This window comes from Pezoporus flaviventris, unplaced genomic scaffold (genome assembly GCF_033815535.1).
Source record: "Pezoporus flaviventris isolate CSIRO_AGI_PZ_B2104156 unplaced genomic scaffold, CSIRO_AGI_Pfla_v1 ptg000252l, whole genome shotgun sequence".
In the NCBI taxonomy this organism is placed as follows: Eukaryota; Metazoa; Chordata; class Aves; order Psittaciformes; family Psittacidae; genus Pezoporus; species Pezoporus flaviventris.
The window spans coordinates 41,979-180,137 of record NW_026892799.1 but is presented as its reverse complement, the minus strand read 5'-3'; the positions used below and the strand labels follow the sequence as shown (position 1 = coordinate 180,137).

The 138,159-nt window shown below is 58.4% G+C and overlaps 3 protein-coding genes across 20 annotated transcripts in view; 2 read left to right on the top strand and 1 right to left on the bottom strand.

Moving 5' to 3' along the window:
- The window catches only part of EPOP (elongin BC and polycomb repressive complex 2 associated protein), a 3,224-nt gene extending 2,100 nt beyond the window's left edge, over positions 1 to 1,124 (top strand). For both annotated transcript variants that reach the window (XM_061442733.1, XM_061442734.1), the window contains exon 2: positions 1 to 1,124. This exon is cut by the window's left edge and continues 1,292 nt beyond it. In XM_061442733.1, coding sequence (XP_061298717.1) covers positions 1 to 1,072 — 1,072 coding nt within the window. In that variant the 3' untranslated portion in view covers positions 1,073 to 1,124.
- Positions 1,125 to 29,186: 28,062 nt separating this feature from the next.
- SRCIN1 (SRC kinase signaling inhibitor 1) lies at positions 29,187 to 98,789 on the top strand. Of its 15 annotated transcripts, none has more exons than XM_061442735.1 (22): positions 29,188 to 29,392; positions 39,697 to 39,759; positions 58,053 to 58,336; positions 69,886 to 69,909; positions 80,897 to 81,089; positions 81,376 to 81,574; positions 81,756 to 81,849; positions 82,225 to 83,054; positions 83,362 to 83,454; positions 83,623 to 83,666; positions 83,943 to 84,121; positions 84,463 to 84,638; positions 84,852 to 84,982; positions 85,634 to 85,781; positions 86,525 to 86,837; positions 87,815 to 88,064; positions 88,211 to 88,365; positions 88,463 to 88,615; positions 89,212 to 89,325; positions 90,515 to 91,654; positions 93,176 to 93,313; positions 96,210 to 98,789. In XM_061442735.1, the coding sequence occupies exons 1-22, from the start codon at positions 29,194 to 29,196 to the stop codon at positions 96,651 to 96,653; spliced, it is 5,364 nt and encodes a 1,787-aa protein (XP_061298719.1). In that variant the 5' UTR covers positions 29,188 to 29,193; the 3' UTR covers positions 96,654 to 98,789. The 15 variants fall into 15 exon arrangements, with proteins under 15 accessions (XP_061298720.1, XP_061298719.1, XP_061298725.1 ...); XM_061442741.1 differs by having other exon boundaries at positions 29,188 to 29,433; XM_061442742.1 differs by lacking the exon at positions 96,210 to 98,789 and adding an exon at positions 95,667 to 96,208.
- A 2,287-nt stretch (positions 98,790 to 101,076) lies between these two features.
- ARHGAP23 (Rho GTPase activating protein 23) lies at positions 101,077 to 132,650 on the bottom strand. 3 transcript variants are annotated; one of them, XM_061442753.1, is made up of 24 exons: positions 132,574 to 132,650; positions 115,257 to 115,436; positions 112,913 to 112,937; positions 112,083 to 112,175; positions 111,641 to 111,719; positions 111,487 to 111,541; positions 109,625 to 110,972; positions 108,650 to 108,805; positions 108,412 to 108,523; positions 108,253 to 108,310; positions 107,992 to 108,129; positions 107,594 to 107,893; positions 106,484 to 106,545; positions 106,047 to 106,177; positions 105,779 to 105,897; positions 105,541 to 105,696; positions 104,869 to 104,947; positions 104,469 to 104,542; positions 104,255 to 104,344; positions 103,991 to 104,116; positions 103,809 to 103,850; positions 103,623 to 103,716; positions 102,175 to 102,206; positions 101,077 to 102,082 (listed from the first exon to the last, which is right to left on the bottom strand). In XM_061442753.1, exons 1-24 carry the CDS (start codon positions 132,580 to 132,582, stop codon positions 101,078 to 101,080), a joined length of 4,563 nt encoding a protein of 1,520 aa, XP_061298737.1. In that variant the 5' UTR covers positions 132,583 to 132,650; the 3' UTR covers position 101,077. The 3 variants fall into 3 exon arrangements, with proteins under 3 accessions (XP_061298737.1, XP_061298736.1, XP_061298735.1); XM_061442752.1 differs by lacking the exon at positions 132,574 to 132,650 and adding an exon at positions 127,227 to 127,445; XM_061442751.1 differs by lacking the exon at positions 132,574 to 132,650 and adding an exon at positions 118,059 to 118,366.
- Between the last annotated feature and the right edge of the window lie 5,509 nt (positions 132,651 to 138,159).

Sequence of the window (138,159 nt, the reverse complement as noted above, 5' to 3'; positions counted from 1 at the left end):
GCCCCTGGGTGAGGAGCGCCCCGTGGAGCCCCCTCTCCCCGGAGCGGGCAAAGCCCTGCGGCCTGACCCCAGCCTCCTCTTCCTCTCGCAGCAGCTCTGGGCCAGGACTTTGCGAGCATCAACTTTGGAAAGTTTAAGCCCGGCTCCAGCCCTGGGCTCGGGGGCCCAGCCGGAGCTGTACGCAAAGCGGGAGGCCTCCCCTTCCTCCTCCTCCTTCTCTTCCATCTCCTCCTCCTCCTCCCCCCCTCCCTCCCCGAGCAGCACCCCTGGGGGGGATCCGCAACAAAAGGAGGGAGGCTTTGGGGATGCGGAGCCCTGCGCCAAAGGGGAGGATTTGCACAAAGATGCCTCGAACAATGGAGCCTCGTTAGGCCCCGGTGAGCAGGCGGAGCGGCCAAGCGGAGCTTTACCCGGGCAAGAGCCTGCCCCGGAGCCGGCCCCGGCCTCCGTACCGGAGCTGGCGGGGGGGCCCGGCCCGGTGCCCCCCGGGGATGGGGGGGAGCCCCGTCGGGAGCACTTCGACCGGCTGATCCGGCAGTCCAAGCTGTGGTGTTACGCCAAAGGCTTCAACCTGGACGGGAAAAGTTTGCGGCAGGGCGGGAGGCCGGAGCCCGGCAGAGCTGCAGAGCTCCCCCCCACCGGCTGCAAACGGCCCGGGAGCCCCGGCGCCCCGGGGAACCGGGCTGCGAGGGGCAGCGGAGCGGAGGGGAGCGGCAAACGCAGCCGCCCTGCCCGCGGCACCGGCGGGGAAAGGCAACGGGGCTCCGCCAAGGGGGGGGCACGGAAGGCTCCGCGGAGGAACTCCAGGAAGGGAAACGCTCCTTGCAAACGCCTCGGCAACGCCGGGCCGGCCCCGCCTCGGAATTCCTTCAGCCTCATGGGCAACTTCCCTTGTATTCCCTCCTTGGTCGTGGGGGAAGATGGGGACTTGTGTCCTGCCTCTTCCCTGGGGGGCAAAAACTCTTGGGCTCTCTCCAAAACTCACCCGCTGTGGAGCTGGCACTTGGGGGGCAGCGCCATTCCCGTGCCCCCCAGCCTCAAGTTCCGGGGCTGTAGCTTGGAGGATCTCTAAGGACAGCGCCCGGCCCGGAGGAAAGGTTAACGGGCAAGAGATGAAAGCGGTGGGGGGGGGGGGGAACGACCCGGGGACGGGGTCCGGGGCTGGGGGGTGTTTGCGAGCGGCCCCCTCGTCCCACCGAGCCTCAGGAGCGGGGTCCCGGCCTGGGGGGGCTGCCTCAGGAACCGGGGGAAGGGGCAGCAGGGTGCGAGAGCGTTTCGGGGGGCCCCGCTCTGGTTGTATGGGAGATGAGATGTTTTTGTGGCCGTGTAAGTGCCGGGGTCCGGTGTTGGTTTCCTTTAAGGATGAAGCTAAAACCCCCGGGGTGGCGATACACACACCCCCCGCACCTCCCTTCTCCATCCTCTCTGGGGTGAGGGGGGAGGTATTCCCGGAGAAGGGATTTGGGATGAACCGCGGAGCTGAGAGCGGAGGAAGGGGCCGCCCGGTTAAACCCGGGAGAGAAAAGATCCAATTTCTCCCTTTTCCTGCAAAAAAAATGCAGCGGATTAAACTATTAATAATGACAAACTGAGGGCAATAACGGTGCCCCCGAGCACAGGCACCCGCGTCCGCTTGGGATAGTCCCGGGAAATCGGGAGCAGCGATTCCAAATCACGGCGTTACAGCGGGGCGATGATGATTTCTGTCTGTTTGAGAGACGGGAAGGGAGGAAAAAAAAAGGAATAGAGCAGGAAATTCAGTTTGTTAAAGCAGGATTCTTGGGGAGGAAGTGATTTGAAACTGCTGCGCCTATGTTAGAGAAAAGAAAGGAAAATTAAGGATGAAAACTGAGCAGGAAAAGGGAGGTTTTACAGGGTTTCAGCCCCGGTAGCCCGAGGGCAGCGTTTGGAAAACCTCCCCCCCCCCCCCTCCAAGAAATCGGATCCGGAGCATTGGCAGGAAGGGACAGATGGACAATTTGATCCCGGCCGAGCTCCGGAGCGGAATGCGGGGAGGAATGCGGGGGGAATGCCTCTCCTCGGCGGAGGAAACCATATCCCAGTTTAACTTTCCTTGCGAACCAGTGGCTTTGTAACAGGCCCTTTTGACTATTCCTGATGTGATTTCCACCCCGCTTTGGCATCAAAGCCCTACGGGCTCTCTGAAGTCCGCTCTGGTTTGGGAAATCAAAGCTGGTGTGTGGGGGTGTGTGTTCCCTTTTTTCCCTTCTTTTATATTTTATTGAGGGAGATGTGGGTTATTTTTCCCTCCGTTCTTTGCAACAGGAAATATTCGCAGCCCACGGCCGAAAATCGCTTAACGCCCGCTCGGGAATTTCTATTGTTTCCCTCCAAAAATTGGCTCCCCGAAAACTATAATTAACAATAATAATAATAATAATAATGATAAAATTCCCTTTTCTCAATGTCTTTTGCTGGAAGGGAAAGGGGAGGCCAAGGAGAATCGTGGCAGGATTCAATAGGAAAGATCCCGATCGGGCCTGGCCCGGCTTGATTTGGTTGTTTTTTGGTTTAATTCTATCAATGGGTAAAAAAAAAAAGGGGGGGGGTGTGTGAGGAAAAAGATATTTTTTGCGGTCAAAGCGTATTTTGTCTCTGTGAATCGCTGTTTTTCTTGGAGACGGGAATTGCTGTTGAAAGCGATGTTTGTTTGACTTGGGTTTTTAGAGGCTTTTATTTTTTGGTTAACTGGAGGTTTTGGTTTATCTCCACCCCCCTACCCCCCCCTCCTCCCATGCTGAAAAAGGGGGTTCGGCTGCCCCCCAGATATTCAGGTTTTATCGCCGAGGATGCTCACCAAAAAAATCACCCCAAAACCCCCAATCCTGGGGGGGGGGGGAATGTGGAGAAAAGCCGATTTTGGGGAGTTCGCACCCATGAATAAGGCAAATCGGGGAGGGGGGGGGCTTACCCCGTGTGTCTCCGCACCCCCCAACTTAGGAAGGGGATATGGAGATGGGGGGGGTGATAACGCTCCCGTTTGCCGTGTTAACCCCCGAGCACGATCGCTCGCTCCCGGCCCGTGACTGCCCTAAATCCGGATCGGGTTAAAAATGTATTTTCTAAGAAAAAAAAAAAAGAAATGGGAAATGAAATAAAATGGAATTTAAATGCAATTGCGGGAGGGAGCCGTGAGCGCACAAAGCGGCGGCCGCGCTCCGCGCCCGCGGAAAGCAGGCAGGAAACCCCGAGATCCGTGCAGGGAATGAATGCTGATCCATATATACATACATATAAACGTATGTATATTTATATACGTATAAAAGCAGCAACCCCCAGACTCCGCCGCTCCATCTGCAACAGCCAAATAACTCAGGAATTCTTTTTGTTAAGGGATATAAACACCTCGGGAAGCGCGCATGGACGGGGGGGGGGGGGGGTGTCCCTCCGCATGTGCGGATCCCTGGCTATTTATCTCAGTGTATATTTGCCTATGGCCGTGTGGGTGTGCGGAAACCACGGCGATTAATTCATACTCGATATGGGGGGGGACGACGTGAATCAAGCCGTAGGTATTGATGTGCCGAGCTGGGGGTAGGTGCAGGGATCTGTATATAATGCGGGAGGGAAGGGAGGGGGCTGTAGCAGGGCTGTGAATAACAATATAAAATACCTCAAAACTTGCCACCCCCCCACCTTTGAATGGCTCCTCAAGCAGCAGAACCATCCCATTCCCAGCAAATAGTAATAATTATTAATATTAACCATAATTATAATCCCCCTGGTTGGTTTTAAACTTGTTTTAAAGGGAATTAAGAGGTTTCAATAAAGAAAAAGCCAGCTTCCTAGCGATCCTCTAGTAGGAAACTGGAGGGGGGGGGGGTGGCCTTGCATTGAAAGTCGATAGAATCCAAAGTAAAATGAAAAAGAAAGGAACCCCGAAATTATTGTCAGAAATTGCCCATTTTGGCATCAAAACTGAACAAACCAAGCGCTAGACGGGTGGAAGAAGCAATTCCTCCGCGGGACGCAGTGAGCTCGAGGTTCGGGCGATACAAAACTAGTTCTGGTTTGAGCTAAAAGATCAACTCGCACGGCCAGAACAGCGTAAAGGGTATAAAGGCACCTTTCTAAGGAGGTTACTGCGTTGTTTTATCTCCAAACGGGTGCAAAAGAAGTGGGAAAAAATATCGATTTTTGTGATTTTATTTGATTTTACTTTTTTTTTTCCCCCATAAAAACGTTTGTGTCGGGAGGAGAAAACCGAAAGTATCTTGTAAAAAAAAAAATACATTAAATAAAATAAAACTTTTATGAAAGGGTGCTGCTTTTAAAAACGCAGCTTTAGACTCAGGAAAAGAGAATGTCTCAGCTTGGATACGGTTGTGGTGCTTTGTAATCCCGGTTTGTGAGGGTTTCTTTTCGGGCTGGGGGGGGGGTCAGGGATCTTTGCTCTCTCTTTGCGTTGCTGGATTCAATATTCCCCCCCCTTCTCGGTTTAAAACTGTCCCTCACTTCGTGGGTGCTTCTCTGATGGACCCCCCCCGGCTCCAGGGATGCTTCTGCCCCCCAGGATCATCCCTTTTTGAGGGGTGCTGTGGGTGGGGAGGGGGCCCATCCAGCGGCCGATGGTGCCGTTGCCCTAAACCATGCGTTTCAATACAACCACCCAGGGGAGGAAAAGAGCCTTTTCCAGCCATGGATTGGGATTTCTGCTTAGATTTACTGTACCTTTATTTATTTGAAGTTGTTGTAAGTATATGACGATGAAAGTGTTAATTCCTGCGTGCAATATGGAATCTAGGCTGAGAAATAAATACCTTTTTTTTGTTGGTTTTTTTTTTTTTTTACAGAACTGGCTGATATTCGGCTCTTTTTTGGGTGGGGTGGGGTGGGGCTGGTGTGCACCCATCTGTGTGCAAGGTGTGGGTGCTCTTGGGGAGCGCTTGCTTTAAGGGGGTGTGTGTTTGTGCACCCAGAACACGTGTGTTTGAATGTGGGTGTGTGCATGCATGTGCTTGTGTGCTGTGGAGGCAGCAGCGTGTGCTGCTGGTCCGCGGCCAGCTGTGGCTGTGCACATCTGGAGCATGTGGTTTGCAACATGCGCTCCTCCAATTGCCCCCACCCGTGGTCGTGGCACCCTTCCTTGTCCTGGATCCCACATGGACGCGTGGCTCCTGCTCCCAGGCGTGGTTTTGCGTGTGCGAGCGTGTTCCTGCGTGTCTGTGGCCGCATCCTTGTCTCCACACAGCTCCATGCCCTACATCTGTGCCATGCAACACACGCGTGCCCATCACATGTGATTGCACACACATGTGCTCAGCTGCTTGGGGGGGGGGGGGCTGTTTCCGTGGACAAATTTTGCCTGAAAGCAACATTTTCCCTCGACATTTAATGGAAAATCGATAGCTTTTCCCCTCTAATTCGTAGGCCAGAGCTGCTCCCAAACATGTGTTTCTGTTTTGAGGGCCTCAGGAGGTAGTGCCCCTTACGGCAGGAGCACGCCAGATAGAGTTTTAAATCCCTGCCAAAGGAAAACACGCCCAAGGAGTGGAAGATCCCCTTGAAGCAGCACTGGTAGAGCCAGACCCCAACACAAACCCCAGAGTAAATCACAACGAGCGAGCCAAGGACTAGAAGTGGGGTTTTTATCAGTGCAACGTGTTGAAAAGGGCCTTAAAGTCTATTCTGTTGGATGCGAGTTGAAATTCCAACCTGCGAAGCGTTTACACAGCTGGGCAGATTCTCTCTTTAAACCAGGAAAAATGGGAAGAGCAACAAAACGCACCCGCAGTCAGGACCTCATTAGGTGTTATTTGATGGCCACAATAACCATCTGATGCCCTCGGTGCTGCAGGTAAAACCCCCTTGAAACTCCCTGACACCCAAATCACATCAATATCGATCTGCAAAGCACCTCTTTACAGTTTTTTTTCCCTCTCCCTTTCCTCCTTTCTGGCAGGGAGGGAAGGAATCCACATGAAAATGAATCCCATTGCAATAAAATTTACTATTGGGAGAGGCAAAGCCTGGGAGCAACCGGAGCAAGAGGCAACGACCCCGCTCTAATCACAGCCAAATGACCCTGCTCTTATTATTATTATTATTAGCTTTTAAAGAAGGTAATTTAATAATGATGTTAATTATCTGCAGGGACCTGATTGGGGGGGGGGGGTCCCCATCCCATCTCCTATTTGTGACTGGTTCATCCCCCAACTGAAGGGGGGGGGGAAGGAACAAATCTGGAGCCCCACAGCAAGGTGTGGGGGGAGCTGAGCTGCATGTATTTAGTTTAGTGTCAGGGTGTTAATGATGAATTAGATCGCAGGGAAGGGGCTGGTAAAGCAGCAAGCTGGGAAGCAAAAAGCAGCCTAACCCCCTCCCGGGGCCTGGAGTGGGGGGGGTTTGAGGTTGGGAAGGGGGTGAGGGATTAAGTGTCACTAAAGGCCTTTCATTTACCGTGTTTACATGTAGTCAATAGAAGAGAATGGGCAAGGGCTGCTTGTGAGTTATGGGGCTCTTTGGAACTCTGGTATCTCCCTAAAAAAAAAGGAGCTGCGGCTGTATCCCTAAAGAAAAATCTTGGGGCTCAAAAAAAGGGCAAGGAAAAAAAAAATTAAACAAACAAAATTAAAATAAAATTAAATGAAGTAGTTAAAAAAGGTTAAAAAAGAAAAAAGGGGGAATTAAAGAAAAAAAGAGAAAGAATGCTGCTTCAGCTTCCTGGGAGGGTGAGAGCACCTCAGCTGTTCCATATAAATCTATGGGCTCAAGAGGTGGAGTTTATGCTTTTAGCCATTGAAAGGAATTACCCTAAATGAGGCCAGATGGGCAACTGTGGTCACCCCCTCCTCAACGCCAGGCTGGGAGGTTGTGGTCAGATAAAGGGGGTTCAGGGGCTGGGTTCTGGTTCTTCCCCTTTCCATCAATCCCATCCTGGGCTGGAGGTGTCAATGCCAAGGAATCCCCACTGTGGTCCACTTTGCACCCTCCACAGTGGCAAAGAGCACGGAGCCAGGATGGGGCTGTGGCAAAGGGATCTGGGGGTGTGTGGAGTCGGGATTCATTTCACCCCAATTCCCCAGATCCACTCTCCCTTTCCAGGAGGATCCAGCCCCTCTGCACTCCGGTGTCCACACACTCAGGGGTTTTACCTTGAATCCCCCCTTTTTCCTATAGTTTTAGCCTCATCCAGGCTTTTAATCAGCTGGAAATACCCGCACCCACCCGGATGGCTGCTTGCAGTTAACCGTTCATCACAGTGGCTAAACCCCAATAAGTGAAGACGTTGCGAAGGAAACTTGGGATCCTGCGTGCAAGTGGCATACCCTAAAAAAGAAAAGGTATGATCCATCGGGATGTGCTCTGAATTCCATCCTCCCCCAGCAGCTCTGGGTCTCCAGCAAGGGCCATGGTTTCAAAGGGGATAAAACCCCCTCCTTGACTTGCAGCAAAAGTCAAAGCTGAGGGATTGTTTTCAAGCGATCCTTTAATTCCTCTTTGGAGATGACTTTGGGAGGGGGGTGAAAAAGAGAGAAATCACAAAATGCTGCTGTTAAATTTAGAGTTTTATGTTCTTAGTTTCAACTATTCTGATGCAATTCGCAGCGTCTCATTTGCTGGGGTCACTTTGCCCCACAGATGTTGGTAACCAAGGCAAAAAGCGAATGGAGGCCTGATTTTGGGAGCAAGCAACTCCTTTGTGGGACCACCTCGTGTCCTGAAGGGTGGTAGGAGCTTGGGGAGGCTGGAGGAGATGCTGTACCCATAGCCTGGTGGGAGGGCAGGGATGCAGAGTGTCTGCAGCTGCTTCCAGGATGGAAAACCTGAACCAAGGTGAGTTTTCTGGGAGTTGTGGGTGCTGGGGATTTGTCCCCTCTTCATGTATTACCATGTTTAAAGCCCTTGAGATGAATTCAGGGGAAGAGAAGGGGAGGAACGTGGTTTTCCAAAGCGATTTTCTTGATGTTTTATTAAATGTGAGAAAAATTCAGACAGGAAAAAGGTTTTTCTTGGGGGTCTGGTGTGTTTTCTGCACGATAAACCTTTGGTAGGTACTAATACATGTAGCTGCGTTCCTATGTTGTATGGGTGCTGGTGTTCTCAGCCATCACACAGAGCACATGTGTACATGTGTGCACATATGTAACTGACATGCTGTCACGGAGCCCTGTGGTGCAGGCAAACCGAGTGACGCCACCCCCCCATCCTCCTGCTATATGTATTTATAACATCCCAGGGGTGTAGCTCCGTCTCTCTTGGCTTAAAACAAAACCAGACAGAGTCCTGAGGGTCAAAAGGGAGGTGGGGGAGGGCTTTTCCCTACCTACCCCCAGACAAAGATCCCTTTGAATCTAATCAAGCAGAAAAGAAACCCCTTTCCTGTGTGTTTTTGTACGAGGGGAGAGGGGTTAGGGCTGCCCTGGAAGGGAAAAGGAAAGGAGATCCCATTTTTCCTTTCAACAATGAGATCTTTATAAAGGTTCTCAAGGAAAAAAACCCAACCCAACTGCAGCAGTGGAAGGATGTGGCTGTGTTTTCCCCATGGACAAGGCGAAGGTTGGGGTGATGCCCTGGTCTATAGGGGTGTACGCTGGGGAACGGCAGCAGAGGGGTCAGACGATGCTTGCAGTGAGGGTGGGGATGGGATTTAGTGGTTCATTTTGTGCAGGAGAGAGGGTTTCCAGTGCTCCCACCCTGCTCTGCTGCCCTCGGAGGGTGCCTGGTGAAGGCACAGGCCTGCAAGCAAACAGCACTGATGTCCCACTGCAGCCCATGCGCATCCTCTAGCAACCTGATTTCCTACAGGAGACTGCTCCTGCAGCACATCTGACCCTGTTTCCATCCAGATTAACCAGAAACCCTCACCAAGAACCTATTTCCTATTGTCCATTGCCTGCCAAAGCCCAGCCAAGGGGGCCAAAGACCCTCTTGTGCTGGAGGGTGTTTCCTTCCATGCAGAACACTCCCCCAGCCTGGTGCTTCTGCTTTGTGATGGTTTTTCTTGATGACATTGGGCACATCTGGACAGAAGCCACGTCCCTGTCCCCTGCCACAGGGTGACTGAGGAGATCCATGCACTGCAGGATGAGGATCCCATTGGGGTGTGATGCAGGATGAGGATCCCATTGGGGTGCGATGCAGGATGAGGATCCCATCGGGATGTGATGCAGGATGAGGATCCCATTGGGGTGTGATGCAGGATGAGCATCCCATCCGGGTGTGATGCAGGATGAGGATCCCATTGGGGTGTGATGCAGGATGAGCATCCCATCCGGGTGTGATGCAGGATGAGGATCCCACTGGGGTGCGATGCAGGATGAGGATCCCATTGGGGTGTGGTGCAGGATGAGGATCCCACTGGGGTGTGATGCAGGATGAGGATCCCATCCGGATGTGATGCAGGATGAGGATCCCATCCGGATGTGATGCAGGATGAGGATCCCATTGGAGTGTGATGCAGTATGAGGAACCCATTGGGGTGTGATGCAGGATGAGGATCCCATCAGGATATGATGCAGGACTTGCTGGGATCACCCCTGGAGCCTCCCCAGCCCAGGAAGTCTTTGCTGTGTCAGAGCTCTTAGGGTCCCCATATAGCAGTGCTGGGGTCCCAGTGTGGGTGCATTGATGGCGCTGCTCTCTGGGTGCTTTTAGTAACGTCCTAACAAACCCATCCCTGGTTCTTCTGCCTAAGAGCTCATCTCAGTCTCCCCTCGAGCAGGTTAAAGCCATTCCCTTTGTCCTGTCTTTACAGGCCCTTGCCCAAAGCCCCTCTCCAGGTTTCCTGCAGCCCCTTTAGGCGCTGGAAGCTGGTCCCCAGTGAACCCTGCTCTGCAGCACAGACAAGGCCTCAGATGCTGCTTTTTACATCCTTTTAACTAATACCACACGGCAGTGATTTAAGCCCATCAGTGCAACCTCCCACGTCAACGCAAGGATCCTCATAACCTCGGTGTTTACACTGAGTCCGGCAGTGTTTCAGCTATAAAAGCACTTTCAAACTGACATTAACTGCACCGTAACGATGTTAGATTGACTGGAGTTGGGTCAAACGCTTACCAAAAGCCTGCTAGAAAGAAGCTGCCATCAAATTTATTGCGCAAGCATTACTGGGGAGTTCTCCTTGCCAGGCTGGGCTCGCATAAGCTGGTTTGCACCTAAGTCCCTTTGCCGTGTGCAAGTGGGAGCTGCAGCACAGGGAGAACTCTTTGGACCAGAGGCCAACCCCTTTCTGCTTCAGATGGAACCTCTCTCTTACTGGAGGGAGCCCCAGACTGCTTCTGCACCTTACCCTGCGAGTCCCCAGCTTCCCTTCCCATCCCACCGCATGGCTTTTCCTCCTCTGCCTTCTCTTCTCCCGGGGGAACGGGCAGTGCTCTGCTCTGTTTTAACACTGTTGTGTTTAAAAATAAACCAAACAAGGCTTTAAAGGAAAGAAAAAGCTATCAAAGCAAATAAAGAAGCTATTATTACTATTTCCCAAAGCCCCGCTCTCGCAGTCCCATCCCCTGCGTGTTTTCTGGCAGCTGCCAAGGAGGATGGAGCTGGAGCACGAAGGCCGTTCCTGATCCCATGTGCAGTGCAGGGGCTTTAGGGGGGACTGTGTATCTGAGCACACAGGTTTAGGTGTACAGAGAGATATAGACCAACCCCAATCCTGCTTAATCTATCATGTAGCAACAGCTTTTTAACTCCTATTTGTGCTGTCCTATAAAGCCAGGAGGGACCACAACCATCATTCTCCATAGCAGCCCTTGCCTTAACAGTGGTTATCCAACTGCCTCAGAGCTTTCCATGTTTCTTGGTAGCAGCATTCCCCTGGGATAGGGAAGAGGAGCCCCCAACCACCTCTCCTCTCTGGATTGGTCCATACAGTGATCTTGGAGATGAAGGGTGAGCTCTCCACTGCCTGAGTTGACTTTTGCTCCTCACTGTGCCTGGATTCTGGCTGCAGACCATGGAATGCTTTGTGTTGGAAGGGATCTTAAAGCTCCTCCAACCCCTGCCACGGGCAGGGACCCCTTCCACTGGAGCAGCTTGCTCCAAGCCCCTGTGTCCAACCTGGTCTTGAACACTGCCAGGGATGAGCCCATCCCATGGATCCGTTGACATGGATGAGCCCATCCCAAGCTGTGCTGTCTGTGGGGAGGGCTGGAGGGGCAAGGAGGGCAGGGTGGTTTGGGATGAGAGGACCTCCTCCCCATTGCTATGGGGTTGGCTTTGATCAGTTTTGTTTCCCAGATCTTTTCTTGCTTCCCGGATCATTTGTGCCCCTGTGGAGCATCTCCAGTGGGGAGGGAGCTGCAGTGCCTGGCAGCCCTGGGGACCAGCAGCCCATGTCTGCAAGGGGCAGTAGGTGCACGGTGGGGCAAGGAGAAGCATGAGCCTGGGCACCCTGTGCCAGCGCCTCAGCACCCTCACAGGGAAGAGCTTCTGCCTAAGAGCTCATCTCAGTCTCCCCTCCCAGGGAGGGTGAGGGCTCTATATGGTTTGGTTTCTATATGGAAGGGACGTGAGGAAGGGTTTGCAGGGTTTAACCTGAGCTGGTGCTGGCGCATCCTCCCCACACGATGGCAATATCTGCTCGGCAAGCGCTGAGGTTGCGGGGAGATGCTGCTGCTCCCGGGCTCTGCTGGCCCGGATAAGGGGGTTGTTGCCCAGAAATGGGGGGTTTTCACTTGTTTCCCCTGTTGTGCTTTGACTGAGCTGTGCTGGTGCTGGTGCAGCGGTGAAGGGGGGTGGGCAGCATCCTGCCTTTTCTCTGTGCAAGGGTAATGTGTGGGGTCAGGGGGACCAGGGGTGGGTTTTGTTCCAGGGAGCTGGTGGCTGTGCCCATGGGTGGCAGGGCAGGGGTCAGGGATGCTCTGGGGTGAAAGTCTTTCTCCGGCTTCATTCCCCATCCCAGAGCATGGATTTAGCTCCATGGCAAGAGTTGGTCTGGAGCTTTGAGTGGAGCTGGAGCTTCTGAGGCTTCCTCCAAGCAAAGCCCCTGGGGACCCAACAGGAGCCCCTCGCACACCCCTGCACCAAGCGCCTCAGAGGTGGAGGATTGCTGAGGCCTCCTCCAGGCTGGGACCTGCCTTGCTGGCTTCTAGAGGTGAGCAGCTTTTTGGCCACAAGGACTGAGGTTTCCAAGTGTTTTCCCACTCTTGACTGGGATAAAAAGGTGTTTTGGAGGCAGTGGAAAACCCACAGAGCCACCTGATTCCTGAGCCTTTTCCCTTCCTGCCACTTCAACAACATTGACTTGACCTCTTAACATTCTTTCCCTCTAAATTAAATGGCAAATTACAATGTATTATAGTTTAAAGGAAGAAAAATCCCAGCACATTTCTCCTTGGGCCTTTTGCTTTAACAGGGCAACTTCTCCACCCCAAGGATTTCAAGCAAACGAGCTCCATCTCGACCAGCTGGAATTTTCAATGAAAAAAATATTGAATCCAAACATTCCCAAACAACCCAACTGTTAGCAACCAACAGATGCATCCGCGTTCATTAGCCTGGATGCTCATAGGAGCTGTGCGGCATCACTGGGCTGAGTGCGCATCCCTGCTCTGTAGCTGAGTGCTCCTGGTTCTGTGGGCGAGTGTTGGGAACGTGCAGCTCCAATGTGTGTTTCTGGTGGAGGAAATACCTTGTACAGGGGATGGGGCCTTTGTGTCTTCCAGCCCTTTCCCTGCTCCCAGCCTGGTGCTGTGTCTGGGAAAGGGAGGATTGGCCAGGTTGGATGGGGCTTGGAACAAGCTGCTCTAGTGGAAGGTGTCCATTGGCAGGGGGTTGAGACCGGATGAGCTTTAAGGTCCCTTCCAACCCAAACCAGGCTGGGATTCTGTGATTTCTTGGAGCAGGAGGGATCAGGATGGCAGCCACTGTGCTCTTTTCATTGCACCCAATACATTGAGCTGGCCTTGCTGTGTTGTTCCGAGGGCTGGAGGGTGAGCGCTGCATCTGCACAGCCGGAGGTGGGTCTGCCCTGCGTGGATGGATGCGATGGGCAAAGGGAGGAGGGTGGCATCCAGCTCACACGACGGGGATCAAGGTCCTAGGGTGTTTCCCATGGTCAGGGGTGAGCCATGGGGCTCGCACCCATCTCCAACCTCTAAAGGCAGCCACCACTTCCCTTCACGTTTCATGGGCAGCACCTCGATGTCCATTAACGCGGATGTTAACGTCTGATCTGCGGCTGTGGGCTGCTGCTGTTCTCCCTTTCCTCCCTACACCCGTGATGTTACCGAGACAAAAGCCAAACCAACCCCTTTCATTTCAAAACACGAAGTAAAATTAACAGGGGAGTGAGGGGGGAGCGAAGCTCTTCTAAAGAGCACCAAATTGTGTTGCTATGGAAACGGGAGGAGAAGCCCAGTAGCTGATGCTCTCCTGGGGCTCGGGGCCGGCTCTACCAGCCGTGATGTTTTCTCATCTCTCCTTCTTCTCCTTTTTTCCTGTGTTGTTGTGGGTTTTTTCCCCTTTCTACCCTTTTGGAAGTTCTCTTGCATTGGGTGTTCTCTGCCTTAGCTTTGCCCACAGGGCTGTAGGCAGGAGGCTTCTTCTGCCAATGCCCAGCTCCTGCCTGCCTGGAGGTCATCCAAGCTGTTTGGTTTGGGGCACCCCAGAGGAAGAACCCCCACACCCCATCCTCCTCTCAGCAACTCCACTCTTTAGTGCGGTCTGAAACCAAAACGTGCTTTGAAACCCCCAGTCCCATCCCAAACCTCTCTCTGTATGTGGTGATGGTTGCAGGCTGTCTGCAGGCTCAGGTGTGTGTTGAGCATGTTTAGGATGCTTCCCAGCAGCTCCCATGGTTTGGATGACTGAGCACCCATAGGTCCAGCCTTTGGCAGATGCACTTGGAGCATCGTTGACAAACCCAGCTTCCAGTGTTTTCCAGCCTAGTGGAGCATCCTCAGTGTGCGGGTGGTTTGGGACACTCATGGCTATCGACCCCTGTGCAAGCTGCTGCTCCCAGCAGCTCCTCTCCCAGTGCTGGTGCTGGGTTTGGAGGTGCCATCGTGTGGCATCTCTGGGAGTGAGGAGGATGCTCACGTTCTCCCTGAGCTTTGGTTTTCTCGCCGTTCCCAAGTCTTGTCCTCCCTGAATGGAAGCTGGCATGCAGGGGAATTGCTGTGGGGTGAGTCCTGCAACACCTGCTCTTGCTGCTTGACGTGTGCCTGTGCCCTTGGCCTTGTGGAAACCCTAAAACCGGGTCAGAGAGAACAAAGCTGTTGCTGGACGTGTGGCTCGAGGCAGGGTTAAAGCTGCAGGCACTGCTGCCTGTCACACAGGGACCTGTGGTGCCCTGCTCATCCGATCAGGTGAGAATCTGCCCCTCATCACTCGCCATCATCTCTGCTTGTGCAGTTCACACCCCTAAAGGCATTTCGATCCAAGCAGAAGGAACTGCAAGCTTTTGACTTCAGGGACCCATTGACTGAAACATCTGCAAGGCCAATTTATCCGCTGATGACTCCAAAATCGAATCACTTCAGTCCATGTTAGGACCTGAGAGGATGCGTGGATCCAAGGGAGGATCCCCCTGCTCCAGGCAGCTGCTTTATGCTGGCTCTGGAAGTAGTTGGCAAAGTATTTAGGGGTGGGGAAAGATGCTGTGGAAAGTAATATTTAATTAGCCCCAAGAGGAGCATTAATTTGCAGTCTTAATTTGAAGCCTTGCCAGAGCCTGTTGTAGTCCTACACCGTTTAGCATAAAATAGGTCTAGAAGCTAATTTGTAGGTCACGGTGATTTGATTGCATATGTAGGGCTGTGATAGCCCAGACTGGGAGGCTTTGGGGAGGAGGATGACGGGCTGGGAGCTGGGTACCAATTCCCACCTGCCCCATGAGCATCCCTTCCCCATCCCTCGCCCCCTTTTCTCCTTTAAAACAGTGGTACCGCCACCACCCTGCTCCCGGCTTTGCTCGTGAGGGTTTGTGAGATGCTCTGAGCTTTCTGCATGAGTGGAGGTTGTGCTCATCGCATTCCCTCTCTCCAGGCTCTCAGAACTTCTCTGGATGTTTCATGTCCTCCTGGCTATAACCCAGATTACAGCAACTCCACAGCTCCCCATCCCTCTCGTGTTGTTGCCCCCTGAGCTGGTTGCAGTCAGCATCCCCCTTCCCTCCCATGCTCCCTCCTCAGACTCCAGTCTCGCCAGCAGCTCTTGGGAGGCTGTGCCCAACCTCTCCTGTGTCTGGAGAGCTGTCTCCAGAGAACACGACTGATTTATAGTGTAATAGCATCAGCAAGGCACTGAGCCCATCAGAATGGTCCTACCCCCCCCCACCCCAGTCAGGAGAGGGGAGTGGATGCAGCCCCTCTGTCTGCAGCCTGGCCGTAAACCACTCCAAAATGCCCAAACAAACAGTCAACCTGGACCCTGTGCCGATACATCCCATGTCCCCTGGGAGAACCAGGCTCTTCCCTTTGCCCTGCATGAGATAATGTTCCCAGATAGCTCTGCACCCGCTCAGCAAATAGCTGCCAAGCTGCTCAGTGAGGAATAGAGGTTACAGGAGGTAGGAGGTGGCTCTGGCTCGCTTGTTGGGTTTATGCTAAAGAGCTGACATGAAGGAAGAACTCTTCTTTGAAAAGCAAGGGAAACCCTGTCACTGGTAGCACCATTTCATGCTCTACACTGCGGATCAGTCCTGCTGTTTCCAGGCAGCCTCTTCCTGCATGTAGGTGCCTCTCCTGGGACAGATGGAGCTCATCTGTAGCTCTGGGTACTCCTGCTATGCTGGGGCAGAGCTCAGCAATGGTAATACTTGAGCTAGTGGGAACTGAATGCTCCCAAATGGTGCTAAAGAGTGGTCATGCAAAAAGATGCTGCGTTATAGAGCTTTTATTCTTTAACCCCATCTGAAATACCTTGCCAACCCAGCAGTCCTTTCCTCCAGGATTCCTTTCCTCCTTTGCCTCTGCACTTGGCTTCCCTTGCCTTTGCTGAGGGTTTCTCCTCCTGGACACCTTTGCAGGGAGCTGGTCCCCATCTCCTGGGTCAACCCCTCCATCCTGCATCTTTGCACCAGGGATGATGGGTCCCCGCTCTGCACAGCTCTGCACCAGCCTGGATAAGCTTTGCCCGTGACAGCGTGCTTCTGATGGTAGGTGGGCTTGTTTCCTTAGGGAGATGCTTTCTCCTCAGAGGCACATCCAGCCTCTGGCGACATGGCTAACAAGGAACTGCAGAACGGGAGAGCTGGAGGGGCCCTTAAAAGGTAAATCTCATTTATCCCCTGCCCTGAGGCAGGATCAACTATTCCTATATGATTTCTGACAGGTATTTGTCTGCCTTGTTCTTAAAAGGCTCCAGTGATGGAGATCTCACTCCAACCTCCCTGGCCTGTCTGTCGCAGGGCTCTAATAGACCTTATTATTAGAAAGTTTTTCTTGCTATCTAGTCAAAATCTCCCTTGCTGCAGTTTAAGCCCATTATTTCTTGTCCTTTCCACAGCAGACACAAAGAACAGATTATTCCCATCCTCTGCTGCTGCCCTTTATGTCTTTGAGGGCTTTTCATCACGTCTCCCTCGGTCTCCTCTCATTCAGACTAAATAAACCCGGGTGTCACCAGCCTGCCTGCTGCCTCCCCCCTTTCCATGGGTGACAAGGCTGTGGGATGGGGTTTGCTCAGTCAGCTTCAATGGGTGAAGCTGCAGCAGCATCTGCTCCAAGCCAGCGAAGGGCTGCTCACAGGTGGCATTTGGATGTGTTTTCCTCCTCCTTCTGGAAGCTGTGACCTGTGGAGGCTTCCCACAGGGTCACCGGGGAGCTCTGGGGAGGTGATGGTGCCTTCGTGCGATAGCTATGGAAACTGCAGGGCTGGGCTCTGCTGCAACTGATGTGCCACATCTGCCTGGAGCCAGGCTCAGGACTGGCTGGTGAAGAGGCCAAACGTGTGCTGATGGACCCGTGTTGTCCTCATGCTGGGGTGTTTCGCTGGGGCTCCTGGCAGACCAGGACCCAGCTTGGTGGTTGCTGCCATCCTCATCCCTCCCATGCCCTGGGATGGAGCCTTTGGCACATCCGATGCTGGCCGGGGATGCGATGCGTGCCACAGGGATGGACAAACACCTCCACTGCTGCCAAACCCACTGAGCCTCAGGAGGCCTGAGCGAAACATCCACGTGTTCCCTACCTGCTTTATCCCAGTTCTCTCCATCCCCACCAACTGCCCATCTCCCCCCATCTTCAGAGCAACCCTGCCTTGCTTTCACCACCCCATCCCATCTTTTAGCTCCCTGGACCCCCCCCCAGCTCCCAGTGCCCTCCATCCAAGCGCTGACCCCTTGCTTAGGCTGCAGCTCCCATTTACACAGTTGATGCTTAATCGCCAACCTGCCTGACACAGCTCTTCCCTCCCGTCAGCACTTTGCAGGGTAATGACTGTTTTGTTCCTGGCTGTCAGCTTTGCAGGAAGCAGTTTGCTGATAATCCAGGAGAGGAAACGTGGAGTTTTTCCACACTCCCCCCCTCTATTCTTGTGGGTTTCTTAAATAGATGTATAAAATGTGTGGTTTTCAGGCATAGCAATTATTGGTGTTTAAGAGGGTGGGCATCCCCACCTCTTCTCCCTGCATCCCTGCGGTGAAGAGCTTGGCTTACTGGGATATGGAATCTTTATACCCTGTGCTCCAAGCATTTGATCAAAGCATTAAGTGGAGCAATGGGAACTTTGGGGTCTTCTGCACCATTAATGGGAATAATCACTTAGGGAAACACCGTGGCTTAGGAGATGCCAGGAGTCCTGGCACCAGTGGAGATGATGCTGGCCCTTCCGTGTGGGTTGCCTGGTTATTTCCCTGGCTCCACATGCAGGTGGGGAGGATCCTGGTTTCCATCCATCTCTGAATGTAACAGCAGCTCATGCTGACTCCTGTCTGGCTTAGGAGATTCACCACTATTTTGTGGTCCAGCATTATGGCTCACCAAGGTTTTCATTAGGGAAATCAATGAGCCACATCATCCTGGTGCTGTCTTGGTCATTGGAAAAGCATAAATAATGCTGAGGCCTGTTGTGTCTCCAGGGCAACAGCAGCAACCGTCAAACAGGTCTGGTTTCTGTGCAGAACACCCGAAATCCATCATCCTGGTGGGTTCTGGGCTCAATAAATACCATTCCTCCACTTCTCTGCAGACCTTGGTGGCGTGATTGCTCACACCAGCTCAGTGTCATCAGGGCAGGGCTGGGAGAGCCCCATTGATCCAGCTTTGTCCTGAAGTCCAATGGTTTCTTTGGCTCTGGTGGGGGGGAATCCTTCAGGTTAAAGGTTCAGGAAACAACTTCTGCCACCTGTAGCTGCTCTATGCAGTGAATAGGCTTAACTTTTCCTTCCATTGAGCCAGGAAAGACACTTGGCAGGCTCCTTGGCTGTGATGAAGTGCGATTACCTCTGGATCCGGACTCATTTGCAGCAGCTATTAGCACCATGGCAGTGGCAGGGAGCTGCTTTGCAGCCGGGTGTGCTGGATGGATGCTCACCTTGTAGGGCCTGATGGCTATTGGGCTGCAGAGGGGCTGTGGAGCTGCAGGTGCTGCTGAGCACCGTGGTCCCAGCTCCTTCCCTTCTCCTTGGTTAATGGCAGCCTTCAGACCTGCAGGGTGATGGATGCAGGAGAAGCGACTGGCCACAGTGCCTGTGTGGATGAGGTTGCTGCCCAAAAGCCTGGGTAGTGATGTGCAAACCCCATGCAGTGAGACAGGTTTTCCATGCTTCTCACACAGCCAGCTCTGCCTGCAGGCCCTTCCGTCCCAAGAATGTGATTTATGTGCTGCATCTTCTGGCCTCGAGTGGTACTGAGCAGGTTTATTGGAGAGGTGGTTTCTAGGCAGGTTGAATTAAGGATGGGAGCTTGTAAGCACTTATTTTTCTTCCATCTCCTCCTTGCTCTTTCCCTGCTTGACTCTGAGCTCTTTTAGGGATGACTTCCCAGGCCCTGGTGTCAGAGACTGATGTGAATGGAGCCAGGCAAAACCTGACTCTAACTATGAGGGTTCAGCAAGTCCTGGTTTCTCCTTGGTCTGCACCCCCTTTTTGTGCCCAGCCCTGGATGTCCACGATGCTCGTGCTGTGCAGACCGGGCTGTGGTTCCCAGAGCTCATGTAGACCGACTGGATGCATCTCAAGATGATGAGGGGAAACCGTTTCCTCTGCAAATTGGTACCCAGCTTTCCTAAGAGCACTGAAAAAGTCCCACAGAGCACAACAGCTTGCGAGAGCCTCCCCACCACCCACCTTCCCTTAGAGGCAGGCAAGGATGGAGAGCCCAAAAATAGAGATGAAGAGTCCCTGAGGAAGCATATGGCAGATGGGACCAGAGCCCTGACTATCGGGTGTTCTGTCAGTGCTTTAACTGGATGATCATCCATCCTCTCTGCTTAGCTTTAAAGTATTGTGCTATTCCTCGTGCTCAGGGGATAGACTCTGCCTGTTGGGTTAATGCCTGTGAGGGCTTCTGAGGACTATGAGGACTTAGTGATATAGAAGATAGATTAGGGAGGTTTCCCCAACATTTTAAAGCTGTGATGCCTTTTGAAGTTCCCTTAAAGGAGAAGCCCCATCAGGAGCAGGGGGGATTAACTGGAAGAAACCAGAAGAGAGCAATCGTGTTGTTGCACCAGAGCATCCCTGGGTTTCAGACTGCAAATGGCACTTGGATATTCCCATCCTGTGCTAAAGTTCTCCTAATAAAGCACTCCCTGGAGCTTGTTTCCCCCATCTCCTCCTTCTATTTCTTGTTTTCCTTTGCTCATCAGCTTCTGGAAAGTGACTGATGGCTTTGCCTCCTGGCCAGAGCTGGGTTAAAGGGGGTAAGAGCCTTTCCTGGCTGCCTTTTGTGAGCTGGAACACAAAGCAGTGTCTTTGGCAGCTCTGAACCGAGCACCTGGCTATGCAAGCACAACCCATGGGCTTCCAGTTGTCTTTGTGCTGGGCTGTGCTGTAATCTCCCACTCCAGCCATCGCTTTTGGGGTCCAGCTTGTCGATGCAGTGCAACAGAAGATGCAATGCAAAACTGCCGGGCTCCCCTGAGGCCTCCCGGTGGACCTGGTGCCCATCATGCATCTTGTAACCCCAAGTGGGTCTTGAGGCTGAAGACAGGGAGCACCTCCCACCCTGGGAATTGCAGCTGGCTCTTGCATGTAGGTTATTAGTCCCTTGCAAGCACCATGGATGTTAAACCTGAATCCGGGAAGGGGCTCTGGACCTGTGCACGCAGCATGGAGCAGGTAGGACCCCTACAAGCTGGCTGTGCCAGATGTTCTTGCTAGGTGCCAGTAAGCACAGGCTGCCTCCATCCTTGGCTTTGCTATGGCAGGAAACAAACTTGCATTGAAGCAGTGACTGCACCCAGGATTTAATTAGCTCCGGTTGCCAAGCCCAACCCTGATAAGATCACATTGAAGGTAAATGTGAGTGGTGTTTCTATCCTAAACAGCATCACATCAGGAAGTCCTCTGGGGCTTCGATGCAAGGCAGGGAACGTCTGTGCTCCTGCCCCACTGTGGCATTCCCGCTCTGGTTTGGGCCATGACTTTGTGTGCTTTGGTTTGGTTTCCTAGCTCTGTTCCTTCTGATGCAGCCGATGCTCCCCAGGGCAAGGCTCTGAGCTCTTCCCTCTGTTCAGGCTGTGCTCTCCTGGTCATGGTCCAAGCCAAGCCTGAGTCCTGTCACATCAGTCCTGGCATGGGGTGAGCCGGGCTCACTCGTCCTCTGCAGCTCCCCTTGCATCATGCATTCAGCTCCTGCCTCCCGTCCAGCTCATGGGGCTGAACATCATCTTCACAGCCTCCAATACCTGCCGCCAGGCAGGCTCCACTCCATCAACCCATGTTTGCTAATTCCCAGGGACTGCAGAGGCTCTTATCCCTGTCGGAGCTATGGATATGCCCTTTCCAGCTGCTATCCTGGGGATCAGCCTGTCTCTGATTTAAAGGTACAGTCTGCAGGCAGCTGCTGCTGCACTTCATGGAAACAAGGGAAGGAAAAGCCCATTGGAGCTGATTTCCTCGGGGCTCACCAGCTCTTGGAGATGGATTCCCCCCCGGGCGGCTTTGTGTGCGCCTCTTACACATCCCAGAGGGTTCCTCTCCAGGTGGAGGAGAGCAGGGCAAGGAAGCTGGGGAGGAGGGTGTGTGCCCCTGTATAAATCCAATGGAGAAAGCGCCATGGGCACAGGCAGATGCTGCCGCCTTCATCGGGAAGAGGAGGGCCGCAGTCGCCAGCTTTAGCTTTTCAGGAAAAGCTTTTCCCCACCCTGTGCGTTTCAGACTTCTCAAAAGTTTTCCTCACTTGCACTGGGATGAACCCAAGTTTTCTCGCAATCCTTGCCAAAATCCTTCTTTTTTTTTTTTTTGGTGTGACAGGAGAGAGAGAGAGAATCAACAATCTCCGCATTGCCAAGCCCAGATCAGTGAGTCAGTGGCAAGCAAGGAGGAAACTTGGTGCGATGCTCCCGTTGCTCATCGATCGCTGCGGAGCGCATCATCCCCAACTGCCTCCCGTCACCGGCCCTCCTGGCGTGAGCACGGCACGGTGCTGGGGCTGCAGGCACGCTTCGGCATCGACCCGGCTCTCTTAACCCATATGGAAAGGCAGATCCCTGTAAGCTCCTTAACTCCATGTGCTTTGCAGTCCTGGGGTGTTGCTGGAAATGGTACCAAGTCCCTGACCCTGATTGGAGCGTGATTGAGCTGCTGGCGGTGGGGAGCTCATCCTCTAAGTCTGGAGAAACATCTAGCAAACCACGGACACATCTCCTATCCCTTCTGACCCAGATTTCTGGTTCTTTCTGCTGCAGAAATAGCCCTCAAACTCATTCTTTTTAGGCATTTCCACCTCCCAACGCGGCTGCCCTGCGCAGTGCATCACTCACACACATCCTCCCACCCAAGGCAAGCTCCTCTTTGTACCCTGCGTGTCATGGGAAGCACAAGGACCCTCTTGCTTGAAGCAGAGACAATTCTGCTTCAGGAGAGTGAGGACCTCGCCAGTTATCGCTGGCCCCAATTCGATTCCTTCTCCATCGTTTGCTATTACTTTGGGGCACTGGGAGGCTGTGAGCTCGCTCTCTCTCTGCTAATGCCTCAGGACTGCCTCTGTGCTGTCTCCTGGTGGCTGTCTAGCCATCGGCTCAAGCACAGCCATGGTAAATAACATTTAATCCCTGCCTTTGAGTCCTCTCCCCTACCCTTTCCCTTCTCTTTCTTGGCTGCTGCAGACAGCGCTGCTCTGCTTGGGCTGTGGCATTCACCCGTGAGCGAGGTGTTAGCTGTGACTCAGCTCTCTCCTTGCTTTTCTCCTTCCACAGTGTCTTAATCCTACCAGTCCCTTTATTTTTGGCACCGGATATTGCCCAAACTCTGCTCTTTGCGGTCCCTTCTCGAGCCCATCGCTCGCACCTCCTCTGCTCCTGTCTCCAGCACCGCAGGGCTGCTCTCGACCTTGACTAATGCTGCTTTGCCCCATGCTGGATGCTGCTGTGGATGTGGCTCTTCCCTTTGCTCCTCTCTGCTGCCCTTCCTCCTCCCCACACAAACAGGTTTCATAAATCAGCTGCTGTTTTTTGCTCTCCTGCCCTTCTACGACCTCTCCCTGCTTGCCCCAGCACGTCTCCTTCCCTTTTCACTGTCAGCATCTGCCTGTGATCACTCATCTCTCTTGTCCCATTGCTGAATGTCCCAGCAAACACCTTGGCTTTCTCCTGAGATGCTGGAGAAACCCCCACAGCCTTCTATGGGCTTCTGGATGGCTCCTGTTTCCCACAGCCTTCACTAAACCCTGGGGACCAGTAAGATGCTGGTGAACCGAAGCGATTTCCATCATCCATACTAACGCATCCTTGCTGGGATGAGGGTGGTGCATGGCTCTGCAGGGTGTGGGGACATCCTGCACTACGGCCTGGCCAGGTATTCCAGCCTGCACTGACCTCTCGGCTGCTGCTACATCGCCAGCATCACCCTAAAGCCATGGCTGGCTTGGTTCAGAGGGCTTTCTTCTCTTTAGTCAATGGAAGGCCTTGCCATTGCCACCCAAGCTGGGTCTACAGGGGGTTTGGTAGAGGCAGGGCTGGTGGTATCCTCAGCAGTAAAGGGAAAGGTGGAGCATGGGGAGCTCCAAGGTTGTGCTCCCCCCACCAGGGCTCCTAAGCCGGGGCTCAGTGCGGGGTTTCTTGCCTGGTGGGAGGAAATATCGGTCATCCCTGCGATCAGCAAAGCTGCTCCTTGGGACGAGGAAATCCTCTTAAAGCTGCAGGGAGAAAACAAGCCTTGTAAAGCATCCGGCTTGCCTTCCCCTGGGGAGGGCGCGTGGCTGCTGGGGTGGCTCTGTGGGGAAGGGGGAGGCTCAGATGGCTCCTGTGAGGATGCAGAGCTCTTTGTCCTGGGCACAGGTCTGCCCAGTGGCCCCTGAGGACTGTCCCCAGTTAATGGCCAGGCTCTGGGACAGCCCTAACTGTGGATGAACATCCCATAGAGCAGCACTGAGGAGAGCAGGGACTTCTGTGAGGCTTTAGGGAACAAAGGGTCCACATATAGCACAGAAAGATGCCTTGTGGGTTGAAGATGGAGCAGACCTGACTCCCTCAACCTCTTTTCCTTCTCCTCATCTTTTCTTGCTCCCTCCATCTCCCTCCTGCTCGGATGTCCATACGTTATGCATCAACAATTCCTTACCGACACAGCACTTGTGGAGAGAGACCTGGCTATGGGCTGGTGAAAGATAGAGCTTCCTCTTCAACGCTAACCCAAGGAGCTGGCCACAGCCTCCAGATTTGGTGTATTTCACAGCACATCCCACCCTCCTCCTTGCAGCCTTTCCTGGCAAATCCATGGGGGCAGCCCAAATATCCTGGTTGAGCTGGAGAGAGGCTGGCCTGGGGATTAGAAGTTGGGATTCAGCCTCAGTTCCCTTGTGTGAGCTCTCCCAGGTTCCCTGCAGTGAAATTTAGGCAGGAATAGGTCAGCCCTCCTTGTGCGAGTGATGCAAGGAAGGTCTTGCACGTGCTTTGCGGTCTGCCTGGTTCATGGGTGCCTCGCTCAGCCCCAAAACGTGTCGTGGTCACATCTGTCCTCGGTTGCCATGGAGACTTTTCCTCTTCCCAATGCCCAGAGGAAAGCAGTGGATAACGGCAGGGCAGGGAGGTGCTGCTGGAGCACATCACCCCAGGAGCCTCGCGCCTACATGGCCGCTGCCATCCTGCATCCCAGGGCGCGTGAGATGCAGCATCCCCTTCACAGCTCTGGTCCAGCTCCCAGCGGCTCAGCTCCAGCCACCAGCTGACTTTACTGGTGTGACTGCATTGGGTATTGATGCAGAGCTGTCACTACCTGGGGCAATCCCTGTGGACTCAGACAGGCGATCCAGACGTGCAGCGATAGGTACAGCTGCTGCGGGTCAGCCTTGATGCCAGCGTGGCTGTGGGTGAGTGAGGACCTGGCTCATTTGGGTTTCCACATTAGGGCTGGAGCTCTTTTCCTCTCCTAAGAAACAAGCTGAGTCCGAACTCCCCCAGCAAAGCCTCTGCTCTCCTTTGTTCTTTGAACTTCTCTGGTTTCAACCCTTTTCCTTCAAGCTGTTGCAATTGAAGGTTGTCACCTCCTCCCATCACCTACCTCCGTGCAGGATGGGGTAGCTGTCCCCATCTGCCCCCCCGGATTTGCTGCGGGAGGGCTGGGGGACAGGGATCACTCAGTCTTTGGAGCTTGCTGTGCAGACGTGAGCTTCACAAACCCATTCCCAGTGGAAATCAGGCATGGGCAGGCTCTGAGAAGGACTGTCGGCTTCCTCACGTGCTCCAGATGGGAAGGGACATGCAGGCAGCCAAGGGCCCCTTCCCGAGACAACAAAACCTATCCGTGGTGGTGGCTTTGCTGATAAACATCTGCCAATCCATATATTATTTAACTGTTCCTAAGCCCTCACCAGTCCCTGGGAACGTGGGCAGCCAGCTCCTCCCAGCTTTATCCCTGGCTGGGAATGCTGGGGGATCCATTCCAGTCCTGCAGTCTGTCCTCTCTTCTAGATACCTCTTATTGCTTGTCCAAGCTCGTTTCTGGAGCATTCCAGCCTCTTCCTTGCCCTCCCAAAGGGAGGTTTCCATGGGCTGAGGCAGTTGGGGCAGAGCAGGGACCCGGCAACGCCACTTCCTCTCCTCTGTTTTCCTGGTTTTACATTTGGGGAAGGAATAACATGGATCACATGTAGAGGATGTAGCGTTATAGGTGTGGGGCTGCTCAGAAGCGGGAGATCTGGGCACTGCAGGCGCGAGAGTGGGGGTTTAGGATTGGTTGCTGGTGCTCAAAGAGAACGTAAAGGCTTCCTTCATCTTCCCAGGTGGGTTTGGGAGGAAGACGGAGCGTGTCTGGATGGGGGGAACGGCAAAGGCTCGTCCCCAATCTCTGCGTGTGGCAGGATGGAGCTGCGTGACTGGGCGCAGTATAAATGGAAACGGGTGGCCAATGTGGGCAGGGGCTGGGCGTGCGGGTGAGCGCCGAGGGGACAGATGTGTGTGGGATGGCTCCGTGTGAAGCTATATTAAACGCATGAGCAAGGCAGACGCTGGTGCTTCAGATGCTCAGCTTTGCTTCCAAGTCTCCCTGCTGAGGTGGGGAGGGGAGAGGGATGGGGCTGGAGGGCAGGGCTGAGCCTCAGCCCTCTCATTTCGCTCCTGCCCCTCTCCCCATTTTGGGATGGGTCTGCAGGGATTGCACGTGGGATGAACAGGGTTGCACCCACTAAATCTCTATGGATAGAGCCTAAGCCCTTTGTGGGGATTTGGGCTAAGGTGCCACATCAATAGCTGCTGTTAATGAGGGGGATGAGCTCAGAGCAACCCCTCCCATGCTGACCCAGGCTCAGGTGATGCTCACACCAATGCTCCCATTGAGAAGCCCACTTACAGCCTCTCCCAAGCCCCGGGTTCCTCCCTTGGGGGGAGCTTTTATAGAGAACCTGGGGCTTTATTTATGTTTCTGGAGGAGGAGGGGGCAAGTTTAGCACTGTTAATGGGGAATGAGACTCCCCATTGAGGTGGGTGGCAGGATCAGACCCTTTTTGATGGCTGCAGAGATTGAATGGAGCTTATTGCTGGGGGAGTTTCCTGACACCAAGAGGAGGGATGTTGCGGGGCTAATAAGAGCATCCTATTAGCCTCACTGGGTCTTCAGGGGTGGTTTGATCCAGCCTGGTGCTGACCCTCATCCATCTGTGGCAGGAGCTCCTGGTCCCCAGAACCCTGCTCACCCACTGCAGGGATGAACTGCCCCGGCCAGCTTGGGCTGCCCAGCAGAGGAGAGAGGATGAGGATGGTTTTGTGTGCGTGGGGAAGGCTGATTAAAGGCAAGGAGCACCCAAGTCTCACGTGTGGTGGGTGCTGTGAAGGCCTTTCAAAGACAAGTGAGGCAACAAAAGAAATGGATGATGAATAATTGAGAGCTGAAGCTCAATTTTCTCCATGTCCAACCCAGTGGCGAAGGGATCTTGAGCCCTTTCTGCAGGGCTGAGGGTGTTTGGGGATGGGAAGATGAAAGAGCAGCCAAGATGGGGAGAGCAAGAGAAGGTCGAGGAGCCTCTTTTCATCCTTTATTGGAAAGGAAAAGGCTGCAGGTCTCTGCAGTGGGGTTGGGTTTGGGGGAGTTTGGGAAGACCCAGCCCCCAGGAGATCCCATTCCCACAGCTCCTGTGTGGATCCGAGGTGTTGGCTCTTCTGCTGGAGTGCATGATGTGGTTCCATGGTGTGGTTTCATGCATGGAAAACAACACTGAATTCCTCTCTCTTGTGGCTGCAGGACCTTCCCTCTCCCTTCCCCTTCTGCAAAGGCTCCGAAATAAACCGGCTTGTGCTCCTGGTTGACTTTCTTCCAAGAAACCTTGGGTATTTTCCTGTCACTCCCATGGTTTTGGGTGGATCTGGCTCACGTCCCCAGCCCGCTGCATTGACTTCCATAGGGGACCCCCTGGGGACATGACTGCCCTGCCCTGCGCACCCCCAACAGAGGCACTTGGAGGGGTGACAACCCCACCGTGTCCCCAGGACCGCCCTCTTGGGCACGTGTTTTTAATGGGGCTTTGAAAGCAGGAGATTGCCTCGTGGTATCTTGCATGCAAGGTTATTGGAAGGAGACCAGCAAAGGTCCATAACCCCTCTGCTGATGAGGATGAAGTGCTTGTTTAATACATTTTTAGCTTTCAAATATTTCTCCTTAATGTGTTTTTGAAATGACTCGAGCTCTGAAGGGAATATGTAACTTGTTAGGAAATAGATGTGCCGATTAGGCTGCGTTTCAGCTCACTCAGAGACGTTTCACCGCCTCACTTGGATCTGCTGTGATCAAAACCCCTGCCTCTGCGCAAGCAGGGCCCCCCCACCACCTGCCAAATGCCTGGTGGCACCGGGAAGCTGTCAGAGCATCGCTAGGCTTGCGTTGGGTTCTTCTGGCCCTTCCCAGCTGCTCAGCTTTATGTCCATCCCGGATACCCTAAAATGCTTCCCATCTGCTCCACGGTGGCCGGGTTGGCTCCCATTCCTAGGAGGGAATGGTTGACACCCTCTCTCCTTGCATTTCCCACCTGATGCTCCATATGAAGTGAAGCAGTGGTATGGGAAACCCCAGAGCCCCCAGGGAGAGCAGGATCTGTCCCACGCAGGTTATGCCCTTCGGTTTGGGAGTGGCGGGGTGGCCCCATGGTGGGGTGACCACGCTCCCCTCGGGCACAGCGAGGTTCAGACTTTTCCTGGTGGCACCTCTTAGAAAGCAGCAGATTAGGATTTGGTGTTAAAGCGGAGACTGTTTTAATGCCGTGGGGAACCTGAGCTCCTCTTAATCTGCCTACAAGCAAGACACAGGCCGGGGGGGATTTCACTCAGTGTTACAAACACTTCACCTCTTATTACAGCTCTGAAGTGCTCCCAGGTCTAACAGCAGCTCCTTCCATTCCCATGTTTCATTCATCGCTTTTCTCTCTCTAACCCTCACCCCCAGCAGGCACAATTGCCCTTTCTCCCTCTCCCACCAAGATGCAGTCGCAGGGGTGCACGGTGGTGATGGGGTGCCCTGGGAGGTGATGGGGAGCACGGGACCAGGCTGCTGGGGTGCAGGAGCAAGCAGCACGTTGCAGTGGAGCCCTGGGATGCCCCAGTCCCCCCTGGCCATGCGTGCTGGGGCGTCCTGCTGTCAGGAACACGTCAACCCCATCAAGATGCACTTCACTGGTGCTGGAAAAGGCTTTTGCCCCACGGATGTTCTCTAATGGAGCCGGCGTTGCCGCGCTCCCCGTGCCGCTGGGCAGCAGCTAATGCAGCGCTGGGGGGGAGCACGGGGCTGGTGTGAGCTGGTGGCTCTTCCACCTCCCCTTCCCCATGCTGGGAAGGTGCTGGTGGGCTCAGCATCCCGCAGGGATGAGAGCAGCACCGGTGTAGAGGGAAAGGCAGGAATCCTGCGAGCAACCCCCGTGCTGCTCTGGGGAAATAGCACAAGACAAAGCGGATGCTTATTTAGCTTTTCCTCCCCTATCCCTCCCCTTTCCCCCTGGTGGGACCTCAGGTTTGTTTCTCTCGGCAAGGAGGTGCCAACGGGGGTGAGGTGCCAGTGGGGGGGGGCCACCTTTATGTACCCATCACGCTGCTGCTCTGCTGCTCTTGGAGCCTGTGGCTGGGTCTGCCCCATGGTGGGCACTGCCAGGGGAGATGGAGCCTTGGTTAAGGTGCCCCGGTGCCATCACTGCTCCTTGCCGGCTGCTTGTGCAGGTGCCACACGATGGACAGGCTGTGGCACTGTGATAGCTGGGAGTCTCACAGGGCCAGGTATGGTCATTCCTCTGCTGCCAGCACTTCCATCACCCTTTTGCCTTCATTTCCCTTGTCCTGCCTTTACCACAAGTCAATCCCATTGCCCGGGCACGATGCCACCCACCCCACCCTCTCCCTAGGGATGTGCAGATGCTGGTTTGCCATCCCCTTTCGAGGTACATAGTGAATAGAACACCTTAGGGATGCTCCTCCTGCACATCACCCGGAGCTGCCTCTCCTTGTGCATCCCCCATGGGTCCGGCTGCCTCCTCCGCTCGCCGGTGGGCGACGACACACGGGGTGGGGGGGGTGTTATCTTGCCACCAGCCCCGGCTTGCTCCTGGCATTTGATCTAGCCACCTATCGCCGAATAAAACGTAGGGGCCTTTAAGAGGGAGCGGAGAGGGGGAGCCGTCTCCCCGCACATTAATCTCTCATGAGCTAATGTGTTTTTCCCATTTGTTCCTTTGTACATCCCGAGCTGCGCGCTCCCACGCGCATCCCTCCGCGCTCGCTCCCGCTCGCTCGCGCTCCTGCCTCCGTCTCCCATGCTCGCCCGGGCCTGAGCCCCTCTCTCGGAGAGAAAGGAAAGGAAAAAGCAGGCGAGCAAGCAGAGCAGGAATGGGGAATACACCCTCTCAAGGCATGTCACTCTCACTATGTGCATCCATTCTTAAGTAGCAGGTATTTTTTTTATTCGTGTTGGTTTTTTTGCCTCCTCCCTCCATCTCAACCGGGGCAGCGTCGCTGATGCCCAGGGTGGGGGAAAGAATTAGCCCTGGAGTTCGCTGGTGGTGAATCGGTACCCTGGTGGAAAGGTGTGCGTGAAGGCGGCGATGCTCCGGAGGGGCGGTGTGTGTGTCGGGATCGGCTGCGCTGGGGATGCGGTGCCTTGCCTGGAGGCTTCCCCCTGCGCCTCGGACCGATGGGCTTGGGGGGGGGAGATGCTGAGCTGGTGCTGGTGGTGATGCTGCTGCTCGGGGCTGGGTCGTTGTTAGGGCTGCCTGGCTCTGGAGGGATAAAGTAGCTGGAGAGCCACTGTCCTAGAAGCACCGGTGCGGGGAGCTGGAGCGATGGGGTGCTTGGGGGCGGGGGCTCACCGGGGATGCTCGAAGAAACCCGTTGTCGTGCCGCTGGCTGCTCCGGCTCCGTTGTTGCAGCGCTGTGCATTAAACACGATGTTTTGCTGACCGAGCCGGGCTGGATGCTGCCAGGCTCTGGATTTCCTTTCTCTGTGAGCTTGTGGGGACAGATGGGTGAGGAGGAGGGAGGCTGCGGGTGCTCTCCTACCTGCTCTCTCCCCTTTTTTGTTCCTCTCCAGCTGCTGCTGAGACACAAAGGGCAGGGCGAGCCGTGGGGCTGCAAGGTTGCCCCTTTCTCAGCATCCTTGCAGGAGGAGGAAAAATACCTGGGTTTGGGTGTGTGTGTGTGTGTGGGGAGGCGCTGGGGAGGGAAACTTAAAATAACTCCAAAGCCTCCCTGCCCTGTGCCACAGGCGGCTGCTCCCTGCGTGGTTGGGGGTAACAGGTCCGCTCCCACCCGTTCCCTGTGTCACACAGGAGCTGCCCAGCCCCGGTGGGTGACAGGGATGCTGTCGGGGGTCCCTTTGTCTGCCCTCGCTGTCGGGAGCGCCCCGCAGCCTCTCCCCTCTTTGTTCTCTCTGTGTTCTTCGCCCTGGCTGTGGGGAGCCAGGCTGGGGAGTGGTGATGCTTCAGCCTCCGCGCCCACCCACCCACCCGCTGCTGCGTGGGTACCAGCACCCAACTCCCAGGCAAGTTGGGTTTCTCTGTGCTTAGCCTTGGGAATGCGCCTGCAGAGTGGGGCCCTTGGGAGATGCACCCCTTTGTGGGCATCTTGGGGTAGGAAGGGGGTCACATCCAGACACCTCTTGCTTAAGGATGGAAGGGGTCCCTCAGCTCGGCTGGTCCAGGGTGGGTGGGTGTCCACTAGCCCAATACCAGGCAGGGAATTCAGCCCTTCCCTGTTGCTAAATAGGGACCCCAAACTTGCTCAAGCTCTGCCTGGATCCAGCTGTTGGTGTGGGGGGCTGCTGGCCAGGATCCCCCCCTCCTCAGCAAACCCAGCCCAGGGTGCAGGAATGCTCCCCCCCCCCAAAGCTGCCTCAAGCCCCATGGTGGCTCTTCCCTGATTTTAATGAGGAATACATCACCAATGTGCTAATTACTCCCCACCAGAAGCTGCCAGTGTGGAAATGGATCCCCCAGGGAGCTGCTGGTGGGCTGTGACCACCCCGAGGTGGGGGGGGAAGGACCGGATGGGTGTTTTGGGGGGGGGGGGTGAGTGAGCACCCACAGGCCCTGGCAGCTCCAGGGCTGGTGCATTTGTGTGAAGGGAGCTTTAGCCTTTGTCAGGAGCTGTCCCTCCCCTCCCAGCAGGATGGGCAGGGAGTGGTGCTCTCCCCGTTTGGTTTTAGCTGGAATGTCCTGCTCGTGGTCCAGGCGATGCTCTGGGAGATGCTCATCCTGATCGCGGGGAGCTGGGTTGGCATGCTGTGGCGGGGGGAGGAACAAAAGGGGGGGTGATGCTGAGAACTGGCCTGGCGATTGCACTGGACTGGGAGGGAAGCATCAGTGCCAGGCTCAGACCTGGTTCCCCATGCAGGAAAGCTGCACAGTTCCCCCAAAGTGTGGGTTTTCCCTTTTGGGGAAGGGGGATAAAGGCCCCTCTCTGCGTGTGTTTTGCCGGGGGCATCACCCTGCTCCATCCAGGGAGGGCATCTCTGTCACCCCACATCCTCCTCCTCCTCCTCTCTCCTTCCCTTCCCCTGGTGCTCACAGCATCAGCCTCGCAGCAAAGGCCCGGCCTGGTGGGAAACACCCACCCCTGCCTGCCCCTGCTTTCTTTTTTCCACCAACAAATTCCCCATACTAAAGTCTCGCTGTGGGAGCAGGAGGCCCTGGGTGCCCTTCGCTGCCGCAGGGACCCGAGTGGGTGCTCCCTTTGGCACTGGCTGAGAGCATCGTTCCCCATGGACCACTGCTGTGGGGCTGAAAGACCCCACAGCAGCAGCGCCTGCTGAGGGGAGCAGAGCAGGAGGGACGCAGCCCAGCAGTGCAGGGTTTAATTATAAGCATTGATTCCTCTGGTTGCCACACATCGATCCCAACCGGGTGCACGGTGGCTGCCTCTGCGCCCCAGGGACATGCCTGGCACGCATGGATACATGCGAGCGATGTCCCACAGCGTGGAGCGTGGGCCAGGGCTGCAGGGAGCATCCCCACACAGCCAGGGCTGGGTACCTGGTGAGGGGGTGAGTTGGATGTGGTGGGTTAAAAGAGGAGGTGAAGGGGTACGGGTATCCCCAGGCTGCTGTGTGCGTGGATAAGTGATGCTAAAGCTCCTGCTGTTAACGTTTTGGGGAGGAAAGAGGGAGGCTGCAGGCATGGAGAGGCGTTTGGGAGAGGCTCGAGGGTGCAGTGGAGTGGGGTTTGACCTGGGCACAGGGAAGCTGCAGTGTGCAAACAGGGAGGAGGAAGGATGCTGTGCCGCAGTCCCCACTCCTGGGGGGAATCGCTTCCCCATGCTGTTGCTCTGCTCCCGGTGCTGGGGTAGCATCCCCGCCTCGCTGCTATTTGTGATTTATGAAGCACAAACTGCTGCTTGCTCCAGCACTGCAGCTCTTGGCTTGGAGGTGCTGGAGCTCCAGTAAAGCAGTGTGATGGGGACCAGCACCCACAGCCCTGCAGCACCGCTGCCATGGGGCTGGGTGAGGAGCTATGAGAAGGACGCAGCTCCCCCTTTTGTGCAGGCTCCGTGGCTGTGAAGTTCTTCCATCACCAGCGCTTTGCTCAGTGGGCTCGTTCCCAGCCAGGTTTGGTGACCATAATTATTACTGCTAAAACACCCCTAGGTGGGTGAGGCGAGGGATGCCAGGTCTCAGGTCCCACGGGGGTAGAAGCTGCTTGGCCAAGCTCTGCAGAATTACTGGCTCCAAACAGCAGCCAGCAACCCCGTTAGCATCACCATGGTCTGGAGCCCATGATGGGTGCCTGCGAGTGGGTCGTGCCCATAGGCCAGGCTCCATCCCCAGCAGCCGCAGCAAGGCACGAGGATGCAGGCTGGTCCCAGCTCATCCCCGTGAGCATCTTCAGCTCGAGCCGGGTGCTGTTCCCCACCAGCTGTGCTTGCTCCCCATCGAAGGTCCTTGTTAACCCCCCCCTCCTGGCTGTGCCAAGCTGCAGGTGCACCAAGGCTCAAAGAGGCACCCGGAGCTTCAATGCTTGGTAAAAAACCACTGATTTGCTCCTCGCCGCCCAATGGGGATAATAAAAGTTGGCTGTCAGCTGTTTTTATTTTCTCCCTCCCCCTGCCTGGTTTCCACTTTCAGAATGAATGCAAATGAAGATTTTTTAGGGTTTTTTTTGGGGTGTTTTTTTTTTTTCCCCCTTTTCTTAAATGCAGCTCCAACAGAAGGGCTGATGGAGAGGGCTGGTGGGGGCGGGAGGAAGAGGAAAGGAGGGGGGATGAACACTTCTGGTTTGTTTGTTTTTCCCCTCACCCCCATGCTGAAATGTTCTGATTGCAAAGGGAGGAGGGCGAAGGCAGATGATGCATTTGGGTTTCTAGCATAACGAATAGCTCCGGGAGGGGGAAACGTAGCGCCTGCACTCCAGTTCCAACTGGGAACCAGTTTTCCAGCAGCTCTGGGAAAGGAGAGTCAGGAAGCAGCTTCTTTTCCAGTCCCACTCCATAGCCCCTTGCTCAGCTCACCCCACAGTGTCTCAGCCCTTGGAACAGGGCACCTGAAGGAGGATGGGCCGTGGCTGTGGCTGGAGGTGAGGGCTCCATCCTCCTCACCCATTGGTGCTCTCTGCCCTCCGCTCCAGCCAAGCCTGTGCACAGCCTCTTTGGCTGGCATTGTTGGATCTCCTCCACCTCAAGTTTATATATTTCAATTACAGCCTGTTAAAAGCCTCCATGATTCAAGAGCTGCCCGGATTTATGGCTCCTGTCCTGAAGCCAGCCTGGGCATCTCCTGCTTTTCCCTTGCTCCGGAGCTGCGGCCTCACAGAGCATCGTGGTTCAGCCCCCAGCCTGGGTCTTGCTGCCCCACAAGCTCTGCAAGCCACAGTGATGGGAAACAGCGTTAGGCTGCTGATGTCCCTGTCCCCTGGCATTTTCCCTGTGAGCATGGGGATCATAACTCACATTTCCCTGTGAGTTATGGGCGTCAAAATCTTATGGTCAGTGGCTCCCATTAACGGCCTTCATTTCCTATGGGATGCAGGGATACCCAAGGTGGGGAAGGGATGCTGCAACTCCCAGCCCAGCAGCTTGACTTCCAGAGGGATGGATTTGAAAAGTGGTTGTGGCATCTGCTCTGGCTTTTGTGGTTTTCTTTTGTGATGGGATATTTGGAGCTGAACTGGGACCCAGTGCGGAAGGACAGAGGCTCCGATCCCGTTCCCAGCTGAGCTCAGAGGAAGCTGCTGTGGGAGTGGGAGGGAGGGATGGAGAGGTGGAGTGGGATTCCTGCAGGATGCATTTCCCAGTGTAGGATCCCCCTGGTCCTTTCTAAATCCCATGGTGCAATCAGGGAAGGAAGGAAGGATGCAAAAGAGATGAAAATATGGAGGGGAATCCAGTGATGTGCAGGGAGGAAGGGGCTGCACTGGGTTCCCTCTCCAGTTGGATCCAGGCTCAGTACCACAGCCAAATTCCCATGGAATTGATGTGCATGGAACATGCATCTTGCAAGCCTATAGTCAGCCTTATGGCACTGCCTCACCCACCTCCAGCTTTGCCTGGAAGCTCCTTAGGGATCACGAGTGCACCGGGATCCTGATGGTTTTGGGTACCTGGTGCCAGGGATGCCGTAGAGAGAAATCCCTCCTCCAGCTGCCCAACATCTGGGCTTGGTCACTCCTCTCCCAGCATTCCCAAGGGCTTTGAGTGGTTCTGCCCTTCCCGAGCATCCCTTTGCTCGCTCCCATCCATCTGTCAGTGGCTCGGAGGCGGCTCGGCCGAGCTGAGTGCTCAGTAATAGGGTGTGAAACAACCACCTGGCAGTTGACTTTCCTCCTCGCCGTGGCGCTCGGCAAGGGCAGAGCTGGAGATGCAGAACCTCTCCTCTCCCCTGTTATTTGGAGGGATGCTGTCACGCCGCTCAGGGGTTTCTTTGCCTCGGTGCTTTGATGGTCATGAAGCAGCTCTCGCGCTCCGAAAAGAGAGGAGGGAAGGAAGTGTCACTTTGGATCTTCGTGCATGGAAAAACACAGCACCTCCCTCCCGCGATTCCAGTTGGAGCGCTGGGAGAACGCACTGGGAGACAGGAGGGAATGGAGACATTCCTCTGTGAGGCAGCATCAGTGGCCACCTCCTGCCCTGCTTTGGCCAGCACGTGCCTTTTCCTGGCTTCACCATCCTGTTTGCAGTGACCTGCTAGAGGCACCCCGGTGGGAAGGCCCAAACCCCCCCATGTTTGCTCCTTTTCCAGAATCATGGAATTTCAGACTGGTTTGGGTTGGAAGGGACTCGGCTCCAACCCCTGCCACAGACAGGGACCCCTTCCACTGGAGCAGCTTGCTCCAAGCCCCTGTGTCCAACCTGGCCTTGAACACTGCCAGGGATGAGCCCATCCCATGGATCCGTTGACATGGATGAGCCCATCCCAAGCTGTGCTGTCTGTGGGGAGGGCTGGAGGGGCAAGGAGGGCAGGGTGGTTTGGGATGAGAGGACCTCCTCCCCATTGCTATGGGGTTGGCTTTGAACAGTTTTGTTTCCCAGATCTTTTCTTGCTTCCCGGATCATTTGTGCCCCTGTGGAGCATCTCCAGTGGGGAGGGAGCTGCAGTGCCTGGCAGCCCTGGGGACCAGCAGCCCATGTCTGCAAGGGGCAGTGGGTGCATGGTGGGGCAAGAAGCATGAGCTTGGTGTTGGCCAGATCTGGCTTGGATCAGTGGGTGTCACCAAGGAACGTGAAGCAGAGGAGATGCAGTGAGGGAACGTGAAGCAGAGGGGATGCAGTGAGGGAACGTGAAGCAGAGGGGATGCAGTGAGGGAACGTGAAGCAGAGGAGATGCAGTGAGGGAACGTGAAGCAGAGGGGATGCAGTGAGGGAACGTGAAGCAGAGGGGATGCAGTGAGGGAACGTGAAGCAGAGGAGATGCAGTGAGGGAACGTGAAGCAGAGGGGATGCAGTGAGGGAACGTGAAGCAGAGGGGATGCAGTGAGGGAACGTGAAGCAGAGGAGATGCAGTGAGGGAACGTGAAGCAGAGGGGATGCAGTGAGGGAACGTGAAGCAGAGGGGATGCAGTGAGGGACCGTGAAGCAGAGGGGATGCAGTGAGGGAATGTGAAGCAGAGGGGATGCAGTGAGGGACCGTGAAGCAGAGGGGATGCAGTGAGGGACCTTGAAGCAGAGGAGATGCAGTGGGAGCTGCAGAGCCGTGGTCCCCCTCCTGCTGACCGTGCCTGCTGCAGATGAGCACTTGTGGCCCAGGGCTCCAGCCAGCCCCACATTGGGTCCCTTGCAGAAGTGGGGGACAGGGCTATGGGGGTCCCATCTCAATGGCCCCGCTGAAAGCAGCACAGCGGAGGCAGCTCCTGCCTGCTTGCTTGTGCAACAGGCAGGCGCGGCGCTGCCCGCGGGCGGCAGGATCCGTCTCATTTCAGGAGGATTAATGATTCCAGCATCATTTGAAAAACATTATATGGCTCATTAAAAACACATTGCCCAGACTAAACACAGAGCACTTGCGTGTTTCCAGCCCTGCCAGCTCACCTCCCCGTGCCAGCCTGTGGCATTGCCCTCCGCCCGCAGGGCTGCAGGGGATGATGGGGAGGCTGAAGGCTGTGATGGCTGCGTGTGGACCGTGGCCATCCGCCTTTCCCTTTCCTCTTCCAGCTTCTTCCAGGAGCAGCCAGGGGCAGGCAGCCCGCTCGGGAATGCTGTTCCCTTGGGATTATTTGGTGACGGGTGTGCTTTGGGGAAAGGACAGCAGTGCACGGCTGTTGGGAGCATCCTCTGCCCTCACCTCCCTTGTGTGCCAAGAGCGGGAGGCTCATGGAGAGCCCGTGTGCCCTCTAAAGGGACCTGATTCCCAGGGGGAAAGGGACCAGCAGTGTCTCCTTCCCCCCCTCCCATACCTGCTCTGTTTCTCCCCCTCCTCCTTTCCCACACTCCTCCTCCTTTCTCTCGCCTTCACTGCTTCCTTTCAACTCTGTGGTGGTGGGAATCAAAGAGGAGAGCAGTTTGGGATTGTCAGTCCTTCCTCATCCGCTGCGCTGCGTGGAAAGCAAAGCTGCTAAAGGACACCCAAGGACATTCAGATGGCGCCTTCCCCGCTCCTCTCCCTGCCCTCCTCCTCTTCCTCACCTGCAGAGAGCAATGCCATGCTCCTGCCCTTCTCAACCTGCCCCATGGCACAGCCAGGGCTTGGCCAGCTCCTGACTCTGCCTGTGCCTCTGGTTTGCTCTCATCGTGTGAGCTGCCCAGGCTCTGTGGTGTGAAGCAGCATCCTCTTCATGGAGACCTGGAGAGGCTCCTGGAGGATGGAGACCTAGAGGATGGGGACCTGTGAGCATCTTAGAGGATAGACCTAGAGGATGGGGACCTGTGAGGATCCTAGAGGATGGAGACCTAGAGGATGGGGACCTGTGAGGATCCTCGAGGATAGACCTAGAGGATGGGGACCTGTGAGGCTCCCTTGAGGCTTGCACAAGAGTGCAAAAGGGCCCCTGATAACGCTGAGCCCTGTGGAACCAGCACATGTGGTAGCATGGGGTAGGATCCCTTTGGTCTGGGAGCTTCCAGGACCAGCTCCATCCCCAGGATGCAGCAGGACCTCGAGCGAGGGGTTGGCTGTGACTTGGCATCTCAGCCAAAGTTAACTGCTGCTCCGCGGATAATAATGAGCTCCTCTGAGCTGTCAGTCCCAGCTCTTCACAAAGCAAGGCTGTTATCTCCCTTCCACACGTGGGGAAGCCAAGGTGCAAGTCTTTTGCCCAAGGTAATGTAGAGTGAAGCAGAGACTGAAACCAGGAGCTGGGATCTGCTGCTGGGCCTCAGCTTGGGATGCTTGGCAGTGCTGAAAACACCCCCAGCCTTTTCCTCCCCCCAACACCAAGAGCATCCTGAGGATTGAAGAGCTCAGTCTTAGTCTATGGAAAATGTATGAGAGGAACCACGTTTGTCCCCCTCCTTTTTATGATTTCATAGAATCCCTGAATGGTTTGGGTTGAAGGGACCTTAAAGCTCCTCCAGCTCCAAGCCCTGACACAGACAGGGACCCCTTCCACTGGAGCAGCTTGCTCCAAGCCCCTGTGTCCAACCTGGCCTTGAACACTGCCAGGGATGGAGCAGCCACAGCTCCTCTGGGCAACCAGCACCTCATCACCCTGGGCAGGCTGGCACCTATGGCCCAGCACCCTGCCCTCAGTGAGGTACCGCAGCCACGACCAGCAGCAGCTTCGCTCCGGAATGGTTCCTGGCATATTCCAAAGCATGGCATGAATAATTAAATCCAAACTGCAATTATCAAACAAACGAATAAAGCACGTCTAGGAAGGATTTCCCACTTTTCTGTCTTTGTTTCTCTCCTGTTGTGCCTTGAAGGTTATTTACTCTCTCTGGGCATGAAATCCATTCCCAAGCCACAAGCGTTTGAATCCACACCTTGACCCACAGGGATGCTCTGACAGAAGGGAGCTGGGGGGGGGGAGCTGCACATTCTGAATTCCCCCTGCTTGGATCTGAGGGTGAGATCCCACCGCAAAGCATCCCGGGAGCATCCCGGGAATGGCAGAGCAAAGCTTCAGCAGCATTGGGAGGGTTGAGTCCATCAGTGCCGTTTTATTGTGGGATATTGAGTTAGAAACAGGGTTCATCCCCCCTGCTGCCCTCCTCCTTCTCCTTGCTGGGCAAGGGGGGCCTCATCTCACCCCAGAGGGCAGCAATGGAAGAACTGACACCAGAGCAAGAGCACGTGGAGCAGAGACAGGCTTGGGACAAGGGGACAAATGTCCCCTGGCTGTGATGGATGAGCTGAGCTGCCTCTTGGCCACGGGTGCTGCTCTGCCCGCTTGCCAGCAAAGAAAGAGATCCTTGTGGGTGCTGAGGTCTTGCTGGCTTGGCTGTCCCCTGCCTGCCCCTGCCCTTGTCACCCCGCTCCTCCAGGCACAGGGGCTTGCAAAGGGGGAGGAGGACCAAACCCCCCCATGGCCCTAAAAACAAAGGCTCAAAGCAGCTCGGGGCTGTTTTGCTGGGAGCCAGGGCTCAGCGCCTGCGGGCAGGATGCTCAGAGAGGGGGGGGTCCGGCTCTGGGGGGCTCCTTGGCAGAGCCTCTTCCCCCCCGTATTCACCCATCTCAGTTCTCAGCGTTGTGCTCATGTCTCTCCCTGTGAGGAGGTCCAAGCCCCACAGAGCTGGGGTGAGGAAGGTGCTTTTTGGTGCTGGCATTGCCCAGGCTGCACTGCTGCTCTCATCACCTCGAGCTTGCGCAGCTTCACGTAGGACAGACAGGTCCAATCGGAGTATGTGATGCAAAAAACACCCTGAGAAACCCATCTTCTCTCATTCCCCCTTGCTCTTCCATGCCCACAACCAGCATCCTGCGCCCGGGCTTGGCAAGACCCCACAGCAGCAGCGGATCGGGGCATCCTGGGGTTCCTTTGCAGCCCGGTGTTTGCTCCCCTATGCATGGGAGCAACCCCCCCATGCGCAGACAAGGGGGTGTCTGGCACCGTGGCCATGGGGTGGAAGGGGGCTGCTGCTCCCGTTGCCCGCACAGGGAGGCCAACCCCAGCTCCCCATCGCTCCCAGCACCGGGTTTCATTCTCAGACGCTTCCTGCCGCTGCTCTTTTGTTTCACGATTATGATGTGTTTGCTTGCTCTCATTTATTTGTTTATTCCCCTCCATCCCTGGCAAACTTTCCTGCCTGGATCGCGTTCATTCATGAATCTCCTCCTTTCCTGTCCCTAACCAGGGCTCGATCGAATTGCAGGAGGGAAGAAGCCAGGACTCTGTTCCCTTTGTTTAAAGTCTCCAGGTCAGTACCGGGGCTGGGGGCCAGCAGCGTGCTCCTCCCCATACCTGCTTGTTTCATGTTTGATGTTTGCTCCTTCCCCACCCTTCTTCCAGGTGCAGGGAATGTGGTGGGTGAGAGCAGCACCTTGAGCTCCTTTCGGGGTGTTTATAGGAGGTCTCTTGGTTGCATTGGTGGCTAAGGCATCAGCCCCCATCCCTTTTTGCAGGGAAGGCTTTCTGCAGTTGGAGGCATCACTGATGCTCCAGGAGGGACCATTTCTCCACTGAGCGCTGGAGCTTGCAAGGTTTGGGTTTCTTTTCCTGGTTGGGAATATGAAGGGAAAGCTCTCAAAGGGGAAGGAGAGGAGGATGCTGGCTCTCTGGGGGTTAGGAGGAGAGGCAGGTGCCTTATTTAGGAGCCGGCTGGGGAAGTGTGGCTGGTTCAGAAGAGCTGTAAGAGGGGAAGTGTGGTGGAATCTGTTCAGCAGCAACCCCTGCTGGGTCTGTCATAATAATAGATTTGATTTCGGTGGCATCTGCTGGCCTCTAACAGGCTGTTTGCGTTGCCAGAGTGTCTCTGCAGTGATTTCAGCTCTTCTTTTTTGGGAGGCTGAAAAGTGCACCCGAGCCCTGTCAATCAGGGCAGCAGCCCCAGGCTAAATAACCCCCAAAGCAGCAGAGCTGAGCGATGCAGGTGATCAGGGAAACATCTCCCTTCACCCAAACCTCCTTGTTCATCAGCAACATCACTCAGTTGGATGCTCTGGGGAACAGCAATGGGGTGGGCTCTTTAGGAGCTGTCCTGAAGACTTTGGTGGCTTCCTGCCCCGGAGCAGGTAGATTTTCTGTGCTGGTTCTAGCTTGAATGTATGGGGAGAGGCACCAGCCTGTCTTATGGCATGAGTTCCTTAGCTATAAGCTCTTTACTGTGAGGGTGGTGAGGCACTGGAACAGGTTACCCAAAGAAGAGGTAAATGCTACTACATCCCTGGTAGCGGTCAAGGCCAGGTTGGCCAGGGCTTGGAGCACCTTGCTCTAGTGGAAGGGGATTGGAACTGAATGATCCTTTCCAAGCCTAACTATTCCATGATTCTCTGTGGCTGTCAGGCAGGGCTGTGCTGGGGGACCCAGGCTGGAGATGGAGGAAATCAAGCTTGTAATAGGTGGGGTGTGCCAGGCCTCCCCAACCCAGAGCCTTCGTGGTGTAAAACCAAGGCAACGGAACAGTGCACTGTAACTTAATTGCCTTGTTGGAATGAAAGCATTATTCCATGGGATAATGGGAGTGGGGAAGCAGGATGAAGACAGCCAGGTCCTGCCTCCATATGAGGGTATGGCTTGGGGTGCTAAACGCTGTTCTAGCTCATTTGCTGCCCTGGAATTACACATGGAATTGCATTCCGGGCTCCAAATGGTGTGCATGCTTTGCCCCTCAGCTGGAGAGCAGATTGCACGACTGCTTCCTTGGGAGAAGGCTGGAAGGCTGCTCCTGGCTGTGGCTTCTATTGCTCCTCATAGGAGCCTGGAGTTGGCTCTCCAGACTGGAAGCACAGCCAGCCCTGGTGGGTTCATCACTGGTGCTCGTGGGGAGGGCTGCAGGTCCTGCTGGTGCTGAGCCTCAGTGTACTGGGGGAAGAAGTAGCCTAATGGTGATGCTTTGCTGGGATTCCCGGTCTTGAGTGGAGGTGTTAAAACCAGCACAACAAGGAGGGCTGAGGGGTGGGGGTGAAGCGTTTGTGGGGTTTTTCTGCATTCAAGGGATCTTTTTAAGACCCTATTTCAAGAGGAAAAACCCCTCTCATCACCCAGTTTGACCCCAGCTGTGTGACGGAGGCTGTCAAGTCCCCGCTCTAACTCCTGCACGGGGAAGGTAACTTGTGGCTGAGCGGATGCTGTCTTTCACCCTGCCTCGGTTCAAAGTGGGAAGCGATGGAGAAGCCGCCCTGCTCCGTGCAGGCTCTCCCTGGTCCTGTTGAACGCATTTCCCTTCTCCGTCTGCGTGTCTGACGCTTCAGCTTCCCGCTATCAGATCCCGTTCCGCCTTTGTCTGAACAAGATTAAAGAGCCCCCCGCTCTCAGAAGCTGCATCCTAGCCGAGGTGAACGCATAGACAGTTATAAGGTCATCCTGCAGCCGGGTAACGATGCTGCTTAATGAGCTTGTCTCCCATGGAAAGGAGGTGGCTTTGACCCCTTCTGAAAGGCTGCTGGTACCCGCTTAGGTGAACAGAGCCACGGCTTGGTGATGGGAATCAGCACTGCTCTTTCATCCTGGCTCGTGTTCCGGCAGTGATGCGGCTCAGGGTGACCCTGGAGGCAGGCAGGGAGGTTTATGAGGTGTCTCTGGTTTCCCAAGTCCTGTTGCAGGCAGACAGGATGCAACAGGGACTCATTAGATGGAGCCAAGCCCCAGGACCGAGAGGGGAGAAGCAAGGGATGGGGCCGAGCTGGGAAGGTCCATGCTGCTTGGATGCTGAGGATACACTTGTTGTGGCTTTCCCAGGGGAAGGACAGGCAGGAATGATGCTGGCTCGTACAGACCAAAGGGCGAGGGGCTCCTGGCTACCATGGGACAGGGAACGGGGATGTCCCCATCTGCTGCTCAGCAGCTCCCCCTCACTTCTCCCCTTGCTGGGGCTCCCCAAGTCAGGATGCTAAAGCAGCCCATGCTGCCTGAACACTTTTCCCTGTTATAAGCAACCCAGGGAGAAATAATTCACAGAGTCAATGGCTTTTTAATATCTCTGTGCTTCAAGTCAACTTCCAGTGCAGTCATTTGCCTTTTAATTAAAATCATTGCTTCTCCCCCCACATGCAATTTCCACCTCAACACGGTCCAGGGCCATGGAACCCCATAGGTGATGGAGCTCCCTTTCCAGCCAGCACCCAGAGACGGACGGGGCTGATGGTGGTGGGATGAGTCCCTGGTAATGGGGGGGGGTCTCAGGAGTGCAAAGAGATCCCTAAAATAGAGCCAGGAGCGGGTGGGAGGGACATGGCCCCTCTGTGCTCCCTGTGGGGTGTCTGCAGTGCCGTGCTGACAGGGAATGACGAGCTCCAGACTTGTCAGCGCCGGTGATGTACCTATAATTACTGTCTGATGTGCCAGAATTAGACTGGGAGCTGAGGAGTTTGATGCAGACGTGAGTGTCCTTGGCTGCCAGCGAGAGGTTTAACAAGTGCGAGGCTGCAGGCAGAGCAGATCCCAGCCCTCCCCGGGGGCTGCTCCTCTCTTTTCCTGCTGGGAATGGACTTCTGGGAGGGATGGATGAGGTGCAAGGCCCAGCCCCGGGACCTGGGGTCTGCAGTGGAGGCTGCTGCTGGGGAATGGGTTGTTGCATTCAACTACTGGTTTCATGGGGTGGTGTGTGAAACCCCAGCTCCCCGCTGTGACCAAGCCATGGGGCTGACCTTCCCCATCCTCCAAACTGCATCTAAGCACCAACCTCTTCCCAGTGTTCCACCAGTGCAAACCCCTCAGACCCTTATTCAGAGCTATAGAAAGCCCCCAAGACGGCTGCACACCCTGTAGCATCCCTCCAGTCAAGGCACTTTTGCCTATCTCCTGTATCACTTGCCTGCTTCTTCCCATGGTTTCTGGTTCCTCAGCTCCCATCCGTGGCTGTGGCCGTCTGTCACCAGCAGTGCTGGGTGTAAGTGATGCGTACTCCCAGCCTGCACCAAGGTATTAAAGCCTTTATCGTAGTCCAGGGCCTGTAATTCACAGCACAAGAACCAATAAATGGGAATGATTCACAATCGTTTAGCAGCTTCTGCTCAGGAAGAGGGAGACCAGGACCTCAATTAAGCTATTTGTAAATTGTTAATTTAAGCATTTCACTCAGATGCCTTAAATTGTTCCCTCCTGCAGTTTACAAATGGGTAAAGAGCACAGAAATATAAATGGAGCAGTGGGGAAATGCCATTTAGTTCCCAGTTTTTGGCAGTGGTAATAGCACACTGTAGCTAGCGGTGCTTTGATTTAAATCAGAGTAAACCAGGGCTGCCTTCAAAGTAAGATTGACTGGGAAGCAGTGGATTTCTGGTAATGGGGACTGGCATAGGGGCGTTGAGGGTGTGATGCTCCCAGGGGATGAGGAGCTAGGGGTTGCCAAAATGCCTGGGCAGCTCCGGAGTTGCTGATCCCAACACCAGGGATGTGTGCTTGAGGCTTTTTTTCCATGCCCTGCAAAGTAACTGTTAAACCCCTTCTACCTTTCCTCTGGGTTTAAGCCAGGTGACTGCTTCCCTTCTGGCATGGGTGTCCTGGAGAGCTTTGGCTTTCCAGGTGGGTAAGGAGTAGCATCAGCATCATTGGTTGGTCCAGATGGATGCGGCTCCCAGGGCTTGCTGTGACACCCCCTGATTCATCCCATCCTGCAGGTTTGCCCCCAGGCACTCAAAGAGTTTAGCATTTGCAGAGCTGCTCCGTGCCAAGTGGTTTGAAGAGCCATGAGCCTCCTCTGTGGCACTTGGGATCTCTGCTTCCCCAGAAAGTGCTGGGGAGGAGGGAGCTTGTGGCCCCCCAAAACCCAGCACAGCCCTTGCCAAGGCTTTCTCTCTGCAGAGCTAAAATGGAAAGCTCCTTCCAGAGACCTGGACCAGGATCTGATCCTGCACCAAGTGCTGCTGCAGCTGGCCCTGGCGTATGTTCCCTTTGCTATTTTAATGCAGAACAGGGCACGTCTCCTCTAAACCCCCCCCCCTGGCTCCAGGATGGGACAAGGCTCAGCTCTGAATCCCGTTGGTCGAGTGGGATTTGCTGCATCTGCGCTCAGCAAGTGAGCAAAAGGAGAAGGGTGCTGAAGTACCCTGAGCGTGGAAGGACTTGGTGCTGTGCCACGGCACCGGGTGGGAGCCGGGTGCTGCGGGCGCCAGCCTGGCCCGGGAGGTGTTGGGTGCCGCAGCAGCTCGGGGCTGCGCTGCGCTGCCAGGCACCGCTCGGCTTGTGCCGTTCGTGGAGCAAACTCTCGCTTCCCCGCTTCTCCAGGCGGGTTTTGGCTTCCTCACCAGCTGGGGAGCAAAACCCCAGCCCCATGGGCTCACCAAGCGGGCGCCCGACGGAACAGCTTGGGATGCGACTGTGAGCCGAGCCCCGGCGCACGGCAGCACCGGTCCCCGTGGGAGGCTGATGCACCTCCGGGTGCCAAGTCCTCCCTTCGGCTCCACCTGCCACCGCTTGGCACATCCCGGCTTGGATCCGTGATGGGCTCTGCCAGCGCTGCCGGGTGATGCCAGCCTCGGCAGATGTTGCCTGCAGCCTCGACAGGCGGAGCAGCCACGTGGAGCTGGTTTCTCTCCTGCAGATCTGTTCCCTTTAGGGATGAGCCATCTCCCGAGCTGCTTTGACACCTCCGGGGGCTCGCGGGGGTTTAAAAAGAGGTTTTTTTATTGCTTAAGAACTTATCAGCTATCAGTTGGCTGGGTTTAATGAGAAATTATGCTCCGTGGCCCTTCAGCTGTGAAATGCATTGAGTGCATTTAACTGTGTGGTGTCGAAAGGTCTCCAATGGATATTTTATTTTCCTTTCCTTTATCTGGCTTCTTCCCCATTTCTGATAGCAGCAGACATGCATCTGGTGTGGTCCAATCAGTGCCTCCGAGATGGAAAAGACCTTTCTGTCCACCCAGCTCTAAGCTGCCCTGAGACCAGCGCATCCCTTGTGCACGGGTGAGGGTGTTCTTCACGCCTGTGACACCCTGAGGACTGAGATAAGGTCTGATATAAAGCGCCTGACCCACAATCACAGTCCCCACCGCTATATCGAGGCAGGGCTCGTGTCTTAATGGGGCCTTTTCTGGCCCAGTGATGGGCATTGTGGAGTGAGAAGGGGAAAGAGGGACCCTGATTTCCCATCGGGTCTGCACTGCCCAGCTCAGTGTCGCGCCAGGGTGGATGCTTTAAGCAGAGGCTCCTTCTTTTTCCCCCCGATGCTTCAAGCGCCTGGGGACAAGCAAGGAAAGGCTCTGTCCATGGGGATGCCAGAACAGCTCAAATCCTACATCTCTTTCTCCCCAGCCACCAGGAATAGGGCACGTCCATTCCCACAAGGTGGACCTGGCCCTAGCAGCGCAGCACAGGGCATGCAGTGGTACTGAGCATGGAGCTGGAGCTCCCGATGTAAGAGGGATGTGGAGTGAGTTCAGAGGAGGCCATGGGGATGCTGCAAGGGCTGGAGCAGCTCTGCTCTGGAGCCAGGCTGAGAGAGCTGGGCTGGGCCAGCCTGGAGAAGAGAAGGCTCCTAAAGGGGAGACCTGAGAGCAGCTCCAGTGCCTAAAGGGGCTGCAGGAAACCTGGAGAGGGGCTTGGGACAAGGGATGTAGGGCCAGGCCAAGGGGAATGGCTTGAACCTGCCAGAGGGGAGACTGAGATGAGCTCTTGGGCAGAGTTCTTCCCTGTGAGGGTGCTGAGGTGCTGGCACAGGGTGCCCAGAGATCTTAAGGTCCCTTCCAACCCAAACCAGTCTGGGAATCTATGATTTGCTCCTGGTTAACACCTCTTTGCCTCCCTGAGCATCCTTGGCTGCCTGGTGCAACAGGTTCCTGCTCCTTCTCCAGCACTGGAACTCAGCATCGCTGCTCTGAGCAGCATCTCCTTGGTCAGTCCCCAGTATCTCGTAGTTTAAATGATGTACAATAGGCCTACTGTGAGCAGCGTGTCAGGGCACCGCATGCATGAATATTGCTGTATAGACTGCGTGTGCTGAGCCCAGTTGTGAGCAGATACAAAGCTGTGCTCTGTGTCCCGGCTGTATTCCCACCCCATGACTGTCTTACTGTGCGGATTGAAGTGGTGCCGGGGCAGAGCGAGGCTTCATTGTGCTCGGGGCTGTACACTGGCATTGTGAGATGCAATCATCTTTCTAAAGAGCTTACAGAGTAAATAGGAGGATGGAGATGGAGGAATCGGCTGATGGAGGGAAGAGGCCGGAGCTGGCACCAGCGGCTGGAGAGCAGGCACAAGAGCAGGGCAATGGGCATCCTTCTCCCCTGCAGGCAGGTTTGATGCTGTTGCTGTCTGAAAGCAGCTCCTTGTGTAGCTGCTAAGAGCCATGTCTGGCATTGCAGGTGTAAATGGGGATGTCTCACCCTGGTGTGTTAGCTCCTCTGACCAGCCTCTCCCTGGGGCTCGCGTTGCTGGCACACAGCAGGTCCCTGGTGAGGATGAGGTGTCACTGAGAAATGGGCTTCTCACATGTGCAAGTGACTCAGGTTTGCACTGCAGAGAAGTCGGAGCCTTGGAAGCCCCAGAGGGGGAAGATCCCCCTTGGACTTGAAAGCAATCATTTGCCTCCGTGATGGAGCAAGGCTGGGTGTAGGGAATGGTGCCTCTTCCCACAGTGACAGCAGGACCATCCCTGTGGTGATGGTGCAGCAGGCGGTACTGGTGGGAGCTGGAGGTGATGGAAGCATCCTGGGGTAGACCTGGGTGCTTGGTGCTGCCCTTGGCATTCCACGGCAGCTCAGTTCCCCATTGGAAATAAGGGATGTGTGGGGGTCTGACCTGCAGGAGAGAGGGCACCATCCATGTGATGGATGTGAGACAGCAGCAGATCTGCAGGCGGGCCCTTCTGAGCAGCTTTTAACTGATAATAATGCTTATTTACTCCTCATCGCAGAGCAATCAGAATTAAAAGGTCACCCCATCCTCTGGCCCTCCCCACAGCAGGAGTGAGCCAGGTTTCAGGGATCAGCAGGAAGGACAATTAATCCTGCTGGCGGTAATGGTGTTTGCTTTTCCCATGTAGCATCCTCCCATCCCCAGACACTCTTTGTGCCCCAAACCTCCAGCTTCAGCTCTAGCATCCTGTGATAGGGAGCACAGGGGAGATGCTGTGGGTCCTGGCATGCAGGAGGGCCCCAGATCTGCTGTTTGCCCTTGGCTGTGTCTCCTTGCCTCTCACCTCTGTTGCCTGTATTGACTCAAAGCTCTTTGGAGCAAATCCTACCCCTTCCCCATGGTGCTGGCCGAGCAGAGCACAGCTGCTGTGCCAATACAAATAACACACAGGGTACACATGATAGTTGTGATATCAATATGAAGGGAGAGATGCCCTTGGTCCCAAACTGAAGGAGAAAGGGGAATAGGCCCCTTCTATGTGTACGATGTGCAGGAGCCAGCTCCTCCTGAAGTGCTCAGCAAAGAGGACCATGGTTTTGGGGGGTTGTCAATGCAGTGAATGCCTGTGCCAGCTGTGACTCACATCTAAGGCTGTTGGAGAGCCTGGAAGGGCTCCAGCCCTCCCAAGCTTCTCCCTTCTTGTCCTGCCACTGCTGGGCTCTGAGCCACGAGTCCTCCTGCCCCCCCCCTTCCCCTGCTCCATGCATGCCTCAGTTTCCCCATCTGTGAAATGAGGATAAAACCAACCTATGGGTCTTTGGTATGAGGGCTCTACAGCCCTTCCCAGCCAGGCCTGAGTGGGCTCGGGTGGTTGTAAGTCCATGAGAGATCCTTCAGGATGTCAGAATGAGCTGGATGGAGGCAGAAACACCGGGAATGGGGGATGGAGGAAAACAGGAGGAGTTTGCAAAGCCACAGTGCAAGTGTTCCCCTAAATGCATGTGCAGGTGGTTTTGGGGTGCTGCTGGAATTCGCTCTCAATTGCATCGCCCCAGTGTTTGGGTGCTGCTTGACCATCGGGGATCCTTGCAGGACAGGTCAGGGCCGTGCTGGGGTGTCACGGCCTTGGGTTGGGGAAAGCCTGAGTTATGGAGTACCTGTGACGAGGTCAGCATCTTCCTTGTGGGGAGAGGCAGGAAAACACCCACAGAATGCAGGCATAGCAATGGTCTTCGTTAGCTTGGGTGAACCAAGAGGAGCTGGCTTGTGCCTCCAAGTATCCCTCAGGTCATCACTGCCTGTTCATCACTCCTTCAGGGTGACTTCATCAACCCCTGCCCATGCCAGCCTGGAAATGGGCTCTGCTGTTACCCTGCATCCTCCCAGGGTTGCACCCAGAGCCAGGGCGGATGCGGGAGCACAGGAAGGGCTCCTTGAGCCGATAGCCCCATCACCAGCCCTTGCTTTGGCAGGGCAGGGAGGGGACAGTGGCAGCGCTGGTGGCTGAGCACCAGCTCCTGGCTCCCAGCCCATGTGATGTGTTTGAGGGGGCACGTTGACATTTCCAGCAGAAGAGAAGGGGAAAAAACACACCCGGAGACCTACAGGGAGCTCCGAGCCGCCTGAACCAGGAGAGCAGGAGACACAGGCATCGGAAGAGGAATCGAAGCGGGAAGGGAAGGGAGAAGTTGTTGGGATAGGGAAAGGATGTGAGGAAAAGTGCTGGCTGGCAGCCGGGAGGATGCAATGGCGGCTGGCAGAGGAGCTGTGGCACTGCCTGTGAGCCATGGAGACAGCCCTGCCGCGCACCCCTCGCTAGTTTGGGGGCAGCAGTGGGGACTGACGGGGGCCAGGACCCGGGTGGCAGCAGGGCACCAGCTCCGGAGCTCCTCCAGGCACCCAGCGCTGCTCCGGCTCCGCTTCCCGGTGCGGGGGATCCGGCTCTGGATGTGAGGGATCGGTGTCCACAGGGTTGAGCGCCGCCGGTCGCTGCGTGCAGCTTTCCTCCGGGTCAGCGCCGTGTGATAAGGTCGGTACCACCCCAGCTCGCTGCATCCGTGTTTAATAACGATCCGATCCCGTATTTCATTAACACAAGCATCTCAAGCGGCTCCATCCGTCTCCTTAGATTTAACTTGACGTGTCGCTTTAAATGCCAAGTGATCAGGAAAAGCATCTTTCCCTCGGTTTAAACATATGCGATGAGATGCGTGTGTTTGTCACACAGATTTCGGAGCCCTGCTCCGAGCCGTCTCCTGGTTCCTCTCGGCTGCCTGGGTACCACCATGCTTCCTCGCTGGGCAAAGCATCCCTTTGGAGCTTCCCCTAGAGCCGTGCCGAGGCTGCGGGAGCAGGAGAGACCCGCCGAGCCCGGGGACTACAGGCTCACTCCGTTGCTCGTGGGTATGGACCAGGGGGGGTGACGCGATGGGGATGCAGGCACCAGGTGATGCTGGTCCCTCGGGGATGGTCCCAGCACCATGAAGGTGGGCTCTGCCCCCCGGGAGGTGATAGTGTGGGGCTGGGTCGGATGCTTATTGGGGTGGGAGGAGGCAGCAGGGCTGCAGGCAGATGCTGCTGCCCTCCTTTTGCTTGACTAAACCTCGCTGCCTGGACAGCTTCTGACTGGTGCTGGTGGAAGGGCCGGAGCTCTCCTTGTGATGTGCCCTGGTGTGGGTTAAGAAGTGCAAGAGAGAGCAAGAGGGTTTGCTCTGTGCCAGCGGGAGGGATGGAATCTGCCTCTGGGGATGGTGCACCTCATCCTAGTGTCACCTACAGCATCCCACTCCGAGGTGGGATGTACTGGGGAATGTGGTGCCAGCCAGGCGCTGTAGGGACTGTGTGCTTCAGTGTCCTCATGCCCTGTGGAGAGGAGATGACGTGTCCCAGCAGCATCCCCATGCCATGTGCACGCAGGGTCTCTCATCAGGCTGTCGGTGAAGCATTGTCGCATCTCACGCCATGATTTTGGATTGGGAGAGGCTTTGGATGTGGGTCTGAGCAGGTTGTTTTCAGCATTCCTGATTTTTAAGTAGCTGTGACTAACCATGCTGGCACAGCGGGCTGTGGCCACCCGCCTACTTGCTACCTGGGCGCTTATAAATAGGGTCTGTTCTCCACACCCCATCAGGAGCCTTCCTGAGCCCCTCCATAACACCAAACCAGCTCCTTCCAGCCTCTCCCCCGCAGCCACCAGAGCTGGCATCACCCCATCTCCTGGCAGGAATCACTCCAAAAGGCAGCTCCCCCATAATTCCAGCCTGGAGGCTGCGGGAGCAGCACTCGGTGCTGTGGCTGGACCTGCTGAGCTCCGGGCTGTGCATCCAAGCACATCACGATGGCAGCAGGAGCCAAGTCTTTGGAAGAGTTGGGTCTTCCCGTGCCAAGGCAGAGATGGGCCAAGTGTTGTGCCGGGCTGAGCAGCCAGTGGTCCCCAATGTGCCAAGCTGGGTAAAATCCCCCTCCTGGGCGCTTTCTCATGGAGCTGAGCTCTGTGGTGACTCCAGGCTGCAGCACAAGGGCTGGAAAAGCCATGGGTTTGGCTTGGATTCTTCCCTTAGCGATGATGGGAGGGGGGGTGGTTCCCTCCCTCAGCCCTGCCGTGCTCTATCAGATGAATTAGCTCCTGATAGGGTGCAGCACGTTGAAGCTCCTGTCAGCAGCTCCCTCGGTCAGCATCGCTGCGCTGACGGCAGGAGATGAGAGGTGCTGCTGAGCTGGCTTAGAGAATGGCACCCAGTGCGTTTGGCACAAGGGGCCGGAGCATCACCCCTGCATCATTTCCGTGCACGGGAGGCGTCTCCCATCCTTTAACCTTCCTCTCCATCCACTTGTTGCATTTTGTCTCTGCCTTCGATCTCAGGCTTCTCCGAGGTGCAGCTTTGCCTGTGTTCCCGAGCTGGTGCATGCCTTGAGCAGCAAACAGCCTGGCTCTTGGCTATAAGCTCACAGTTGCCTATGGCCATGGGCCAGGCTGGAGGCTCCTGCTGCCTGACCACGCTTGCCCGTTCCCGTTTCTCCCATCATGGAAGCGGTTGTGGCAGCCTTGCTCTCTTTAGTGACTCTCCTCAGTGTCTCATTAGAGGGAACAATGGTCCTGTCAGGAACTCATTTCTGGTCGTGATGTGTGTTCCCTCCTCCTCTCTGCCAGCACCTCCTCACCCCCTGCAGGCTCCACAACCTCCCCGTGCCTCTGCACTCTTGCTCTGCTTGCAAAGAGATGAGAGGAAGAAATTAATCCAAAGCTCTGACTGGGAGCTCAGATGATGCCCTCCTTCCATCCTCCATCCCTCCATCCTCCCTCCCTCCATCCTCCCATCCCTTCATCCTCCACCCCTCTGTCCTTCCCTCTCTCTGCCCCTCCCTGGAGCTGCACCACATGCAGACATGCATCTCCCATGCTCTCTGCCACACCAAGAGCTGGCTTTGGAGCCATTTTCTTCCAACTGGACCCAACCCTCATCCCTTCCCCCTCTCCCACCTCCCTCCCTCTGCTCTGGGCTAAGAGGAGCCATCGATTTGGTGTCTTGAAGTGATGCCTGATAGATTGGAATTGATTTCCAGAGGCATTTGTCTGAGCAGCTCCAGGCAGGAGCGCCCAGGACCCGTGCTGTGACTTGGCTTTGCAGGAGCGTGATGGGTACGGCTGTGCCTCTGGGGCTATTCCTGAGCTGAGGCTCTGTGCCTCAGTTTCCCTCTCCTGTCTGGCTCCAAAGGGGATCCCCAGGCTCAGATCTGACTGCTTCCAACCCAGTTGCCAGGCTGCGCTGTCTCAAATCACTGCTGCCTGTATGGAGACCAGACCACAATGTGGCTTGTGTCTGTGCTGGGAAGAGCCTGGCCTCTTCCATCCTCTCCTTTGTGTCCTGCATCCCCGAGCTGTTGGCATGTCCCCAGCCATCCCCACCAAGGGTACATGGGCTCCTTTCTCCTCCCGTTCCCAGCAGGGATGCTCTCCATGCACAGAGGATGCTGCTGCCTTCAGCCTCCTGCCAACAGTCAGAGAGGAAGCTGATGGCAGGGCAAAAATCTGCCCTGGCTTTCCCATCCTCCCTGTGCCCTCTGCCCATCTTATTCGCCCTTGCCCAAGCATGGGAAGCTCCTTGGGGATCGATGCTTCCCATTGCTGGGGTCTCCAGGAGGGCAAGGACATGTGGGGAGAAACTTCCACTTGGATGCTGCTCTTACTGCATGGTGATGAGGGCATTTCTGCCCGTCGGTTGCCCTCAGAGCATCCCCTGATGCTGTGTACCAGGCCTATGATGCAGGTCAGGTCACATCTGTGCTTGGTGCTGTCCCTTCTGGTCACTGCAGCACTCGGGTGAGGGTAGGGATGGTTCCCAACTTGGACCTGGCAGGAGATTCCAGGGAGATGCTGAGTCAAGGAGACAGGGTGAGGAAAAGGAAGGACAGGGGTTGGTTGATGCTTTTCAGCTGCTGTAATGGGATGCTCGTTCTGTGTGCAGGCAGAGACAGGCAGGGTGGTGGCAGGGACACCACAACAGGAGCTGCAGGATGAAGCGGACCAGGCTGGAGGAGCTTCTTGGGTGCCAGGTCCCCCTTTTGCAGATGGCAGCATGGGGAGCAGCCTGGCTCATGTGCCTCATGTCAAAGGATGTGGGGATAGGGCTCTGATCCTGAGCACAAAGTGAGCAGTCGGGCGTGCTGGTCCTGCTCTTGGCACTGCTGTCCATGGGATCTAGGAAGTGAACTCCTCTCCCGTTTCCATGTGCATGTGTGGGTGTCATAACACCCGGCGAGGTGGGAAGTAGCTGCTGCTTTTCACAGGGCTGGCCAGATGGGATTTCTCCTTCGGTTTGGGGTTTGACAATGACATGGGAATTTATCCGGTCTTTTCTCTGCTTCCAAAGTTAAAGGAGCTGCTTGTCAGGGCAGTGCGGTGGAGAGCTGCCAGCTGGATCATCCCATGCTCCAACTGGGAAGCAACCAGGGGGCACCAACATTGCTTTGGACCGGCTCCTTGTCAGCAGCATCGGTAGGGCTGGCGCTGGTGGGGTGCAGGCAGCATCCAGGGCACGTAGAGGCTGGGGACAGGCAGGTCTGCAGGGTCGCATCCGGACTGGCACCGTGTCCTGGCTGCGGTGCCGGTGGGATCAGCACGGCCCCGGCTGGGAAGTTCCCAATGAAATGGTCAGCGGGTGGTGCTTTATTTTTCCTTGGTTCCACTCGAATTTGGGAGTGAAAAGCACTGCGGGGAGCTGCTGAGCCCGGGCTAAGCTGGGAGAGATCCTTTGGGATGGGGAGAGGAGATGGGAGAGCCACAGCCCCCACCTCCCAGAGCATGGGCATGGGGAGCTTTGTCCTGGGATGGATGTTAGCGGTCCCTCATGGGTGGCCTTGGCACTGCCTGGCTTTTCCCAGGCGGTTTGGTGCTGGCTCTCCATCATCCCAGGAGCAAGAGGAAGGCAGGGATGCTTCAGCTTTCACTCCTTGTATTGCTCACCCGGCGCTGAGTGAGGGATGAGGAAGAGTGTGCAGATGCCTTCACTTCAACACCCGTGTGCTGGGATGAGCCATGGGTCTGTCCCACACCTGCCATTCCCATGGGATAGGGGCATCCATAGCCCATAGGCTGAGCTCAAACCAGGGATGTGTTCCTCTGCAGGTTGATTTTAAAAAAGACCTGGCTCTGTAAAGCAGTGCTGATGGCTGGGTCCGTTTGGCTCTGGGTGGTGCTGTGGGGGGGGGAACACTCATGTCCCCCCTGGTGTGTCACTGCCTCATTGCTGCTCCTGGGCACAGCTTCCAAAGGAGAACACCAACACACGTGCAGCTGCAGTGGTTTTGGGCTGTGTTTGCTGGTCCCATTGTGGGGGTGAGATGGGAGCTACGGGCAGACCCCGCAGGGCACTTGGCCATCCCGAAATGAGCACAAACAGAGCATCCCTGTGCCAGCATCAGGGATGCCCTGGGCAGCAAATGACTCTGAAGGTCCCTTTACCCCACCAGGTCCTAGTTTGGGTAAAGGTGTTCATTTCCGGGGTGCCCACTGAGTTTGGCTGTGCGGCACAACAGGAGTTAAGTGTATCCAGAGCCATGGATGCACTTCCCAGTCGTGCCTCCGGTCCCCAGTGCCTGGCAGCAGCACGGCAGGGAAGGGGTTAGTGCTGAGCAGAGCTCTGGGTGCTGGGCAGCCTCCGTGGGTGCTGTGCAGGCAGTGGGCTGGCAGTGCAGCAGCCGCAGCCTCTGGGAGGAAGGCGAGCGCATCCCAGAGCATCGCAGGGCTCTTCCCCGCTGCCTTAATGGCCGGGTGCGGGGGAACCGCATCGCTCCGGGGGGCTTCTATTCTTTCACCTCCCTTTCTCTCGGAGCGGGCTCTCTCCTTCCCCTCGCCTCATCCCCTTCTGTACAATCGCTTTCTCGGGCTGCGTTTCATGCTCCGGTAACTGCCGCTGCTTTCCCGACCCGCCTGAGCTTCGCTGCCTCGTGAAGATTTATGCAACTGCAGTAATAAACTGTGTTTGAAAGATCCTCTTCTTGATAAAGCCCTGCCAAGCTGCTGCGGGGGGGGGGGGGGGGGGGGCGGAGGGGATCAGAGAGGACCGTACCGCCGACCCTGCCGTTGTTCTCGCTCCTGTGGGGCAGCACCCGCAGCACGGGGCAGGGCTTTAGGGATCTTTCCCATCCCCATCTCCCTTTGAAGGAGCAGGGCGCTGGTGGAGAGCCGCTACTTGAGCTGCAAGAGCATCACCCAAAGCACCTCCGGTGCTGCTGCTTTCCTGGGATGGAGGCGCTGGCCGCATCCTGCTAGGAGCCGGGGCTGTGGTCCCGGGCCGGGTGACCCCCTTTGCTGGCAGGTAAGGGAGATGGATGAATGAATCGGCAAAGGGAACCGCGCTCCCTCAACCTCCGCCTGCTCGGAGAGGGACTCGCCAGGATTTACCGTGGGATTTTGGTTGCGCTGGGAGCCCTGCGCCCGGCCAAGGAGTCTCCTCCAGCCCCTGGAGCCCCGGGGGCTGCCTCCGCCGGGCCACCGAAGCAGTTTTCCAGCCGCCATGGAAGCTGTCCTGCTCCCGCGGGTAAGCGATGGGGTGGTCCCTGCGCTTGGGGACACCCCGCTTGGATGGGCTGGGGCAGGGCTGAAGGGGGGACCCTGGGTGGGCTCCGGCCACCGGCTCTCCCGCTCCGTTGACCTACTTGGAAGCAGCCCCTGGAAGCACTTTGCAGGGATCTGCTGCTGCTGGCAGCGGGGCAGCCTGTGAGCGGGTACCACTGCTCCAGCATCCCTCCATGGGATCTGCGGAGGGGGAAGAGAGACAACTTGGTGGGAGGATTTGTCCCTGTCCCTGGCAGGGGGTTGGAACCGGATGATTTTTAAGGTCCTTTCCAACCCAAACCATTCTGTGATTCTATTCTATGCTTTTGGGTGGCAGGATGCAATCATCCCCTTGAGGTGAAGCCAGGAGGGATTAGGAGGGATGGAACCAGATGATCTTTAAGATCCCTTCCAACCCGAACCATTCTACACTCAGTGTCCTTTCCCCATGCACAGTGCCAGGGAAGCACGACCCCGTGAGGTTTAAGGTCCCTTTCCAAAGGAGCCCCCCTATCCCAGTTGTTGGCTGTTATCAAATTGCCTCCTCCCACTCCGGGCTGGGATACCTGAAAGGGGAAAAGGTGGCCAGCGTGGGGACAGGTACACGTGTGTCTGTGGTGGCTTTTCCTCTTCTCAGTTTAATGGGGTTTATGGACCATGGGCTGCCTGATGAGGGATGTGGGAGCGGATGCAGCACAGCCGGGAGGGGAAGAACCCCCAGTGGCTTCCAGCTTTGCTCTGACCCCGGTGCAGATTGTGCAGGGCTTTTCAAATCACCCTTTTTAGCAGTCGGCAGAGGCAGAGAGCTGGCGCGTTCCGCTCTTGGAGCATGTAATTAGGGAGCGGAGATCTGCATGCTGATGCATGGCTTGGCATCGGGAGCAGGAGGAGAAGGGTGGGAAGGAGCTGGGAATGTGGCCTCAGCCCAGGGATGCTACACTCAGGGCTGGTGGATGCGCTTGGGAGGTGGCTGCAGGGAACCAAGGCCAGGTTGGATGGGGCTTGGAGCAAGCTGCTCTAGTGGAAGGTGTCCCTGCCCGTGGCAGGGGTTGGAGCTGGAGGAGCTTTAAGGTCCCTTTAACCCAAACCAGTCTGGGATTCCATGATCTCGGGGTGTTTTGCACGGGGCAGATGTGCCACCACGATGTGGTGATGCAGGCACCTGAGCAAAGTGATGAGGGAACGGGAGCTTCAGCTCTCACTCAGATTCCACCTCCTGGGTAAGGGGGTGATGGTCCCCTGGCTGAGGTCCCATTTGGTGATGGAGCTGGACCGGTTGTGTTTTAGAGGAGGAAAGGGATGTCCTCAGGCATTGGGCAAGGGTAAGGATGTCCCCATGGCATTGCATTGCTGGGAGCGTGATGTCCCTGCCTGGCTTGTAGCAAACCCCATTGTATGACCTTGAGCAGAGGAGTTAGGTCTGTAACACATGCTAGAGTCCTGTCCTACATTAAAAACACAATCAGTTGATATAAAGCTAATACGTGGTGCTGATAAATAATTAAGGGAAAAGGAAAAACCTGCTTATGATTTGCTTAACAGGAACTTTGGAATGAAGGGGGGGGGGGGGGGTGTGAGTAGAAGGACAAGGAGAGAGATGAATAATGGATCAAGGTTAAATGGTGAGTGAAAAAGGAAAGCTGTAACGTGGTGAATCCCTGCAGTACGCTTGCTGCGGCTTGCCAAACTAGTTAGAAGTGCCAAAGGCAGCGTTGGGCACGGTGGCAGCGGCCAGGACCAGCCCAGGGCTGTGGGGCAAAAGGTTCCGATGCCATCAGACCCTCACAAGTGGCTTCTTGGTCTGGGCAAGGGGCTATGGGCTGTGGGGTGGCCCCATCCTGCAGCCAGGCAGGAGGTGCCAGGCGCTGGCAGCGTGCAGGGACTTCCAGGCATCCATCAGCGCTGGCGCTGGGCACAGCTTCCCAGGAACCCCACAACGTGCAGCTCATGGATTATTAGCAAAGGGGCGAGTCCCTTCCCCTGTGCTGCCTGCACCCTGCCTGCACTCGCTGCCTGCTCTGCTGCCCGGGATGGGGGGAGCTGTCTGAGCGGGATGGGATGGGATGGGATGGAGCAGAGGGTGCCGTGGTGCTGCTGAGTTCGGTGCCCATGGGTGCTGGGAGCAGTGGATGCAGGATGGGGTCTGATGGTATGGAGGGGGTCCAGCAGGACCTGGCAGGGAGGACATAGGGGTCCTGCATGCTCTCATGGGCATCAGCACAGTGCAGGATGGGCAGACACCAGCATCCCCTCACCATGGCCCCCCCTTTCATTTTCTTTTTGGTTTGTCCATGTGTCCATGTCCCCCCCCTCATCTGTCTGTGCTCTGGAGCGGTGCCTGGCTCCTGTGTCTTGTCTGTGCTGTTTCCATGACCCAGCACTGTTTTAGCCATGATTCGGTCTGAACATCGTGGTCTCGGTGGCATCCCAGCCCCTCCATCCCTCCTGCTCCCCCCCCTGCCCCATCCATCTCCTGCCACCACCAGCCCCATGCCCGCTGCCATCGCAGGGGCATAAACCCTGCACCCCCCAACCCATCCCACTGAGGGATGCTCCCGCTCCCATCCAGGCTCTGCTCACCTCTAGCTTAAAACCCCCTCCCCATCCCCAAATCTCAGCACCCCGCCTCTGCCCCATAGCAGTGGGGCTGCCCCAGGGCTGGTCCTGACCCTGTTCTGCTCTCCCCCCTCCCTGTGCAGATCCCGAGAGGACGAGCACCCACATGATCTCGGCCGATGATGCCGAGTACCCGCGGGAATACCGGACCCTGGGCAACGGCACCCGGCGCTTCTCCAATGTAGGGCTGGTGCACACCTCGGAGCGCCGGCACACCGTCATCGCTGCCCAGAGCCTGGAGGCCCTCACCGGCCTCCAGAAGTCGGAGATGGAGCGCAAGAGGGATGCATTCATGGACCACCTGAAGAACAAGTACCCACAGCATGCACTGGCGCTCCGGGGGCAGCAGGAACGTATGCGGGACCAGGTACGGGGCGTCTTCTTGGGGCTGGAGGGGATGGGGACCACATCTCACCCTTTGGGGCTGGCTGCGGGAGAAGAGGCTCAATGGGGGTTTGGATGGTGCATGAAATGGGTGGCTGCTTGCAGTAGCCTGAGGGGGAGCATCCCCCAGGTCTGAGGAAGAGCATCCTCTATCCTTGGGGAGAAGCATCCTCCAGCCCTTTTGGGGAGCATCCCTCAGCCCTACTGGGGAGCACCTCCATCCCTCCCCAGGGCTGGAGGGCTCCCAGGCAGATTCATCCAGCCATGCGAGTGGATTCAATCCCACTGGCTGGCAGCAATAATGGGGAGGAGAGGGGTGTTTCTCCATGCAGAGGGGTGGGGGTGATGGCTGCAGACCCCAAACTCACCCGGAAAGGGGCAGCTGGACCCATGGGCTGGTGTTTGCAAGTGCTGCTGCATGCCTGGCTCTCCTCTGTGCTATGAACCCCCCAAAACTGAAGATACTGGTGCAGCACCAGAGACAGGATGGATGCTTTCTGAGCTGGGGGGTCAGTGCAGCTCTTGGGGCAGATATCTCCCTCCTGACTGCCCCACAAGGTGCTGAGGGGCTGCTGAGCTCAGGAGGGGCTATGGGGCAGGATGAGGCAGTGAGGAGCTGTTGCTCTACCTCAGCATGTGCTGCTGTGCAGTGTGGGATGGGGATGGGTGACACGTGCCAGGATTTAGCATCCACATCCTTTGGTTACCAGGTCCCCATGGAGTCAATCCCACCCCAAGGACCTGCTGGTCTTTGGAGCAGGATGTGTCTGGGCACCCCTGCTGAAAGCAGCAGAGCCCAAGGGTTGAGTGGTCCCCATGGCTAGGGGTGCACCCCTGGGCTAGGCAGCATCCCAGGGTGCTGGGGAGCCCATCCTGGTCTGGGTACCAGTGATGCGGCAGCGATGCTGTTGGGGCAGTGATAAATCCCCACCTAAACTGGCACTTCCATGAGGAGGCACAGGAGAGGGTGAGCACAGAGCTGCTGGAGGAAGTGCCTGGAAAGAAAGATCTTATATCATCCCCAACTAGACACCTCCCGGTGGGATGCAGGCGCTGAATCCCACAAAGAAACCGGCTTTGTAAGGAAAACCCTGCATGCCGAGGCATCGGCATCGCTGTCTCCTCGGTGTTGGGGTGCACTGAGGGGGGTGTCCCCATTCTGCAGCCCCTCTCCTTGCTAAAAAGAGATCCTCAGCAGCGCAGCATCCCTGTTTTGGTGGCAGGCTGTTGGCTGGTGGTGACATTTCCAACCCGAGTGACATTTCTCAGTAAATAACCAGAAATCTTTCCCCTGTTATTGCAATGATTTCAAGACTGTTTTGGGTAGTTTTTAATATCAGCAGCTACAAGGAGAAAAACCCAGCTCCTGTTGACTCAGGGTCTGAGCTTTGGGGGAGTTTTAGCAGGTCAAAGGCAAATGGGTTGGATTCTGGAATGATCTTGTATCCCTGGAGCCCCTTGCTCAGGGCTGTGGGTCCAGGTTGGCTTCATCCCCCTGCCCTGGGCATGATGCTAAGGGCTCAACTCCATCCATCAGCCCAGCCACAAGCATCACTTCTTTGCAACCGGTGGGGAAAGAAAACACCCAAATCCCATTCTTCTTCTCTATTTTTTTTTTTGTTTCCTTTCCTTTTTCCTCTCATTTTCCCTGTGGGTGGTAAATAATAACAGGGAGAAAAATGCAACTAGAAAACACTGGAAACCCCAGGGGCCAACCTTTAAATGACATTGGGATGCAACACTCTGGGCCTTCCTATACCGTTTGAAGCTTGCTTTGCTCTTCTAGGGGAGCCTGGCAGGTATTTCCGAGCAGGCTTTGCTGTTTTGTTGGGGTTTTATGTGTAATTTCCAATGCGTTTGCCAAAATGAGAGGTGAAAAGAAGCGTTTCAGGAATGTCAACATCCCTTTCAGCGCAGCAAAGCCTGCAGCAAAACGCCAGCGTTCCCGTGCTGAGGCATTGGGAAGGGAAAGCAATATTAATTTTAATCGTATGTATATATAACAGAGCAGGGGGGGGGAAAGGAACACAGGGAAATCATTGTACCAACACCCAACAGACCGCTAGCAAAGCTGCGGAGAAGTCCAAGGAGGCAGCGAGCTTGCTTAAAACCCAGATGGGAGAAGGCGTTAAATGGGAACGTTAACAATAAAGAGGGGCATGGGAATTGGGATGAGGTGGCTGACGGAGCACGTTGGCTCCTGGGCTTTGAGGCTGCTTTGGAGGGGGGGAATCCTACCCTGGGAAGGGGAAATCTAGAAGGAGAGGGATGGCACGGCTGGGATTCTTATCAGTGTGCTCTGGGATGCACGGTTTGGATGGGGCCACCCTGTGGTACCCGATACTGAATGCACATATACCTATATATCTATATACCTATATACCCATATACCTATATATCTATATACCTATGTATCCCATATACCTATATCTCTATATGCCCATGTATCTATCCCATATACCTATATGTCTATATACCCATATGCCTATGTATCTATCCCATATACCTATATATCCATATACCTATATACTTATACACCTATGCATCTATATACCTGTATCTCTATCTCATTATGCTTATATATATATATAAAGTTAATAGCATCTAAAAAAAATAATTAGATGATGGTTCAAAGAGGTAACCCCATCACCCCTCCCTGCTTCCTACTAATGCCCACATTCCTATTGGATGTGCGTTTGGGATGGGGCTCAGAGGGTATGTACCACCCAGGACAACATGGTTTTAGTGCAGATAAGTGATAAATCCCAGAAAAGAAGGGATTACACCCCCTCCTTTCCCTGTAAGCAGGTAAAACATCATTCAGCCCTGTCTGCTCGGGTGCCCTGCAGCTCCTAAGCTGCAGTGTGGGTTTAAATACTGCAGCGGAGCTGGAGCAGAAACGTGCCTCATTCAGGGCTACAGGGAAGTACATAAAAGCTCAGATTTTAGCTTGTCCAGCTCTGCTGCGGGAACAAAATAATAGGGAAAGGCTGGAGCCGAGTGGGAACATGTTGGTGGCTGCCTGACAGCAGCAGATCTGCAGCTGCACAGAACAAATCTGACTTTGGAATCAATAAATACCAACCAGTGCAGATGGATGAGCCCACAGAGCCAGGCCCTTGCTCTGTCCTGCCTCACCAGCGCAGGCAGGGATGCAACAGGGGTGCAGGCAGGGATGCAATGGGGATGCAGGCAGGATGCAATGGGGATGCAGGCAGGGTGCAACAGGCTGGGGAGATGCTGCTTTGCTGCAGGTGGCTCCGTGCCTCAGTTTCCCTGAGGGAAGCGTGCGTCTTGGCTGCTTCCCCGCTTCATAGGAAGGGAGAACTCACGGAGAACTCAGGGTCCCAGGACCGTGGGGGATTGATGAGGCTGTGCCAGTGGCATTCGGGCACCCTGTGCTACAGCAGTGATTTATGGGGGGTGTGAATGGATGCATGCACCTCCAGCACCTACCCCTGCCCATTGTACCCCCAATTCCCCCCAGCACTTACCTTTGCCCATTTCACCCCCATTGCACTCCATTACACCCCAGCACCCACCCCATCCCATTGCACCCCATCGCACCACCCGCCCCATTGCACCCCCTGCACCCTAGCACCCACCCTTGCCCCATTGCACCCCATCACCCGCCCCTGCCCCAATGCATCCTTATTGTACCCCATTGCCCCCCCCATTGCACCCCATCACCCGCCCCTGCCCCAATGCATCCTTATTGTACCCCATCGTACCCCATTGCCCCCTGCCCCAATGCATCCTTATTGTACCCCATTGTACCCCATTGCCCCCCCATTGCACCCCATCACCCGCCCCTGCCCCAATGCATCCCTATTGTACCCCATCGCACCCCCTTGCCCCCGCATTGCACCCCATCACCCGCCCCTGCCCCAATGCATCCTTATTGTACCCCATTGTACCCCATTGCCCCCCCATTGCACCCCATCACCCACCCCTGCCCCAATGCATCCTTATTGTACCCCATTGTACCCCATTGCCCCCCCATTGCACCCCATCACCCACCCCTGCCCCAATGCATCCTTATTGTACCCCATTGCCCCCCCATTGCACCCCATCACCCGCCCCTGCCCCAATGCATCCCTATTGTACCCCATCGCACCCCCTTGCCCCCCATTGCACCCCATCACCCGCCCCTGCCCCAATGCATCCCTATTGTACCCCATTGCGCCCCATCGCGCCCCATTGCACCCCATCACCCGCCCCTGCCCCAATGCATCCCTATTGTACCCCATCGCGCCCCATCGCGCCCCATTGCCCCCCCCATTACCCCCCATCACCCTGCCCCGCCCCTTTGCCCCCCCTCCGGGAGCGCGCTCCCCCTCGCGGCGGCCCGGCGCTGCTGCAGGGGGCGGCAGGTGGAGTCGCGGTTGCCATGGTGACCGCGCCCCCCTATCAGGGCAGGCGCGCAGGGCCGACAGCGGCGGGAGGTGGCGACTCCGCTCGGCACCGCCCGCCCGCTCTTCACACACCCCCCCACCCCTCCCTCCGCGGCCCGCGTTGCCGATGTGATCCGAGCGGAGCCGATCAGAGCCGAGCGGAGCCGATCAGAGCCGAGCGGGGCCGAGCGCGCCCCGCCGGCGCTGCGGATCTCACCTGCCGCAGGTACCGGGGCCGGCGGGGCGGGCGCGGCGCATCCCTCCGGTGTCGCGGTCCCCTCCTGCATCCCGGGGCCCGCCTCCCCCCCGCCCTCCCCTTGCCCACGTACCCTGGGGTCGCTCCCACCCATCCCAGCACCCCCTTCCCAAACGTCCGCTTCCGTCTCCCCCGACATCCCGGTGTTCCCCTCTGCCATTCCCATCACCAGCCGGTGCTCCGGATCGTGCCCTTACCTTGGCCGCGGCGCTCAGTCCCCCCTGTTTTTCCAGCCCCCCCATACCCCCAGTTCACCCCATTTCCCCTTCGCGGGGTTCCCCCCACGTCCAAGTCCGCAGCATGGAGCTGGTGGCAGTCTGTGGGTTCCATCGTCCCTGCATTACCCTTCGGTGCAGGAGCTGGTGTGGGGGGGCCTCACCCTGCTCCTCCCGGTGCACGTGGAGCCATGCAAAGCCCCCCGCGGTGCCCGTGCCAAGCCCACTGCGCAGTCCCCATCTTCCCAGGGCACCCCTGCATTGTCACCCTTGTCCCTGTCCTTCTGCAGGGGACACCGGTCCCCTCTGCCCTTCTCGGGCTGTGTGTGGGGGCAGACGGAGAGGGGCAGATGGTGGCCTGGGCATGCAGCATCCCTGCACCCAGTGGGATCTTGTCTCACCTCCAGCTCACTTGGCCGAGCATCCTTCCCGTGGGGGTCCTGCCAGCACCATGAGGACCCACCCGGGTCTGAGCCCACCCTGGCCCTTGGCTTAACAGAGTGTCCCTGCAATCCCCATGGTGTGAGGTTGGCATTGTCTTGTTCTCGTGGGGTGCTTGACTGGGCTGGGGGTCCCCCCCATAGGCACGGGGTACCTGGACCCTCTGCTTTTGCCAAACCAGTGGTGACGGAGGCTTGTGAACGATGCCCGAAGTGAACCGGTTGGTGGGAGCTCGCTGGGGCGGTGGGAACGAGAAGCAGGGTCCTTCATTGCGCTTCCCAGGGTCTCATCTTGGTCTCCAGAGGTGGAGCGTGTTGTGAACCATCACAAAGTGCTGTAATGGTGGAGGAGAGCGTGTGTGCCTGTCAGGAGTAACATGAAGGAGCGTGTGTGTGTGTCTGGGAGCAGCCAGAGCTGTCTCAATTTGATTCTCTTATTTCTCCCCTCCTGGGAACGATTCCGGGCTGATTAAAAGAGACCTGATCCATGGTTTGGCTGGGAATCAGGTTCTCAGGAGCTGGGAGTCAGTCAAAGGTCCGGGGGTCACCCCACTTCCTGACAAGTGGATAATAAATACGGCCGTGTTGATGACAGCGACGGCAGCCCTGGGGAGGGGATTGATGAGCCTGTGGTGTAGTCCAGCAGGGACATGTCCATTGCACACCCACGAGGAACCGGATCCAACTCCATCCCGGCAGCAGGTGGGATGCACCTGGCGCGCTTCCCTGGCTGCGCTTGGGCTCCCAGTGCTCCCAGTTCCTCACCGTGGTTCCCAGGAGCACAGTGCCAGTGCTGCTGCCCGTGTGTACTCCGGCCTCTCCGGCACACACGGATGCGGGGATGTGACCGTGTGCATCCATCCCTGCCCCGGCACTCGGTTTCCTGCTGTTCTTAACCCAAATGTGCCTCCTTCTCCAGGGGATCCATCCTTCCTCACTCTTGTCATGGGGTTTCTCAGGGACTTGCCATCAGGGATGAGCTTCCTCGGCTTGGAGGCACCTGACGGAGGGTGGAGGTCACCCCAAAGCTCTTGGAGGGGTCCAGACCCTGGTGCTGTCCCTGGCTGAGTGCAGTGGGGAGCGGATGGATGCTCGCTGCCTGCTCGCTGCCGGGTTTACCTTGCACGTCCCTATTGTGCTGGTCCACCTACGCCGTGCCGTTGCCATAGCTACTCTGCAATCTGATCTGCCCAACTTCTGCCTGCTTCCCCTGCTTTCCCCCCAAAACCTTTGGCCCTGCACCTTGGCTGTTCTTCCCGTGCCCCAGCAGCGGGATGGAGGTGGGAGGGGATCCTGGTCCCTGTGCTGGGATGCATGGCTGCTTCCTGCTCTGGTTGCTGCAGGGTATGGGGCAGTGATGGCACAGAGACCTTGACCTTGGAGGCCACAGAAGGGGGATTCTGAACACCCAAGCACGGATGCTCCTCAGCAGAGCTACTTGGGGGTGCTCTGCTAGGAGCAGGTGTTGTTGATTTGCTTTGTATTAACATCAGGAAGGGAAGGGTCAGGAGCATAAATCCATGGCCATTCAAAAGCGCTTGTGCTCTAATATCACCTGGGTGTTGTAGGTCAAGGCCATGGTCACCGATGGAGAACTGATGAACCTCTCTTGGAGAGCAGGCTGGGGGGTGTGTGCAGATAAGGGATGATGCAGGGTACCAGGGGTCTGTCGGTGATACCTGCCAGTGGCTCACTGTCACAAGCCATCTGATGCCATCAGAGCATCTTTGTGCTAGGGACTGGAGAGAGGTGTCATAAACCCCAAGTCTCTGCCTGAAAGACAAGCAAAGCAAGCCTCTTGGTACCCTTTGCACGGTGGGGTCTGGGCTGGGTGACTCCCTGAAGCCCCTTCAGGAGCCCAGGTCTGATGGGAACCATCCCCTGCACTGCCACATCCCATCCTGTCTCTTTCCTGAGTGCTGAGATGCTCAGGTTTGAGAGGTCCTCCTGCAATAACTGCAAGGGCTCTGATGACAGTATCTGCAATGCACAGCGCCGGGGTCACTCTTCACTCTATCAGGTTCCTGTTTGCATTTGACTCTATCTTGTCGTTTTGCTATTTCCACTTTCATTCAGTTTCTCTTGTGCTGGAAAGCACTAAAAAAAAACCCAAATCCCAACTTTAATAAGGCGAAAGCAGATTAAATTCCCTTTACAGCTATTTTTCAAGGAGAGTTTTGTTTGTCAAGACATTGTGCCTGAGGGGGACTCCATCAGAAACTGCAACTCCTGAACATGGGTGAATTAAGCAGCCTCTGTCCCTCCCTTTGGCAGAGCACACTGGAGCCGCTGCCTGGTTTAGAGGGCTGCATTCAGTGCTGCCTTGTTAATCACTAGCAGGTCTGTGTTCTAATTGCTAACCTGGGGAAGTCTGCCTTGGTCAAGGCAGTGGCTCACTTGGATTTCCTCCATTTACCTCCTGTCTTCTCCTGGGATAATCTCATAAAGACTATAAAGAATATGATTGTTAAACTCCACCACGTTCCTCGATACATCCCCCACCTCGGGTTTTCCTCTCTTCTGCAGCACTCATGCAGGTGCATCTCTGCAAGCGTTCATGTGTGCCTATAGGTTCCCTCATGGCCATGGGTTCACAGGAGCACCTCAAGCCCCGTTTTGCTCTTGCCCCAGCTGCTAAACGCGTGCCTGTGCACACACATGTGCACGTCTGTGCTTTTAGGGGGGCCCCAGTGCTCATTAGTCCATCGTTTTGCAGCATCGTGGACATGACTTTCATCGCAATTATCATCTCAGCCTTTGTAATTCTCCATACCTTCTGCACAGCCCTGCTGCAAGCGAGCTGCCTGGTTTATTGCTTGTAACAAGGCTGTCGCTTCAAATCCTCTCTCAGACCATTATCTCCCTTTGATGCTTTTGAAGAGCCAGCGATATGTTAATTCTACCTTGGCCTTCTCTCTCTACAAACCCTCCCTCGCCAGCCTGGCTGGCTGCCGGGGTGCTTGCAGGGGAGCTGGGGCTCTGCCTGCTCTGTCCCCTGCCTTTTTGGGGAGCTGCATGTAAGGCTGGGACCGTCCCCTGTCGCTGTACCTGTGCTGGGGGAGCGTGTCCTCTTTGCTTTGGGAGATTTGGGGTGGATGAAGGACAGGCTGGTGCGACAGCAAAGCCTGCAAGGACAGATGGAGACCTGAAAGGTGGTGTCCATCTCCTGCTTGGCCCTGATAGACAGCACCAGATTGTAGGTCCTGGACAGCCCTGCCTCTTGGCAGGGAACAGGCAGGGCAGGCAGCGCATCCCCTACCCCGCATCCAACCCATACCCAGCTCCTTTGCTTAGGGATCCCACATCTCTCATGGGGATGCCAGCAAAGGGGGCTGGATCCAGGTACCTGGGAGAGTGTTTGTACCAGGGCACCCCGGTGTGCGCTGCAGGGCGTGCAAACCAGCCCAAATTGCTTCCAGAATATTCTTGATTCCATTCCACAGCACTTTGGGGTTCAGACAAGCTCATCGCCGGTTTGACGGGGGGTGGTTGTGTGCGGTGGGGATGTAATTTATGGACTTTGTGATAAGCCTGTCCAGTCATCCTAAAATAATAAATAAAATACATACCAAGGGCTGGCAGGAGATAGGATCAGTAATATCAGGGTCTGAGGAAAATTACTGAGCCTCTTCAACAGCAAAAGGAAGAGTATGGAGGAAAAAACCCAAAGGTGCACAAGGACAAAGTCAAGAGCATCCTCTCCTACCACAGACTGAGTTGGGGCCCTTTGGGGACTGGGACAGACTGGTATTGACCACTCTTCCCAGCAGCACTTGGCCAAAATATGTGTTGAGGCCCATTGCAGGCGTTCCAAGCACAGAGGACCTGGGGGGGGGGGGGGGGTGAGCATCCCCTCAGTCCATGTTTTCGGGGACCAGGCACCTCCGTGTTGCCCTCCTGGGTGGGTGGGGGGGTCTGTTGCTTCCCTCCTTGTCTGGGTGTACTGGTGGGGAGAATTGGGTGGCAGAGGGGCCGAGTGTGGCAATGGAAGGGGATGAAGGCTTCCCTCCTGGCTGTGATATGTTAAGGGTCTCTCATGCAGCGTTTCCTGGGAGGCAGCATCCAAGCCTGGCCCTGGGGAGTTGGGCTGCGTGCAGCTGAGCAGCAGCAGCAGCAGCAGAGCCACAAAACTGCTGCCCTGTGCAGCTTAGCTGGAGCTGTTTCCCCATCAAGGCACAGCACGTCAAAGCCTTCAGGAGCTGATGCAATGCTGCTGCTCACCTCCCCGAGCCAGCGAGCTCCGAGGAGGGACGTGCTGAGGCTGTGGGTTTCTTACCCGGGGTCCGATGCTTTGGCTCGACACAGAGCAGTGCTGCAGTCTGGGATCTGCTCCTGTGCATGGCCAGGCAGGTACCAGTGCTGCCGGTGGGCTTTGTGCCCGGCATCGCAGCCTGGCTGCTGGTGCAGCGGGTGTGTTAATTGTAGGTGTGATGGATGGAGTCGTTTGGGACCAAAAGGCATCCTGAGGCGGTTTCTGACTTCCAAGTTCCTGGTGTTTTGGAAGAGCTTGACGTGCCCAGGATAGGCTTGGATCCTGCTGGTTGTTATCTAATGGTGCCTGGTAATCACAGCTCTGGGCTTCTATTTCTGGTTCTGCCTCTTGAGTCACGATGTGCCCTTGGAAAAGACCTTTGTGCCTTGAGGCTCGTCTGCATGAAAACACTGCAGTTGTTTGACTTCAATCACTTCTCAAACACTTTTGGTTTGGTCGAGGCAAAACTTTGGCTCTACGGGTGTCTTGTGGCGTATTAACGTGAGCTGCATCTTGAAGGCAGTTCACACGACTAAGAGCATCCTGCTGATGCTCGAGATGAGCCTAACAAGTGGGTTGGTGTTCATATACCGAGGCTAGACCTGTATTCACCTTGTCAGCAGAAGGGTTAATTCCCCAGCAGCAAGGCCTTGCATGAATACTCCGTGATGGTCTTGGCAGGCACCAGGGCATTGCTGGGTCTGGTGGGGACGGGGAGCTTGGGAGAGGGGGGGGGTTTACTTTCCATTTAAGATAATAACCCAAAATAACAAACCAGGTTTGCAGCCGTAGTGATTGTGGTGGAGAAACAAGGGCTGTATAAAAGCAAGGTGATAGGTGGGTGGGAGAGGGGAGAAAAGAGCCGCCGAGGACTTTGATCCCAATAAAAGGAGTGCTGGGACAAAAGCTGCTTTGTCCCCATTTCTTCCACCCTTCCCATTATCTGCTCCTGTCGGTGCTGTCAGAAACGCTTCCCCTTCCAGCAAGGTGGATCCTCACCAGGTCTAACTTCCCTCCCCAGGGGTATCCCCACCTGGGGCTGGGGTGCATGGTGCTGGGGGATCGTCTCCAGGGTGGGATGAAGCTGCTTGTGCTGCTGCTGTGCCAAGTGCGTGCCCTGCTCTGAAGCGCATCCCTGCTTTGCCTGCATCTCTCCTGTCCCCATCCGGTCCCCACATCCTGGTTGTGTGAGCCCAGTGCTGCCCTGGGAGGGGGTCCCACGTCTCTAACTCATATAGGGGTATTGCCAAGAGCCGCAGCTCCGAGCATCCTCAGCACTTAGAATCATAAAATAGAATCATAGAACCAACTAGGTTGGAAAAGACCTTCAAGACCATCAAGTCCAGCCATCAGATTTGATGATCTTAAAGGTCTTTTCCAACCTACTTGATTCTCTGATCCTATTCTATCCCCTAACCCACCGGAAGGAAGCTCCCAGGCTCTGCAGCGTGCTGGGCTGTAAGTGATGCCAGCTCCTGTCACTCGCTGTAGCACATTGACTTGACGCCGATGGAAACACCGTGAAGAAGCAACAGAGGGAGGTGGCCAAGGCAGGGAAGGGGGATTGGAAGATCCCTTTATAAATGAACATCATCCTGGCTTCCAGCACCGGCTCCCAGGGCAGCAGCCTCACCAACACCTGGGACATGGGCACACCATTGACTCCAGGAGCGATGCTGGGCTGCCATCCCGTTCCCTGCTTTGGTTTGCTTCGCTTCCCTTCCTTTGCACCCCAGTCTGCATTCAGTGCCCGTCACCGTCCCTGCCTGCTTGCATGATCCTGCTCCCCCTTCGCCAGCCCTTCGCAGCGTGAAACTTAAGGAACCCGTTGGGAGGGGACTTGAAGCAGAAACGAGAGCGGGTTTAATGTGGCCGCTTAAAGTGAACAATTCTCAGGAGGAAAGCAAAAGTCAAAGCGGAATCTTAATGTTCTTTTTTGTTTTCTTTTGTTTTGTTCTTGGATTTCTTTCGTTAGCAACCCAACTACTGGAGCTTTAAGGTCAGTATTCCTGATTTTCCATGCTTCTCTTTGAAACGCATGCACTTTTCCATCCTCGCCTTGTCCCTGTCTCTCTGTGTGTGTATGGGGGGGGGGGGAGCTCGGGTGTTTTGTTAAGGGATTCTGTGCCAAAGTAGTTTGTCCTCAGCTCAGCAGCAATTTAAGCTCATGAGATGGATCTTTAGGCTGCTGGGACAGGTTGTGGTATAGATACAAACCTGCTCTCTGGGAGGGGTGATGTGCGTCCTGCCCTCCTTCAGCCCACTATCACCCCACGGTCAAACCCTGCTGCTTTGGAGTTGTTTGATGGCAGAAGAAACCTTAATGCTGGGAAAAGGACAGGCTGGTGGTGCTGAGAGCTGTGGGAAGGGAAGGGGCAGCTCGGTCCTGCGTTGGCCATCACATCTCTGTGTCCATCCTCTGCTCTGTTGTTTGGGTGTTACGGTACCAGCCTGTTCGTCAGCAGGCTGCAGGAGAAGCAGAATAGAGAAATCCCAGCCTGGTCTGGGTGGGAAAGGACCTTAAAGCTCATCCAGCTCCAACCCCTGCCACGGGCAGGGACCCCTTCCACTGGAGCAGCTTGCTCCAAGCCCCCGTGTCCTTGAACACGGCCAGGGATGGGGCATCCACAGCTTCTCTGGGCACCCTGTGCCAGCGCCTCAGCACCCTCCCAGGGAAGAGCTTCTGCCTAAGAGCTCATCTCAGTCTCCCCTCTGGCAGGTTCAAGCCATTCCCCTTGGCCTGTCCCTACATCCCTTGTCCCAAGCCCCTCTCCAGCTTTCCTGCAGCCCCTTTAGGCACTGGAGCTGCTCTCAGGTCTCCCCTTCAGGAGCCTTCTCTTCTCCAGGCTGCCCCAGCCCTCAGTCATTAGCGTTTCCTTTATAGCACTGGGATCTTTGTGCTTAAACCCACCTCTCCCAGGCTACCCAAAGGGCACCATGGCAGGAGCCTGTTGGCAGCAGCAAGGCTCTGATTCCTGCCAGCACCTTGCAAACAGTTACCCCATTGTCTGGCAGGGGGAATGCGCCGTCCTCCCCTTGCCCTTCCTCCCTCCTGCTCGCCGGGGGATGCGGTGGCAACACTTCAAGGCCAGGCGTGTTGCTGGATGACCTTGGCGCGTTATCCCTGGTGGGTTTGCTTTTCCAGCGTGGAAAATAACCAAACCCAGGCTCTTGGATGGCAGCGGCGAGCGGAGGAGCTGTAAAATGCAGGATATGTGCACTCGCTCCGGGTTTTCATCCCCGACGGACTCGCGGTGGCAAAGGGGTGCGAGCAGCAGCTCCCCGAGGGCTCAGCTGTCTGAGTTCTCACTGACCGTGTGCTCCCGGCGACAATTCCCGACGCTGGGAATGGGGGAAGGTGCCAAAGCCTTAATTTTATTGGATTTCTTTCTTTCTTTTCGTAAGTAAGACGTAAAATGGGGACAAACTTTAGGGGTTCGTGCACCCCAGTGGGGTTCTCTTTGGCGGCAGCCACAGGGGTTTGCATCCACAGAGATTGGGGTCTGTTTTCCCACCCAAGCTTGGAAGTGCCTTGCATTGCAAGGGGAGCATCCTGCCTGGATGTGTGCACAGTGGGAATGTGTTATGGGATAAATCCCAGCAGAGGGAGGCCGGCAGCTGCCTGACCCCATAACAAGTGGGGCATGAGGCAGAGGCAGCTGAGGATGCTTGTCATGGGGAGAGCCCTGCGGGGATGCTGAGCCCACAGGCAGGTGCTGAGGGCTTCCTTGAGGCCACTGCAGCCATCTGCATCCCCTGGGGTCTTGTGGAGCTGCAGGCTTGGCCTTCAGCTGGGAAGCTGCAATCTCAGATAAGAAAGCTTTAGAGGTTCCCTGTGTGTGCCACCCATCACTGCTGGGGATGCAAACTCAACCCTTCCCCATCCCTTCTCCAAAGAGGGGGGCTGCAGCCAGCGCCCCAGCTGATGGGGGTTGGAGGGGATTAGATGGTGAGAAGGACTGTGCCAAATTCCTAGGGACACCCAGGGATGTGGCTGATGGATTCCCAGGGCAGAACCTGCTCTCCGCCTGCCCTGGCATCCCCATCTGCAGTAGCAGGTGCTGGTGGGGATGTGGGGCTCTTCTGGGGCTCTCCAGGCACGTGATTTGGGGAAGGGGGGCTCTGCATTGCTGTGTTCATCTGTTGTGGCTCTCTGATGATGGGCAGATGTCGTTGTAGAGGGGGTCCAAGCAACCACGCTGTCCCCAGCCCTTTCCATCCTCTGCATCCCTTCGTGTCAGCAGGTCCTGCCACAGCCTCTGCCCTGCTCCATCCTCCTGCCCCAGCGCATCCTTAGGGTTTCTGCACTTGCCTCTAGATGGAGCCAGCCCTGCTCAGCTCATGGAAGTCCCTTCCCCTCGCATGGAGCCATTGATCCTGCTGCTCCATGGCCATTGTCACGCTGCTGCTTGTCCCTGAGTCCCCAGGCAGACGCCCGAGTTCCTCGGCCAGGACAACCTGGTACCCAGCCGCCTTCCCATCACCTAAACCACATCCCAGCTCGCAGCCCCCATCCCTGCCAATTTGGGGTTGTTCAAAACCGTGCTCTGGGTGTCAGCACCTCCAGGGCAGGAGCATCTCAGCCCTGGGGGCTTGGGGGGCTCCAGGGACTCATCCAGGGGAGAAAATCGTTTCCTAGGGATGCAGCAAAGAGAGGCAGTACCGAGGGCTGGGGGCTCCTGCTGTGCTAACACAGCGGTGGGCTGGCTCCTTGCTGTCACTTATGGGCTGGAGGAGGGATGAGAAGAACAGAAGGCAGTTTCTTGGAATCTCTCCTTTGGTGCTAGGGCTTTAAAAGAACATAAAAGGGACTAAAGCGAAAGGTAATGGGGAAAAGAATGGCTGGGATGTGGGAAGGGGAAAGCAGGAGAGGGGACACAGGACACCTTTGTGGGGGACCCACAGTGTGCTGGCCCTGCCCAGCAGCACTCAGGCTGCAGCAGCTGGGGCAGGGCATGGAGCTTCCCAGGAATGCCATGTCTCCTTAGTGGGAAGCCATTTCCATCCCACAGCAGGCTGGGACTCGAGGCGTTTCCCGACCTGGTATTACAGGCAGGCAGTGGTATTTACTTGTAGGAGACAAGCAAATGCCAGGCAGGCTTAGCTCCTGTATCCTGCTGCTCCTGCACCAGCCCTCTTCCCTGTAGCCTTGGCATCCACCGTGCTCTGTGGGACTGGCATTTACCAGCTCTGTTTTGTTGCCCACAGGAGGAGGGGTTTGGGCTGTAAACCTCTGCTTTTGGTTTTCTGCCCTGTCCACGGGAGCTGCTCTGGGTTATCTGTTGATCCTGGGTGTTGCCGTGATTTATTGTCTCAGCAGGGATGGCAGCAGCATCCTTAGTGTAGGAATGGGAGAACCGAGGTGCAGTGGGACTAGGCGACACCCTTGAACACATTCAAGGCCAGGCTGGATGTGGTTCTGAGCAACCTCATATACCTGGGGGATGTCCCTGCTCGTTGCAGGGGCTTTGGACTGGATGAGCTTTGAAGGTCCCTTCCAACCCAAACCATTCTATGATTCTACGATTCTATACTCAGGAGAGATGCATCAGAGGGACCTGCAGCCATACCTGGGCTGATATCCCAGATCTGGGCTCTTTAACCTTCAGATGAAGTTATCAATGGGGTTATTTTCCCCCTCAAACCAGCCCCTTCAAGCCTTTTCCCCCCACCAGAGGCACCGCATGTGTTAACCACAGCCCGGTCTCCCTGTATCCAGCTGTTAAAGCAAATCATGCCTGGGATGCCAAAGAGCTGAGCCTTGTCACCTGTCACCACGAAGTCCTCGTCACTAATGCTGCTAACCCGTGTCCCTGCTGGTTTCCAGCCTGTTCCAGCTCCCATCCCTTGGTGGCTGCATCCTGGTGATCCCCAACAAGGGCTTGTCCCTTCTTTCCCCGCTCCCCATCCCCTTTCTGCTGCTTTCCCACACCCGGCTTTGCTTCCTTCCCGCCAGCATCCCTGAAGGATGCAGTAATTTGCTTATTTTGGAAGATGCTCTCACACAAGGCAGCGTGGCCAGAGAGCAGGGATGGAGCACAGCCGCTGTGAGGAGCGGGATGAACGTCCAGGGATGGAGGCAGGACCCCTACCACATAACCCATCTCCTGCAACCACCTCAGCCTCAGGGGATGTGCTGCATCAGGCTTGTTTCTGGTCCCCCCCAGGATGCTCTCCGTATGGATGCCAGGCTGGAAATGCCTGTTTGAGGCACGGAGAAAACAACCCCAGGAACAAAAGCACATCTGCCTTTGTTAGGGGGTTAATGATTACCCATCCCAAGGGAGCCAAGGTTGGACCCAGTGCTGGGAGGTGAGGACGAGTGGGCACAGAGACTTCCTTCACTAGGGCTGGGCCCAGCTCGCAGCCCCGCTGCTCGGGATGGATCGGGATGGAGAGGGACCACCACCGTGGCAACCATCAGCCGTCAATATTCATGAGGCTGCAGAGGATCCAGGCTTTGAAATATTCATCAGGCAGGAGGCTGATGGTGCCAGCAGGAAGGGGAAAGACTGCAGAGAGGGGACAAGCAGCCACCCGTGTCCTCCACGGAGCTGGCAGGGGCATGTCTGAGGGCAAAAGGGTGTTTTCTGCTTCGGCATACAACATCCAAGGGTCGGGTTCTAGCTCATCACCTTCAGAGGCTGTGCTTTGCAGGGCAGGATGCTGGTGTCAGGAGGTGCTTGCTGTAGGAGCACCCTGTTTCACCCATGTCACCCATACGCGGGGCCTGTTGCAGGGTACTGAGCACCCACCCAAGCTCCCGCTCACATCTGGCTGCCGGTAGCGGGCTGTGCACATCTGGCGGGGAAGGCCCCTTGCTTTAGTCAAGGGGTCTGGTTTGAAAAAGCCTAATCCGATTTTAACGCTAATCCTGTTAACATTGAGATCAGGATTAATTCTGGGTTAATCGGGATAATCCTGACAAAATGGTGAGCATTAGACGTGGGATGAATTATTGCTGCCGTGAGGGGGAACGCTTGGAATTCAGTGGGCAAGAGGGGTGGGGGCTGCTGGGCCCCTTCGTGTGGGAGACACTGGTGGTATATCCCTCCCGATGATGCTCAGCACCCTGACCTCTCATTTCTTCCACCTTTGCTGCTGCAGCCCCACTTACTTCCAGTTTTTCCCCCTTTTCTTCCCAGCTGAGCATCTCCTGCTTGCTGTGTTTTGGGAAGCAGGAGCCGGGGTGCTGCAGCGTTTCCCTGCATGGGGGTTTTGCTCAAGTTCAGTGCGCCTGGTTGGTGGGGATGGTGTGAAACATTGCACAGGGATGTAGAAGGGTAAATCCCAGCCAAAGCTGGGATGCGCAGGAGGAGGGAGGCACCTATGGATGTGTGGTGCTGGGATAAGCTGGGCTGCCCTCTCTGAATCTAGTTTGAAACTCAAGCGCTGATACCTGGGCTGGTGGTACCCAGTGCTGGGGATGCTGCATCCCAGTCGGGGATGCTCTGTTCTGTCCAGGGATGCTCTCCAGGAGGGATTTGCAGCCAGAGTCAAGGCGAGGAGGTGTCTGCTGGGGAAGTGTCCCATTACCTGGGCTCTGCTCCTCTTACAGAGCAGCCGCCAGCTCCTCGCTGACTCACTCCCTGGGAGCATCAATAATTAAGGATGAGTGGAGTTTGTTAGGAATAAGTGAGTGAGTGAATGAATGAATGAATGTATGAATGAATGAATGAAGCCGTTTGTGATGTGCTGGCGCCAGGTTGTTTGCAGAGGGGTCAGATCACTCCTGATGGGGTGAGCTGGCCAGGCTGGGAGCCTCACAGGGGTTGTCCAGACACCAACCAGAGTCCATTTTGCAGGGAAAAGTTTCAAGTTCCAATGAAAATGTTTTCCTTGGGAACGTTCCTCCAAAGGATAAGGATGAAGGAAGCTCAGATCTGTCCCCAAGCAGCCCAGTGAAGCAGCACTGAGCTGGTGCGGTTGCGGATGGAGGCTACACCTGCAGTGTCCATGGAAAGGCTCTTCCCAGCACGGGGAGGGCCAAGGGATCACATCCACTGTTTTTTTCCCTATCCCTTTGTTTCTGAGATATATTTATCCAGGGAATGGCGTGGGCTGGGAGCTGCCAGGAGGGATGGGCCCCACTAGCTCCAGTGTGCCAGAGTCTGGGAATTCAAGGCAGGAGGCCTTGAAGCCCAGCAGGCAGGGGTAGGGATGCAGGTAATGGCTTAGAAAAGCAGATCTCTTTATCATGTGTTATATATATTTATATTAATTTTAGAGATAGGGAGATGGAGAAGAGCGATGGAGAGCAAAGGTCCAAGAAGCATCAGGTGGGACCCCAGGGTCCTGTTACCCTCTCTCATGGCTCTTCCCAATGCCAGCTCCAAGGAATGCTATGGAGATGGCACAGAAAGGAGCAGTAGCTCACCCTGGCCCCACAGCAAGAGCCTGGGGTGACTCCCAGAACACCCTTCCCTGCTCCCAGCATAGCTGCTGGAGGCTGGGGGTGTCTCCTCATCCCCAGCACAGCCCAGACCATGGGGATGCTGAGCTCCATCTCGAGAGCTCAGCAAGCCACCAGATGGGATCTGTAGTCAGAGGCTGGATTAAATGGTGAGAGGGGGGGATTATGAGGAATTAATCCAGATCTGTGTCCAACCAGGAGCTGGAGCCGGGGCTTTATGCACTTGGTAAATAACCGGTTGCATTGCTTTGCCCAGGGCTGGCTTTCCCAGCTCCGTGCCAGCTGTTTTCCCAAGCTGGCCAGAGTGGATTTGAGGGAGCTCTTCCCTTTATCCCCATCATGTGGCTTGGCAGAGGAGATGCAAACAGGCAGCAGCACCCAGTGCTGCAGGACCTTCGCAGGGCTCCATCCATCCACCCACCCACCCATGCAAGGACGATGCTCAGCCAGCCGGATGCGCTCTGGTCCATCATCCTTGCCAACGGGACACGATGGAGCATGAGCTGGGAGGGACCTGGAGCTGCCACCAGTCCCAGCAGTGCCCAGCACAGCCCGGGCAGGTAACAGCCTATGGCATTATCACAGCGAGAGCTTATCCATCCCAGCTGTGAGCACAGGTCTGTATCGGTGCTTGGGGGCTGTTTGGGCTGGGTGCTGGGGGGAGAAGGGCTGATTCCTGTGCCAGGACAGGGTGCAGAGCTCGGGATGAGCTGGGCTGGGTGCTAGGTTGAGGGCAGTGGAGCTGTGTCCCCTGTGCACATCTCATCAGGGTGCTTGGGGACCCCCTTTCTAATACCCAGGGGGGTCTCCTTGTTGCAGGTAAGGTCCTTACCATGGCTGAAACACCCCCAGCACCGGGGCTTGCTGAGCACGGTGTGTGATGGGCAGAGGGGTCGGAGCACAGCCCTCGGAGCCTGAGGTGCTGGTGGAGGCTCCGCTGCATCCACTGGGACAGACCCTCCATCTCCAGGGTCTTAGGAAGTGAGTGGGAAGACGAATGAGCTCCGGGGGCTTTGAGTTTGATGATCACTGCGGTGCCCATCACTGCTGGGTCCAGAGGGATGTCCCCATTCCTCACCAAGGAAGCACCTTGGGTCCTTCCCTCTGAGCATTCAGCCCTTGAAGCTGGGGAGGGTTATATTGGAGAGGGGTATGGAGGATGGGAGGGAGGGATGAGGGCAAGAAGAAGGGAGAGGAGAGAAGGAGGAGAGAAGCATCCTTACCTTGCCAGGCGGATAGAATGAAGCTGCTTCTGCGCTGACAGGAAAGGGATTGGTGGGGGTTTTAGGAGCTGAAAGGACTGGTTAATTGTAGCTTGCTTTTAGCTCTGGGGAGATAAAAGACAAAAGCCCCCATGTCTCTTTCCATTCTCCATCCCATCTCTTTCCTTTAAGGCTCCCATGGAGGTGTGGGGGTGCTGGGGATGCTCCTGTTGCCAACAGCACTGGAGGGGGGGGATGTTGCCACTGCTTCCCAGGAGGAGTCCAGGGAGGATGTGGGTGCTCTGTGAGTGGGTTTTCACTGGGAGAATCACTCAAAGCTGCTGCTGAGGTTCCCCCTGCTTTAAACCAGGGGCTTTAAACCGCTCCCTGGCAGGTCCCAAGCAGCTTTCTTCCCCGGGGTAGGCTGCAGACCCCCTGGCCTTGGTGCCCATCACCGCAGCGCTGCCCTCCCAAGGCCTTTCCTGCCCTTGGTGCCATGGGAGGAGCTGCCCACGGCCTTGGGAGGTTTTTGTTTTGCTTTTGGGCAGCTGCTTCGCTCCTTCCCGTTGTGCTCTGCCCATGAAGCCGCTGCTTCCCACGCTGCAGGCATCCCTGGGGGTGGCTTGAAGCCATCAGGCCAAGGGGAATGGCTTGAACCTGCCCGAGGGCAGACTGAGATGAGCTCTTAGGCAGAAGCTCTTCCCTGGGAGGGTGTTGAGGCGCTGGCACAGGGTGCCCAGAGAAGCTGTGGCTGCCCCATCCCTGGCAGTGCTCAAGGCCAGGTTGGACACAGGGGCTTGGAGCAAGCTGCTCCAGTGGAAGGGGTCCCTGCCTCTAGACCCATCACCCCTTGTCCTGTCACTGCAGTCCCTGATGCAAATCCATCCTGCATCAGGTTGAAAGCTCAGCCCATGCATCCCTCCCATCAGTGCAGGCACTGGCACAAGCAGGTCCAGACCCAGCAAGGCAGGACTGGGCCCCCACAAAAGCATCTCCATGAACCGAGGACCCTGTTTAAACTCCACGGGGATGGATGAAGGTTCTGACACCATTGGGATGAGCCACAGCCTTGCTGGCTGTGGTCAGGTCTCCCCTTGTCCAGGAGGGGATGAAGGGTGCCTATGGGGGGGGGGGGGGGGCACCTCAGCATGGGCACAGGCAGGATGTGTGGGGCTGAGCTGCCAGGTTATTATCTCCTAGGAGGAAAAGCCATTAGCGAGGCAGAGCAATAAAACCCAATTCCCTTGCAGTCAGCTCATTATGGTCTGCTGGAGGCCAAGGACAGGGCACCGCAGCTCCCTGCTGCTGCTGCAGGGATGTTGGGGGCACCCAGGTCCCACAGCAAAGCTGGGGTGGCCAAAAGAGCCACAGGCAAGGAATGGCAGAGACACCCCCCCCCCCCCCCCCCCCCCATATGTCTGCCCTTTCCAGCATCCTGCCTTGGCTGGAGGTACCTAGGGGTCCCGTGCCCCACAGACACGTGTTGTGCTATATGGTCACTGGTGTGGTGGGGTGTTATGCTATAGGGGCTGTAGGGACCATGATGTGTCTGGGGCTGTAGGCATGCTGGTACATTGGGATGTTGTGCTATAAGGGATGTAGGGACCATGATGTGTCAGGGCTGTTGTGCTGTACGGGCTGTAGGCATGCTGGTACATTGGGGTGTTGTGCTATAGGGGATGTAGGGACCATGATGTGTCGGGGCTGTAGTGCTGTACGGGCTGTAGGCACGCTGGTAGATTGGGGTGTTGTGCTATAGGGACTGTGGTGCATTGGGGTGTTGCACTGTAGAGACCATGGTGTGGTGGGGTGTTGTTTATAGGGGCTGTAGGGACCATGATGTGTCTGGGTTGCCGTGCTGTAGGGGCTGTAGGCACGCTGGTACATTGGGAGGTTGTGCTATAGGGACTGTGGTGCATTGGGGTGTTGTCTATAGGGGTGTAAGGGCTTTTGTCATCTGGTGTGAAAGCCCAACAGGTTTTAAAGCCCGGTTGAGGTGTGGGCTCTGGTTGGCGGGGGGGTGTGGGTGGTGGGAGCAGGGAGGGATGGATGGAGATGGAGCAGGGTGAAGGCATGGAGCAGGGGAAGGAGCAGAGAGAAAAGGGCTGCATGGGTCACATCCTGGCCATGTACTTCCTGATCCATCCCTGCGGCCATAGATCCATCCTGCATCAGGGAGCAGCACCATAAACCCAACCCAGCGCAGATGGAGGTGGGGAACCAAAAGCCCTCCAGGTTCCCCAGGGAAGGATGGAGACCCCCCCCAAATCCAGATGCTTTGCCCCAAAGACCTGGGTTAGAGGAGAGCGGGTCTCTCCATCACCTCCTGCTCACCGCAGCCTCCTCACCCACGGATGGGGCTGATCCAGCCCCACTTCCCTTTCTCGACGTAAGCCGTTAAGCCTCAGCGCTGTCAACGTGCTTTGTGCTGGAGCAACAACAGGACTAAAGCCCTCGATTTTCCAGCAATTAGCTGCATGCAGCAAGCACATTTCAAGCCATTGGAAACCCCGCCCTGCCAGATTAATTAACACCCCCCCATTAATGTCTAATTTAAAGGAGGAGGATGATGCCTGTTATCATTTCCTAGGGCTGCTTCTTTTCGGTCTTAAAATAGAGCCCTTCCACGCTGCCTTTCCCACCCCCCGGGAGCTGCTTGTTCTCCCTGCCTTTGATTTGGCAGCATTAAAGACAGTGTCTGGGAAAATCCAGCTTCTTATGGGGAGGGATCCACGGGCACCTCCCTGTGTGTTTGGAGGTGGTGGTGCAGGAACCCAGTGCGCGGAGCCTGAACTTGCTATGCTGTTGGATGTACCCTTGGCCATGGACGCGTGGCATGTGAAATCTTTAGTGCTCAAACCCCACATCCATTACCTTCCCCCGGCGCAGGAAGCCATAAACCTTGCTGCTGCTTTGCTTCCAGAATAAGCCAGGCATTTATGTGTCCCGGGAGCTGGTTCGTTGGTGTAATGGATGTGTAACCTCCTGTAATTGCTAAGGTTATCCCAGCGCTCGCATGCGAGCCTGGCTCTGTCGCCACCAGCTAGCTAGCACTGGTTTTATTTCCACTGGGTCACTGGTGGGGGAACTCAAAGGTGCCTGGAATGGCACTGGGAGGCTTTGAAGTACAGCACGGAGAGGAAAACGGGAGTGAGCAATTGCAGGAGGCAAGAGGGCTGTGAATAGTTATAGATGCTTAGAGATGGAGGGGGCCTGGAGCTGGCGCTGTGTCTGGACCACAGCAGTGTGCTGACTCAGCTGGAGAGCCAGGAATGAGCATCCCTGCATCTCCATCACTGCGAGCATCCAGGGGAGCTCAGCCCCGGGCTGGGGTACCCAGCCCAGCTCTCCTCTGACCTCTCCTCTTGCAGACAAGGAGCTCCCGGCACTCCCAGGGCTCCCAGCCTGGCTTGGCCGATCAAGCCAAACTCTCCTTCGCCTCGGCCGAATCCCTGGAAACCATGTCGGAAGCGGAGCTGCCCCTGGGGTTCAACAGGATGAACCGGTTCCGGCAGAGCTTGCCCTTGTCCCGCTCCACCAGCCAGACGAAGCTGCGATCCCCAGGTACCATCAGGGCCGTGGCTGTGCCTGGCCCCAAGACATCCACCACCAGCAACCATCCCTGCCTGCACGATGCCTGCATGTGCCTTCTGTGGGATTGGCTTGGGATTGGTTTGTGTCTGCCTAAATAACCCCGGATGGAGGTGGGGGCAGTGTAGGGTGGCCAAGGGGGATGAGCTGCCTTCGGCCTCACTGCTTGAGGATGAGGCTGGGTGACCAGTGGGCAAACCTGTGTTGCATGGAGAAGGGATGCGAGCGCCTGACCGCTTCCTGCTCCCTCTGCTTCCAGGGGTCCTTTTCCTGCAGTTTGGGGACGAGACGAGGCGCGTCCACATCACCCACGAGATCAGCAGCATGGACACCCTGCACGCCCTCATTGTCCACATGTTCCCCCAGAAGCTCACCATGGGGATGCTGAAGTCTCCCAACACGGCCATCCTCATCAAGGACGAGTCGCGCAATGTCTTCTATGAGCTGGAGGATGTCCGGTGAGAGGGGAGGGGGGCTCAGAAATCCACCACAGATTGATTGCTCCTTTCTTTAAGGTCATCCCAAGCAAGGAAATCAGTGGGGTGGAAGCAGAAGGGTGGGTGTGGGTGCAATCCTGTGTCTGGGACTGGCTCGGTGGCTGCCTGTCTGGGATGCTGATGGCTCTGCCTCTCCTTCCAGGGACATCCAGGACAGAAGTATCATCAAGATCTATCGGAAGGAGCCTCTCTACGCTTCATTCCCAGCCTCACACATCACCAATGGTGACTTGAGGGTAAGGGGGGGAACAGTTGTCACAGGGTGGGTGCATTCAGTGGGCTGGAACCAGTAAAGAGGGAAAGCGATGGAGATAGGGACTTGGCAATTGCTTGTGTTTGTGGAAGGGGTGATGACTACGATCCATCTTGCCCGGTTCCAGCATTGTGAAGTGTTGCTTTAAGAGAATGGATGTTTGGGGCCTGACAGCAGGGTAATAAACATGATAATTAGGGGGTTCATCAGAGTAAATCATCCTGATGGATGGGAATAAGGATGATGCCGGCAGGTGAAGGCGCAGGAGCTGCAGCTCTCGGGGATGCAGCTGAGTGGATGGAGGGCAGGGAGCTGCTCTGCAGGTGCTGACCCCCCCTCCCCTTGCCCCTTTCCGCAGCGGGAGATGGTGTACACATCCAGGGAGTCCTCTCCCACCCGCCGGCTCAACAACATGTCCCCGGCTTCCCACCTCGCCTCGGGCTCCCCTCCACCGGTGCTCCAGTCCTCGTCACCATCCCGCTCCCGCATGTCCTACAGCGGCGGGCGCCCGCCCTCCTACGCCGGCAGCCCCGTCCATCACAGCGAGCGCCTCTCCAACCTGCCACCGGCGCAGGGCGTCTCGCCCAGCCCCAGCGCCATCCTGGAGCGCCGGGATGTGAAACCGGATGAGGACTTAGCCGGGAAGAACGTGGTGCTGATGAAGAACGAGGGGCTCTACGCCGATCCCTACGGCATGGTGCACGAGGGCCGGCTCAGCATCACCTCCACGCAGTCCTTGGCTGGCATGGGAGACCCTTTTGGCTACTCGGGGGGGCTGTACAAGCGCGGCTCCGTGCGCTCCCTCAGCACCTACTCGGCGGCCGCCCTGCAGACGGAGCTGGAGGACAACCTCTACAAGCCCAATGCCCCCATGTACGGCGACACGTACGGCCCCGGTCTGGGTTTCCGGATGCCTCCATCCTCCCCGCAGAAGATGGCTGATGGGCGGCTGGTGGACGTGCAGCCGGGGCAGAGCCCGCACAGCCCCTACTCGGGACCCCCCAGCCGCTCCTCTCCTGTGCGCCAGTCCTTCCGCAAGGATTCCTGCTCCTCCGTCTTCATGGAGAGCCCTGTGAACAAGCCGCGTAACCCCAGCTCCTCCGGCCCTCCGGAGCTCTTTCCTGGCCCTGGGGATCGCCCGCTCTCGGGGTTTGGCTCCCCTGGACCAGCTAAAGACACGGAAACAAGGTGAGGTGGGATTTGGAATGAGTTTTGATGCGCTGGAGGTTGTCAGTGCGGCTGGGGATGGAGAGGAAGAGCAGAGGAAGGCTTTGCCCTGTGGTGATGGGATGGGAGATGAAGCACTGAATCGGGGCTCACTGGAGGCACGAAGGAGTGAAGGGGATGATGGAGCTGTGACAGCAGCGCTGCTGCCACCCCTGTGTCCCTCCTGGGCCACGCAGGGACCCAGGGGGTGGGAGACAGGACAAGGCTGAGGGTGTCCACGGTGCCCAAGCCACCTCCTCACCCAGCCCCTCTCCCTTCCCCACGGCAGAGAGCGGATGGAGGCGATGGAGAAGCAGATCGCCAGCCTGACGGGGCTGGTGCAGAGCGCGCTGCTCCGCGGCTCCGAGGCTGAGACCCCCAGGTAAGGAGTTGGACCCCGGGGTCTGGTGTGGGGAGGGGGATGCTGTTTGCTTCCATGGGACACCAGCCCCCCCCCCCCCCCCACCCCCGTGCCCCTGTGGCCACCGCTGAGCCGGTGAGGATGGAGGTGCTTGGTCCATGCTTGCTTCCCTCCTCTTTTTCGTTGCAGTGAGAAGACAGAAGCCACCAATGGTGGGACCCCCCCATCAGCGTGTAAGTAACTGGGGAGCCAGCCCCATGGCTGTCGGGAGTCCTGGGGTGGGCACAGGAGCGGGGGGTCTGCAGCCCCCACCATGCGCTGGCAACCCCATGTCCCACTACGGAGCATCTCCGGGGTGGATCCAGCATGGTGGTGCTGTGGATGGGGTTATTTTGGAGCATGGGTTGGGAAAGAAAGGTCTTTCCTGGGAAAGCAAAGGGGCCGGAGCCTGCAGCCTCCTCCAGGCTGGGATATCTGCGCTCAGCACCCTCCGCTTGCCCTCCCCACAGCCACCAGCCGCAGCAGCATGGGGACACCGGTGCCCGCACCACCGCCGCCCTCCGCCAGCAGCACCCCAGCGGGGCAGCCCACGGCCATCACCCGCTTGCACATGCAGCTGCACCTCCACGACCTGCAGCAGAACGCCAGCGACCTCCGCAACCAGCTCCAGCAGCTCAAGAAGCTGCAGGTGGGTGTTTGGGGGCTCTCGTTGGGGTGGCTCCAGATCCAGAGCAGGAAAATCCCCCTTTCCTTTTTGCATGGGGCTGGGTGTGGGGGAGTGAGGGGATCCCTCCGCACGTTGAACCTCCCATGGCTGCTGTGAGGGTGATGGGGCACTGGAGCAGGTTGGCCAAAGAAGTGGTAAATGCCCCATCCCTGGCAGTGTTCAAGGCCGGGTTGGATGGGGCTTGGAGCAAGCTGCTCTAGTGGAAGGGGACCCTGCCCATGGCAGGGCTTGGAGCTGGGTGAGCTTTAAGCTCCCTTCCAACCCAAAACCTTTCTCTGAGCCTCCGATCCTGGTCCCTGCAGCTGCAGAACCAGGAGATGGTGAAGACGATGCTGCGGCGGACGGAGACGGAGATCAGCGTGCGGGTGACGGACACCATGCGCAAGCACGAGGACCCGCTGCAGCGCCAGCGCAGCTTGGTGGAAGAGGAGCGGCTCCGCTACCTCAACGAGGAGGAGCTCATCACCCAGCAGCTCAAGTGAGCCGAGGCTGGGTGTGCAAGTGGGTAGAGGGTCCTTGTGCGTTGACCTCCGTGGGTGGAAAGCAGCACCTCTGCCAGATCCAGGCCACATCCTTGACTGCATGTCTAGCATGTCCCCAGCCCACTTGTTCTCCCTCCTGTGGCCACCCGCGGGGCTCTGCAGCATCCCCGTGCAGCAGTGACACCCCTGCCCTGTCCGTGTGCTCACAGTGACCTGGAGAAGTCAGTGGAGAAGATCCAGAAGGATTTGACCCACAACCATCGGCTCGTCCCTGTGCAGGAGCTGGAGGAGAAGGCAGTGGTGCTCAAGCAGCTGGGGGAGACGCTGACAGACCTGAAGGGTGAGGACCTTGGGTGCTGGAGAGGGACTGTAGCGGTAGGACAAGGGGTGATGGGGTTAAACGCTGCCCTTGATTCCGCTGCTCCTGCAGCCTCCTGTTCCCAGGCTGTGCCCATCCTGCCTTTCACAAAGAGATGCTCAGCACCTCAATTGGAAGTGGCAGAGCCAAAGCAGGCAATAAATGATGATTTAGCAGCAGTCGCTGAGGTTGCAAGACAAGGCTCAATGGGGTGCTGTGGGGAGCACTATGGGGCACAGGGCAGACACAGGAGCTGCTCCCTTTTCCTGCAGCCTTTCCATGGAGTCAGGCAGAAGCTGAGCAGCCGGGATGCTGAGCAGAGCACTGGCACCTGCTCCATGCCAGCCCTTGCCACTGAGCCCTGGGTACCAAGCTCCCAGCTCCAGAGCAGGGTTTGGTTCTCATGGATGTAGGGGTGGGGGGGTTACACCTTGAGGGGCTAAAATCTGTGCCTGAGGATGGATGGAGGAAGGATGAAGGACACAGGGAGCAGGAGAGGCACCAGCCCCAGCTCCTCAGGCTCCATCCCGCTCCATCTGGGAGGGTCCCCTTGCCTTGGGTGTGATGACCATGGTGGGGGTTTTGGTGGCACAGGGGGGCTGTGGTGACCCCCACCTCTGCCCCCCAACCCAGCCCAGTTCCCCAGCCTGCAGAGCAAGATGCGGGTGGTGCTGCGGGTGGAGGTGGAAGCTGTCAAGTTCCTCAAGGAGGAGCCGAACCGCCTCGATGGGCTCCTCAAGCGCTGCAAGACGGTGACGGACACCCTCGCCCAGATCCGTAGGTGAGCATCTTGGAGGACACAGGCGGTCCCTTCGCTTTCCCCTCTGCCCTCTGCGTTGTGTGCTGTATCCTGCCTGCGCTACAGGTGCAAATCCCAAAGGGGATGGGGAAAGAAAGCTCATTTTGCTGCTAAGGAGCTAAAAATCACCCCTCAGTCCTTCCCAGTGTGTGTGGGAGCCCCTCTTTCTACACTGACTTTTCCGGATCACCTTGGAAAAGCCTGGAGGTGTAACCAGATAGAAAAGCAGCCTCAGTGTGTGATCAGAAACCTCTTTCCTGAGGAGCAGGAAAAGTTCCGCTGGAGGGAAATCGTCTTCCAGATCTAACAATGGTGCTGGGCTGAGCCTACCTGCCTCTTCCCATTATGAGCCCTTTCGGATGGCTCACAGCTCACCGCCTCAGGCTCTTTGTTAGCCTGGTTTTCTATGGGAGTGAGCTTGTATGATCACAGTGTCTGAATCTGCCCTCGCTGTCATTCCCTATCCCTCATCACTCCTAAATCCAAAGGGCCATTCCAGCCAGATCTGACAGAGGGGCAGGGTTGGGGAAGATCCGTTTTCCTACCAGGTTCATGCGAACGGACAGCCAGGTAGAGGAGGCTGTAGCATCAATACCAACCCCTTCGCAGCCATCCGAGAACCTCCGCCTTCATCCTCGCAGCGCCGGGCTGAGTTTTGGTGCTGCGCCTTGGAGAGGGTGCAGTGAAGCCACCCGTGCCTGGTGCCATCGCTCTGTCCCTTGCAGGCAAGTGGACGAGGGCGTGTGGACGTCCCCCAGCAACCTGAGCCAGTCCCCTAAGAAGGTGGCCCCCGAGGCAGACTTCAGCAAGGGGCTGGATTTGGAGGTGCCCACCAGCCCCCCCGTCAGCCTCCACCACCTGACTGCGGCCACTGAGACCCTGGGCATGCCCGGCTTCGGGCACAGCCCCCCCCAAACCCAAAGCCATCCCTCCAAGAGTAACAACCCTTCCCGAGCACCGGAGATGGTGCCAGCCAAGACCCAGACGGGCCCCGAGACCCCCAGCAAGAAGAGCGCAGACAAAGCTGTATCCGTGGAGGTGAGAGCCTGGGATGAGTTGGGGCTTGGATGGGGGGGCTCTTCCAAAGGGGTTTTCCCTATGGAATATGCATCAAAAGGAGAGCGAGCAGGAGGTTGAAGGAGGCGATCCTACCCCTTTGATATCATGAGACCCCGCTTGCAGCACTGCGTGAAGCTCTGGGGTCCTCAACATAAGGAGGACATGGAGCTGTTGGAGGAAGGACAGAGGAGGCCACGAGGATGCTCAGGGGCTGGAGCAGCTCCCGTATGGAGCCAGGCTGAGAACATTGGGGCTGTTCAGCCTGGGGAAGAGAAGCTGCGTGGAGACCTCAGAGCAGCTTCCAGTATCTGAAGTGGGCTACAAGGATGCTGGAGAGGGACTCTTCATTAGGGACTGCAGTGACAGGACAAGGGGTGATGGGTTCAAACTGAAACAGGGGAAGTTCAGGTTGGAGATGAGGCAGAAGCTCTTCCCTGTGAGGGTTGTGAGGTGCTGGCACAGGGTGCCCAGAGAAGCTGTGGTTGCCCCATCCAGTGTTCAAGGCCAGGCTGTACAGAGCCTTGGGCAACATGGTCTAGTGTGAGGTATCCATGTCCATGGCAGGGGTTTGGAAGTAGCTGATCTTAAGGTCCTTTCCAGCCCAAACCAGTCTATGGTGGTTTCCAACCCAAACCAGTCTATGGTGGTTTCCAACCCAAACCAGTCTATGGTGGTTTCCAACCCAAACCAGTCTATGGTGGTTTCCAACCCAAACCAGTCTATGATCCTATGATCCTAAGATTCTATTTCCAGCTGAACCTGTGAACAGGAATTTGGTCTATCCTCCTTCTCCTCACTGGGTTTGCAGCCAATAGGGTGGCTGAAAATGGGGACCCCCCCATTCCTTCCGGGCTCGGCATCAGTTTAGGGGCTGGCAGGAGGGTTGTGGGTCCCATCCTGCCTGCAAGGGCAGGAGATGCTGCCGTGCGTGGGGCTGCAGCGGGTTCCTCCTGCAGGCTGCCGAGCGGGACTGGGAGGAGAAGCGAGCGGCACTGACCCAATACAGCGCCAAGGACATCAACCGCCTCCTGGAGGAGACCCAAGCCGAGCTGATGAAGGCCATTCCCGACCTGGAATTCGCTGCCAAGCACAAGCAAGCCCCAGGCAGCGGCAGCACTGCATCCACCCCCGAGCACAAACCCTCCAAGCCGCAGCACGCACCGAAATCGGGGGGCAAAGGAGACCCCAACGGCCGCAGGGGCTCAGGTATGGTGTGGGGCGGTCACGGGTCCCCCTCCATAGCCCAGGGATGGGGCTGAGCCGTGCTGCCCCGAAGGGAGGTTTGTGCCTCGGGTGTTGGATGAGAGGGGCAGGGACAGGTCTCGTGCCCTCACAGCATCGTTTGTGCCCAGACGAACTGACGGTGCCGCGGTACCGGACCGAGAAACCTTCCAAATCGCCACCGCCTCCCCCTCCACGCCGGAGCTTCCCCTCGTCCCACGGGCTGACCACAACCCGCAGCGGCGAAGTCATCGTCACCAGCAAGAAAGAACCCGGGTTTATAAAGGTAGCGAGCGGAGGGGGGCTATGGGATGGTGCTTGGGGTGCATTGAGGGGGTCACCACCAGTGAGACCCCCCTCACCGCCCTGCTCCCCGCTTGCAGAAGGCCGAATCGGAGGAGCTGGAGACGCAGAAGCCGCAGGTGAAGCTGAGGCGGACGGTGTCGGAGGTGGTGAGACCCGCGTCCACCCCTCCCATCATCGCCTCTGCCATCAAAGACGACGACGACGAGGACCGCATCATTGCGGAGCTGGAGGTGAGCGCGGGAGGGGCTGCGGGATGCCCCAGCTTAACCCGCACCGCAGGCGATGCCACCCTGCACCCGGCCCCCGGGAATGCGATGGGATGCAGGGAATGACATCCCACAGGCTGTCCCCTCCTCGCCTGTCTCCCATGGGAATGGGCAGCGTGGAGCTGTTGCACCCAGCCAGACCCCTCGCTGCCTGGTTCATGGTCTCTCTTCAGCACTTCCACCCCATCGTGGGCTTTAAGATAACCTCACTTGGTTTTATGCAGCTTCAGCTGGAGGGCTTTGTGTGCAGGGCATTGCAGAGATCCCACCCGACACACTGTGCCAGGCTCTGAACTCCCCGAGGCTGGCTCTGCCCCACATCCTTGCCCCGTTTGCCACAGCTGAGGTGCCCAAGTGGGTAGCGGATGGCTTTTCCATGGCTGGTTTTCCCCCAGGAGGCCGGGGGACCGGTGATGCTGCAGGACGGGGCTGCATCCACGTTCCCCCTGTTCCGCTTGAGCCCTGGGTCTGGTGTGACCACCACAAGCATCCCTGCAGCCACGGGCTGCATCGGTACCCTCAAGCCTCCCTCCTCCAATGGCCCGTGTTTGACTCCCCAGGTCTTTCAGAGGAGCTCTGCCTCCCCTTTCCTCCCCAAGCTCCGATACGATGCTGCCGTCTCCCCTGGGCACGCAGACTTGTGGCCCAACGGAGCCTGCATTGAAGGATGGAAGGTAACAGCGGACGACCCCTCCTCCTGCTGCCGGGGTGCACTTTAACCACCTCCTCTCCTGCCTCTTTTTAACTCACTTCTGCTTCTTTCTCTGGTTTAACAAACTAACAGCTTCTCTCCACTCCCTCCCTCACCACCACTGCGTGTACGGCACTGACCCGGCACAGGACCCAGCACTAACCCCTGCATCAGCGGCACGGCGCTGCTGCAGCTCCTGCAGCCACATGGATGGGAGGATGGATGGGGACACCCCGGCATCACACTGGGATGGGCACAGGGAGGGGCTTCTTGACCTCGTGCCACGCTGGGTGCCCAGGGAGGGTGTCGCTGGAAGGGGGCCATGGTGGGTGATGCATGTCTGAGCAAGGGGAGCCTGATCCGTGTGCATGATGCAGGTGAAGGGCTGGACCAGAGGCTGGTGGCTGCTGGGACCCAGTTGGGTTTGGCTCCATCACCCCTTCAGGCCGCCCCTGCCCTCCATCCTGTCCTGGGCTCTGGGGTGGAGGGAGCAGGAGGAAAGCACCTGGAGAGTGGATGGGATGGAGCAGGGGATGCCCAGGGTGGGGGGACAAAGAGGCAAGGACAGAGGGTATCACTGAAAGCATCTGGCGAGAGGAGCTCTGCCTCATCCAGGGCAGCTCAGGTGCTGGTGGGGTCTGGGTCCCCTCTCCTGGGACACCCAGCACCAAGGCTGAATCGACCATCTCCTGTCCCTGTGGACAAGGACCCCTCTCCCCAGCGGTCAGACTGGTCCAGCTCTGGACCCAGAGCTCCGCAGCCACCCCAGAACCCATGTCTCCTTGTCTCCTTATCGTGGATGCTACTCCGGGCTCTGCTCTTGCACCAGTGCTCTGCCAGTTTATCCCAGCATGGGATTGCTGGGTAGTTGCAGTTGAGTTTCCAAAGGCATTCGGTGCAGCGACCCCAACTCAGTTTTGCTGAAGTCCAGGCAATGTGCTGCCAAAATCTCCCAGAAACACATTGAAAACACTCCCTGTCTGTGCTGTGGGGACCAATGGGGTGTCAGGGCTGGGCAGCAGGGAGCTGAGCATCTCCCTCCTTGGCTGACCACCTCCCTGCAGCGCTACGATGCCCGGAGGCGACAGAAATAGGGTTTCCAAGTGGTGTGTGCAGCCCCTCAGTGCTCTCCATCACCTCCTGCTCTTAACGTGTCTGAATTCTCTACCTAGGAGCCGGGGAGCAGGCCCTTCTCCCTCCCGCAGATCGTGCTCACCCAGTGGGTGTCAGAACCACCGTCCCCCGAAGCCGAAGCGGAGGTCTGGGTGGCAACGGGCAGCTCGGAGAATGGGGACCTGTCTGGCCCCATAGGAGCAGGAGGGGTGGGAAGGAAATGCCAGGGGTCCGCTGGCATCTCCGGTCCTGGGGACCCTCCAGGCTCAGCCCCGCAGCCCCTGAGCAGCCCATCCAAGTCCATCCGAGCCCATCCAATGGGCCATGCCCATGGAGCAGGGGAGACCTGGAGGTTCCCTCTAGCAGCCAGCAAGGTCCTGCCTTTCTCAAGGCATAAATTGAGCTGCCCCATGGTGGGAGAAGGAGGAGATGGTGCTCTGGATGCCTCCAGCAAGCAAGAAGGCAGCAGCAAGGTTTCCCATCGACGTTCCTTGGTTGCACAGCCCCAGCGAGAAGCAATGGGTCCTGGAGCTGGAGAAGCAGTGCTCCCCTCCACCAGTGCAAGCAGCAGGAGGCTTGGTGCTGTCCCCCAGCATCCCAGTGATGGGGACCCCCAAGTTGGAGCTGGGCAGAGCAAACAGTGGGTCTCAGTCCCACCTGGAGACTCTGCGTGGAGGGAGGACAGCTCACCAGCCCCAGCCTGCCCAGTGCCACATCCTGGAGCTTCCCCAAGCAGAGCTCCAGCCCCGTGGGGAAGTGGACAGTCCCGGCCTGAACTGCCCCATGTCACAGCATCACCGTGCCGGGGTGGCACAGAGGATGCTGGGGTTGGGAGGAAGGCAGCAGAGGGGGTCTGCAAGGGGCAGTTGTCCCCTCGCTGCTCCATGAGCCCGTGCAGCAAGGAGATCTATGAAGGCACGTACCAGAGACTGGATAGCCTGGAAGAAACCATCCGTGAGCTGGAAATAACCATCAGTGAGATCAGCAGCCACCCCGCCGTTGAATCTGTATTCCCTAAAGAGCTGCTCGGACCAGCGGGATCCAAGGATGCCCGTGAGGAGACCAAGGAAGGTGTGGGGGATCTCAGACACGGTAGCTGTGATGATGGGACTATCCTGGACCTCAGTCAGGCCAGAGATGATGCTCCTAAGAGCCTGTCTCCAAGCAAGACCAAGCCACCTCTGCTACCCAAGCCACAGGTTTATTTCCTATTATCCCTCTTGCTGTGCTCTGCCCTGGACTCACTCTGATGTCTCTCTTCCTCCACCTCTACCTGCTCCCTCTCTGTGACTCCACCTCCAGGCCGAGCCAAGGTGGAAAACAAATCTCTTTCCTTTCCCTGTCACTCGAAGGTGTTTGGGAAGTGCAGGAAAGCAGGAGGGAGATTGAAGGCAGCGTGAAGACAGGCGATGCTGCATCCTGCCCCTCACTGGTGCTGATGCTGCCTGCGCTGAATTAGACCCTCGCTAAGCTGGTTGTCTTCTGCCTGAGCAGGTTTTGGGGCTGGTGATGAGCATCCCATGGGGCCAGCGTGGTGACAAAGCAGCATCCCTCCTTTATAAGTCCTTGTCTCAGGAACTGCAGTTGGAGCATGGCAGATGTTTCTCCTAATTACATCCCAGCGCAGGCTGCCCGGAGCCATCCAAACTGCTTTCTGCTGGAATCTGTGGCTCGCCTGGCTGGATAAGCTGGGAAAAGAGGGTGGAAAATGCCCTCAGCCACTTCTGCTCCCTTATTAACAGTCAGCGCCAGGGAATAAATCTCCATGTGCAGCAATGATCCGAGCCCTGGTTCCTGGTGCCACCGAGGGTGGCCCTCAAGGGGATGCAGCTGCAGTTTCTCCTGGTGTCACCTCCCCGCTGGAGCCTGGATGTGGGGATGGATTCGTGGCTGTGTGCGTGCAGGGGCAGGCACAAAGCAAAGCTCAGCTCAGGCTCTTGGCAGCAGGAGCTGGCTTAGTCCCAGAAGCAGAGCAGGAGAGCGCAGGGCTTGTGGCACCTCTCAAGGCTGCAGCGAGTTGGATGTGAAGGCTGAGATCCGGAGTGTGCTCGTGCCAGGGATGCTGCGTTCCCTGTGCTGTGAGGTGCAGGAATCCCAGTGTCTGCCCCATGGATCACAGAGCAGGGTGGGAGGACACGCTGTGGTAGCCTGCTGTCCCTCTCCCAGTGGAGGTGCAATCTGGGCAGCAATTGCACGTCTCTGGGGCAGCATCTCTGCTCCAGACTCGGCTTGGGGCAGGCAGGAGGCATGCAAGAGGATCTGGGGTGCCCCACTTTAGGGACCTGCAGTACCAGCTGCCCTCACTGCTGCTCTTCCATCTGTGCACAGCCAGGGAATAAAAACCTCTGCATTCCCACTGCTGCCGTTTCCACCTGGAATCTCCCATCGCCTCTTTTCCTTTCTCTTGGCTGTGCAGCCCTGCCCCGGCAGGGATGTTCTCCTCCTGCCCTCGGTCTCCTGGTGTTTGCCGTGTCTGCCCCTAACTCCCTCTTTGCGTTGCAGTGGTGGCTGTCGATAAGTCCTGCCTGGTTCCTGACCTCACTGATGCTGGGGTGACCTTGTCCTTGCCTGAGTTTGCCTCTATGGGCTGTCCAGACACGGTGGTTGCCACGGGAGCTGGGTACAGCTCCATGCATCCGATGTTCCAGCTGCCCACGGTGCTGCTGTGAGCTTTCATCTGCCGGTTTTAACCCCCTTCCCCAAATCCTCTGTCCCAACAGAGCGGTGGCGTCTCCATCCCGGCCATGAAGGTGGTGAACCCGGCATCCCGGCTGAAGCAGAGCCAGCAGGGCAGCCCCGACAAAAGCAAGCACATAAAGCAGCGGATGGAGTACATGCGGATCCAGGGCCAGCAGCAGGTAGTTATTACCTCCAGCACCATCCTGACCAGTTCTCCTGGCACCAGGGAGAGCCACACGCTGCCCATAGCCCCAGCATCTCGGGTGCTGCTTTGAGGGACTGGCTCTCTTGGTCCACCCCTTCACCTTGGCTGAGCCCAGCAGGGCTGGGGGCACAGGGATGTGACTCTTGGGGTGCAGAGGGGGCTCTTGCCCTGGTCTATGCCCAGCACGGTGGTTTCCATAGCTGGCTGTTGGGAATGGGGACATGGCTTTGTGCTGAGAGTGACAAACTCATTAACCAGTATGGTGTGAGGCTGAAGTCATTTGTGCCGCAGCTCAGTGATGGACAGGGCTGAGCCCCAGCGTTGGTCCCCTCATCCTGAGGGACCCCGAAGCCTCCTTGCAGAGCATCTTGGCCATGGTGATGGGCTGCAGAGCTGCGCGCATGGCACAGGGCCTCCAAGGGCTGGGAAGGGAAGGGATGTGCAGCCCATCCCAGGGGGGTTCGGAGAGCCAGGACCCATCGTGTCTGCAGAAGCAGCTTGTCCTAGGAAGGGGTGTCACAGCCAGAGGGGTGGAACCTGGGCAGTGTGGGGAGAGCTTGGGGGGGGGGGGCACAGCAGCTGGAAGAGGAGCGCAGTGGGGTGGTGTGTGTGTGGCCCAGCCCAGCATCCACCCCTCTCCCATCCCCTGCCATGGTGCTGGGACTCGGTCCCCGCTGTTCTTGCTGACACCCCAGTGCTGGCGGTGCCTTCTCCAGCTTGCTCAGACCACAGGCAAGGTAACCACAGCCAGCACATTGCCCTCCATCCCTCCTCACTCCTCCTCTCTCCATCCCAGCCCTCCCCTCCTGCCTCCAGTGGGCAGCAGGACCACGAGTGGGTTCATCCCCATCCTCTCCTCCCCACTCCCTGCTCTGTGTCTCAATCCCCTTTCCCTGGGCCTGGCATTAAACCACCCCAAACCAACCCGGTTTTGCTCATTCTGTTGGATCCATGAACGCTGTTGGATAAACCAAAGGGTTTTCCCAGCTGTTTAAGCCGGGCTGGGACACATCATGCAATCTGGGCGGTTGTTGCATGAGCAGGATAGGCACCTTGTGTCCCTCCCAGCTCCAGCAAGAGGGTGCAGCCCCTCTGTTCCCCCTTGGCTGCTCCGTTGCTGGATCAGAGCCACTCAGGTCCTGTTTGTCGTAGCCACAACCGAGATGGTCCCAGGGTCGTGGTGAGGCATCCTCGGGCAGGGTCTATCCTTGATGTTGGGGTCTTCTTGCCAGTCACCCCCAGCACCAGGGAATGACAGGGCTGCCCCATGGGCAGTAACGCTGGTCAAAAGGCCTATTCCAGGAGCTCTGAGGGCTTGGGAAGCATCAACCTGTCCTGGCCACCAAGTCCCCTTCCCTGGAACCCACACACCAGCACAGGCCCGGCTGTCCAGTGTCACCATGCCCCAACCTCGGGGCACCCCTTGGCACTCACCCGGTCCCTAGCACCCACTAGGGTGGCTGGACCAGTTTTCCATGGCATTTTAGTCCTGGATGCCCTCCATGTACAGGGTTTGGCTGCGTGTCCCTGTGCCCAGCATCCCACCCCACTACAGCAGGAGCCCTCTCCCCCATTCATAGGATCACAGAGTGGTTTGGACTGGGTCCTTAAAGATCATCTAGTTCCATTCCAGGAGGGATTACAAGCATCATTCCCAGTGCCCTGGCTCCCTTTGCATCACACTGGAGTAGGGTTGGGTCATGTCACTGCTGGTGGCCGTCACATCACTGTGATGGATGCAAGGGTACAGGGTGGGCACTGTCACCTCTCAGAGGAGCTGGGGCTGCCATGGTCCTGCTGTGGGGCTGCTGAGGCTCTGCCCTGCTCGGTTGAGGGTTGATGCCCACCCAGACCTTGGTGGCATCCCCGGCACCAGCCGGTGGAGCTGGGTGCTGCACTGTGCCCACCTCGTCTAACATCTAACACTGCCCTTCTTGTCCCCCCCCACCTTTCTCCCCTTCACCCGCCTCTGTGCCTGCCTGCCTGTCCTTGTGTCTGTCCGTCTGTCTGTGTCTCTCTCGTCTCTCTCCTCCTCCTCCTCCGCTCGGGGACGTCCCTTTCCCATCCAGTAACGCGTGGGACCAGCCTCATCTCGTGCTCTGTTTGTGGTGGACCTTTTCCAGCTGCTTGACCTCAGGCCTAACTCAATGCTGCTTCTGAACAAACTCCTGTTTGGTCCTTGGCTGTGTTGGTTCTCGGTTGTTTTCCTTTATTCTGTCTTTTTTCTCCCTCTCTTTTGTCTTTTTTTTTTTCCTGTAAGAAACTGTTTGACTTTCCGCCCCTTTCTCCTCCTCCTCCTCCTCCTTGAATCTTGCTTTTCTTTCTAGGCCGCTAGACCAACTAAAGAGGCTAGTGAGACTTCCCCCACGGTCTCAGAAAAACCCGCATCTGGCAGAACATCCATCCCCGTATTGACTTCCTTTGGGGCAAGGAACTCCTCCATCTCATTCTGAGCATCCTTGCCAGCTCAACCCAACTGCTCTCCTGCTTCTGGGGCCGGGCTTCTCTCTTCCTTGGGCTCCTCCTCCCTGGGACTTGTCTTCTTGAGGCACCTGGAGGGATTCACCACCCGTCCCTCCTCTTTCTGTTTTATATCCATGTCTTTGCTCCAATGTGGCCGACCTCGTGTCTCACCTCTGCTCCGCCTCGGCCCAACTTGTGTCTCGCCTCTGCTCCGCCTCGGCCCGACTTCTGTCTCCCATCTCGCTCCGCAATGGCCAACCAGCCACTTTCTGTTTCTCTCTCTCTCTCTTTCTCCTCCCTTTCCCTTTCCTTTTCCCTTTTCCTTTCGGTTCCTTTGGGTTGCTGTTGGTTTGGTTTTTCTCCGCCCTCCCCTCCCTTCCCACCCCACCGTTTTCTATTTATTTAAGAGCTCTCAGAGCTTCACTCCACCAGTTTCACCAGCTTCAAGCAAGGAGGACACCGGGCAGCACCCAACCCCGCTGCCCATGCGAGCAGCACCCATTCCACCCCGGAAAGGTGGGAAACAGCTGCCGAAGACACCCCTCCATCCGAGCGCTCGCTCCCGGCCCTCACCGAGCATCCCGGCCGCCGCGACACCGAGCCAGCAGGATGAGAGGATGCTCGGAGCTCCGGCCAGGTCTTGGCGATGGGTGGCGGGTGGCGCGGCGGCGGCGGCACCGTGTCCTTCACCGGTGCCATCCCGAGCGGGTGCCGGTGCCACCGGTTGCCCCCCAGGCGCCAGCCCCGGCTCTTCCCGGGGAGGGGTGGTGGGAAGAGGGCTGGGGAAGGAGCCGGGAGCAGCCCCAAGGGGTGCCCGGACGTGCCAGAGAGGCCGGAGGCTGAGGATGTGAAACGGGGAAGGGGCAGGAACGGGTCCAGCCGAGCTGCCATCGCCTTCGGGTCGCAACGTAGCACTTTAAAGGGTCACTTGGGTGGGCACAATGTGATGCTCAGGGGGCTCAGAAACCCCACTGTCCCCTCCCTGAGCACCAAATACCCTTGGGGACAAGCAGGTCCCCAAAGCCCCTTACATGGGGATCCCACATGGTTCTTCCCTGGGGAGCAGTCCCATCCCCAAGCCTGGGGGAACACGGAGGGGGTCCCTTTGCCCGTGTCCCCCCCCATTAGCACAGTGAGCTGGGTGTGCACTGGGTGTGCAACACGAGATCGATTCACTCCTTTCGTTGGCCAGTTTCTCCTTGGGTTGCTTTCTTTTATTAGTCTTATTTATTAGTATTATTACTTCTTTCCCCCCTCCCCTCTTTTTTTTGTATATCGATCATTTTTGTACAGAACGAGCCTTTTTTGAATAACAAAGAGAAGAAAAGACAAAAAAGAGACAAAAAAAAAGAGAAAAAAAGAAAAAAGAATCATGATGCAATTTCTTTGGATTGCAAAAAGCAACTCTTTACATTTAAGTGAAGTGTCTTAACATTTTATATTGTTTTAAGAAATATATTTACATATTATATATATATAATATACGTACTATAAATAGAAATATATAAATATTTAAAGAAGAAAAAAAGAAAAAGAGAAAAGAAAAGAAAAGAAATAAATCTTGTCCCGTCTGGTATCTTAGGGGGTGGATTTGCTTCCCTGTTAGCCTATAGCTCCTTGTGATTTTGAGAGGGTCGGTTCCTAGCGGCTTGTGAGCCCTCGTGCTGAGTCCTCATTCTCCATCCAGCACCTTCCTTGTCCTGTCCCCATCCCCATCCCTTGCCGGAGCAGGGGGTGGAAGGGGCTGGGTGCCCCCGGGGACGCTGGCACCCATGGGTGATGGCCTCGGGGACGCTGGCACCCACCTCCCTGCAGCAATAGCAGTCACTTGATGTGTGTTATTTCCTTTTTTGATGATTTTTTCTTGGTACCAAAGTGAAATACTGTAGCAAAGCCGCAGCTTCTTATGGCCAGGATGGGGTCCCCCCACTCTTCTTCCCCAGCCCCATCCCGCCCTGACCTACACCCATCCCAGTGCTCCCGTGGGTCCATCCTGCCGGCACCCAAGGAGGGGGACTCCCGGGCAGCACCCTGTGTCCTGGGACCTGCTGTCCCTATTTGTCCTGGGGGGAACAAGTGCCACCAGCCCCCCAGTGACAAGGACATGTGGGTGCAAAGTGGTCAGGGTGGGGGGGAGCTGTAGTTAGTGCAGCCCCATCCCAGTAGCACCCATGGGTGTTCCATCACCCTTCCTACTTGGAGCAAGCTCCAGCTGTTGGGATGGGGGGGGGGGGGTGTGTCTATGGGTCTATTCCCTTTGCTGCACCCCGGCTTTGTCCAGGGACCACCCCCCTCCCAGGCATCACCATTGGTGGACCCCCACCTGCATCCAGATCACCTTGCGATGGGTGATGGAGTGCACGGTGATGGGTGATGCGATGCACAGCGATGGATGACAGGTGCACTGGGTGATGGGGTGCACTGGGTGATGGGGTGCACCCATTTCTTTCCCCCTCCCCACAACCCTCCCCACTGCCCATCAGGCTGGTTTCTCTGTGAGCGTATGTGTCTCTGCGTGCGTGTGCGTCCGTCCCTTCATGGCATCACGCGAACCCTCCGCGAGCACCGAGCCCGGTGCCGGCGCTGAAGCAAAGAGGACATAAACCCACATAAACCAAACCCTTCCTTCTGGTTGAGGAGAGATAAAGAAAAAAAAAAGAAAAAAAAAGGACCAAAAAAAAAAAAAAGAGGAAAACATTACAAAAATGATCCAAAAAAAAACAAGAAAAAGAAGAAGAACCCCAAGCGCTGCCTGCATCGTGCATGTGTCGGAGGCGCCCGCTGCATGCGCACCCCGCTTTACTGTCTGGATGTTGTTTAAGAAAAAAAAAGGTTACTTGTAAAAGGACACAAAAAAAAAAACAAACATAAAAAAAAGAGAAAAAAAATCTATTCCTCCTACTCTTTAGAAGCTGTTTTTTGGGGTTTCTACCGCGTCGTGTGTCTCCGCATGAATTTTTTCTCGTGAACTGTTTTAAAAGCAAAAAGGGATTTCAAGAAGAACCAAACCCCACCCCCCCCCCCCAAAACCGAGGTGGGAAGAGGGTAAAGGGTGGGATGGGGGGAGCTGCCCCCCGCCGCCCTCCCTGCCCCGTGCCCGCCGCTGTCCCTGTGTCACTGTGGATGCCATGGGTAGTTCTGTGCACAACGTGACCATTGTAACGTGCAAACGCCGATGACAAAGGGTTGCTTTTGGTTGTTTTCTTTTATTACTTTTCTTTTCTATCAGAGTGTCTGGCTTTAATAAAATTACTTTCTTTTTTTCTTTTGGGTTGTTTTCTCTCTGTCTCTGGTACTTTTTTCAACACACCCCTCCCCAAGTTTGGTCTCTTGGGGATGGGGTGGGACATCCCTGGTTCTGAGACCACCCCAGTACCATATTCCCTTTAGAAGATAGGGTTGACATCCCTGCTCCTGAGACCACCCTGGTACCACATTCTCTTTGGGAGATGGGGTGGGACATCCCTGGTGCCAAGACCACTCCAGCCCCACATTCCCTATGGGAGATGGGGTTTAACATCCCTGCTCCTGAGCTTCACCCCAGTCCACATTCCCTTTAGGAGGTGGGGTTGACATCCCTGGTCCCAAGACCACCCCAGTCCCACATTCCCTATGGGAGATGGGGTGGGACATCCCTGCTCCTGAGACCACCCTGGTACCACATTCCCTATGGGAAACAGGGGGGGACATCCTTGCTCCTGAGACCACCCCAGTCCCACATTCCCTATGGGAGATGGGGTGGGACATCCCTGCTCCTGAGACCACCCTGGTACCACATTCTCTTTGGGCGATGGGGTGGGACATCCCTGCTCCTGAGACCACCCTGGTACCACATTCCCTATGGGAAACAGGGTGGGACATCCCTGCTCCTGAGACCACCCTGGTACCACATTCCCTATGGGAAACAGGGTGGGACATCCCTGCTCCTGAGACCACCCTGGTACCACATTCTCTTTGGGCGATGGGGTGGGACATCCCTGGTCCCGAGACCACCCCAGCCCCACATTCCCATTTGGGATGGGTCAATGGGGGTGTGGATCCACCTCCTCTCCCTCCAGGCTCTAGAAAAAGCTGGGATAAATCCTTCCCTGGATGCTGCCAGTGCTCCAGGCCCTGTAGCACAGAAAACATGGGATCCCTGCCCTGACCCCCCCCAACCCCAAGCAGAGACAATGAGGCAGGAAACCACCTCCTTGAATAACCAGTTTATTTCCAATATATAGACCAGGACTGGAGTGGGATGAAGCAATGGAGGGGCTGTGTTTGGGGGTGTTGTGTTTTGGGGGGGGGGGTGTACTTTTGCATATACCAGCTCCATGGCCCAACTTGTACAACACACAGAGGTGGGGGCACACATGCAGGAGGGGGGCAGAAGTCATCACTGGTCCAGCACATCCCCTGCTTGGGGCTGGCCCTTTCCGTGGAGCAAAACAGCTTAAAAAACCCTTTAGAAACCCTCTGCGGTATCTTACAGAGCCGGGGAGCGTATTTACAGGAGGGGGGAGTAAAGAAAAACCCAACTTTACAGCAAATACCTGCAGAACGTATGAGAACGACACGGGGGAAACAGTGACGTGACTGGAGCCCCCCCCCCCCCCCCCCCAAGTGACACCAACCATGGCCCATGGCAAGGCTGGGGGGGGCTCCCTGTGTCCCCTTCCTAAAGTGCTTTTAGCCTGGAGGGGTAGGAAGGGGAACGGGGCTGTGCCTTGTGCCATGTGCCACACACCGGGCTGTGGCTCATGGAGTGCAGGGGATGGCAGCGTGTGTGTGTGTCGTCCCCCCCCATTGCATCAAGGTCCCCTCTTCTTGTCACACCCAGCCCATGGGGACACCATCCAAGGGCCACCGGGGCTCAGCCCGGACCCCATAGCACAGAGCACACCGAGGTCCCAGGGTCCCAAGCAGAGGGTCCCCAGCCCGAGGTCTGCAAGGTTCCCAGCCCAGGGTCCGCAGGGCTCCCAGCACCGGGAATGTCCCCGGCCAATGCAGCCGCAGCGCCCAAGGAAGTGCCAGCACTTCCCATTGCCACGGACACCGCAGAGCTACCATTGCCTGGGGTGGCGATGGTCCCCATGGGTCCCTGGCGCTGCCCACTGCTGGGACATGGGACCCAGGCTGTCCCCAAACCCGGGACCACGGGGACCTGTTAAATAAGAGCAGCTTGTCCAGAGCACACTTAAATACAGGAACAAAGGTGAGTCCTTAAGTTAAACCCTCTGGGGGATGGGGAGCTGTGGGGTGCACATCCCTGGGGAAGGGGGGGGGGGGGGGGTCACAGACACTGTGGGAAGCGCAGGGGGGCCGGGGGAGCGGGGCTGCCGGGGGGGCTCTTGGTAGCGGATGCCTCCCCGGTGATGCCAGGCTGTGCCAAGGGCCGGGCTTTGGTGGACTCGAGGCTGCTGAGCCCCGAGTCCTTGTCACGGCAGGGTCCCGGGGCCACCTCGACCCCGCGCGGCTCCTTCCACTCGTTGCAGTTGAGGTCCTTGATGCCGCCGGGCACCACCACCGTGTGCCGGCGCCAGCTGCTCTTCTTGCGGCGCGTCTCCGGGGAGTGGGCTCGGCGCAGCAGCACCCCCATGTCCTCGGCAGAGCCCCGCAGGCGCTGCCGGAGCTGCTCCCGCAGCGAGGGACCCCAGCCCGGCTCCTCCTTGCTGGGCACCGCGGTGTCACCGGCCGGCCGGGGCCGCGCCAGCTTCCTGCGGGCCAGCGTGTCGCACTGGATCAGGCGGTGGGAATTGAAGGAAGGGCGGCTCAGGAGCCCCTTGTCCTCATCCCCGGGACCACCGTCCCCCTGCCCCAGCCGGCGCCGGGCGCCCTCCCGGCTCTCCGTGTCCGTTTCCATGTGGCTGAGCTCGCTGCGCTCATCATCCGCTTCCTCCCCGCGGCTCCCGGCCACCGACTGCACCTCGGAGCACAGGCTGCGGTCCATGGTGGACAAGGTGGAGTAGCCCGACACGATGGAGCGGGCATCGGGAGCTGGCTCGGACACGGCATCCCCGGCCTCCAGGGAGCTCTCCTGCTCCATCCCAGCCGGGCTGGGGACCGCCGGCTTGGGGCGGGTGCCGCGGGGGGCTCTGCCATGTCCCGGCAGGATGGCCGCGGTCCCCTCCTCGTCCTGCTCCCGGCCTGGAGCATCCCTGCGCTCCGCGTCGTCGTCGGTGCTGCTCCCAACGCCCTCGGCCTCTCTCCTCTTCTTCCTCTTGCGTGCGGCGGCCGAGACGAAGGGGATGGCGAGGAGCTCCCGGTGCGGCGGTGCCTTTCGCGACGGCCACGTGCCCTGGGAACGTGGTGATGCCAGGGTTAGGGATGAGCTCCATGTCCAAGCCATCGCATCCCTCCCTGCCAGCCCCCAGCCCAGCACCCTCTTACCTTCGGTTTGGCGGAGCCGCTGCGGGTCAAGCCTGTAAAGCAGAGGGGAAAGGGGGGGTTAACCAGGCCCCCCAGGAGATGGGTGAGTGCTGGGGAGGGGAGTTGTTGGGTTGAGCTGGGAGATGCTGCTCCATTCCCCAAACCAGGATGGGGACATGCTGGGGCCATCAGACCGGCTGGTAAACAGGGATGCCAACACATCTGGTGGTGCCTAAAGGCTCGGGGGGGCTCCAGTGGTACCCAGCACCACTTGCTTGGTGTAGAGCCCCAGAGTAAGGCTTGGGATAAGGGGGACACACACAGCCAGGACCCCAGCAACAGGACCCCAACCCTCCCATGGCCACAGGGCACAGAGGGGACCAGCAGCGGGCACGGTGCTGCCGTTGCCACTGCACCAGGATGGGGCATGGAGAGCTGGATCAACACCACAGCCTTGGAGCAGGGTCTGAGATGGGCTGAACCGGAGAGGGCTGGGACTTGGCCCAGCTCCCCAAGGGTAAAGGGCAAATGGGGACTTGGGGGTGACAATCAGCCCTGGCCCCGCTGCCGCAGTGTGAAGGACAAAGACAAGACAACAGACACCCTCTCCCACCCCGCATGCCCCAGGATGGGGTTAACAGCCACTGACGATGAGAGAGGGGGAGGCAGAAAGGGGGTGCAGACCCCCCCCCCCCCCCAGGGGCATTGGGACTCCCATACCCCAGTATCTGAGTGTGCTGGCGTTGGGATACCAGCACCCATCACTGCTGGGGCATGCCAGCAGCATCCCCAGTGCCACCACACGAACCAGCCCACAAGAGAACTGGGGTTAAAGGGTTTGGGGGTCCCCAGGTGCTCAGCAGCCCCTGGGGGTGATGCTGGGGACCCTGGGGACAGCGGGCAGGCAGGACAGGACCCTCTCCCCTCCCTGCTCGCACTCTCTCATGGTCACCCCGAGCAGTTAGTGCGTGAGCAATGCACCCAGAATCAAACTGTACCCGCTCTAGCTCTCGAGGAGGTCCGCTGGAGGAGGAAGAGGAGGAGGAGGAGGAGGAAGAGGAGGAGGAAGAGGACAGCACAGAGAAGTTCAAGGAAAGAACATAAGAAATCAGTCGAACATCAAAGACTCCCAGGCTCTGGGTTTGGCAGCATGGGCCAGAGCAGGGGTCCCGTGGGCTGCCGGCTTTGAGAGGGATGGGGAGCAGCCACCGGAGAGAAGGGTGATGGGAAAGGACAGGGAGGTGGCCCTGCAGGCACTGGGGGGACGGGGGGGGGGATGTCCCCACTTTCCAGTGGGGAAGGCACCGGGATGTCCCGTGCCAGCACACCCGGGTTTGCCATGGCTATGGTGAGACGGGCTGGCTGCCCGCGGGGCTGCGAGCATGGGGGGACACAGCAGTGGAGAGGGGCCTTGGGGTGTCCTGGGTTCCAGGACCGGGGGGACCGGTGCCGCGGATGCTGCTCCTCACCTGCGGCATCGCCGGGCGCCGCGGTCCTGCCGATGTTGGGGAGCAGGTACTCGATGTTGGGCACGGACTGAGCCTCCTTCTCATCCACGGGGGTCTGCAAGGGGACAGTGGTCACCCTGGTTCCCACCCGGGCTCTGTGCCCCCCACCCTGCCCCACCGGGACACCCCCATGGGGACGGGACTCACCTTCTCGCCCTTGTCCTCCTTGTCACTGAAGAACCAGTCCGACTGTGGGGGGAGATGGGAGAGGGGTCACGGACCCATGAGGAGCCCGCTGTGGCCAGGGAGCCCCGTTCCCCATTCCTAGGGTGCGGATCAGCCTCCCCTCCATCCGCGCTGATGCCCAACTGCCCACCGGCGCCACTCACGTGCTGGATGAGGGTCTCCACGATTTTGTAGCGGTCGGGCATGTGCGTCACCATGTCGGTCATGTTGTCCTCAGACGTCCGCACCAGTGTGGGGCCGAACACCAGTGCCAGGTTTCGGGGTTCCATCTGCAACCGGAGCCTTGGTGTTCACCCCTTCATCAGGCACCTATCTCCTTTCCCACCCCACTGTAGCCATGGCTCAACCCAAGGTGGGGATGCTTGAGGTGAGGTAGGGGTCCAGGAGAGCCCTAGGATGAGCAATACCTTGTTCTTCTCCGAGTGGTCAGCGATGGTCTTCAGGTGACCCACCAGGAACTTGAGTGTCTCATAGTAGTGACCTGGCAGGTCCCGTATCTGTGGGGAGGCACCAGGTCACCTCTCAGCTTACCCCCTGCACCTTCCCCATCTACACCAGCCCTCAAAGTGTGGGGCTCCAGGGCTGTGTCCCCCAACCCCAGACCCTGCCCCATCTCCTTACCAGCTTCCGCAGCGTCCTCATCCTCTCGCTGGCGTCCTCTATCCGGTTGGCCTCGATAAAATCATTGTACTTGTCTGAAAGTGGGATATGGGGGGGGTCAGAGCTGGGAGGAGGGGACCGGGCACCCCCCCCTCCCCGAGGCCAGGGACCCCCCGATGCACCAGATGGGGGTGTTGGGGAGGGTGCTGGTGGGGTCCCACAGGGATGGGAGGGACTAGGACAAGGGCTGGCCCATGGAGGATGGGGTCTGCAGTGCCTTGGGTGCTCACTGGCTCACTCTGTCACAGGGTCTGGGGACCTGACCCCAACATGGGACAGGCGCTGGGGATGCCTGGTGACCACCATGGCCATCAGCACAGGGTCACCCGTGGCCACTGATGGCCCCGGTGCTGTGACTCACCGTCAGTGAAGAGGGGCTCGGGCAGCTTTCGGAAGAAGGATTTCAAGAGGCTGCTGATGACGTTCAGGTCCTGCCACCGCTGCAGGGAGAGAGGAGGATGCTCAGAGGGACCACACCAGGAAAAGCCGCTTGCCATCAAAGTCCCCAAGGGGGACCCCAGCCTGCAATGTCCCCATCCCTGCACCATTGCAGCAACGTGAGGAGATGCAAGAGGACAAATGTGCCCCCAGGCTGGCACCGATGCTGCTGCCACCCGCCGCTAGGCGGCCCTGCCACTCCAGGGATGGTCCCAGCGATGGGGACAGGGATGATGACGGGGATAGGGATAACGATGGAGACAGGGATGGCGATGGAACGACGACAGGAATGATGATCACGGTGGAGACAGGAACAATGACAGAGACAGGGATGATGATCATGTTGGAGACAAGGATGATGATGATGGGAATAAGGATGATGACGGGGACAGGGATGGTGATGGGGACAGCGATAATGATCGTGTTGGAGATAGGGATGGTGACAGGAACAGGGATGATGACCATGATGGGGACAGGGATGATGATGGATTTAGGCATGCTGACAGAGCCGTGAGCCACGACAACAACCTCAGAGCATCCCAGCAGCCTGGAGGCAGGGATGGGGACGGGGACACGGAGCCCACCCTGCCCTCACCTCATCCTGCAGGTTGATCTCGGTGGCTCCCTTGTTGAGCTGCTCCTGCAGGCTGGACACCACCGCGTTGTTCCCGGGCACACGGTAGATGCCCATGTACTCCAGCCCTCGGTCCTCCACCACCTTGCAGCAAGCTTCGACGATCAGGGGGACGTTCTGCAGGGACAGGGAGGAGGTGATGGAGGTGCCAGGGCTGCGTGGGGTCCCCAGAGGGCTGGCACTGCCACCACGGCTGTACCTTGTTGTCCGGGGCAGGCTGGCAGTCCTCCAGCCTCACGCCAAAGGCCCTGGGGGCAGATTTCTTGTTCTTCTTCATGATATTGATGCCCCACGGAGCTTTTTGGGAGCTGCTATCATCTGGGGGGAAAAAACACCCACAGCATCACTTGTTAACAAGCTGGGATAAAGGGAAAGAGCATCCCTCCTGCCCTATAGGGATGAACATGATGCCCTCCATCCTTGCAAAGGTTTGCCGGGGTGTCCCCACAGGCAGGGCTAGGACCTACCTTTCGTGACGGCCGCATCCTGCCTGGGGGACCGGGGCGCGCTGGTTCCCGTCTGCTTCAGGAACTCGGCTCGGATCCCCAGCCCGCGAGGGCCCTTGGGTGAGGAGGAATCGGGCTTGGTGCCCGCGGGGCTGCAGGGAGAGCAGGAGGCTCAGGCGGAGCACGGCCAGGGGGACACCAGCCCGGCGCAATAAAACCTCCTGGCATCTCTGCCCAGCATCCTCCAGGACCCCTGGGGAGCACTGAGCTGCTTTAAACCCTCTGCTCGGCACCAGTTGGGTTGAACCAGACCCTGCCGGCAGCCTGAGCGCAGCCGGGCACAACCAGCACCTCCAGCACCGCGCCGTCAAGGCAGGCGCTGGCTTTGCTCCATCACTTTACAATCGAGGTGAATAAAGCACTCGGGGTCTCGGTGCCCTCCGGCCCCAGGTCCGTACCTCACTTTCCGGTAGTCGTTTAACTTCTTGTTGATAAGTGCTTGGCTGGCAAAACCGGGGTCCTGGGGAGGCAGAGAGAAGAGGGGAAGGGAGAGCTTGAGCAGCGCATCCCAACGGAGGCCCCAGGCAAGTCCATGCTCTGCCGGGCACCACGCGGGGCCAGGCAGGACCAGGCAAAGGCAGGAGCAGGTCCCTGAAGTGCTGCCCTGCTGAGGTCTCCAGAGCTCCTTGCTACACACACGGGGTCCAAGCCGGACGCAGAGGCTCAGGGATGAGCACATCCCTCTCCATGGCACTCACATCTCCATCTGCCCGCGCCAGGCGCACCCGCGGCACCACAGAGCATCCAAAGACACGCGCGCCTTATCCCTGTGGGATGCTGCCCGCACGGTCCTGCCCAGCGGCACCAGCAGGTCCCCAGACAGCTCCAACCTGGCAGCACCATCCCTGCACTGCCAGCACCACTGAGCACCCTCCAGAGAGGGGCTGTGCCACAGAGAACCAGAGACTGCACCGAGCTCAACGCACCCTCCATGGCCTGGAGCCTGCCACAAGCCTGGCACAATCGCAGCGACCAAATGAGGCCGTAACGGCACATCCAGCCCCACGCACCCTGCGCTGGAGCCCGCATCCTCGGGGAGCAGCTCTCCCCATCTCACACCAAACAACCCATTGCACAGACCACGGCAAAGGGTCAGCCCCGACCCGGCACCGGCACCGCGCGGACACCGTGCCCAACGTCTCTCCGTGGAAGTAACCACAACACAGCGCGGTGAAGACAAAACACACCACGGCAGAGCCGCGCGCGCTCCTGTCCCTCCACACAACCGAATGCTGCCGGTGGATCCGGCACCGACCCTGCCTGCGGCGCACGGAGCATCGCTGCCAAGCACCCCGACGCACCCTGCCCTGGATGGAGCCGCGCTCTTCTTGGATGCCGCGGCACCGTTAAGCCCTCATGCACCCCTGGGAGCGCAGCACCGTGAGCTCCGCACCAGCCCCGGGCTGGCCGTGGCCTGGGGAAGCAGCACAAGGCAAAGAGCCGGAGAGAGCCGAGGCGGTTAGTGCCGGGAGAGCCAGAGGCAGGCGGGAGCCCCATGTGGCTCTCACCTCGCCCTCAGCCTTGCTGTTCTCCCTGATGACTTTGATCCAGGCCAGCATGTCTTCCCGATCCTCTGCCTGAAAGAGATATTCACAGAAGTCAGCGGTCGTCAGGCGGAAGACGTGCTTCCTCTTGGTCTCGCTGTAGGAGATGTCCACCAGGCACGCTTGGATGCTGATCGGCGGCTCCTCCTCACCTGGGGCCGGGGCGCAGGTCACCGCCTCCCGCCTGTCCTTGCACAGGTACAGCGAGTGGGTGCGCAGCACGGCGAAGACGCGCTTCCACTGCCGGATGCCTCCCCCGACCTTCTGCGGGGACAAGGGACGGGGCACGGAGCTCAGCGATGCTCGCGGCGGGGAGCGGCCCCGTTGCGGGGCCGGCGGGGCTCGGGTGGGCGCCCGCGTACCTTCCCCTTTTTGGTGAGGATCTGCTTGCAGTGGAGCCAGCCCTCCTTCCTCACGGCGCTGAACGGGACGTCCGAGAGGTCGGAGGTTGAGTGTCTTTTGGAACGGGCGTCTTCCGACGTGCCAAGGCTGTCCAGAGACTGCGGAGGGGGGACGACCAGAGGGCACGGTGAGGGTGATGCCCTCGTGTTCCACCAGTGCTCCATCCAAGCAGAGCCACCCCAGACCACCCTCCTATAGAGGTACCATCACACCACACTCACCCCATCGGTGAAGAAGCTCCTCAGCATGCGGAGGCTGGGGACCCGGCTGGGCATCCTCCTGTTGGGGGGGGGAAAGAGCAGCCCCCGTGAGCGGGATGATGGGGAGGGAATGGGAGCTATGTGGTGCTGGGTCTGGGAACTGGGGGGGTCCAACCCTACCTTAGGATCTTCCCCTCATCCCGAAAGGCGTTCAGACCATCGTCGCAGGACTTGGAGCGCTCGGTGGTGATGGCCAGCAGGTAGGATGACCGGCGGCCAGCCTTGATGCTGCCTGCGAGGGGGAGAAGGGCAAAGCCCAGTGGGCACAGGGCAGAGCGGCAGGGTGAAGGGGGGGCTCCTGCCCATCCTGCCCCACACCGTGGCCCCACGGATGGTTCTCGTCCGCCCCAGAACTTACTGCAGTCTTGGGAGTAATGGCGGCTCAGCGCAAAGGCGAAGGTGGGTGAGGAGGGGCTGGTGGCAACGGCGGGTGCTGAGTTCATGGCACTGGAGACCACGGAGGAGGCAGGAACGTGCTTGGCCTTCAGGTCGATGCTGGGGCTGGTGGGTTCATCTGTGAGAGGGGTAGGTGATGTTAAAGGAGGGCTTGGGGCAGGGGAAGACCCTGCTGGGACCCCTCAGCACTTCTGGCACGTGGTGGGTTTGCATTGCCTGGGCTGGGGGACAGGATGTGCCCAGAACCCTGCACAGAGCACACGTACCCTGTCCCAACCCTCCCCTGGGGTCCATTCCCTGCAGGCTGCAGTGAGGGATGGGGCAGAGCTGGCAGCTGCCCCAGACCCATTTGGGTCCCCATGGGCAGAGGTGGCTGTGCAAGTGAGACAGGGAGTGCCATGTCTTCGTCCCCACTTCGGAGCAGGAATGTACAGGGCTCCAGTTCACACAGAGGAAGAGGTACCAGGGGCTGGGCACGTGATGCTGGACAACAGAGGGAGGGATCATTGAATCCCAGCCTGGTTTGGGTTGGAAGGGACCTTAAAGCTCCTCCAGCTCCAACCCCTGCCACGGGCAGGGACCCCTTCCATAGAGCAGCTTGCTCCAAGCCCCTGTGTCCAACCTGGCCTTGAGCACTGCCAGGGATGGGGCAGCCACAGCTTCTCTGGGCACCCTGTGCCAGCGCCTCAGCACCCTCACAGGGAAGAGCTTCTGCCTTGTATCCAACCTGAACTTCCCCCGTTTCAGTTTAAACCCATCACCCCTTGTCCTATCGCTACAACCCCCGATAACGCCGCTGGAGCCCAAACCCTGATACCCCATCACCAACACCTGCACCCCTGCTTGGGGACACCTCCATGGACGGATGCTCTGAATGCTCCCCATCCCCTGGCACGGGACTGGCTTAAACCCCCCTCCTGGAGCCAGCCCCACTCACCGATGAAGGGGATGGATGCCAGCGAGTCCTCGGGGGCCGCTAACGGAGCCACACGCCGGCCGTGCCGCTCGGCTGCCGGCCTGTCCCCTTTGCCAGCGGGCTGTGGCTGCTCACAAATGTCCATCCCCTTCACCCCCTCGGGGAAGACAAAGTTCATCTGCCGCAGAGGAACCGGCACCTTGCGGCCCGAGGGCGGCTTCTGCCTCAGCACCACCTCATCCCTCCGCTCCTCCGGCTGCTCAGGCACCCGGCTGCTCTCCCTGGATGCAGCAGGGCCCGGCGGGGGCCCGGCGGGAGGTGGCACAGCGGGGACCACGCTCTCCAGGAGCGGGCTGGCCGAGCCCTGCGGGATGCTGAAGGTGGGCAGCCCACCGAAGGCCGGGTCACGGAAGGAGAGGGCGTGCAGCAGCCCCGTGCGGCGCTGGAAGGACGGGCTGTAGCTGCGGTAGCCGATGTACCCCGAATCATCGGCGCTCTGCAGGTTGGGCTGCGATGGGTGCTTCTGCACGGGCGCCGGCTCCCGCGAGGAAGAGGAGGAGGAGGAGGAAGGCGTGAAGGAACCACGCGGGATGTGCTGCCCCACCGTGGTGGCCACCCGGCAGAGCCTCTCCCGCTCAAGGGGGTGGGCGAGCAGCGCGCTGGGCTCCAGAGCCTCCATGGAGCGCCCGTATCTCCCTAGGGCATGGTCGGAGCGGGCGCGGGGGGCCCAGCTCTCCCGGCTGGGCTGCAGCAAGGTGTCATGCGAGGCGCTGTGAGGCCACCCCCGGGGGGTCCTGGCCGAGCCCCCCAACCGGTCCTGGGACACGCTGCGGGAGCGGGGGGGCATGGCGTGCCGGCGCTCCTCCGACAAGCTGCGCCGCGGCTCCTGGCTGCTAAACCAGCGCGACAGAGCCTGATGGCATTCCTGGCGCCCCGGCACCCGCTGGTTGCTGCTCGGTGCATCCCGGCGGGACCGACCGGCCCCCGACAGACCCCCGGTGCCCTCCTTGAAGCCGCAGTGAGTCCGGTGCTCCGGGAGGTGCTTGGGGAAGCTCGAAGGGGTGGCGGAGGGGATCCCATAGCGGTCGGAGGCGTTGGTGCGGCAGAAGGAGCCGGGGTGGTGGCCGTGGGGTGCGGTGGGGCGCGGGGGGAGCGCCCCGGGTTGGGGCTCGTCGGGGCGATGCGCGGGGCTGCTGAGCGGGGATGCGGCTGCGGCGCGGTGGGGACGGGGGTCCGGGGGGGGCTCGGCACCCCGGGCCTGGAAGGTGTATGTCTTGCGTGGGTAGCAGATAGGAGGGGGCTCGGGGATGCTCTGCGCCCCGCCGGAGTATGGCTCATTGCCCTTCAGGTAGGCATCCTGGGAATAGGCCTGCGGAGGGATGGGGGGCTCAGGGACACAGCCCCCCATTCCCAGTTCCCTCCCCATGAGCAAACCCCCCCCATTGGGGACAGCTGGGCAGGGCTGGCTGCAGTCGTGTGTCGTGTCGTCCCCCCCCTCCGCTTCCTGCTTTCCCATGGGGCCCCCAGCTCTGAGCAATGCTCCCACCACCAGCAGCCCTTCCGCCCTTCCCTCTGCTCCTTCCCAAAATACCCCGGCACGGCTGCCGGGCCCGGTTCTCCCATCTCACTTTTCACAGCCACCGCTGACTCCGTGCCCAGAGCATCCTCAGAGCACGGGCAGGCACAGGTTTCCCAGGGCTGTAAGATCCCCCCCAGTCCAATGGGAATGGGTCCCTCACACTGGGTGACACCCAATAGCAAAGCCACGGGGGGTGGGTACCATCAGGGATCGACCAGCCCCTTAGTTTTGGGAGGGCAGGGACGTACAGGGAAGCCAAGCCCTGGAATCAGCCCAGTCCCTGGTACCCGCCTGGTAAACTCACCAGTTGGAGGATGTCCTCATCTTTGGGCATGATGGAGAGCTCCAGCACATCATCACTGCCGGGAAAGGGGATGTTATCATGGAACCGTATCATGGAACCCCAGACCGGTGTCTGCTGCAACGGGTCCCTTTCATGCCCTGGGAAGGGGACTCACCTGTTCTGGATCAGCGCAATGACTTGTGAGTAGGTTTTCCCAATGATGCTCTCCCCATTCACCTTGACCAGCCGGTCCCCTGGGGAGGAGACAGTGTCAACACAGGCACGTGGGGAGCTGCTGGCACGGGGCTGTCCCCACTGTCACTCACAGCAGAGTTTGAACATGCCCAGGGCTTTTGCCAGAGGCAGAGACTGGTCCCATTTGGCAAGAGGAGCCAGGGGACCCCCAAAGCCCACCTAACCCATGGGGACCCCAATGCTGCTCGGAGCATCCCAGGCCAGGGACAAGAGAGCAGAGCCAGGGGGTGAAGGGGGAGAAAAAGGAAGGAATGCAAGAAAGCATGCAGAATAAGCAATGAAGTCCCTGCCAGAGCAGGCAGAGCATCCTGTGCATCATAAGCATCATGTGCACCATAAGCATCCTGTGCACCACAACTCACCAGTGCGCAGCCCTGCCTGGTGCGCCGGCCCGTCCTCCCGCACACTCTTCACAAAGATGGTATCCATGGGCTCCAAGCGGCTCCGGGGGGGACCTGCTCCCAGGGGACAGAGCACCAGGGAATCACCAACCCATCCCATGGCAAGGAGCATCCTTGGTCCCTTGCGCTACCCCCATTGCCTGCCCCTGGGACCTGTGGGGCACAGCCCTGCCCTGGGCAAAGCTTGGGACAGCCCCAGCACCTCCAGCCCCAGCTCAGCTTAAAGATCTGCTCCAACCCGGTTGATTCTAGGATTCCCCCTGCCGCCACACTCCTCTGCAAGGGTAAAAGCCATCGGGTGCTGCCAGAAGTGGAGGGCAGAGGATGGATGGCAAAGGGACGGTGGCAACAAGGGATGCTGAACCCCCTGGGGACCATGCGGAGAGAGGCCGGTGTCCTCCCAGCCCTGACGGGTGCTGGGTCCAGCCCCTGCTGCCTGCTCTGGCTCCCTGGGCCGCGTCACCCCAGCAGCACCGATGTGTTCTGACACCTTCACATCCACTCACATCAGCACCAGCCTCGGGGAGGAGAGCAGGGCCGTGTCCCCATTCCCAAACACCCTGTGCTCGGCCAAGCTGCCCACCTGAAGGGGCCCTGCCACAGCCCCTCCGGCTTCGGGACAGACCCCTCCTTGGGCACAAGGTCCCGTGAGCATCCCAAGGGCTTTGGGGACACCAAAACACCACAAAGCTTCACCACCAGCCAGTGTTTAGGGCTGCAGTGGCAGTCAGTGGGGACAGTGACCTGTGACACCCCCATGCCCCCGTGTGCAGGGTCCCTCCGGTGCTCACCTGCTCGGTTCCCGTTCTCCTCCTCCTGCCAAAACAAGAGAAACACATTCATTTGGTGGCCAGGACGCAGCGGAGGGGACCAGGAGGGGACCCAATGGGTGCCAGCACCATGAAGCCCCATGCAGGACCCACCGTAGCCCCCTGGTACCCAACCGGTGGGGAAGGGGCTGGTTGTGGACCAGGGGAGCAGCAAAGGCCCCAGCCAGCCCTATGGCGGCATCGCACCCTTCTCCTGGGCCACCAAGTAGGGGAGAGCCTGAACGCCCACAGTGGGGTCCCAGGGGAGGGATGGAGGTGGCTGGGGGCACCCATGCGACCACAGCACCCAGGCACTGACAGAGAAGGGGGCAGTGGGCTTGAATAGGCATCCTCAAGGCTGCAGTGGGCATTGCAGGGGGGTCCCAGCACCCCATTCCCAGCCACGGGCAGGGAAAGCCCTGGGAGCCATGTGGGTCTGTCCCTTGGCATGGGAACTGGGAACTGCACTGGTGGGCTCCCGCCCCGCATCCTCCCATTGGGATCCTCCTACAGAGCCAAGCTGTGGATGCTGGCACCCACATGGGGCTGCACCCACCCTGCTGAGCACCCAGCCCTGCCATGGAGCCAGCAGCATCCCAAGGGAGCCAAGCACCGGGAAGGGGATTTCTCACTCCACAAGGGCCGGATCCTGCTGGCTCCAGGGGGGACACAGGCTCAGCTCCAGCCAAGAGCAGGGACACAGCCCCAGTGCCTCCAGCATGAGCAGGTCTCTCGGGGGTGCTGGCATGGGACCAGTCTCCATCCCAGTGAGGGGGCTGGAAGCATCTCCCCATGGTGGGAAGCGGAAGCCCCATCCTGCAGCCTCGGCACACACCATTGCCTGTGCCATGGTGCCACAGCAGGCGATGGGGACACCGGGAGGCCCTGGAGGCACGGCCTCACCCAGTCCCTGCCCCTCCTCACCCTGCGGCACCCAGCGCCCTTCCTGGCCCCCGGGGCAGCCCAGCAGCGCCGTTGCCATGGCTGGGGCACGGCTTTGCCGTCATCACCCTCCCGGCTGAGTCAACCCCACCGAAACTCAGCCCCCGGACCTGGCTGCCCGCCGGCACCCATGGGTGCTGAGCCAGCCGCACCGCACCCAGCCCCGCCGGCTCCGGCTGCCGGCAGCTATTCCCAGTGTTCCCAGCGTCTTTCCAAGAGCATCTCCACCTCCCGGCGCTGATCCGGCTCCTTCCCACACGGCCCCGTGGCCTCCCCGCCCCCGGTGCCCAATGCAGGCACCAAATCCTGGAGGATGCTTTAGGAAGTGAGGGGGTCCGTTCAGTCCATCCCCATGGGAAAAGCTTTTGCGCTCAGGTCCGTGTTGCCGATGCGAGCAGGGAAGCGCAGGCAGGATTTAGGGAAGCGGGCTCAGGAGCCTTGGAAAAGCTGAGGGTGCTGAGTGGGGATTCCAGGGAATTGCTTCTCCCTGTGACTCACTTCCCACTGCGGTTCCCCCCTGTGGGGAGGAGGCAGCCAATGCCAAGCCATGGGGCAGCCAGAGCTGTGGGGCTGTGAAGCTCCGGGGTGATGTGAAGCATCCAGGTCCGCTCACCCCGGAGCAGGGAAAGGGCTGAGATGGATGATGCAGCCCCAGACCCTTTTCCCTTCATCTGCATGAAGCTGCCAGTGCAGAATATGGGGTGAGAGGAGGATTTTAGACCCCAGGAGCTCGGAGCTGGCATGGCTGGAGAGCTGGATCATTGCCTTCAGGTGCAGAGGGCACCACGGTCCATGCTGGAAGCTGCTGGGTGGTTTGGCATGGTCCCTCTATCCCAATGGAAAGGTGCTGTCTGGATGAGCGTCTCTTGATGGCTCGGAGGGTGCAGGAGGTGCTGGCCAACCCAGGGTTGGTCCCTCCAAAAGGCAGCACCCAGGAAGGATCCAGGCTGCAGCCACTGGGTCCTGGGGCAGATCCAGCCCAAAGCTTCCAGGCCAGGAAAATTGGGAGCCAAAAACCGGGAATTGCAGTGCCGGTGCGCAGTTCACTTCAGCTCGAGCAGCATCCCGCTGTGCCAAGCCTCCCTCCTGGCCTCAGGGGCTCTGAAGTGCCTTTTTCCTGCCATTCCCAAGGATGCCAGAGCCACGTCCGGAGCTGAGGGATCCTCTGCTCCCGCAGCCAGCCGTGTCCCTGCCAAAAGGCTCCGGGACATCTCCAAAGGCGCTGCCAACTTGCTCAGAGCACATCCCTGAGTGCTCCTTCATCCCAGGGTACCCCAACCAAGCAGGCGATGCACAGCCCCATTCCCACCCTTACATCACCATCCTGCATCCCACCACCCCCCGGGGGTCCCTCTATGGAGGGAAGGGGGGGTCCCAGCCCTACCTTGGTGCTGCAGTGCACCGCCGACTCTGGGGGGTAGACGATGAAGTGGCGGAGGGTGAAGCCGAACCCCCCCTGCGAGCTCTTCCGCAGCAGCACCGTCTTGGGGCCCACCCAGGGGAAGGAGCCCTCGGGGGGCACGTTGGCGTTTGGGGATGCTCCATCTCTCCGGCCTGGTGTTGGCTGTTGGGGGGGGGGGGAACGACAAGGAGGAAGATGTCACTTCTGGAAGGGGGGGGGGGGTACAGGCAGTGTCCCCCCCATGTCTGCCCATCCAAAGCCCTGCACTTGGGGCTGGGATCTGCCCAGAGCTCTCAGGAACCCTTTTCCCTAATCCCAGCGAATTCCAGGCAAAGACCATGCCCCAAAACTCCTTGGATGGGAACTTTTGGGAGAAGATGCATAGAAAGGATGTTAAAAAAGGGGCGGGAGGGGGGAATGAGCGGTGCCTGGAGGTCTGGATGGGACCCAGGAGGCAGCACAGCAGGATTAGGGATGGGAGCGGATGGGGGAGCTGGGGACAAAAGGGTCCCTTTCCGATGACGCCGTGGTAATAACCTCGGGCAAGCCGGAAAGAGCCGCTGGCTGAGTGATGCTTCCCGAGACAGGGCAGGGACCTGGCACCGCCACGGGTGCTGGCAAAGGAGCCTGCCTGGAGCAGCAGATGGGGTCAGGAGGGCCACGGCTCCATCTCGGTGCTGGGATGGGGAACAAGGCCACGGCAAAGCCATGGGCATCCCGCTTGGCACTGGGAACAGAGCCTGGAGACAGCAGGAAAACAGAGACCTTGGCTGAGCCCGGGAGGGTTCGTAGCACTGCCCTGGTGAGGGATGCGGCTGCACATCTGGCTGCACATCTGGCTGCGCATCCGCCAGCCCTGCAGCCCCACGGCCAAAGGGGGCAGAGGGCCCTTCCCAGTGCCCCGGCAGCACAGATCCCTGCTGAAACGGGAGAACCCAGTAACGTGGGAGCTGCAGGGCCAGGCAGGGCAGAGACAGCCAGGCAGGAGGGGTTCTGCCCGAACGGGACCTCTTTCCCCACCGCAGCAGGCGGGAGTCAGCCCATGCAGGGATGAGGGTGTTAAAATGCAGGCGCTGTCTGGGTTGAAGCGATGGATGGGGAGCGGGGAGGGGAAAGGGACACACAAAGGGACAGTGGCACAAAACAGCCTTTGTCTGTGCTCTGCTGAGTGGGCCTTTTCGCTGCCGGGGGGGAAATGTGACAGCAGCTCAGCGGGGCCAGGCTGAGCCCCCGGTGCCGGCACGTCCCGCATGGCCCCGCTGTTGGGGGTCCCGTCCCCATGGGGATCAAGGGCTCCATGGTGAGGGCACAGCTCTGGCACTGCAGCCGGTGAGGCATCACCCTGGCACGGCACCCACTCCATCACCGCCAGACCCAACCACGATGGCTTTGGGTGCTCACGGATAAGGCCAGGTTGGACACAGGGGCTTGGAGCAAGCTGCTCCAGTGGAAGGGGTCCCTGCCCGTGGCAGGGGGTTGGAGCTGGAGGAGCTTTAAGGTCCCTTTCAACCCAAACCAGGCTGGGATTCTCAGACACCCCAAAACACGGCAGAGAGCAGCAATGCTCCAAACACCAGCACTGTAGAGCCAGAACCAGCCCCCCACCCCAGCACCATACAGGGGGTAAAGCTCCCCATGAGCCCCCAAAGCCCCAATTGGTGACCCAAAACCAGATGGCAACGGGCTCCCCACGCTCCCGGGGGACCCCCATCCCTTTGCCCCGGGGCCATCCCGGCGCCTGTCCCCATCTGCGCCCTCCATTGTGTCCGTGGCTGCTGGATTATTTTTAAGCTGACAGCTGAATGTGCCCAGCTGATTTTAACCGGCACAGACAAGCCTCGGAGAGGGCAGGATCAGTGCAGACACCACCACAGCACCGACCCGCAGGGATGGGGATGTGTCCCTGTGCTCACAGCCACACCACAGCCATGGCCATGGCTCTATCCCAAGCTTCTATAAGTCATAGAAGAGGAGGAATCACTCCCATCCCACAGGGACCCAGTGTCCTGATCCCGCTGCTGATGGGGGGGTTCTCCTTGCCCTGATTAAGCATCATTTGGGATTGTTCCAGCCTCAACTTGGTGGTTTTCCCACTCCAGATCCCTTCTACCCCCCATCTGACGGAGGGAATCATCCACTGCAGAGACCCAGAGACCCTGCAAACCATCCCATACCGCAGTGCCTCAGTTTCCCTCTCCACCCACCCCATATTGGAGCTTTCTGAACTGTAAAGCCCCCAGTGTGGGCTTGGACATGCCCCTAACTTGGACATCCCCGCAGTGGGAGATGCTCCAGCTCCCCCAGCAGCGGGCTGACACTTGATTTGTCACCTCAGCCATTTGTCCCCAGCACCCCGTCCCCCATCCCCACAGAGCCCAGTTCCTTCCTGCCTTTTTGGCTTGATTTTAATTGCAATTAGGGCCAGACAGCCCTAACGCCTGCGAGGTCGCTTGTCCCGTCCCCCCCATCACCGGTGTCACCTGCACCCCATGTCCCCATGCCACCTCGCTGCCCCATGGACAGGCAGAACAAAGGAGAGTTTTCTCTGCATCCTGAGGGGGCAGGATCCATCCCCCCCCCCCCCTCCTCCTCCCGGCCACGGCGAGTGGGAATCAAACACCCAGGCACAGCCCTGCCATTGCCCGCAGCTTCCAGCCCTGCACCGGGGAAGGAACCGGGACCCCCGACCCCAACCTCCGGGACCGAGGGGACGCAGCACAGCCCCAGCGGAGCCCCCCAGCCCCTTCCCTCCCGTCCAAGGCCATCGCGAAGCGCGGTTCTCACCCGGTGGCACCTACGGGTGCGGGGGTCGGTGGGGCCGCGGTGCGGGCTGCCCGCAGCGAGCCGGCGCAGGCTGCTCAGCCACAGGCAGCGCGGCTCGGGGTTGCTGCAGTCCACCCCGACCGGCAGCTCCAGCCGCCAGCCCCGGCCCGCTCGCTCCACGCTCCACAGCCTCTTGCTCAGCACCAGCACGGGGCTGGGGGCCGGCGGGGGCCGGGGGGGGGAGCCCCGCAGCACCCGCAGGGAGCCCCGGGCCCCGCTGCCCGCGCTCTCCTCCACCATGCGGCGAGGGACGAGGGGGCTCAGCCGGCAGCCGGCAAGGGCACGGGCTCGGGCTCGGGCTCGGGCTCGGGCTCAGCCATCGCCGCCTTCCGTGGCTGCAACCCTGAGGTGGGACGGGGAGGGTGGGATGGACGGAGGGAGGGACGGGGGGAGGGAGGGAGGGAGGGAGGGAAGGAGGGAGGGAGGGAGAGAGGGTGGGAGGGAGAGAGGGTGGGAGGGTGAGGTGGACGCAGGGTGGGATGGAGGGATGAATGGATGGATGGATGGGTGGATGGAGGAAAGGAGGGAGGGAGAGAGGGAAGTGTGAAAGGATGGATGGATGGATGGATGGATGGATGGATGGATGGATGGATGGATGGATGGATGGATGGATGGATGGATGGAGGGAGGGAGGGAGGGGGGGAGGGATTGAAGGAAGGAGGGAGGGAGGGAGGGAGGGATGAAGGGATGGATGGATGGATGGATGGATGGATGGATGGATGGATGGATGGATGAAAGGGTGGATGGATGGATGGATGGATGGATGGATGGATGGATGGATGGATGGATGGATGGATGGATGGATGAATGGATGGATGGATGGATGGATGGATGGATGGATGGATGGATGAAAGTGTGGATGGATGGATGGATGGATGGATGGATGGATGGATGGATGAAAGGATGGATGAAAGGATGGATGAAAGGATGGATGAAAGGATGGATGGATGGATGGATGGATGGATGGATGGATGGATGGATGAAGGGAGGGATGGATGGAGGAATGGAGGAATGGAGGGAGGGAGGGAGGGGGGGAGGGATTGAAGGAGGGAGGGAGGGAGGGAGGGAGGGAGGGAGGGAGGGAGGGAGGGAGGGAGGGAGGGAGGGAGGGAGGGAGGGAGGGAGGGAGGGAGGGAGGGAGGGATGAAAGGATGGATGGATGGATGGATGGATGGATGGATGGAGGAATGGATGGAGGAATGGATGGAGGAATGGATGGAGGGATGAAGGGAGGGTGGGATAGACACAGGGTGGAATGGAAACTGGATGGGATGGATGGATGGGTGGATGCATGGATGGATGCATGGAGGATGGACAGCCACACATCCTAGCTGGTGCTCCAGCCGCCCGTCCCCCCATGCCTGCAGCGTCCCTTTGCCAGGACTTTCCCTTTTTCCTTTCTTTCTTTCTTTCTTCTGGGTTGCTGTTTTCTGTTTTCCCATCTGCCCCTTCCTCCTCCATCACCCCGGGGCAGCATCCACCCTCCCGGCTTCCTCCTCGCCCTCCTCCCAGCCCCTTCCTCCCTTCCTTCCTTCCTTCCTCTGCTCACTCACACAGGGCACCAGGCGATGCTGGGGACAGGGAGGGGGACACCCCGTGGGGGCAGCAAGTGTCCCCCCTGCTTGCTCAGAGACGAGCCACCAGTGGTCTCTACAAGGGGGCTTCGAGTCACCCCTGCTCCCCTCTGTCCCACCCAGCCCTAGGCTCCGCTGCTGCAGCACCGCAAGGACCAACACAGACCCTTGGGGACCCACAAAGCCCCTCAAGCCTCCTGCTCAGTGCTTGTGGCAAAGGGCGATGGCTCCAAGGCCATCACTTCCCAAACCAAGAGTTTCCCTCATCTCCCATTCTGGGGGCTACCCAGGGCTGCAGGTCCCTGTTGGTCCCCATGCATGGAGTCATCAACCCCTACGGTTCAATCCTGGCTCCCCTGAGCTGAGCCAAAACATGGGAGGAATAAGGAAACCGGCAGCACCGTGGTGAGCCCGGACACCAGAGCAGGGCAATGCCTCCCCCCCCACCCTGTCCCTGCCCCTGTCCCCGCTCGAGGGGGTCCCGCTCCGCATTCCTGCCGTGCTGGAAGCCGAGGAGAGGCACATGCGGCCGCGCCGGGACATGCCGGGCATTGCTGGGATTGCAGCCTGCAGCCCTGGGGCCAGCGTCCTGCTCCCCATGGCCCCTCCACTCCTCTGCCCCCTCCACTCCACCAGCGGGAGCAGCACGGTGCCGGGCACCCAATGCCCACAGCCAGCAGCGAGGGGACGGTCCCTGGGGACCCCCTGCATGGTGGCGGTGCCTTGGCATCCACAGGATCACAGAACGGTTTGGGTTGGAAGGGACCTTGAAGCTCATCCAGTTCCAATCTCTGCCACGGACCCCTTCTGCTAGAGCAGCTTGCTCCAAGCCCCTGTATCCAACACGGCCAGGGATGGGGCATCCCGCATTCCCTGCACTTCCCAATGGCATTCAGCAAGTCTACCCCGGCCAAAGTACCAAGGTTGTGACCCCAGACAGCCCCAGTGCTTGCTCCAAGCCTCGCTGAGGGCTGGCTGGATTGCTTGGTGACACCATCCCAGCACCTCCGTACCGACAACCCAAGGAGAAACTGCGATGGGGAAAAGGCAGGAGCCAAATCCCTGCCGTTGCCTTCTCCCCCTGTCACCCTGCGTGCGTGCTGTGGGTCTCCCATGGGAGCCACTCCAGCACATCCCAGCAGGAAGAGGTGCCTGAGGCAAGGATAACAGAGCTGTGGGTGCGAGCAGAGCCCGGGGAGGGGGGGGGGGGATGCTTTCAGCTAAGAGGGGGCAAAAAGCAGCTTGCCACAGAGGGACGGCTCCATCCGGGAACACCTTGGGAACAGCGGATGCGATCCTGCCACCTCCACTCTCACCTTCCCCAGCTGCATTGAGCCCGGAGGGTGACAGGGGGTCCCTGTCCCCCCAAAGTTGGGGGGCAGGGGGGGGGGGAAGATGGGCCCCAGGCTTGTTCCCGCAGCCCAAAGCAGGAAAGGTCAAGCAGCGTTGGCGGGGGCAGATTCCACCCCGCGGAATGCGAGCGCTCCTGGACGCCTTCCAAACCCCTTGTGTTTTGCACAGGAGTGCCCTAAATACGCAGCCAAACAGGAGCAAGGGGGAAAGGCAGCGGCGTTCCCGGCATGCTCCGGCACCGGGCACACGTTGCGGCAGGCGTGGGGACGCGCACCCATGGGTGCCGGTGCCGGCACTCCCGGCCAAAGCCGCTGGGAAACTGAGGCACGGAGCAGCCTTTCCTAAGGGGGTTTCCCTGTTCCCCACCTCCCTGCCCCATGGCTGCTGCTTCCAGGCCTCTCCCACCCTGCCCAGGCCATGGGGACACCCCCAGGATGGAGGTGGTGGTCCCATCTGGGGGGGGGGACACCCCACTACATCCCAGTGCCACCAGTGGCAGCTGTGTGGGGACACCCCCAGGATGGAGGTGGTGGTCCCATCTGGGGGGGGGGACACCCCACTACATCCCAGTGCCACCAGTGGCAGCTGTGGGGCTATCACAACCCCTGGCACGCAGCGAGGATCACGTCATGCGTGGGGCAGGAACAGAGGACAGAGGGGCAGGCAGCTGCCGGTCCTGCCGCCACCACGGCGTGCTGGGATCGGCCCCAGCATCCCTCCTCCAGCACCGCTTTCCATGCGGGAAGGAGGTTTGATCCCAGCATGGAGCCCCACAGCACGCAGGGAAGGGAGGGGACGCAAACATTAATCCCTCCCGAACGGTGAGCTGGGATTAGGGTCAGAAAAATGAGGTTTTAATAGGATTTTTGGGGAGGAGGAAGCTGTGTTGAGACAAGAAGTCATTCCCAGCCCTTGGATGGCAAAGCCATTGCCTGCTCCCACTTTAGGTCCTCCCAGCACCCCTTGGTCCCAAGGCATCACCCCAAAGGGAGCCAAGAGCAGGGGCTGCCTGCACCCAAGCCATGCACCCCAGGGCATAGTCCACCAGCAGGGCCTGGCCATGGGGATGTGGTGGCAGGAGAAGGGGAACAGCACGGAGGTGACGGCGCTGGGAGAAGCTGGCCCCATCCTCCAGGATTACCAACCCCAGGAGAAAGCGTTTTAATTCTCCTTAACCCAAACCAGGGCTGAGGAGCTTTGCGGCTCAGCAGGGATTTGGGGGGTGCTGGCTTGCTTGCACACAGCCAGCACATGCTCCCGGCCCCCCGGAATGCCCCAGCACGGCTGCATCCCGCAGGGAGATGCTGGGAAGCAGATGCACATCCCATGCAGAAGCAGCAGTGCTGGGAATTGGAGGCAGCAACACCTCAGTGATGGAGAGCCCCCCCCACAAGTGCCTCCCAATAACTGCCAGCAGTCCCCATGCCACATCCCAGCCTGGGCAGGGATGCAGCATCCATAGGCATCCGTAGGCAGGATGGGAATTCTGGGGATGGCTTTTGGTTGTCAGGGCTGGGGATGCCCTAAGCATCCACTACGATGCTCAACAGATTCCTCCCTTCCCACCCCATCACTGCACCCAGGCCAACCCCACGGATGTCCCAGTGGAACGGGAGATGGCCACCAGGACCACAGCTCGAGTGCCATCCTCATCCTCACAGCCAGCTCCGGGGCTGGCACAGGGTGCGGGACGTGCAAGGCTTGGCAGCACTGGACCCACTGCCAAATCCCATCCCACACTGGGACCATGTGCCCGGCTGGGGAACCGCATCCCCAGCATCCGAAGCAGCCAGGACAGGGGTGCTGTTTCCCGGGTGACACGGAGCCAAGTGCTGAGGAGGAGGTTGGAGGAGCCACAGGCCGCTCCGCTCTGGGTGTGAACGTGGGGAAGGAAATCGCCTTGTTCCTTCCCAACACCAACTTCTATCTCCACAGCGTCTCCTTCACAGCCCCGCGCCCGGTCCCCGCTTGGCTCCATCCCCTCCCGGCCACGTCGTGACCAAACTGAGCTCCCTTTGGCAGGATGTGGCTCCAGCTCGGTCCTCTCCAGCACCCAGCACCACAATACTCCAAGAGCCCCCCACAGGGCATCCCTGTGAGCCACGATGAGGGGACACCACATCCCCTGTTCATGCAGAACGTCCCCATGGTGCCACCATCCTGGGGTCTCTTCCTTTAGGGCATCCCTAAACCCCCTCCATTCCCCATCCCGTGTCCCACAGGTCCCCAGACACACGGCTCCTCCTTAACACCCAGCACCATGGGGGGAAGCGGCTCCATGGGGGCAAGGGATGGGATCCACACCAGGGATGTGCCCAGTGGCCCAAACCCCACAGGAGAGGCTGGGAAGCACGGAGCCACAGTGACACCGAGGAGGTGACCGAGGGTCTGCCTTCACCCCCAGCTCCTCATTCTCTCCCTGTCCTAAGCGGTGTTATCAGCAGCGAGCCCTAGAAAAGGACCAGGATTGCGCTTCCTGTTTTTCCCATGGAAACCCTCAAATAGAAGCTGGCCTCATTATTGCAGGTTTTCGGGTCCCTGTTTTTTTCAGCAGCGCTAACAATGAGCCATTTCCTCCGGCGGCTCCGAGAGGCACCTTAACGCGGCGGAAAATCCTACCCATGGAGGTCAAGGGAAGGAGCTGCCGGCTCCTTCCAGCCTCTGCCCTGCTCAAGGCCGGGGGCCCGGGGTGGGGGCCAGGGCCGTGCACCCCTCGCATGGTGGAGGGACCCCTTGTACCCCCCCTGGGCTGCTGCCTGTGCACCGGGGATGGGGTGGAGCAAAGGGGGTGGTGATGCTCGGGGAGGGACAAATCCCGCATCCCTCAATGGATGGGGGAAAGAAGCCTCCCTCCAGCCCCTGCGAGGACAAGAGGCAGCTTTGGGGACCACCACGCTCCCACAGCACCTCCTGCTCTGTTGCAGCCCTAAAACCCAGCGGTGCTTTCCTGCCATGAGAAGCAGCCCGACATTCTTCCACAGCCTACGCGCATCCCTAAACCCAAGGACCGGCCTGTCCCCCCTTGCTCCATCACCTCCAGCATCCTGCTGCTGGTACCACACCAGTCACCACCAGCCCCGGCCCCCCGCCTCGCACGGCACTCAAAGAGCCCAGTGTGTTCCACAATAGCACAATTGTCCCCCAGAGCCATCGGGCTCCATCCCACCCGCTCCGGGGCTGCCCCACGCGCTCGGCCACATCAAGGGGCCCACTGTTGCCATCGGGGTGGCTGGGTGGGGGGGAAGGCAACTGTGGGCACCCCCATGCCGGCACCGTGGGGGTGACAGGGCTGTGGGTGCTGCTATGGGGGTGCCACTGATGGGTATCTTATAGGAGAGCCCTGGGACCTGCTGGCTGCACATCACTGGGGGACCCAGCTCCGGATTGGGAATTATGGCAGGAATCTCATCCCTATCCCAATCTGGACATGGTTACTGCAGCCCCAGCTCCCTCCTGCTGCAGCAGGGTCTTAACCAAGCAAAGCACTTGCAGGCAGAGGCAAGGGGAATCCTGCTGGATCCCATTCTGGGGTCAACACCCCCATGGACAAAGCCACTTGATGACCCTCAACCACCCTTTTCCTTGGGGAGACCCCAGCTCCAGCTCCCACGTTCCCAGCAGGGCTGCGGAATGGCACCAATCCCCTATCCCAGCCCCGCCAAGAAATCCAAGGGCTGGGAACCACAGGGCATGCAGCTGATTCCCACCGAGGCGGCGGCACCGACGTGCCGGACCGCGACGCTGCGGGTCTTGCAACACGCCTGGCTGCGGCAATTAGGGAAGGCTTAATGAAATCCTGGGATAAGCAGCCACGGAAAAGGGAATCCCAGCCGCTTCGGGTGCTCGGAGCCAGTGCTGGAGACATCTGCTCCATAGCCAGGAGGTTGGCGGCAGGTTTAAAGCAGCCACCCTGCTTTACAACCTGGGGCATCCCAAGGCGGGCCGGCTCCCTGGAAAGCCGGATGGGTTTGGGAGCAGGAGGCAGGGCTCAGCCAGTGCAGCCGGCCCTGCTGCTCGTGGCCCAGAGGCGGCCAGGTCGATAGTTTCCAACTTGAGAGCTTAAAATAGGTCATCTATCTCCATTCCTTTTTAAATCAGGTCCTGCTGCCTGCTGAAGACAAACTTGGTTTATTAATGGGATGGCCCCGACCTGAAACCTAAGCTTTTTTGTCCCCTTTTAATGAGAATAAAAAGCCATTTCCCTGGAGCTCAGGAGCTTCCCAACACGACCCCCCCCCATCCCTGTGTGTTTTCTCCCTGCTCTGCTTAAAGTGGGGAAAGGCCCCAGAACACAGCTCTGAGGCTCCTGGGATCTGCTCATGCAGCTCCCACCGCACCACCGGTGCCAGCCCCGCTCCCAAACCGAGAGCTGTCACCACGTCCCCCATGCTTGCAGCACCAACGTCCCCCCACCCGGAGACCACAGTCCCTGCTCCCTGCAGTGGTTCCTTGGCACTTCACACTGCAGATGACAGCACCCGGGCAGCGCTGCCAGCCCCGGGAGGCTTTGGGACATTAAACATCACCCATCAGCCCGCCCGCGGCGCAAGAGATGGGTGCCAGCGGTGCCAGCACATGAGACAGGTCAAGGTTAAAGCCACAGCAGCGATGAGGTCAGAACCCTTCATGGGGACCCCACGGCTCCAAAGCCCCCCCGGGGCGGGCAGCCGGACCCCGGGGTGGCATCACGCCACGTGCCCCAGCGCGGCGCCGGTGCCAGGTTTTGCGCTGGCGAGGCGGGATTGCGGCACCGAGCACAGGCTTTTCCTGTCTTTCAAGTTCAGGGCTCAGAAAGAAAGGGAAGGGAAGGGAAGGGGGGGAAAAAAAGGCATGAAGAAACTCAGTTTGCCGAGAGCACCGGTATATAGGGGCATCGGGATGGAGGCAGCACGGGGATGAGGGCAGCATCCACTGGTCAAAGGCTGGCGGACAGGGGGGTGCAGCCCCGGGGATGGCCATGGGGCTGGATTTCTGCTTGCTCAGCACAAAGTCCTCGCTGGAGGGTTGCAAAGAGCCTTCCACCCCCGTACTAACTCGCCCCCACGTCACCCAGGGGGGGAAGAGGTGGGCACCGAGCAAAGCCCCTACGCTAGGTCCTGCCCCCCCAAAAGGGCAGATTTCACCCCCAAAAAAGCAGCAGAAGAGCAGATTTCAAGAGCGTGGCAATTCTGCCTGCAAGCACTCAATGGGACGGAGTAAGCAGGGAGGAATCTGAAGAGAAACCATGATTAATGCTCAGCCGCTGCAACGAGCAGCACTCCCCATATCTGAACCATTTCGCACACCCCAATTAATCCTTTGAGGCTGGTTATTAGCCCCATGGCCGGGCCGAGGAAGCCGAGTTCAAATAACCAGGAACTGAGGAACAGAGGCCGAATTCAGCTCTGGGGCAAGGACGTGCTCGAATCAGCCGGCGTTGTGCCAGCCCGGCACCGCGGCCGCATCCCCGGCGTGCCCCCCACCACCGGCCCCCAGCGCCGTCCCCATCCCCACCCCACGCCTTCGCCGGGCTTTGGCGTGAAATGGGCAGGAAACGGGGTTTTAGACGACGGCTGGGCTGGGCTTTCTTGGCACCACGCTGCTCCCGAGGGAGAAGGGAATGGCCCCAGCGCCTGCAGGGCGATGCCGGTGCCCACGCCACGGGAGGAGCATCCGCAGCGTGGGGCAGTGGGGATGTAAATACCTTGGAGGCTGAGGGCCTGCTTGAAGCCCTGTGTAAGGGGCAGGACAGGACGTCGAGGGGCTATGGGCACATTGAGGGGGGTCTCTGCCTGCCCAGTGCTGGCAGGGATGGAGCTGGCAGGGATGGAGCAGCCGGACCCAGAAGGAAAGAGCCCAGACAGAAGTTATGGAGGAAACACACGTGGGTGTGCGCGGGTCTTGTCCCACCAAGGGGGAGCCCAGCCCCAAGCTCTCGCCTTCAGCCCCATGGCCGGATCCAGGCGCCTCAGCCCCACCGCCCTGCCACGACACCACTGCGGATGGTCCCCGGTGACGACTCACCGCGGCCACCATCGCCCGTGGCACACAGCCCTGTGCGCGGGACCGGAACCCTCTGGTCCCACTGCCCCAGCCCTATGGCCCCCGAGGAACCCGGGCATCGCCCAGCCCCGCTGCCGGACGTCGGCGCCATGCCAGCACCCCCAGTACCTCCCAGTCCCCCCAGTCCACAGCCTCCCCGGTATCACCCAGTGCCGCTCACCGCGGGGGAGGGCGGCGGGATCCCGACCAGGCAGAAGGCGATCCCATTCATCGGGGCGCGGCGGCCGGGCTCGGCTCGGTCCGGCCCGGCTCGGCTCGGCTCGGCTCGGCTCAGCCCGATGAGGCTCGGAGCGGTGCGGTCCCGCCCGGCCCCGCACGATCCGGTCCGGTTCGGCTCGGCTCGGCTCGGTTCGGGCTGGGCCGGCCCCGGCCCCGGTTGCGGCTCCGCCTCCTCCGGGCGCCCGCGGCGGCGGGCGGGGTTGCGGCTGGGACCGCCCCGACGGGAGGGAGCGAAGGCATCGGGAGAACGGGATGGGGAGAGCCGGGACCGGGAACAGCCGGGGAGCGGGACTGGGACGGGACAGGGATGGGAACCAAGCAAGGGGCATCCAGGAACCGGGATATGGGTGGGCAGGGAACACCCAGGGACCAGGACAGGGACAGGACATTCAGGGACATGGATGGACAGGGGACTCATAGTGACCAGGACAGGGACAGGACATTCAGGGACATGGATGGACAGGGGACTCATAGTGACCAGGACAGGGACAGGACATTCAGGGACATGGATGGGCAGGGGACTCATAGTGACCAGGACAGGGACAGGACATTCAGGGACATGGATGGACAGGGGACTCATAGTGACCAGGACAGGGACAGGACATTCAGGGACATGGATGGGCAGGGGACTCTTAGTGACCAGGACAGGGACACCCAGGGACCAGGACCAAGCAAGGGACATCCAAGAACCAGGACAGGACATTCAGGGACATGGATGGACAGGGGACACTCAGAGACCAGGACAAGGACAAGCAGGGAGCAGGACCAAGCAAGGGACATTCAGACTCATGGATGGACAGGGGACACCCAAGAACAAGAACACAAATGGGGATGGGGCACCCAGGGGTGGGTGGGGGACACCCAGGGACCAGGATGGGGATGGGGATGAGAGACCCCAGGATGTGCAAGGGACACCCAGGACTGGATAAGCCAGGACAGAAGGACAGGAACCAGGAACAGAACTGACCAGTGCAGGCACAGGGGGAGCAGGCAGAGGGATCATGGAACAGCAGGACAGGGACTGGCAGGACAAGGCCGAGGCCGGGCAATGCGGGAGGAGGAGGAGCAGGGAAGGGCACACGGACAGGAAACACCGGGACAGGGGGACGGGAGTGACGGGGACTGGCACAGGCAGACACAGGGACGGAAACACCGGAGTTGGGGCTGACGGAGGGACAAAGGCTGACACAGACCCATGGGGAAAGGAAACGGCAAGGACGGGAAACAGCAGGACAGACGGACGGAGCCTGGCCTGGCAGACAGAGGGACAGGGGCAGCCAGACAGGGTCCAGCCCGGCTCAGGCCCCTTGGACCACAGCAGAGCATCCCAAAGCTGTCATTAAGCAGCCACTGAGCAAATTACCTCCCACACCCGAGTCTCAGGGTGCAAACAGCACCTCAGAGGTGCTTTGGTGACAGCAGGCGACCGCGTTGCTGCGGCACAAGCCCAGAGTCACCACAGACTCGAGCTGGGCACATGGCATGGAATAGGCACAGCCGGGACCCAGCACCAGCCTTGGGGTGATGGAGGCAACGCCAGAGGGGAAACGGAGCCGCACGTGACGGGAAAGCTGGAGGAGGCAGGAAACCGGGGAGGAGTGATGGGCACAGCCCACGGGGATGCACGGACACAGGGGCTGGAGCTGGGGTTCAACAGGGCTGGAGCCCATGGAGCCCAAGGCAGTGCAGGGTGGTCGCCCAGTCTCCCATCACAGCACCCTGAGGGGGTTCCTCTGCTGCGGGTGGGTGTCACCATCCTCACCCTGGTCCCCAGCAGGGACAGGGCTCCATGCACAGGGAGGACACCCAGGATGCAGAAGCCCCAGCTCCCGCCGGACACAAGGCTTGTGCCAAAGGCTCTGGCACATCCATGCCATGTCCTAGGGTCAGCGCCAGCCCGGGGCTGCCAGCACCAGGGTTCTGTGACACAATTGAGCAGGTCTGTGTCAACAAGGACTTCCTGGAGAAACCTCAGCACCACCAGAACAAACACAGGACCGCGCCGCCGGCCACGGAAACGCCGGGCACTGGGAGCTGGAGAGAGGCCACAGGGTCTGATCCTGCTTAAGGGCATGTCCTGCTTGGCCGGTGGCTCCTGCAGGGCTGCTCACCCTCCTCGTGCTCCATGCACAGCCACACAAGCACAGGCAGATGGGGATATCACCTTCATCCCAGGATGCTGAAACAGCCACCCTGGGGTGCAGCACCCACAGCAACAGGGAAGTGGGATGAGGGGGGGGTCCTGCACTCTGCCAGCACCCCAGGGGGACCCACAGCAGCGCTGCCACCACGGCTGTTCCCTGCCTTGGGAGCCATCCCACAACCGGAGGGAGCCAACAGTCGGATGTGGATGATGGGACGTTTCCTCCCCTGCAGCCGGATGCCTGCAGCCTGTCTCTGGCCACCCTCCACCCCTGCTCAGCACCCTACAATGGGTCCCTCTGTCCCCAGTCCCCTTCTTGGGCCACCACCTCCCGCCTGTGTGCAGCAGAGCAGCTCCGGGTCCCGCTGGGATGCGCTGCATCCCTCCCGCATGGACCAACCACAAGCCTGGCACTGAAGAGCCATTGCTGGCAGGACGTGCACATGGACCCCAGGACTCCCGTGTCCCCATGTGGGCTCCCCAGTGCCACCCTCACTGGGGGGGTGACACGACCCGAGCTGGCTATTGTCACCCCGATCCCACCCAGAGGCAGGGATGGACCCTTGATGAGCTGAGGGACAAGCAACCACCCCCAGCAACAGGTGACCCCATTGTGGGGTGCATGAGCTGGGGTGGGGGGGACTCAAGGAAACCCCCCCAAAACCCCAGCCCCTCTCCAGAGGCAGCTTTTCCATAGGGATCCCCAAGGAGCGGGTGCCACCATGCCCCCACCAGCCTATGCTCCATCCCTCCCTCCTCCTCCCGGCCCTCTTTGTCTCCATCCCAGCACCAAGGGGGACCCCCGGCTCCCCCATCCCCATGCGCAGGGATGGGATGGCACCGGCACAGCGTTCCCAAGCTACCACCACCACTCACCCACACCCCATTCCATAGCCATCCACCCGAAAACCACGGCAGCCACCCCACTGTCGGGTTCAGCAGAGCAGATCCATCACATCTCAACCTCCTCGGTGCCCATCCCAAATCCCAGCATCTGGAGAAGAGGATCTGGGGGAGCGTGAGCCCCCCCCACACCCGCCCAGGCTGCCGCTCCCTATGGAGCCACAGACAAAGGGAGATGAGAGGAGAATCCCAGCTTTAGGTTTTAACCTAATCCTATGAATTCAATGAAGAAAAGCAAAAAAAAAAACCAGGGCACCGGCGTGGCCGGAGGAGCAGCAGCAGCATCGCAGCAGGACACAGCATCACCGAGGCCAGCGCAGGACCGTGCGCTGCCCATGGGGACGGGTGTTGGGTGCCCATCGGTGGGGCCTCCCGGCGCTCAGCCCCCCCCGGCCCCAGGCAGACACCTCCCAGCCAAGGGCTGCTCTTCCCTCGGCAACCACCGCGGCACGAAGCCATTTTGAGCCGGCGGCGGCCAGAGGAAGGGGTTACGGCCCCAACCCCTCCTTCCCCGGCTGCGGGCATAAACAAGAGCAGGGCTTGAGGGGAGAGGGGGGGGATCTGGGATGGGATGGGGCGAGGAAACGCAGCGGAGCGGCGGGAGGAGGGGAACGGCGGGGACTTAGGGGCTCATCGCACACCAGGGAGGGGCTGAAACCCTGCTGGGAAGCGGGGTGCCCGCGGGACCCCTCGCTTCCAGCATCCCCGGCTGCCCATCGCCATCGGGGATGCGGCCGGGGCTGCCCTCGCTGCTGGGGTCCGGCCCAAGCCAACCTGCTGCTGCCGCCGGCCTAAAGCCACCGCGGCTGCTCCAGCGGCGATGCTGCCAATGGGGGAAGGCGTGCGGAGCTCCGGAGCTCCTCTGCATTGCAGCTGGATGGGCACGGACGGGGATGTTGCCAGCGGGAATGCAAGCTCTGAGACACGGCGAGCAACGGGGGGGTTTGGGTGTGGGGGGCACCCACGCTCACAACAGCAGGGAGGATGCAGGAGCGGGGTTGCAGCCTGGGGATGGGGATGGCAGAGCATCACGTGCGGCACCCACGTTGGCTTTGGATGCTCTCGTGGGGTAGATGGATGTGGGCTCCTGAGGACCCAGGCTGGGCAGGGGGTGCTCACAAGCATGCAGACCCCAACACAGAGCCATAGAATGGAAGGGACCTTAAAGCTCATCCAGCTCCAACCCCTGCCACAGGCAGGGACACCTTCCACTAGAGCAGGATGCTCCAAGCCCCTGTGTCCAACCTGGCCTTGGACACTTTGCTGTGTGCTGGGGATGTGTCTCAGTGGCTCTGCCCTGGTCCCTCTGAGCAGCCCCAGACCAGGGGCACACACGAGGCATTAAATCCTTCCCTCAGATCTAGGCCAAGCCAGGATGGGGCAGGTGGGGAAGACCAGAGGCAGAGCCTGGGGGGTGCTGAGGCTGCGGGAAGGGAGCTGGACGCCACACTGGTGCTCACGGCAAGTGGGATGAGACACACCTTGGGGTGAGATGGAAACCTGGGGCAGAGCAGGGACCGTCCCCTCTGTCCCCTCCATGTCGGGTGAAGAAACCATCCCCATGGCAGGGACCTGGGCTGGGCAAGCACCCATGGGTGCCCATGCAGGGAGCCCACGCACATGCCACAGCCTGTGGGAGCGCTGATATCGGTGGGGCAGGGATGGGACACGAGGGCTCAGGGTGGGCAGGCAGTGATGGAGGGGTCCTGGGGGTCCCTGGTTCGTGGTCGGGGGGGGCATCTGGTGGCTCACGATAGGGTGGGATGCAGGGGGGTGATGGAGAGGTTCTGGGGAGATCCTGTGGGGTGATGGGAGTGGTGGGGGAGCAGGGAGGTGATGGGGCAGTGCTGGGGAGTGATGGGGGAGCAGGGGGGGCAATGGGGAGGTGCAGGGGTTGGATGGAGGAGCAAGGGGGTGATGGGGGTACCAGGAGGAAGAGGGTGATGCTAGGGTGGGATGCAGGGGGGTGATGGGGAAGCAGGGGAGTGATGGGGAGATGCTGGGGGTGATGGGGAGATGCTGGGGAAGGCGGGTGGGGACCCGGCACGGCAAAAAGGGATCCCCGAGCAGCAGGTGGGGAGCACGGGGGAGGGGGGGGAAAGGGGGCAAGCGGGGTCTCCCCGGCAGCGGGAGGGGTCCCCGCGGTCCCGGGTGGGGGCTGCCCCCAGCCTTCGGTCCCCGGAGCAGCGCCGCGCCCGGGGGGTGCTGGACCCGTCCCTGTGCCGGTGCCGGCCGCTCCTACCTGCTCCATGGGGCCGGCGCGGCGGGCGGGCCGCGGGCCATGGGCCGGTCCCGGTGGCGGTGCCGGTGGCGGTGCCGGTCCCGGCGCGCCCCGGTGCGGCCCCGCCGCTGCCGCCGCTGCCGCCGCCTCTCGCCGCCGCCGCCCACGCCCGGCGCCGCCCGGCGCATCCCGGGAGCGGCGTCATGTGAGCGGCGGCGGGGGGGGACCGCGCCCGGCCCCCCCCCCGGGGAACCCACCACAGCCCCCCCCCCAATCCCCCCACATCCCCCACCGTCCGTTCCCAACCCCCTCATCCCAACCCCTTCATCCCATCCCCTCCACCCCAACCCTCCCATCCCAATCCCTCCATCCCAAACCCCCAACACAGCCCTTCCATCCCATCCCCTTCATCCCAATCCCTCCACCCCAAACCCATATCCTAACCCCTCCATCCCATCCCCTCCACCCCAACCCTCCCATCCCAAGCCCTCCATCCCAAACCCCCAACACAGCCCTTCCATACCATCCCCTTCATCCCAATCCCTCCACCCACCCCCCCCCCAAACCCTCCCATCCCAACACCTCCGTCTCAAACCCCCAACCCAACCCTTCCATCCTGTCCCCTCCATCTCTCCTTCCAGTACCACCTGGCATCCTGCTTCCTACCTTCCCCTCTTGCCTCCTCATCCTCCATCCATCCATCCATCCATCCATCCATCCATCCATCCCCACCCATCCATCCACTCCTTCCTTCTCCCGAGGGACCCGGAGGGCTGCAGAGGTGCTGATGTCTGTGCCCACACCCGGGTGGCCCTGGGGCAGCGTTGGCCGGCACTGCCTGTCCCCTGCCAGCGGCACCTTCCCGGTCCCGGTCCCATTCCCATTCCCGTTCCGGCCGCTCCCGACGTTTCCCAGCACGGGGCCAAGCCCTGGGTAAATATTAGCTCGGAGGCAGCGGCGCTGCCAGGCCCAGTGACCCGCTGGGGCAGCGCCAGTGCCCTGCGTGCCAGCGGCACGGCCCCATGCCCTGCATCAGCTCCCGGCACGGCCCCGCACCGTGCCTCGGTCCCCCTTCCATAGCCCTGCATTGGGTTTCCCTTGCATGTCCCCACGCTTTCCCCACTGCATTGGGATGAGGATAAGGATGAGGAGGGTTAGGATACCCCCCCCGCCCCATTCCCTCCACAGAGTGGGGCCAGGGCACCCCATACCCATCATGGTCCAAGCAGGGTTGGCTTAGGAAGGGAGTCAGGGCTGGTGGGGGGGGACGGACCGTGCAGTGACACCCCAATAGGGTGCTTTGGCCAGGCTCTGATGTGGCACAGGGTGGGCAGCACCAGGAGCAGTGATGCTTGAACACCCCCCCCCCACATGGTCCCCATCGGGGTTGTGGGGAAGGGGGAAAAGGGGAGACCCCGCCTCAGGGCTTGGGGTGGGGGGGAAGCGAAGGGGAAGAAAGAAGCTTTTGTCCGGGGGCTCTGAACCTTGCCGGGGATGGGGAAATTCGCTGCTTTCTGATGCTAATGAGATGTTAAAAATAAGCTCCTGCGCAGCGCAGCCGTGGTGGGGCTGCTCCAGCGTGGCCGGACAAAAGGGGCTTTATGGGGCTGGAGGGGGGTACACAGGGGGTGCCCCATTCCCACCCAGGGCTTGTGGCTCCCCCAGGACCCCATCATCCACCAAGGGCAAGACCCAGGGTACAACCCCTGACACCCTCCCCTCAGCACAAGGCTCCTTGGGGGTGGTGAACCCCAAAAACCTCCCCAGGGCTGCCCAAAGGGGTTGGGGGCATCTCAGCTCCAGCCCCCAGGCTGGGTCCGACTGAGAACCAAGAGGAGGCCTCAGATGTTGGATCTCAATGGGGGTCTTTGTCCCCATGGCAGGGGCACTAGGGCAGAGCCCTACCCCAAGCCTAGAGCCAGGACAGCAACGGGGGGGGGGAACTGGTGCACCCCAACCCCGCCTCACTGCTCACACCCAGTGATGGAGGAGGAAGAGGAAGGGGAGAGGCGGGAGATGCAGGCTCAGCCCCATTCTGTCACTCCACAGCCTCTGATCTGCCAAACCCGGGGGTGTTCAAAGCATCAAACACAGAATTAGGGGGGGAAGCACCACGCAGTGGGGAAAGGAAGGGATGAGGGGATGCTGGAGGCAGGACGGCGGTATCTCCATCCCTTGGGTCCCCCCCTCCCATCCCATAGCGATGCTGCAAGGCAACACACAGCACATAAAGCAATTTCTACCGAGTTTATTTCAAACCCCCTCTCTCTCCCCTTCTCCCACCCCCCCCCCCAAAAAAATACCCCCTAAAACCATACCCCATGAGTCAAACCGACGCTGGAAATGAGCTACAACCACTGGAATCCGCTCTCCCTCCCCAAAAGCAACCCCGAACCAGGGACTTCCACACCGGCTTTCCCCCCCCAGGGACCTGCAGCAGCTCCAAACGGCTCCACCCCAGAGGCCAAACATGCCTTTAATACAATATATACAGCCAAGCCCCGTTTCCCACCCCCAAAAAGAACCAAACACACCCCAAAAGTGCTAGGGGTGGTGTTGGTATCAAAAGCGGCCCCGCTGGATTGAACCTTTTCTGTGACTTTTTTAATAGAGTTTAGGAAAATAAATTATACAGCGACTATCTGAATAAATTAAAAGCACGCACACGCACACACACCGAGTGAAAAGGGGCAAAGGAAGCAACGCTGCTTTGCTACCCAAGGGGGGGGGTCCAAAGAGTCCTCAGCCATGAGCAGCACCAGGAGCTGCCCCCCCAAAGTCTGCTCCTTCCTCCTCTAAAGGCAAACCCGGCTCCCCTGGGGGATGTTGGTTTTGGGGGGGGGATGCTGTGGGTCAGGGTTGTGCTTTTCAGCTGGAGGCACAAAGTGGGGGGATCCCCCCTCTCTCATCAGCAGGGGGTGGTTGGGGGGGGTCCCACCTGCCCCATCTCATCTGGAAGACTCTGGATGAGGAGCGTGGGGCTGGGAAGGGCTATGGGGGATGCTTGGATAGATGGCTCCAGCTCTGGAAGGCCCTGGGGGGCTCGGGTGGGTGCCAGCATCCCCACGCTGAGCCCTCCAAAAGGTCTGGGTTTAAGGGTAAAATCATCCCAAAGGCAGACCTGAACTGGGAAGAAGGAAGGGAAAGGGTCAGCTCCCTTCCTCGTGGAAGCAGGACGATCCTTCCTTCTGCAAACCCAGCTTTCCAGTGGTTTCCTCCCCAAAACACTCCCAGCCAAGACCCACAGCAGAGCCTGCGCATCCCCCTGCACCCCTATGGTAACAAAGGTCCCCATCAAAACCACCTTTAGGGTCTAAAACCTGGCCCCACATGGGAGCACCCCATGCCTGCTGCTTTCAAACCCCCTGATTCTCTCCGACTTGAGCAGCTCAAGGTGGCTCCCACCAACCCAACCCAAAGAGGAATCCTTTTTATCCCTTCTTATGGCCTCAGAAAGGTCAATGCTGAGCTAAGGACTTCCCTATGGAAAACTATCCTGGGCTTCTTGGAATTCCCTGTTGAAGTGAAGCAGGCTGCAAGGGAGAGGAGCAAAGTGGGACCTCGCTACCCAGGTCCACCACGCAGCTGAAGGCTGTACCCATCCAGCTGGAAAAGGAGCTTTTCCATGGATGCTCTCTGCGCTTTGGTAGTTTTTAGATGGTCCATTTCATGGATCATCGGCCCCTGGGCCCAGATGGAGAAGGAACAAGCACCAGCTCAGCAGAATTCAAGGTTGGAACAAAGGAGGCTCTAAAGTTTGGTTCCAAATCAGCAGGATGAGAGCATCCTCCAGAACCATTCCAGGCAGGATGCAGACATTACCTGGTCCTTCCCCAAACAGGGATAGGGATGCATTGGCAAGACGGGATTGACCTCTCCAAGATCCCACCACAAAGACCCCTCTGCTTGCTCCACTCACATCCAGCCTCAGAACAAGAGCTCTGAACCTCCTCCATGCTCCAACACATCAAATCCCTCCCCTTACACCTGGATGGGAAGGAACTCTGGGAACAGCTTTACTTTAACTGGATTTCAAGGGAAGGCCGTTAACTCCAGTTACCCTTGGGGTCACATCCAGCACTATCAGCCCCAATGGCCTCCAACCACGCTCCAGCTCTCCTGAAGCAAGGAGGGCAAGCATTGCCCCTAAGGCCTGGCTGCTGCTTCAGCAGCTCTGAAAGCCACAGAGCCAACCCCATCCACCTCAAGGGGAGCTCTGGGGGTAACATGGGGAGCTCCTGACCCACCACAGAGCAGGGCTGTGTGTTTCGACCCCAGGCAAGCCCAGCAGTGGGACTCTGCACTGATTCCCAGCACCAGTTTTCCCTGGTTGGCTTCTTCCCCTTGCCAAACCCAGCCTGTGCCTCTCCATTCCAGAAGAGGGATGGAGGGATGGAGGGATGGAGGGATGGAGGGATGGAGGGATGGAGGGATGGAGGGATGGAGGGATGGAGGGATGGAGGGATGGAGGGATGGAGGGATGGAGGGATGGAGGGATGGAGGGATGGAGGGATGGAGGGATGGAGGGATGGAGGGATGGAGGGATGGAGGGATGGAGGGAAAACAATGCCGTTACCATCACACTAGGGAGAAGACCAGCTTCTCCCCAGCTTTGGCAAGGGGAGACTCCCAGCTCCCAGATCCAGCCCATCACCTATCCATGCCATCCCATCCTTGCCTCTGGGGTCAATTTGGGAAGCTTGGCAGGAGACACACGCCCCAAGCACGCTGCTCTGCACTGGCATAGGGCTGGGCATGACAGGCACCAGGCTTGGCTCTTGGGGAAGCTTTTCCTTCCCAGCATATGGCTGAGTTGGAAGAGCCAGACCTTCAGCACACAGACAGCCAGGCTGCTGTGGACACTCCGCTTTCACCTGCACAAGATGCCTTTTCCCCCCCCTGACATTCACACCGTGCTGTGCGTTTCACTCGAAGCAGTTGCATTCGTTTTGCAGGCTCTGCTGGTAACCCGCTGCGAGCTGCAGGTCTACAGCCAAGGGAGGGAACATCACCATTCCCCAGGCAGGGACACGGGGAGCTGTAGGCTGGATTAGCTCCCATTTCACCAAGGGTCAGGATATGCCGATGAGCACACCTTGGGGCAGCTCCTGATAAGCCCTGCCCCAGCCATGGGACACAGTCAGCAGTGAGCAGTGCCTGATGAGGTATTTCTACACAATCTGAAGCTCAGTTTGTTTCATCTGGAAGCCAAATCCTTTTAAAAACCATCCTTGCTCCTCAAAGGCCAAAAACGGAGGCCAGAGGGGACGGTGAGGGGAGGAAGGACAGCGTTTGTTAGCACCCATCGTAGCAACACTTGGCAGAGGCAATGGGGTGGGGGGTTCCTCCAGGCTGCTTTAAGATCCACAGGACTGTGCCTGATTTAAGGGCTTGGATCATTCTGCAGGGCAAGACCAAAGTCCTGGCAGCTCCCGAGTGCTCACAGGGTGCTCAGCTCCACAGGCCCAGGCCACGCAAGAGCATCCTATCTTCAGCCCACACTGCTGCAGGGTTGAGAGCACAGGAACCTTTGCTCATGGAAATGCAGGAGGAAAGATGCTTCTCAGCATCCCTTGGAGCAAACTTTAAACTTCATGAAATGCAAAC

What these genes read in the sequence shown, in the direction of transcription:
- SRCIN1 (XM_061442735.1), top strand. Translation starts at nt 29,194, where the DNA reads ATGTGTTTTTCCCATTTGTTCCTTTGTACATCCCGAGCTGCGCGCTCC. An exon ending in TGGGACCCCCCCATCAGCGT is followed by an intron (nt 83,667 to 83,942) that starts GTAAGTAACTGG and finishes CCCTCCCCACAG; the next exon opens with CCACCAGCCGCAGCAGCATG. An exon ending in CTCATCACCCAGCAGCTCAA is followed by an intron (nt 84,639 to 84,851) that starts GTGAGCCGAGGC and finishes GTGTGCTCACAG; the next exon opens with TGACCTGGAGAAGTCAGTGG.
- ARHGAP23 (XM_061442751.1), bottom strand. Translation starts at nt 118,337, where the DNA reads ATGGTGGAGGAGAGCGCGGGCAGCGGGGCCCGGGGCTCCCTGCGGGTG. An exon ending in TCCTCACCAAAAAGGGGAAG is followed by an intron (nt 107,894 to 107,991) that starts GTACGCGGGCGC and finishes TTGTCCCCGCAG; the next exon opens with AAGGTCGGGGGAGGCATCCG. An exon ending in AACGACTACCGGAAAGTGAG is followed by an intron (nt 106,178 to 106,483) that starts GTACGGACCTGG and finishes CTCTCCCTGCAG; the next exon opens with CCCCGCGGGCACCAAGCCCG.